Genomic DNA, 144179 nt, shown 5'->3' with positions numbered 1-144179 from the left:
AACATTAATAAAATATTGATAAAAATCGGGGGTTTGGCAGTTTGCCATTTTGGTTTGGCAGTTGATATATGTCAATCTTAACATGGTATGTGAACTTTTATATAAGATCTGTCTAGCATAGGGGAGTTTAAAGAATAGAGTGACTTTACAGGTGAACTGATCCGGTCAGGCCAGTGGTGTAGAGTTTTACTTGCTCTGTCAAAATTTTACTGTCTCTGCCACAAAAAAAAAAAAAAAAACATGCTTTTTGTTTTTGTTTTAAACGCATGTAACCTAATAAATTCTAATAAACAAAAATTCTAATGAATAAGGTTATGATAGTTTTCAGTACCACAGCAAAACCTACTAGCCTTACTAATACAAAGTTAACATCAGGTATATACAGCAGTTCTGGTTTCTTTCCTAACTGTTATTGTTAGCTTGAAACACAACTTACTGTTTATGAAGACAATGCCAATATGAGAATTTTGACATAACTATGCGAAATTTGACATAAGAGCAAATCGTCTATTCAGGTGTGATAAGACATGGAAAAGAACTCAATTGCTGAACTGAGATTTCTTTGGTATCGTCTTGTGATTAAAAGGGATAAATTAGCTTGAAGGCTTAAATGGGTAAGACGTAAAAACATGCAAATGATAAAATTTTGTGACAGTAGCTGTCCTGACTGTTATTCACTCCAGCCCCAGGACATCAGGCATTTTTTTTATTCTGTGAGCCCTGCTTATGCACTTGCAGTGTATTCCAGGTGTTCTCCGGATGTCAGACCCATGACTTTGGCATTTCCAGTTCCTTGTTCTCTCCGTTGACTTGCAGTAAAAGTAGGAGAGCTTGTATCATGTTGTCTTAACGCTTGTACATTTACACATTTACGTCACCTGGCGTGTGTTGTCTCCAGTTAGGAAGGACGAGGAGATACAGACGAGCTCATCACCATGGGGATGGCATTAACTAGAGGAGCTCGTTAAAGGAGACCGAACACGATCGCATCGCTTGATTGGACGATTAAACCCTGTATGCATGCAGTAGAGCGCAGGCCACATGTGACAAATAGAGCCTTGTCTCGGCTTAGAGCCACTGGAGGAGTCTTTTCAAGTGAAGCTTTCTTCAAGCACAATTGTTTGCTTATGTTCTCACGACTCTCAGTGTAAGCTTGGCCTTCATCTGATAACCTGAACTGAGACTAACTGGTTTAGCTGAGCTAGCGAAGATCTGGGTAGATGAACTCTAAATAATCTGTGGACCTTTTTTTTTTTTTTTTTTTTTTTTTAGAAGTAGTAGTAATAGTTCAGCTGCATGCATATAAAACAAAAAATCTTACATTTTTCTTATTGTGCTTTAAAAATGTGTGCTGTCTAATGTGACGTCAGATTTACGAAACTTCTCCAAACCTGTATATAGCTCATGTAATTTTGAATGCCGTGCGGACTCTGTTGTTCTCAAGGGTAGTGCGTGCCCGTGGTGTGAATCCTGAGGTAAATTAACACTTGGCTTGGTTATCAGAATTTTCTGCATCCCATTTCACAATACTCAAGAATGTGTGACTGAACACTTCCTGTAACTCGGCATAGTGCACATACTTCCCATGAGTCACAGCAAGCCTGTACTGCAGGAGATGCAAAAGATGCATAGTTCTAAACATTTGTTTTTAAAACTGATGGTAAAGTATGGAATATCTATAGAGATAACATGAATAATCTGGAGGAAATGGGTCTCTGCACAGGAGAACTCGTCAGTGGTTTTCTTTGAATGGGTTGCACTCATAGTTTTATTTGGCTTCTCTGTCACCTGTTGGATCTTGCACTGTTTTTGCTCGTGAAAGATGGCTGATTTGATTAACATGAACTTAGTTGTCTGTGTCCTTGCTGAGCCAGTAGCACAAGCTTCACTGCTGGGAGGAACAGTGGTGTCCAGCACTGACTCATGCCGGTTTGGAGCAGATCTGCACTGTCTGCACCATCTGCTCTCTCCATGCTGATGCATGTTTTGCATCCATCCTTCAATTAATGATGAACATATTTTGTTATCTATTATTTTGAGCTTCCTCTCTGGTTCCTCTCTTCTAGTTTTAAACCAGCCCATTTAACTTATAATGAAGGTAATTTGTTTTAATATTTGACAGTTTAGAATCTTGAAAAGTAAGCTTCCTTGAACTGTTAAAAATGTGCCACATTTATTGGAATAAGGATCTGATCGTGATATTGAAATTAATGTTACAATTTTCAAATGCTGATCTAATAGAACTGAGCTATCCTCAATTCAGGATTTAAAGAATCTAAAATTGAGTACATTTCTGTTTTTTGATTTGTTACTCTGTGGATCTGGTAGAGACATGTCTGAATTTCACTTCTGTTTCCTCTCATAGCCAAATTGTAAAAATTGCCACGTTGGTAATGAATAGAGATACACCAGTTGCAATTTTCTTGGCCAATTCTGATTTTCTTTTAAGTGTGACCTGCCGATACAGATTTTTACTGATTACGATTTTCTTTCTAAGAGCAATAGCCTAAGTGACAGCATATACATACCATGTATAGCTCATCACCATAAAGTTGACCTGACTTTAACTCTCCTTGATGCCCACACCATCCAAGACGCTCCGCTGCACGCTGGAGCTCACCACCAGCTCACTTTGAAAATAAATTACTTCTGGCCACTTTGGCCCGGTTAGGGAAAAAAAAATGATGAGTGATTAAAGAGTCGAGTGTCAATTCGCACTGCAGCTCAAAGACAAAACGGGGATATAGAGGTTGGTTTTATTTTGAATCACTCTGGCCCTTGAGGATGCACTTATATAAGCAATACCCAGGCAGTCTCATGACAACAATACCTCTAGGTGTTGTTGCTTCTGTTTGCTGTCGGAAGTCTACGGGATAGTGATTCAGCCATGTTTTGCCCAGCTGTGGCAAACATTATATCAGACTCTGCATTTAAGTTCACCTCTCAGGACACCGAGACAGTGTCACAGTTCAGATTTGGCCATGTTTCTCATTGTCAGTTTTGCGATCTGATGTGTGTGTGTCTTTGTCTTTCAGCCTGCCCTTCTAAAAGCGATTTTCAATGTCGATCCGGATGAAGTACGCTCTCTCATTTTCAAGAAAGAGGATGTGAATGTACAAGTAAGATTAAAAAGAATAAAAACTTTGTCATGGCTGGATTTTTTATTTATCCACCTTGTATTTTGAAGTGGTTCTCTTAGTAATAAAGAAACTTTTTTTTTTCCCCAGGACAATGAAAAAAGGACTCCGCTGCATGCAGCTGCTTACCTAGGAGATGCTGAGATTATTGAGCTCTTAGTTTTATCGGGTAAATGCGTGAATATTCATCATAATGAAGCTAATTTTCTGAAGCTTTGATTCCAGGTGTCTTCAGATGTGGCTTTGATGTATTGTTTTACTGTTATTCATGTTTTGCTTGTGATGTAGGGGCTAGGGTGAATGCCAAAGACAACAAATGGCTGACTCCTCTGCACCGCGCAGTAGCATCCTGCAGCGAGGTAAAGCCACAGAGACACACACTTGGATTCTCAAGGTTTTGCCTGAAGTCTGCTTCTTGAAGAACCGAATTGTCACAGAACCACAATATCAGTAGTGAATACCAAAATCTTGACACAGATTCTGGCATCACGGCAAAAAATGATATGCTTTTGAAACAATTATTTTATTGAAATTTTTTTAAATATTCATATACACATTTTCAAGTAAACTACAGTTTAATCTAACGATAAGTAAACAATCTATAAATTAATAAGACATTGCATCTAGCAATTATCAGAGTAAACGGTAATAAAATAAATGAAAACTTAAAAATAAATAAACCTCTACAAGCAAAGGAATACATAAAGCAATTAACCAATTATATAAGTACCATATTTTTCGTACTATAAGTCGCACCTGAGTATAAGTCGCATCAGTCCAAAAATACGTCATGATGAGGAAAAAAACATATACAAGTCACACTGGACTATAAGTCGCATTTATTTAGAACCAAGAACCAAGAGAAAACATTACCGTCTACAGCCTACAGAGTGCGCTCTGTCTTCAGTGTAGACTACAGGAGCACTGAGCAGCATAGAGCGCCCTCTCGCGGCTGGAGACGATAATGTTTTCTCTTGGTTCATGTCTCTTGGTTCATTTCTCTCGGTTCATGTCAAATTAATTTTGATAAATAAGTCGCACCTGACTATAAGTCGCAGGACCAGCCAAACTATGAAAAAAAGTGCGACTTATAGTCCGGAAAAACGGTAATGTAAAAGTTCCTGTTAGGTTTGTTGGGTTTCTGTGAATTTAAAAAAATGACTTAAATATGCCTTTATACAAATTAAAGCCTTAATTTTGCAATACTAATAAATTAAGATACATTTACTTTAGCTGTAAAAAAAAAAAAAAAAAAAAAAACACACACATCTTGGAAAAATTATGTGAGTTTATGCCTAAAACAAGAGAATACGCGTCAAATATTTTTGCAGTGTGAATAGAAGGTACAGTAAAGTAATATCCATATTCTAGTGGTTGAGAGCAGAGCTATTTTATAGTAATGAAGATTGGAGGTTGTTGCTAATGAAACTCATTGTTGGATCCTTATGTATTGTGTTCAATTAATTCCATAAATTAGATTTTCCTAATCTTTAAAAGGTCTTAAATATACTTAATCTGCAAAAACCCTGTCTCTGAGACTTCAGGCACTAATATTTTTGACTTGAGCTCATACTTGTTAATTGACAAATTGTGACTTGGTTGAAGTTGTGAAAGTATGCAGCCAAAAATTAAGGGAACAAAGTTAAAAAGTAATCTTCTGATAATTGATCGTTCTCTTCATGTGACCTTGTGTGTTGCAGGAGGCGGTGCAGGTTTTGTTGAAGCACTCTGCTGATGTGAACGCTCGTGATAAGAACTGGCAGACTCCTCTACACGTGGCCGCTGCTAACAAGGCAGTCCGCTGTGCTGAGGCGTTAGTGCCACTGCTTAGCAATGTTAATGTATCAGATAGGGCTGGACGCACAGCTCTACACCACGCTGCCTTTAGTGGCCACCTGGAGGTCAGTGAACATCCATTTGCATGTGTGTGGGATATTGAAATTATGTTCAGAATTCATAAAGTACCTTGAGGTAAAATTGAGAGATAAATATTTAACGTTATTTAAATTCAGGGGTTTTTTTGCACACTGCAAATGTATTGTTTTATTAATGTCCTCCATGTGAAAAGTATGCATGGTTTTATGTCAGATGGTGCGGTTACTGCTATCCAGGGGAGCAAATATAAATGCGTTTGATAAGAAGGACAGAAGGGCAATCCACTGGGCAGCATACATGGGTGAGACAGAGCGATTATTTGTTTTCCAGCCTCTTTCACAACCATATGTGGGATCTGTAAATTCAAAACCCTTTCAAATCCTCAAGTCGTCTCTTTTCTTTATCTCAGGACACATGGAGGTGGTGAAACTGCTGGTGTCTCATGGTGCTGAGGTGACATGTAAGGATAAGAAAGCTTACACACCACTCCACGCTGCAGCGTCCAGCGGGATGATCAGTGTAGTGAAGTATCTGCTGGACTGTGGAGTGGATGTGAGTGTTCACATTGTCATACTTTCTTAAAGGGACAGTCCACCCAAAAATGAAAATTCTGTCATCATTTACTCACCCTCATGTTATTCCATACCTGTATGAGTTGCTTTCTTATGTTGAACGTAAAAGAAGGTATTATATAGATTGCTGTTAACAGTTGTTGGTTGCCATTGACTTCCATTGGAATCAATAGGCAGAATCAAAATTTTTAATTTTACAATTGGTGTCTGATTCCTGACCTTAGGTATCCGATTCCAGAATTGAAATAGATCTTCGATTCCTAACCCTACATGAAACTAATGTTATGATTAGAGATCGACCGATATGGGTTTTTCTATAGCCGATGTTTAGAGGTCAGGGTCGGCCGATATGTGCTGCCGAATTTTAGGACTGATATTTTGAAGTTTTCCCCTTCATTTGCATGCAAAAATGTCACACTAATAATAAGTGGATGCACAACATTTCTAAACTTATCATCATTTATTGAGCACTGACTTGAACCATCTCTCGAATCTTAATTTTGTGCACTGCACAGTATTAAAATAAAAAATGTATCCAAAGTTAACCAAACTAATCAATAGACTGACCAAGTATTAAATATATAAAACAGATATATATATATATATATATATATATATAGCTCGGTTCAGTGTCGCTGTCCGTGATACGCGGCTCTCTCTCTCGTGCGCACCGAACACAGCACGCGAGTAACCAGCTGCTCTGTTCAGCTTTTTTGTTTTTGGATGTTTTAATGTTTAAATCGGCAAGCGGTAAGGCTTAAAACATGTGAAGAAGATAAGCTTTCGTGACGATGCGCAGCAGTGGCCCGTCAACTGTCATGAGCATCTTTTTAGGCTGGCCTCAGCCAGTCGGTTATATAAAATATCAAGGTGAAAGTCATCATAGCTTGCTTAGTATAGACCCAGCTCCCAACCCAACCTCGAGAATAGATTAACAGCTATATTTTTTTTATCGACCAATAAGAGTCTCACGTTAATGCAGATAATGGCCCACCACTAATATATATATATATATATATAATCTGTTTTATATAAGTCAATCATTTCCATAAAAGTTTTAGAGCATTTATCAAGAAGATTTTTTTCAAGTTTGTTGGAACATAAATGTAAACTTAAATATACATTTAAATAAAATTGTATAAATAAAAATCTATTAAACTGAAAAATATATAAAAAATACATAATAGTAGTGCTGCAAACACACTAGCAACCAGGAACATTTGTGTTTGGTATAAATGACACAGAACATCTAAAGTGCATTCTAATTTCAAACTTGCATCGCAGTCTGTTCATTATTAAAATAAAGTACAGTCAACCAAACATATAAAAGGTTACACTGGTCAGTTTCAATAAACCGTAGTATACTGGTCCACTCTGCTGTTATGCCAAGGACGTTTTTGCTCATGTGAAGAGGATGATCTTTTCAATCTAGTTTACATTAAAAAAAATCTAATATTATAGGTTAACATTCAGATACATTGCAAACATGGAAACATTTGGAAATGTGCAGAACGAGATGTTAGCAATAATGTCCAAATACATCTGGTCAGACTCGCGCTCGCTCATCCTCGTATGCACACACTCATGCTCTGTCTCGATCTAATGCACTATAAATGCCGGATTTTTTTAAACAAATAGGCCTCGCGGAACCCACAAATTCTAAATCGAATATTTTGCAGAACAGGATTAAACAAAAAAGTACTGGTCATAATACTTGCATAAAATGTTTGATTTGAAAGAAGCACTTCATTGACTGCTCAGCACAGCCACAAGCATCACAGTTATGTTTTTGATAGTTTTATTTTTAATGCTAGTATCATTTGAAAACATTGCAAATGCGTTTTAAAATACAACAACGACCACCACAAAACCATTTAAAGAGGCGCATTCAGAGGACTCCTTGACAGGAAACAGTCAACAAAGTAAAATTATCTCAAATGTATCTCTCTTGATTTTATCAAATGATCATAATCACATCTATTCATTTTACAGTCCTGCTACTAGCATTTTATTTAGACTAAAACCCTTTTAATTCAGGTGAGAAGCCAGCTATTGTCTGCATCAAATCATGCTTCCGGACAAATGTCATTCACCGTTCTGGGCAGCTTCAGGATAGCTGTCTCTCTGAGCACGGTGCTGTCTGTGAGCAGGCCAGTAACGTAGCCCTCAATCACACTGCAGTGTTCGTGAGAGCTGCAACATCTCCGCCCCATTTACAGAGTGAAATTCTCTGACTACCTTTATCTCCCAGGACTGTTGTTGAATCTTCTAAAAGGTTTGACTTGGGATCCTTCACATTAGGCAGCAGCAGCACTTTCCATCGCACCAATAACAAGGAGCTGCCCGCCGACGTGCCTGACTTTAAATCGGCACTACTAAACACGGATACCGTCTGATGCCGATATATACAAAAATGACAAATATCGGCCCGATATATCGGTCGACCTCTAGTTATGATTTCTCCTTGATTTACAGCTTGTGAATAATAGAGAGATGTTTTAATTAGTAATTGACCGATATAGATTTTTTTGATGGATGATGCTTACATTTATCACAATATTAATTTAAAATAGCCTGGCATCACCAGTGCTATCAAAATAAAAGTCCTGATGCTTTCAAAATAAAATAATCTGGTACTCATCAGCCACACAGAAAAACAAAAAGCCAAAAATAAATAAATAGCAGTTTCTTTACTTTTTTCAATTACAGCATTTTATTAAAAGGTGTTTTTTTGTGTGTGTATTTTTGTAATTTAATGGCAACAATGTTGCAAAGATGCTTCAGTTATGTACCTGTTTATATTGATCAGAGTGTGAAGTGTGAAAATAAGCATTTTGGCAGTGAGCAAGATTTTCAGTTTGGCAAATGAGTAAATTGGCAGTCAGTTTGATTGACAATAACATAATGGAATGCTTCACTTAACGTGGTTTGCTTTTACACAGGCATTTGTACTTATGTTTATGGGGGTGGTTGGGTCCAAGTATGGTTCAGATGGCATCATGCCAACCTTTTCATCTAGAGATCCACTTCAAAAGAACTAAAAAAGTAGTCTGCTGTGCTAATCAAGAACATCAATGACTAATTGGGCTGCACCACAATACTTCAATCACACATTCTACTAGACACAGGTTTGAAATTAACTGGGTGTGAATGTCTGAACATTTGAATTGTGGACATGCTTACAGATGAATGAGTCAAACGCGTATGGGAACACGCCGCTGCATGTGGCATGCTACAATGGTCAGGATGTGGTGGTGAACGAGCTGATCCAGTGTGGTGCAAACGTGAACCAGGTTAATGAGAAGGGCTTCGCACCCCTGCACTTCACGGCTGCCTCACGGCACGGAGCACTCTGCCTTGAGCTGCTTGTGGGAAATGGAGCTGATGTCAATATCAAGGTGGGTCTTCTATTATTGCTGTACATTTATGATGTGTAAAAATCTCCACTGAACTCCATTGAAGCTTTTAATTGGTTGTTTATAATTGCTTTTTATGCAGAGTAAGGATGGTAAGACCCCTCTACATATGACCGCAGTCCACGGGAGGTTCGGAAGATCTCAGGCAATTATTCAAAATGGTGAGTCTTCAGTTTTGACATTTCCCATTACTGATGTGCAACCCCGCAGTATCTGACAGTGTCTTGTTTGTTTCGTGTATGTGTAGGTGCTGAGATAGACTGTGAAGATAAGAACGGGAATACTCCTCTGCACATCGCAGCTCGATATGGACACGAGCTTCTCATCAACACACTGATCATTAATGGAGCTGATACAGCCAAGTAAGAATTCTCATTCCCATGTGCTTGTTAATTACTGAATATAACAGCTTTGTTTTATTTATGCATTTAGGGAGAAGTTCATTATTCAAATCCCTTTGAAAACCCAAGAATGTTGTAATTGATCCCACATGCATACACAGTGAGATGCTCCAGTCTGTCTGATTGTAACATTCGATCTTTCTTTTAGAAGGGGTGTTCATGGCATGTTCCCACTGCATTTGGCTGCTCTCAGTGGCTTCTCGGACTCCTGCCGTAAGCTGCTGTCATCGGGTAAGCTGTATCACTGCTCAGATAGCCAGCAAGTGCACTTTTTGTGCATGGATTACATCATTTATTGCTGTGTAATAGTGTTCCCTTTTCCTTATGAAGATAAACTGAGAATATCTCTGTCTTCCAGGCTTTGATATAGACACCCCTGATGATTTTGGAAGGACCTGTTTACATGCTGCTGCTGCTGGCGGGTAAAATTATTTTTATGGTCTGTGACGTGATGACAATATTTATTGAAAATAATAATAGTAGTTTGCACACATCTAGATATATAGATCAAATATTTACCGATGGTTGCAACACAACATCATTAAATTGAAACTTTTCTTGAAAATGGTATAAAAGTTTGTCATCGTCCAGCTTAGTGAATCCAATTTAATGTTTCGTTCAAGAAGTTTGAGCATGTGTTTCATCATCTAATCAAAATGTGTTTTCCACCACAGAAACCTTAATTGTCTGAATCTTCTCCTCAACACGGGGGCAGATTTCAACAGGAAGGACAGCTTTGGAAGGTGAGTTTACCTTTACACTCCCATTCATTATGCTTTTGGCTCTATGATAGTTTTGATTGTGAGACTTGTGCAAACAATCTCTTTTTTTAGGACACCTTTGCACTACGCAGCTGCAAACTGCAACTACCAGTGCCTGTTTGCTTTGGTGGGTTCAGGAGCCAACGTCAATGAGCTTGACAAGAGGGGCTGCACCCCCCTCCACTACGCCGCTGCTGCTGACGCAGATGGAAAGTTAGTTACAGTTTTGCATACTAGTGATCCGTGTGGGTAACTTGTTAAATGACGTTCATTTACTAGTCTCTCTCATTTCCTAACTAGGTGCCTGGAATATTTGCTGAGGAATGACGCTAACCCAGGGATCCGAGACAATCAGGGCTACAATGCAGTGCATTATGCCTCTGCTTATGGACACCGTCTGTGTCTAGAGCTGGTGAGACGATTTGTAATGATGTGATTGGGTCTATGTTTTTAATATTTTTGGCTTACTGTATTTCTGTCCTCCTCATCAGATTGCAAGTGAAACTCCTTTAGATGTGGTAAGTGCTGTCACACGCAGCATAAACCTCTATTGTCACAGAGTGATGAGACCTAAATAGATCTGTTGTGTCTTGTTTTGAAGTTAATGGAAACCTCAGGGACAGACATACTGAACGACTCTGATGTACGTGCTCCTGTGAGCCCTCTACACCTGGCTGTGAGTACAGTCTCCATCTTGTTTGTTCACCAAATGCTGGGAAACATTATTTGACTCCTTTTAATTCTCTTACACTTTCTGGCTTGGGATCCTCTCAGATTATGTTTAACGGTTGTTTTAATGGATGTCGTCAGGCATATCATGGACATCACCAGGCTCTTGAGATACTGGTTCAATTTCTGCTGGATTTGGATGTGAAAACAGCGCAAGGACACACGCCGCTGGACCTGGCTGCCTTCAAAGGCCATGTTGAATGTGTGGATGTGCTCATCAACCAGGGGGCGTCCATCCTAGTGAAGGACTACACGCTCAAACGCACCCCCATCCATGCTGCTGGTACGATGTACAAAGATAATGAGATGACGTGAAGTTCAGTTATTTGCATAATTCTACTAAACACCGATCTGTTGTAAATCTGATTTTCTTTTTATTGGTTAAAGAGTTAGTTCACCCAAATATTAAAATTATGTCTTTGATGACTCACCCTCATGTCGTTCCAAACCCGTAAGACCTTCGTTCATCTTGGGAACACAGTTTAAGATATTTTAGATTTAGTCCGAGAGCTCTCAGTCCCTCCATTGAAGCTGTGTGTGCGGTATACTGTCCATGTCCAGAAAGGTAATAAAACATCATCAAAGTAGTCCATGTGACATCAGAGGGGCATTTAGAATTTGTTGAAGCATCGAAAATACATTTTGGTCCCAAAAAAAAAAAAAGACTACTTTATTCAGCATTGTTTCCTCTTCCGGGTTGTGAGTGTGACTCCTGTGACTGTTGACGTACGATGCTGCTGACGTCTTATCTTTGTTATTGGGTGCGCCAGAAAACACGTCAACAGTTATTTATATATATATATATATATATATATATATATATATATATATATATATATAAACAAACTATAACTGATCATGGATTCTTGACACAAGGCAGAGCTAACACTTCTGTTCATATTCAGCTAAACAGGCACAAAGTTGATATTATCGGCAGATTTCTCATTCTAGTGGATATGTATATCTGTTTAATCCTAATGCCAGAATGTTTTACTGTTCATATCTCTCGCAGCCACAAATGGTCACTCTGAATGTCTCCGTTTGCTTATCGGAAATGCTGACCTGCAGAGTGCAGTGGACATTCAGGATGGGATTGGCCAGTAAGTACATAAGACTATTTTCCAGTTTCTCCTTATAGAAGATCATGGAGATTAGAGATTGTGGAGTCTTATTTATATACGTGTTTCCCAGGACGCCTCTGATGCTGTCAGTGCTGGGTGGACACATAGACTGTGTTTACTCCCTTCTTAATAAAGGAGCCAATGTGGATGCCAAAGACAAGCGAGGCCGCACTGCTCTGCACAGAGGGGTAAAACATGACTGATTTCCTTTGGCACTTAGAGGATTTCTACTGGCACTGGCTCTCACCTGTGCTAGTGCTTTTAAGAGTGGCTCATGGATGTGTGTGTTGTTCCATCCAGGCGGTAACAGGCCATGAGGAGTGTGTGGAGGCTCTGCTGCAGCACAGTGCCAGTTTCATGGTACGGGACTGTAGGGGGCGCTCTCCAGTGCACCTTGCGGCCGCCTGTGGCCACGTTGGGGTTCTGGGGGGCCTTCTGCATGCTGCCCAGTCAGTAGAGACCATTCCTGTCATCACTGACCACCAAGGCTACACACCCCTGCACTGGGCCTGTTATAACGGTGAATAAACACACTTGCCAATCACAGATTGATACACCCTACCTGTTTAAAGCCCTGCTCACACCAATCTGATCTCTGCAGGGTGCCCACTCTCATTGAAATATCAGGGATTAAAAAAAAAAAGTCATAAATCTCTATAGTTCAATGTAATGTAAAGCAAACTTAACATTTTCTGTCTGGTTATAATCTGCTTGAAGGCTCAGGAAGGCGAAACCTCTTGAGCTATGTTCAAATTGAAGGTTTTTTTAGGGACTTTTATTAACTGATCAGCATAATTTATTATAATCTTATTTTAAGCAATATTAGTTGGAATACAAACAGAATCTCTTCTCTCTCAATCGACTGGACAAGTCATTGGTCAGAAAGGGTGGGAACCCTGCAAAATGTTAAAACAGTTCATGAAAGCATGTTGTTCTGAAACCTATAGATGGCATTAATCCGAGAGACAACTCCTATATAATTATTAATTTATTTTAAATAATATGGAGAGAAAAAAAATAGTTGAGACTTGTTGGAAAAGGATTCATTGGCATGCAGTCTCATTTTAAAATCTCTGTTGAAATCGCAAAGGTCTGATTTATTTTGACTAGATCATACAAGGTGAATTTCCAACAAGTACAATCACAAAAAGTTATTATTATTTTTTTGTTTTCTTTGAGCAGGACTCCAGAAGATTCCTAAATAAACCGTTGTGATACCAAATTGTCTCTGCAGGTCATGACACATGTGTTGAAGTGTTGCTGGAGCAGGAGTTATTTCATAAGACTGAAGGGAACACCTTTAGTCCCCTTCACTGTGCTGTGTAAGTGGATTTGGTTTGGATTGGTATGTGTTTGTGTGTTTAAAAGGGCCAAATATTGAAGATGTTTTTATTTATTTTTTCGTACCTTCAGTATAAATGACAATGAAGGAGCAGCTGAGATGTTGATAGACACATTTAGCCCTGCCATCGTCAATTCAACTGATTCCAAAAACAGGTACTGGTCCTATTCTGTATATTCATTCTTTCATCAGTTAAGATTGATGGGGCTCGTGAGGACTCCTTTTGTTTGTTCTTTTTTTTTGAATATGAATTAAGTTTTAAAACCATTTCATGTATTTAATGTAATCTCAATGGTGGACAACACTGTGTTGTTACTGTTAACTAAAACTTTTAAAAATCCTTTTAGTTATAGCTGAAATGAAATAAGACATTTTAGATAGACTTAATTTAGTAAATTAAAGTTCTAAAATGACTAAAACTGAAAAAAAGGATATAACAAAAATACTTACAAATAAAAACAAAAACTGAATTTATTAAAATAAAAGCCAATTAAAAATATTAAGAAATACTATGATAATTTGGATGTGTGTGTGTGTGACCTGGACCACAAAACGAGTCATAAGGGTAAATTTTTCAAATTGTGATTTATACATCTGAATAAATAAGCTTTCCATTGATCTATGGTTTAGGTTATGACAGTATTTGGCCGAGATACAACTATTTGAAAATCTGGAATCTGATGGTGCAAAAAAAAAAAAAAAAAAAAAAAATCTCCTTTGAAGTTGTCCAAATGAAGTTCTTAGCAATGCATATTACTAATCAATAATTAAGTTTTGATATATTTGTATATTATATATATGGAACATGATCTTTACTTAATGTCGTAATGATTTTTCTCATAAAAAAATTCATAATAATAATTTTGAACCCTACAAATGTATTTTTGCCTGTTATAATACAAATAAACCAAATTGACTTAAGACTTTTTTTTCTGTTGGAAATTCAACCAAAACTATTCTATATGATACCTATGACACATTATGCTTATGGTAACAAATAATAAATAATCATTGTAAAAAAATAAAAAATAAAATAAAAGTTTTAACCCTGACTTTGTTTGTGGTCCCATTTGAACAATTTTCCTCTCTGTAACAGGACTCCTCTTCATGCTGCAGCGTTCACGGATCATGTGGAGTGTCTGCAGCTCTTGCTGGGTCAGAACGCACAGGTGAACTGTGTGGATGCTGGAGGCAAAACCCCACTCATGATGGCTGCTGAGAACGGCCAGACCAATGCAGTCGGTAGGACTTTGACACTCAAACCTCTCATGTTTCTGAGGTTCACAGTTAACTGAGTTTGTGTTTGTTTTTTGATGTGTCATGATGTCTGTCTGTGGTTGGCAGAGGTGTTGGTGAGCAGTGCAAAAGCAGATCTCACGCTACAGGATGCCAACAAAAACACTGCTCTCCATCTGGCTTGCAGTAAGGTAAGAAACACGCTGTTCTCTCATGTCTTAATTCTTCATAATATGTAAGGATGTAGTATAGATTGTGTGATGTTCTAATATCTATTACGGTCACTGTATTGACTTTCATTTGATCTCTGTAGGGTCATGAAACCAGTGCCTTGCTGATCTTGGAGAAGATCACTGACAGAAACCTCATCAACTCCACCAATGCAGCTTTACAAACGTATGGTCACACATAATGCACTTACACTGATTTAAAAAGAATATAATAAAACATAAGCCTAATATGAAGTTGTCATGTTCCAGGCCCCTGCATGTTGCAGCCAGGAATGGCTTGACTGTGGTTGTCCAAGAACTACTAGCTAAGGGTGCCAGTGTGCTAGCCGTGGATGAAAATGGTAAATGCTGATGATTTATGACCTTAAAATAGGGTTGGAGATGCACAAAATGTATGTGAGTGTGGCTTTATATATGCTATAAATACGTAGCACAACTATTTTGTTGTTTCTTGATCATCAAATCAGTATATCAGAATGATCAAGTGAAAAAAAGTGATGTTACATACAGCCAAGAAAAAAAAACAAAAAAACTTTGATCTCCCAATTTGTAATGTCTTTATAGATATTATATTATTTTTGTCTTCTGTTTAGGTTATTTTTGAAAATGATAATTTTATCAGTATCCATTTTTCTATTACTGCAACATGCTTGTATTGTCCCCAATTGTAAAACCGGCCTGACGGGTCTCCTCTCATTTCTCTTAAAGGCTACACTCCGGCCCTTGCTTGTGCTCCTAACAAAGATGTGGCAGATTGCCTGGCGTTAATCCTGGCCACCATGATGCCAGTGTCTCCCGGTGGAGGTGCGGTACCCAGCCTCACGTTCAGTGCCATCAATCACTACACCAGCCCCTCCAAAAGTGTCACGTTCGACAGTCTGCCCATGCTCCGCTCCGAACACAGCTCCTATTGCAGTTTCAACAGCATCAGTCGCCACGACGGCTTCTACAAGGATGACGAGCTAAATGACTCTGACTCAGAGACTTACTGAGGAGGAGGAAAGGAGAGGCGCACATCTTGTCTTAATTACCCAGCGACCGGCCACTCTACAGAGCCTTAAGAGTCTCTACACACAACACACACAAATACACACACACATGTATGAGGCACAGCAGGCTGGCCCTCCCAGCCCCCTTATCCATCAGCTCAACTTCTGCCAGCACATCATGCCCTACACAAATATGACGGATAAGTGGGCGGACCTCCAGACACGGCAATAAAAGACAAGAATGGACAGCCTGGGACCAACTTTTTGCACAAGCAGTTTGACACTGTCGTAGTGCAACTAGGGTTTGAGATTCAGATCTCGAGGGAGGGTTTGAATCAGTCCCTGGTGAAGGACTGGGATATTTGTGATGCTTTCAACGGTTTCAAGTCAGTGTGCACTTCTGAATCGATCATTTACAACTTGTGTGGGGGGGGGGGGGGTGATTTATTTTTAAAATACGATTTTAATATCGGTCAAATTCTCTGTCCCTCTGAGGGGGATAAAAAAAAATCAGCGTTTCATTAGTTTAAAAAAAACCAAGGGCAAAATTGAGGACATGAACATCAGCATTGTTATGCTTTTGGCCACAAGCATGAGTGAAGTTAAACCGCTGACTGTCTCCATCTTCAGTTTTAGGATAAATTATTCTTTTTATCTATGGTATTTATTTTTACTTTCCATATTTCATCATCATTTTGTGCCTTCATGAATTACTGTATGGAGAGAAGGGGCAGCTTGAAAGAACAAATCTACGATGCACAAGAAGCTCAACACTACGTCTGTGAGAAGCACTGAAAATGATGAGGCAAACGGCTCCCAGCATGCTTTGCTCCAGAATGAGGAACACTGTGTAAACCAATGGTAGAACAGCATTTGATCTCTTTGTGTGTTGATATATGAATATAAATATATATATATATATATATTATATTTTTTCTGGCTCTTATTAACATGATTTGTTTTGGGCAGGTATGCTCGCTTTGATTTAGCTAATGAAACCACTCGATCCTTCTGTGATGGCTTGTCAGAAACCTGTGTTTGTCTCTTTTTAAGCTTTGATTCTGGAATGATTGAAACTGGAAATCTGTTCAGTACAGCTTCCCGGCTGAGAGGGGGTCAGCGGGTATCTGTTGGCTTTCCTGTCCTTTTTACGGAGGGGTCGAATACCACTGCTGCCCCCTACTCACAACCAGAGATTCCTGTATATTTTATGGTTGATTAAATAAATGAGTTCAGTACTTTGAATCGTATTTTTCTTATTGTCAAATATTTAAGAAAACCATGTACAAGTCAAGGAAAACCTGGAAATATTATGGAAATGTTACTTCCAGACTTATTTTAAATACATTTGAATAGGGATATATATGCATACACACACACACTACTGTGCAAAAGTCTTTGGCCACTAGTATTTTCACTGGGTGGAATGACAGAATCCGAAGAAGAAAAAGACTAAATCCAGAAGAACTGTGGAAAAGTATCCAATCCAAAAGAAACTCCTGCAAAACCACCTGCACCTTGTTTTAAACACAAAGGATTGTTTTCTTCAAGTGTCTTGGGGAGGTTACCGAAGTCCTTCTGGAATTAGTCGATCTTTTTTCATTTATTTATTTCAGATTCTTTGTGTTATTCCAGACATATTGGATGATGCTGAGATCAGATCTCTGTGTGTAGCACTGACAAAAATCTCACTGGAATATTACAATTAATGGCAAAGATAATGTTTGGAAACATAAACTGATATTTCCTACTGACACACTACAGCAAAATATAGAAATAACTGGATTAAAAACATTTTGTGTTGGTGAAAATTCTAGTGGCTTTTTGCAGGGTAGTTAGTGTGTGTGTGTGTATGTATGTATATAAATATATATGTGTGTGTGTGTAGCATGGATATATAATTTATGTATTATTATTTCAAAGGGGTCATGAAGGTTCAGCACATGCTGCCTTTTTGCTTCTTGGACAGAGTGTAGGAGAGTTCAGACAGTTCATCTCTCTCTCTCTCTCTCTCTCTCTCTCTATATATATATACTTTAACTGAGGATGATGATGATAAACAAATCATCTTCATCCTTATCATCATCACCAGCACAATATTAATGAAAACACTAAAAGACAGAGAAAATACAGACATAAATATAATTCAACTCAAATGTATTTGCATAGCTCTTTGCAAAATACACATTGTTTCAAAGCAGCTTTACAGAAAATGCATGTGTCTACAGTCTACTACTGTATTTAATATGATGATCCTTTGATGACTGAACATTTTCTTCTTGTCGGACATTTAATAAGAAAAACGTGCAAAGAATGTGTAAAGAACATGAAATCATGGATCCATCCTGCCTTGTCTCAACGATTCAGGCTAGTGATGTGATGGTGTGGGGGATATTTTCTTGGCACGCTTTGGGCCCCGTAGTACCAGTTGAGCATCATATAAACACTACAGCCTACCTGAGTATTGTTGCTGACCATGTCCATCCCTTTCTGACTACAGTGTAGCCATCTTCTGATGTCACGAAGCTCAAATCATCTCAGACTGGTTTCTTAAACATGAGTTCACTTTACTCAGATGGCCTCTGCAGTCACCAGATCTCATCCCAATAGAGCAGCTTTGGGATGTGGCGGAATGGGAGATTCACATTATGCATGTACAGCCAACAAATCTGCAGCATCTGCATGATACTATCATGTTAATATGGATCAAAATCTCTGAGGAATGTTTCCAACACCTTTTTGATGCAGTTCTGAAGGCAAAAGGGGTCCAACCCAGTACTGGCAAGATGCACCTAATAAAGTGGCCAGTGAGTGTGTGTGTGTGTTTATATATATATATATATATATATATATATAATAAATAGGAATAAAATTAGGAACCTCTTATATAAATACCACATTGAGTAGTGAACCTTTGTTGTAGTTTTTTTTTTTAAAGACATAGAAGTGTGTGTGTGTAGAATTTTATATTATTTTATTGTCTGTAATTTGCTTCTGGGACAAAGCGCAGTAGAGTTCAGATATGTATGTACTTTCACTGAGAGCTGCTCTCCTGCAAGGTATTGCTCCTAAACTTGAGCTTTAAAATAAAATGTACATGTAAATTAAATTAAATTAAATTAAATTAAATTAAATTAAATTAAATTAAATTAAATTAAATTAAATTAAATTAAATTAAATTAAAATATAGAAGTGTTTGTTCATTTATCATTTATTCCTAAAACATGGTTGTTGACAGTATTTTCTGATTTATGGAGTGATAAAAAGAGATATGTAAAATCCCCTTTGTAAAAACATTTCACTATAATTTCACTATAAAAAAAAAAGAACTGAACTTGGCTTTATACTGTTTCTGATTTCTATTTTGGAAATGACCGTAAATGAGCGCAAATTTAATTAGATTATGCTAAAACATAACACTTTGTAGTTCGTTATGTAATCCATCTACTGGGGAAGTATTTTTCTTTTATCTTTCTAATGCTCTCAGGAATAAATTGACCTTGTTTGACCAGCATCTTATTAATAAACTGACAAGGCAAATTTCATATAGATGAGCAAAATTTGAAAGAAAGCTCAAGTAGATACAGATGACGAGAAACACTAAATGGGAGAAAGATAACTGTGTTTTATATATATATTTATATATATATATATATATATATATATATATATATATATATATATATATTACCATCATATCTGAACAGGTTTTGGATCTCGCCTTTTGTCAAAGACCAATAATGACAAAAATGGCGACTAGAAAGTTGACCAAATGTACAAGTCAAGTGACTAAAGTTTGTCTTATTTTAATATCAGAACAAATGCTGTTATACTGTAAAGATAAAAACCACAGACAAGCAGAACACACAAATCTTTTATTTAGAAATAGGAAACGGCAGGAGAATGTGAAAAAAAATAAATAATAATAATTGTATAAATTGTCTCAGAACTAGAAGTTCAGAACCAGTATTTCTCATGATGTTTTATTATCATTCTCAGTGAGATATGCAATTATATATATTATATAAAGAATAAAAAAGTCTCCATGTGAGCCTTCATGGTTATAAGTGTAAAATAATGATTGGTTGTCAACATTCTTTCTTGACCATATTCATTAAAATACTTCCTACAATTTTGTTTCCTTTATTTCTCTAATATGTCCGGTAGTCTTTTACATTCATCATACCCCTTTAAAGGTTAAAGCCATAATTACCACAATCATTATAAGACGCTATTCTGAGTTGTTTGTCTCTAAGGGATCCATGATGACGCAATAAGGTTAATTATATCAGTTGTGGCACTCACGGTCTGTCCAGATTTTCTTTGAGAAAAAAGGCCTCTTATGTTGTGTATAAAAGCCAAGACAGAAGGCGATCCAACTGCAAACTGACCCGGAAAATACCTCAGCCACTGCAAACATGTGAGCTCTTTCGGTCAGGTGAAGATGTTGTGGCGGTCTGAGGAAGACTCTGTAATGTCTCTGTGTTTGTGTTTCGCATCCAGGTTGACAGTATTGGCTCTGATGACACTTCTGATGGTCTCGGTTGAGTCGGACCTCTCAAATGAAGAGTGGAAGTCTCTGAGTAACCCACAGAGCAGGACCTTGGTGAGTCTCACAGCAGCTGATCCTTCTTTATGATGTTTATAGTGTGAGAGTTACATTAGGAATTGTGTTTTCTATTAAGAATATTTTTCATGTGCTCAAGGCAAGATTGCAAGCCAAAAAAAAAAAAAAAAAACATTGTTTTTCAGCCACTGGCAAATTTGGGGCTATTTGGCATTGCATAATGTGTTGTTTCAGACTGGAGGACATTTTTTTTTTTTTTTAATCATTGCACTTTATATTTGCATCTGTTGATTGAAATTAAAATATATATTTAAAGGCTGTTTTCTCAAAAAAAGTTTTTTTTTTTTTTTTTTTACACTGAGCCAGAAATTTCCATTTCAGTGTACTTACACCAAACTTTACAGTTTTATTCCGTAACCATATTCTGAAGGGTTTGTTCACTTATCATTAGCTTTATGCAACATCTTGTTCCTAAATCATGGTGAAAATTAATTTTTCATGGCTGTTGGAAGTATTTTTTGATTTATGGAGTGCTAAAAAGATACTTTACTATTAAATTTAAATTTAAATGTATGCCTTTAGCAGACGCTTTTATCCAAAGCGACTTACAGTGCATTCAGGCTATCAGTTTTTACCTATCATTTTACTATAAAATGAGATTGGAACCTGGCTTTATCCTCAGATTTATTTTCTGGAAATGTATGCAAATTAGTGCATATTTCAGTAGATAATGCCAAAACATAACACTTTAGAAACCATGTTTGCAGTTTGTTATATAATCAATCGACTTTTCACTTATGAGATCTTTTTGTTCAGATTTTCACCCTCTTCATCTAAGGCCTTATAATGTTGTTGGAGTCTCAAAAAAGTTTGTGGTAAAAGTCAAAATTTGGCACATAAAGAAAAGACAAGATCACATTTGATTAAGACTTTTTCTAATCTAAAATGTATCTTTATGGAAATGTTTATTATTTAGACAGACACTGTGTATTTGTAACTTTTTTAGCTTCATTTCTTTATTTCTTTATTTTTTTATCCTTATATTCGTATATTACAAATATAGAAATAGCATAAATTGCTCTTTAAATTCACATTGTCATTTACCTGTCCAATATTTCCACAGTTTTTCCAGATCCTGCGGTCATATCTTGAAGACAGAAAGAGTGAAGCGATGAACAGGAAAACAAACATGAAGGAGAACAAAAACAGCAATATAGAAGATACTGGTTATGACAAGTACGACCTCTATCGTCACAATGACATTTATGATGTTTAGTTGAGGATTTTATTGTAAATCATGTAAATTAGGTATTAGGTCTAATAGTTTAAGAAATGTTCAAGTCATTATGTCTGCAATGATGTTTTGCATAGTAAAATTAAAATACACTTGCTGGACAAATTTCTGCCTGTTTTTCTTAATATATTTCACATATATAGTAATTAAGTGATTCATAATAGTTTCTGTTATTAATGTTTTACAAAGTGAAAAACTAGTTGATCCATGCAAAGCATGTCAAGAAACATACTGGTCACTTCAAAGTATCATTCCTCTATATTTTAAATATTTTTTTTTTTTTTTTTTTTTTTTTTGTTGACCAAAAAAGTATGAGAATGAAAACAGTGGAATGAAAATTTGATTTTGTTTAGGAGTATGTTCTATGTCATCTACTTTGTCAATCAAATACTCAAAGCCTGTTCTTTTCTACTTGCATCCCATCCTTATTTCTGTTATACTAACAAACAAAAAAAGCAGTCTGTGAAGCAGGCATTATCCAGAATGCTTGTGACAGAGTAGAGTGGGCCTCTTAAAATAAATGACTGAAAAAATATATTATCTTTATTAAATGCTGATGATTTCTGTATAAATATTCAAATAAATTAGTTTAAAATAAAAGTAATGAACTCTATATCCATGGTTTTTAATACTCTCAGGAATAAATTGACCTTGTTTGTCCAGCATGTTGGGAAATTTCAGATCAATGAGCAAACTTTGAAATACATCTAAACTAGATACCAATGAAGAGAAACACTTAATTGGGAGAAATTTCCATTTCTTTCCTTTTTTTAAACATAAACCTGTAAAGGAAGAATAACAGATTTATGATGTGTTTCCTAATGTAGGTTCATAGCAAATGTTGAATGTTGAACCTTTTTTTCACTTTTAAAATAAGCAAAGAATTGATATTTATTGTCACATTGTCCATTTTACATGTTGATTAAAAAATGAACGTAAAAATAACAATATTAGTAACAAAATCAATAACAATATCAGTAAATAATTATACTGTAAGCAACTGTAAATGGCATCTATACTCATAACATAAATAAATGAGTGGACCTGCATCATGGGAGTGCAAATTATAGGAGTGACATCCAGTCTATCCAGTAGGTGGAGACATGAGCTCTCATTTAATTTTAACTCAACACAGACCATAGAAGAAGAGCAGCAGGGGTACAGCAGAGCAGTTCTCTTTCAAGCATACGTTTTGATGTCTCACTATAGGATATGCCCCTTCCGCATATTCCTTTGAAGCCCAATTCCATTGCACCAGCCCCAATAGGCTGGCAGACATGACGTTGCGTCAGGGAGTTGCTCCCTCCACTTTAAAATGAGTGACGCAACATCAATACGACATTTTGAAAACCTCTTCTTGCTTCACACCAGGAGCCTACCCAACTCAGAAACTGTAGCCACCAATTAATCTCCATGCTGGTTTATCATTTTGGTACTGTACTATAGTCGATTTGTTGGCCACCACACTGCTTTCACCTACCTGCTTTCATGCAGGAACAAGATCTCATGCAAAGACACACACCAGGTCTGCTCTGCATGTCTTGGGCTGAAACATGCCAAAATGACGATAAAACTTGAGGAGCCTCAATCGCAGCTTAGCACACCGAGTTAGCTTATCTGGCCAGAATCCCCTCATGTCAGCTAGCCCCGCTCCATTCCTTTGGAGCTGCCCACCATGGCAGCTCTACCATGGGGTGTAAAACTGGATGTTTGCGCCCCTCTGCCCAGTATCCTTTGCACGGACGAGGAGTAGGAGGACGCATTTGAATTTGAGAAAGAGGGGCAATCGGATTTTCTTCTCTCTGAAGATTATAAAGATTTCAAGGATTCCCCTTTCCTTCCCCCTGCGCAACCGGAACTTCCCTTTTGCTACAGCAGGATCCTCGGAGGGGGCAGTGGGGCACCATCCACTCCACTTAGTGTGGATCTGCAAGATGTGTGCAAATGCACTGCGAAGAAACTTGGTATTCCATGGCCGACCGTAATTGCTGAAGCTGCAAAGTAGAGCTATGAATGTAAGAGGCTGCCGAGAGCTAAACAGGCAGCAAGACAACTTCTTCTTTTAATAACTTCTTCCAGACTGCCAAACTTCTTCCAACTTCTTCCAGAGCTTCAGGAAGAGGTTTCTGTCACCAGGAAGGACAATCCCCTCATGTCAGCTAGCCCCGCTCCAATTTCCGCCAATCAGGTATCCATTCCTGTGGAGCTGCCCACTATAGCAGCTTTACCGTGGGGTGTAAAACTGGATGTTTGCGCCCCTCTGCCCAGTATCCTTAGCACGGACGAGGAGTAGGAAGACGCATTTGAATTTGAGAAAGAGGGGCAATCGGATTTTCTTCTCTCTGAAGAGGACGAAGATTTCAAGGATTCCCCTTTCCTTCCCTCTGCACAAAGGGAACTTAAGTCACCGCACATCTGCATCCAGAGCGCACAGCAGCCGAAAACCCAACAGTGCCATCAAAAGCGGACCGCTTCCAGTCAAGCATAAAGGAGCACGCTTACAAAGCAGTTGCTCTCTCAGTTTGGGCAATGAGCGCCATCTCTCTGCTCACCACCTACCAGGCGGAGCTGTAAGACGAGGTGTCTGCCATGCCATGTCAGGCAAAGAAGGTGGAAATCTGTATTGTCACAGATCTCTCTCCATCTTCAGAGATGTGCTGTTCAGGCTGTCGGAGCATATACGGAAGAATGGCAGTGGATCTGTTCACATCTCAGGATGATGACACATTCCACCGATAAAATTAATATCCCCAGCCATTCACAGAGTGAGGGAAGAGGGACTGAAAATGGTATTGGTTGCTGTGTGGTGGCCAGGGAAATCTTGGCTGGTGGAGATCATACATATGCTGTTTTAGGAGACATGGTTCCTGCCACTGCACAGCGATCTGCTGTCAAAGGCTGCGGGGGTGGGGGTGGTGGGGGGATGGGGTTCATCCTCATTCAGAATATCTGGCACTGTGGGCCTGGCCAGTGAGTTGCTAATGTGGTTGGTCTACCAGACAGAATTCTAGAGCCCTGTCAACTCAGTCAATCTATGAATGTAAATGGGGCGTGTTTGAGCGTTGGTACGTGGCTAGACATGTTATACCCTTTCAGTGTTTGGTGGCAGTTATTCTATCTTTTCTTTAGGATGTGATTGATCATGGTAAAGTATCCTCAACCATAAAGGTGTTTCTGGCCACGGTGTTTGCTTGTCATGTAGGTTTTGATAATAAAACTCTAGGTCAGCATCCTTTGGAATGCCAGCTTATGAAGGGCACGCGTCGTGCTTTACCAGTTTTAAAACAGATTTCTCCTTCATGAGATCTGGTTCTGGTGCTTGATGCACTCCATTTGAGCCACTACACAAGGCTGACCTGAAATGATTGTTGTTTTGGATGGTGCTGCTCTTAGCTTTGGCTTCAGCGAAGCACGTAAGTGAAATTCAAGCACTCTGGGCATGTATGCAGTTTCTTTTGCATATTCCAGTAAGGGTTTTACTCCTCCATCTGGTTTACATGCTCACTCAACAAGAGGAATGTCAACGTCATGGGATCTCTTTAAAGGGGTCACGCTACAAGATATCTGTGAAGCGGCGACACATTTGCAAGATTCTATAAACTGGATGTTACAGCTCAAACATTTGCATATGCTGTATTGAGTGTTCGATCTTGAGTGTTCATTTAACCAGGGCTATAATAGTTTCTTTGGTTGGCAGGAGACTTGAGACAGGCTATATGGCAATACGGGAGTTAGGATATCCCATATTTATGCTGGGTAAACACCAAAAGATAATTGGGCTGATTTTGGGCCGATTTTGCCCTTTCCGACAATCTTAGCTATGTCCCAATTATCTTGATGGTTCTACAGATTATCTCTTCTAGATTCTAGGTTCTAGATTTTCTCTTGGTGTAAAGTGTGTTAAGAGTGTCCAAACATGATCAGAAGAACGTCAGAGCTGCCCTGATCATGAATCGTAAATATTAAACATTTACGATCTGAAATCCAGATGTGTGGGGGGATCCCAACATTACATGTTAAAAATGATTCCTAACACTATCATTGCAATTTCTTCCTGCATATCAACCGTCATGCTTATTCTGAAGTCTCTGAAGATTTTGCGAGATTTCCTTTGTTCACAGTCGAGACTCTGATCATGTGTGGTGTGCTGTCTTTGTCACATCGTGGAACACCACACACTATAGGAGCAGAACGGTTAAATCTAGGATTTTTTATCCTCGTGTTTGTGGTCTATCACATTTTGAAAATCTTATAAGATGTAAAAAATCTTTTGGTATGTACCCAGCATTAGACATCGAAACATTGAGAACAATAGGTTACGTGCATAATCATGTCTGCCAGCCTATTTGGTCTGGCGTAATGGAATTGGGCTTTTGAGGAATATGCAGGAAGGGCGTATCCCATAGTGCCCCCTTCCTCAAATCTTGCCCTGGAGGTCCAATGTGCTGCAGAGTTTAGCTCCAACCCTGATCACAGCCACCTGCCTGTGATTTTCTAATGATCCCGAAGACACTGATTTGCATTGATTAGCATGCTCAGGTGTGTTTTATTACAGTTAGAGCTAAACATTGCAGGAAAGTGGATCTTGAGGTCCAGATTTGAGGTTCCCTTTCAGTCTGTCACTCTCGATGCCACGTCGGTGACTCACCGGGTCCAAGTTACACTGGCCTGTTGCCAAACCCTCACCCTGTGGTCAGATCTTGTGTTTATCCAGGCAGGGGTGCCCCTAGAGCAGATCTCCAGGCCTCCACCACCGGCTGGGGGGCCACGTGTGATGGGCATGCAGTCTCAGGGGTTTGGACTGGCCCTCAGCTGCAGTGGCACATCAATTGTCTAGAGTTGTTAGCAGTGCACCTTGCCTTGAACCGTCTCAAAGGTCTCTTACAAGGCAAGCATGTGCTGGTCCGAATGGACAACACGGTGACCATTGCATACATTAACCGACAAGGTGGTCTGCGCTCCCGTCGCATGTCACAACTCGCCCGCCACCTCCTCCTTTGGAGTCGGAAGGTTCTGAGGTCACGTCGTGCTGTTCACATTCCGGGCCTGCTCAACCATACAACCAATGAGCTGTCTCGAGCTAAGCTCCCGGGAGAATGGCAACTCCATCCCCTGACGGCCAGCTGATTTGGAGATGATTCAGAGCCGCTCAGGTAGACCTGATTGCTTCTCCAGAGACCTCTCACTGCCAGTTGTCATACTCCCTGACTCAGCACAGACACACTGGCACACAGCTGGCCATGGGGCCTACGCAAGTATGCGTTTCCCCCAGTGAGCCTTCTCGCACAGACACTGTTCAAAGGAGCTAGTCTTGCTAATGGTGCCTGTAATAATAAAATCTCCATATTCATCCAGGAAGAAGGAGGCGAGAACCGGCGGACAATCAAATGACATTTTAATAATTCCAAAAATAAACGCAAAACAGCGCACCAGCCCCTCAAGGACGACTGATGTGCATAAATAAAAAGCAAAACATAAAATAAGACCCAGGCCTGGTCCTCTCTCGTCCTTCACGGTCGTCACTCCAGTTTTATATCCTTCCATCTCCTCCGTGGGACTCGAGACCGGTGGTGGGTTGCAGGTGTAGCTCATTTCCAATCACTACACCTGGCCTCACTCCTCGTTCCCACGTCTCTCGGCCCCGCCCCATGGGTCACATCCCCCCTTCTCCCCTCACAGGCCGGGGGGGTACCCTCGAGACTGTGCTCTACTCCCCTTCCCTCCGGGGGGGACCACTCACGAGGACCTGCAGGAACCTGGGGGTAGGACAGACGAGGCGAGAGAAAAGGAGATGGAAGGGGGAGCGACGAGAGAGGGGAGAGAGGAAAAAGAAATCCGGTTTAGATGCACTGCTGCTCGGCCCTACACCAACTTGGCGATCTCCTCCGCGGTGCCTGGCGGTGGCACTGGACAGCCCTCGGCGGACGGCACGACACTCCTCCACCGCCCGGTTGACGGCGACGGCTCCTCCGGTTTTGGGCAGCCGGCAGTAGTCCCCCGTTCCCTGCTCCTCCCCATTCCGGTGGATAGAAGCAGGCTCCGGCCCCCTGGCGAACGGCGCCAACTCCTCCGCTCCCTCACGGATGGCAACCGCCCCTCCACATCACGGGCGGCCGGCAGTGAGCTCACCCATCCCTGGCAACTCGCTCCAGCCCACCGCCTCGAGCGTCCATGGCGGCACACTCCTCGCCAGCTCGATGGCACCGTGGATTCACCACAGCGGCGAGGGATCTTCAGCAGCGCGTCCCTCCTTCTCCCGGGTTTCGGCACCACTGTAATAAAAAATCTCCATATTCATCCGGAAGAAGGAGGCGGGAACCGGCGGAAAATCAAATGACATTTTAATAATTCCAAAAATAAACACAAAACAGCACACCAGCCCCTCATGGATGACTGATGCGCATAAATCAAATGCAAAACATAAAATAAGACCCAGGCCTGGTCCTCCAGTTTTATATCCTTCCATCTCCTCCGTGGGACTCAAGACCGTTGGTGGGTCGCAGGTGTAGCTCATCTCCAATCACTACACCTGGCCTCACTCCTCGTTCCCATGTCTCTCGGCCCCGCCCCACTCGTCACAGTGCCGTATTGGCCCACTCGGACCTGGTTCACCGAACTAGTGCTACTCGTGACAGTCCCTCCTTGGCCAATTCCTTTGAGGAAGGATCTACTGACTCAGAGACGGGGCACCATTTGGCACCCATGTCCAGACCTTTGGAAACTCAATGTTTGGTCCCTGTACCGGATGCAAATTTCTAGTTGACCTACCCCAAGAGGTAGTGAACACCATCACTTCGGCAAGAGCACCGTCTACGAGACACGCTTATGCCTTGAAGTGGAACCTGTTTGTCAAATGGTGTTCTTCTCGCCGAGAAGACCCCCGAAGATGCCCAATTGCAGTCATGCTTCCTTTCTGCAGCAAGGGTTGGAGCGAAGGCTGTCTACCTCCACCCTCAAAGTCCAGGTTGCCGCTATTGCTGCGTACTATGACCCCATCAATGGGAAGTCTTTGGTTAAGCATGACCTCATCGTCAGGTTCCTTAGAGGGGCCGGGAGGTTAAATCCTTCCCGGCCCCCCCTATACCCTCTTGGGACCTGACTCTAGTGCTTAAATCACTACAGCAGGGCCCATTCAAGCCTTTGCATTCAGTTGAGCTAAAGTTTCTTTCATTGAAAACTCTGCACCTGCTTTCACTGGCCTCCATCAAGAGGGTAGGGGACCTGGATGCATTTTCGGTTGACGATTCGTGCCTAGAGTTTGGGCCGGCTGACTCCCAGGTAATCCTGAGGCCCCGGCCTGGCTACATGCCCTAGGTTCCCACTACACCCTTCAAAGACCAAGTGATGAACCTGCAAGCGCTGCCCCTGGAGGAGGCAGACCCAGCCCTGGCTTTGCTCTGTCCCGTCCAAGCATTGAGATGCTACGTAGACCGGACACAAAGCTTCAGGACCTCAGACCAGCTCTTTGTCTGTTACGGAGGCCGGCAGAAGGGGAGTGCCGTCTCTAAGCAGAGGATGGCCCACTGGATTGTGGATGCCATAGCCCTGGCTTATCAGGCTCAGGGTGTGCCCTCCCCATTCAGGTTGCGAGCTCATTCAACTAGAAGTGTTTCATCCCCCTGGGCGCTAGCTCGTGGCACCTCGCTGACAGATATTTGTAGAGCTGCGGGCTGGGCAACCCCAAACATGATCGCTAGATTCTATAGCCTTAGTGTAGAGCCGGTATCCTTCTGTGTTCTCAAATCAAACGGGTAGTGGTGCTGAGAGGCCCCAGTTAGTGTCGGCTTGCTCAAACTGCTCCAGAGTGTCCATACTGTAGACCCTGTTGAGATTCTCCATCACGCTAGGCAGCTGGATGTGGTGGAACGTCCGGCACCAGGCCTTCATGATGAATCCATGAGAACCATGGAAGGACGGGTGTTCATATTGAGACCTAAACAGTACTTGTATGTGTATAGTCCACAGTATAGCCTTAGTCTTTCTGGAAGAATTATAGGCAACGAAGTAGTATCTTGAGGCCACGAGTTACTTATCTTGAGGCCACGAGTTACTTATCTTGAATCTTGAGGCCACGAGTTACTTATCTTGAATCTTGATGCCACAAGTTACTTATCTTGAGACCACAAGTTAGTTATAATTTATTTAGGTGGGACCAGAGGGGCTCCGTAAAAATGAATACACATAAATATGTGTAAATAATTATTCAGTAAATATTTAGTTTCTTTTACATCATTTAATTTTTTATTTACAGTAAAAAAAAAATACAGTATATCATACTGTTAAATCTTTATTAATTTAAATCAAAATGTTTTAATCAATTGATCAAAGGTATTTTTAATCATTGTATTATTTACTATTTTATGACATTATTTTTTAATTTGCTTTCATATATACATGCACCATGTTCCAAATTATTATGTAAGTCAATAAAAACATATGCAAGACATATCAGTAATTTCGGTACAATAAAGAGTGCAATTTTTGTTTGTGTTGTTTTTTACATCATTTCAGGTAACTAACATTTCAATCTCAGACTGGTTTGGTCAATAGTTTGTCAGGTCTTCTTAGGTAAATGGAAACCCTATTTAAAGAGGATGTTCCACATTATTAAGCAATGCACAGTTCTCGTGAAATATGATGAGGAAGAAAGATCTTTCTGAAGATGAAAAGTATGAAACAATGCAATGCCTTGCAAAAGGCATAAAAACAAACAATATTTTGCTAAAAGCAAATAGAGATTATTGAACAGAAAAGAATTGTGAGTGACTTACAGCATAAAAGATCTTGGTCAGATAAAGATTCTGTCAAACAAATGAACTCTATTACAATGCCAGCTTTAAAAAAGCCACTGCTGAGCAGCAGACAGGTGTTGGAAGCTACTGGAGTCGCAAGAATCTCTCCATGTAGACTGGCAGTTGTGTGTAAAGCTGTGTTTCAGTCACTGCTAACCAAACCTCATAAAGAGAAAACTGCACAGTGGCTGTACAAACACATTTTCAAACTGTTTAGCACCATGGTATTTATGTAGAATTTCACATTTTACAAAATATTGTTTTGATGCCTTTTACAAGACATTGCATTGTTTCATAATTTTCATCTTCAGAAAGAAGATACCCCAGGACTTCTAAAGAGCTGACATAACATTTTCCATCTCACACTTGTCTTGCACTTGCACAGATGTCTTATGTCTCATCTCATCTCTTGACAAACTTAAGCATATAATTCTACATAATAGTGAAAGAGAACACCTTAGTAGAGTAAAGCAAATAAAACTACTAATAATATGAATAGAAAATTTCCTCCACACTGACAGGGGTATCGGATGAGATTGGATCATGTCTTGATGACCTAAAGGTTTCTTATACATTTGGTCAATTCACTGTAGGTGGCACCATTTCCTGTAAAAAGGAAAACTGTTTAGTTTAACATTTAACATGATCTCTTGTCTCTACTGACTGAAATAAATTTTCATAGATTCCAGTTCTTTCTATAAATACTTAAAGGGATTGTTCATCCCAAAATTAAAAAAATCTTTAATTTACCTTGTCGTTCTAAACCTATGATAGGTAAAAATTGATAGCCTGAATGCACTGTAAGTCGCTTTGGATAAAAGCGTCTGCTAAATGCATAAATTTAATTTAATTTAATTTAATTTAAACCTTTATGACTTCACATTTCCTGTGGAACATTAAAGTAGAATTTTTCTGAATAATTTTCACACACCTCTTTCCAACAGCAGTTCATAGGGTGCTGCAAGAAAGAGTCCTAAAACCTGGAAAAAAAACAATTCCATTTACACTTCCAGCTCAGTCATCCTGAAGTCAATAGGTTATTGTATTGTCAAGATTCAGTATTGTACCGTTTCATTCTTTTTACATATTTTCTGCAATAATCCAGAAGCCAGTGTAAAGATCTTACTGACTGTTTGTCAAGGTAACTTCCAGTCTGGCTTACAAAGAACTGTTAAACTCCAAGAAAGCACTAACGAATGAATTAATGAATGTGATTAATGCACTTTATTTTTGCTACGAGCTTTTAAAGTCACTGTTCACTGATAATATTCTCATTTACCATGCATTGTTTTGTTCATTTTTATAGCTTCTCAGCTGTAGCCACTATGAACCGCCATTCTGTGAATTACAGCAGCATGACATTTCATCATCATATACATTTATTTTGTTTGTTTGTTCTTTTTTCTTTCTTTTTTTTCCTTCCAAAAATCATATAGGTTTAGAACGATGTGAGGGTGAGGGTGAGCTATTCCTATGCTTAAAAAATGCTAACATTGTCTAATAACATATTAACAGACATTTGGCAGTTCCCTACAGTTTTACAGCATATAAAAGATTAACTAAAAGAAGCATTTTCACAGCCAAATCTGAACATGTTTGTACAAAAAGCAGCCACAATATTAAAGCTTTATCATTTTAAGATTATTGTGCACGAACAAAAATGGCCTTACTTGCTGTCGATGGTTACTGTATAAAGTATTATAGTTTTTTACAAATATTTTTCTAATATCAACTTGATAAGAAACTATTAATGAAATCTGATGTTCTTTGAAAGATTTAGATTCCAGGGGAAGTGTCAGAAGAGCCCATCTCTGCTTGTCTTTCTCTCCGTGTCTTTTCCTGTCTGAGGTTTTTGTTCTGCACTCAGTCTGATTGGAGACATTTACAGACTGCGTCTCCCATCAGGCTGTTAAACGACCCTCTTCTTAATTGCTCTGTCATTAATTCTGAGGGAAAGAAAGGCACCAATAAATAGTGAGTAGTGGTTGTCGATAAGTCCTGAAAAATAAGGACACAGAGAGGGAGGGGGAGTTAGACGAGAGGGCTTGGAAAACATCTATGATATTCCACTACAGAGCATGAAGGACATCTTAAAAAAAAAAAAAAAGTATTATTATTTTACATGTTTGTATTGTAACTACTTCTTTATTTGTTGACAATGTTCTCATTAAATAATAATAATAATATTAATAATAATAATAATAATAATAATAATCACAACACTGTAGATTTTAAACTCGGAAAGCAAAATTTTGTTATCCTATAGCTAATCTCAGACAATTTAGTTTAGGGTTTCATGATCCTTTATTATAATTAATATTTTAAATTAGTTTTCATTTATATATTTTCCATTTCCATTTTAATTTTAGTTGTAAAAAAAAAATGTTGTGTGTTTTTGTCAATTTTAATATTTTTGGATTTTCCTATAAATTTTTATGTATATGTTTATTATTATTATTATTATTATTATTATTATTATTATTATTATTATTATTATTATTATTATTATTATTATTATTTTTATTATATTCATGAATTTTTTGCTGTGTGGATGTAGTAAACAGGGTTTACTGAAAGAAAACCATAAATGACTTAATATATATATTAAAAAAATACTTCATTTCAGCTACATTTCACATTTTAATTGAGTGTAACGATGTACTAACATAACTGGGTTACACTTTTTAAGGTGGGCTTGTTATAGTGTAATTATACATTTAAGTACTGAGTAATATTTATTAACTACATGTACTTATTATGTTAGGATTAGGGTTTGGCTTTGGGTTACTTTGGGTTAATTGTTGTTATTATAATAGTAAGTGCATGTAATGTGTAACAAGGACTCCTTAAATTAAAGTGTTATCAGTATCTAAAATAATAATGAAATGAAAAATAAAATTAAAGTTAATTAAAGCCACAGAAACAGCGGAAGACAGGTTATGTTTGCACTTTCTATTGGCACTGGTGGTAATTCTAACTTTGAAAACAGGATTAGTCATAAAATATCTTCAGAATCATTTTGTATATGAGAGAGAATTTAACAAATAGTTGTAACCTGGCTCAGAGGAAGATATGAAAAAAACTTCTCAGAGGAATTAAAGGATAATACAAAACTTCTTCACCTTGCAATGACGTCAAAAGCACAAAAAAAAAAAAATATTAAATTTTGTTGAGACAGTGTGAAATGCTGAAGCAAAATAGCCTCTATTTTGGAATCAGCTCTCTACAATTAGTAAGAAACAAGTTTTGGGTTTCATTCAGCAAACATGTTGCTGGGTGGTGTTATCAATGAATGAATGCTGGTAGCCTCTGGCGTGACACCTTGCTATTTCAATGTCATTTCTATCCACACTGTTTTGTTTTCCCTGTCCATTAGAGGCAGAGGAAACAAAGGCAGCACTGGCAGTAGTAACAGGCTAATATTGGCTACAGAGGGCAGCTGACCGGCTGCCTCATGTATATTTAGCTCAGGCCAATACATGGGAGAGGTGTAACAGACATTGGTTGGCATTCACTTCTACTAAAAGCGTGTATGTGTGTGTGTAAGAGAGAGAGAGAGGTGGGCAGAGAGAGGTGTAGTGCTGGACTGTTTCAGATCACTCCTCGGTCCTATTGGAGGTAGACCGCAGCCGGCAGCATGATTCTTTTCACACTCGGACTATATTTTCAACTCCTCTGCCATGTGGCATCATTCTCTTATGTGGATAATATATTCCCTCGTCCAACAGGTAAGACATCATTATCTCTTGCACATGTTTAGTAGGCTGATGTTAGAGGTTTTCTCTGACAGAGTAAAGTATGTTTGCACATGATATGCAAATCAAATCAAATCTGCACCAACAACATTTTTTTTTGATAGAATCATCTGGTATTTTCATGAATCATGCAAATTAAATTCAGTTGCAATTCAAATTCAGAGTATTCATAACATAAATACGTTGCACTGCTCTTTAGGAAGTCTTGATATAAATTGGGTGCAAGCATATAACATGCACTTTGATTAAAATGTGTCCCAGTATTAAAATATTTGCTTGAATATACTTCAAGTAAAATTTTGAATTTCAAAACATTTGGAGACCACAGCCCTGTAATGAAAATCAAGTTAATATTTTGCCTTATTTCTGCGATTAATTTCCCTACAGGCATCAGTGACTTATCTCTGGTTATTATCTCTAATGGCAAAATTGCTGTGTTTCAGTTTTGTCAGCCAACACTGCAGTGAAAAGTTTAATTAGGCAAGTTGTTTTTGCAAAGTTAACATCTTTCTGGAATTTCTATTTTAATGTACTGTTATCGATTGATTGATTGATTTAAATTAATTTTTAATATGGTCACTTTTTGCTTGTGCACAACAATAATTGTGAGTACAAAAAAAAATCATCAGTATCATTGCACAATTTATTTTATAAGAGATTTTTTACAGCAAAACTATTCAAAGCATGTTAGGTTTCAACTGATGAATCGATACATATTCTGTTCAGTGTGACAACAAAAAGTGGTTGTCAGATATTAGTAGTTCATATTCATATTATATGCAACTGTGAACTGAGAAGTGATGCCTCAGGAAAAAGAATTTTTGTTTTTATAAGAAAAGCTCCGGTATTACATATTTGCAGATACATCTTTAATTTCAGTTATGGAGTACCTTTCATCACACTCCTTAGTTCTTCCACCTGAGAAGTGTCATAGTATCAAAGACACAGTCATGTGTTTCAGTCCCTCTTTTCCAAGACAGTGGAGTCAAACAATGTTCTGCTGGACCACGTGTCTGTTGACATGTTCCTCATGAAACAGTATTTCCCCTCATCTAGATCTCCTGTTGCTGGAAACCAGAAAGAAATTCAACCCCTGCTGTTTACTGAGTCCGCCTCCGCCCCCTCTCTTCCCTCCACCCCCTTCGCTGTGGCAGCAGGGTCCTCTGGTGAGTCCTGATTCATGACAACTGATCAAGCACCTGGTTTAGGTTCCAGGTACTTCAGGGTGTCAATAAGTACATTAATTTGTCCCCATGACCACAATATTCAATGGTGACAAACTGTACATTTCTGGGACTTATCTTATAGACTGTGACTGTTGTTCAACCAAATGAATGTAACTCAGAAGACGAGCACAATCCCAAACCCCCCACGTGTTGCCCAGGGCCTCCAGGACCACCAGGACCACCAGGACCTCCTGGCATTCAGGTATGTGCTTCAGATTTTAATGTTGAGGACAAAACTACATAGATATGTCCAACTATGAAACAGCAGACTTTAAGGTGTATTAACATACATTTTTTGGCACAAAAATGTACACGATTTTAAAATGAAAGCATGCATTAGCCTTTTTCATACTGAGTGAAATGTCATCCCACAATGATCTGTAGTTGTTCTGTTTGTTTACACTGTTTAAATGGCAAAGACTGTGTACAAGAGCATTTGACAAACTAGACAGAAAGAAGGGCCAATGAGAAAAAGGAAACATTTTGTTAGATTTGTTTAGATGTTCAGAACATACTAATGTATTCATGTTGCTTTCATATGGTTTTGAAAACCGTTTATACCATTTCAGTTTAATGCTTTAACATGTTATGTGGCATAACTATCAAGTAAAAGGATTTTCCTTATTACAACTTTAATACATGTGGGTGTACAAATCTTGATCATTATTTAATTTAATCTATGTTTACAAGACTCATGAATTATGTATTAAAATGTATGTATTTCAATAAGAATTATTAATTCATTAATGCTTTATGGCACATTTTACAACCTAACCTTGCCATTTAATAAAGAGGTAGAATTACATATAATTGTTTTCTGCATGTTTCTAAATGTTGGCCACTCCACATGACCTTTATTTGGTCATTTATTTGGATAATATTATTTATTTGGATTTATTAATGCCATTTTTATTTTTTTAATTTCTGAACATATAAATCAATCCAGACAAAATATCAACAACCCATAAGCTATATTTACATGTACAAACCCTGACAAACTCAAACTCTTTATAGTCACATGAGTTGAGTTGTCACAATGGTCAGTTCCAGGTCTGTAATTAGCCTTCATAACCCTCTCAGCATGTGAGACCCATGTGAGTTCCCCAGACGTCTTTCTGTAGTTACACAGATGTGACCAGTTTGGCCACCAAGACACAGCAGGCCATTAACGCCCCACATTTAGAGCAGATAGATATAGACCTTTTTCCATTGCCGGCCTCTGCTGCATCGTACCATTCTTAGAAGCAACCCCAAGAGAGACACACACAGACACTCAAAACCCCAAAAGAGAGTTCACCCCGGCCCTGCAAGTTCACTCCAATCTCAATACAGTTTCATCTCTGTCATTTGTTGTCAGTTGTGTAGCGAATATTTCTGAGGTTGTCAGCCAAGAACATTATGCATCCTGTTGCAATACAGGCATAGGTTGTAAAGATGTAGTACATAAGGAACTATTGGGAAGCCATTCGTTGGCTGATTTCTTCAAAAAGTATAAATACTGTGGCTCTGTGGTGCTTTGGTCATCGTTTTGTTCACTCCGCCTGACAAAAAAATCACAGTATTCAGTGAATTGGGTTTGGGGCAGGGCTATTATTTTTTCGTCAACCAATAGAAGGCGGGAGAAGTATTTGGAAAACCGGTTTGGAAACAACAATTATGAGTTCTGGTCAACACAATTGGTTAGAATAAATACTTATGGTTACTGTGGCTTTAGCCAGATGTTTTGGATAAGCAATAAACAGTTATGTTTGTTTTATGATCAGGGTCCAGCTGGACTGCCAGGACCAAAGGGACCAAAGGGAGATAAGGTATGATGCATGCTTATGTAAATATATACATGCACACACAACAGCATGAAAAGCAATTAAGAACGAGAGCGAAAGGAAGCTGATTAATTGGTCAAGTGAATTAAGGAATTATTCTTATCATTCTTTTAAATTATTCTTGTTATGGTTACACTTTATAGTATAGTCCTGGTCAGCATGTGCATACTATGTAGTTATTATAGTAATTATAAGAACTGTGTAATAAATAGGTACTAACACTAAACAAGGTTTAGAAAACACAAAAGCAGCTGAAACATTCTTAAAAGATGTCTTCTATTTTTGCTTTGCAGATGAATGAAAGGGCAAACTTGCACAAGAAATTATGACTTTATAAACTTTTCCTATATAAATCAATGACTCTCAAGTCTATGTATATTGTAACACACTGATAAAATGACTGTTCTTATTCCCTCCTCCCCTTCTCTGTGTTGCAGGGTGAAATTGGAAGACCTGGACAAAAGGTGAGACTCACTGTCCTCTGTTTTCCAATAAGTGGATTTACTTTGAAAAAAGGAAGAACAAGGAATATGAGATGCAAACAATTTTAAAGCTGCAGCATAACGTGAGCTGAAGGAAAGTAAATGCAAGTCCAACACTGACACAGGTAGACAGGTCACATGATCTTCAGTATGTTATTAGTAGCAGAGAGCTAAACATCAGGGGACACTTGTAGTCACCATCATTAGGCTCATTCCACAGTGGAACATTCCCATGGCTCCTGTCCCACAATCACGTTGTGAACTTTTGTGGTTTCCTGAAAGGCATTTGGGACCGGAGTCAGTAATACCTACAGCAGGGCTGTGGGTAAACCGAGAAGCCACTAAACCACTGCAAAGGATTTTGGGTGTGCTGGTGCATTGTTTCACTCCAGACGGGCACTGAGAGTGGAGTGCTGCTGGTGTAGGATGCTTTGTAGCATTGCATAGTAATTTAGCTAAGCGCTGCTGGGGCAGCCCAATAAATCATTCCCTCTCCCACAATGCCCGGCTCCTGCCCTTAACGCATTATTTAATTAAAGCCAGGAGATATCTCTCTCTCTCTCTCTCTCTCTCTCTCTCTCTCTCTCTCTCTCTCTCTCTCTCTCTCTCTCTCTCTCTCTCTCTCTCTCTCTCTCTCTCTCCCTCTCTCTCTCTCTCTCTCTCTCTCTCTCTCTCTCTCTCTCTCTCTCTCTGATGGCTGTTTTGTCCCTCAAAGCACTCTGAAGACATGTTGTCCTCAGCTTGTCCTTACTGCCCTGAAATATAAATGTTGTTATCATTCACTACAATAAAAAATTAACTAATAATAATAAATAAATAAATAAATCCAGCAATTCAAAGTTTAAACAAAATATAAATATAAGATTATCATGACTTGTTCAGGGGAAAACATGGCTTTAGTCCTTTTAGATTGCAATGCTACATTTGATTTGGTCCTCCATGACATTCTTCCCTGCTGGAGATCTGTGTGGATGTTACTGTATTACAGTGATTTCACTCTTATTTGTCAATTAGGTGTTTTATTGTTCATCTGGGGCATAACTCATCTTCCAAAATATACCTTTTGTTTGTGGTATTCCACAGGGATCAGTTCTTGGACCTGTGATGTTTTCCCTGTATATCCTCCCCCTGGCCTCTATTTTTGATAAATATGCTGTGTCTTTGCATCTATATACTGTCAACACCCAAATCTATCTTATATTACAGATTAACAATTAAAAACTCTCTTTTGCCACTATTGAGGGCTTAAAAGAAATTATACTATGGCTTTCAAGAAATTCCAAATGTTATGTTTGGTTCAAAGAAAAACTTGATTTTGATCTCACTTGTCCCACAAAATTTGCAGTGTGCCAGACATTTGGACATCCTATTTGCCTGCATCTTAAAGTTGGACAAACGGATATCTGTTGTTGTCAAGTCACTCATCAACTTTTCCTTCTTGCTAAAGTTAATCTCTTTTTGATCCATGAGCAATTTTGAAACCGCAATCCATGTCTTTGTAAAATGTCTGTTTGACTACTGCAAGTTGCTGTATTATGGCGTTACTCAAGCTTCCATTTCTCATCTGCAGCTGATTCAAAATGCAGCTGCTGGATTGTTCAAAGGAAAGCCCAAATATAACCACATTACACCTATTTTACACCTATGTGTTTACTTGCTGCCTGTCAAGCATAGATTATTTACCTACAAAGCCCTCAAAACCTGGCACCTCAATACTTAATTGATTTATTATTCCTGTATACTTCTTCTAGAACCTTAAGATCATGACCTTGGCCTACTCACTGTTCCCAGTGTTAAAATAAAAAATCAAGGTGATCGCGCTTTTGCCGCTGCTGACTTCCTCTTCACATTAGACAGGTCCCATCCATTACATTTAATTTCTTTCTTAAGATATATATTTTCTCCTTGTATTACATTCCTTAATGTTATTTTGGGTCTCTCTTGTACACTGTTGATTTTCTGTTGCATGTTTATTTAGTTTTTATTTCTATATCTTATTCCCTTTTAATTCATTGTGATGCTTTTATTGTACAGCAATTTGATCAACCTTGATTGTGTTTACACTACAAATGTGCACTATGAATAAACATTGATTGATTGATGAAAAACGTAATGTTGCCTTGGTAATAACTGAAAAATATTTAAGTGGTAGTACTAGAATTGCTAAAACAAAAAATTAAATGAAAATAAAGATAAACATAATTGATTGATACAGTATTCCATCTGTGCTAAAATCCATAATATAGCAACTTCTGTAATATAAGGTATTATTTTATCAATCAATAAAAAAAGTGTAATACAATTGTTTTAATGAAAATTAAGACAAAGCCAAAACCTATGTACTAAAGATATATAAGCCAAAACAACATCAGCAATCTGAGCTTTCAAAAATAATTTTTAAGCCAAGACATTAATTTCAGTGATATCTGCCAATATGCAAGGACACTTGGAGCTGATTTTTTAAAGCTTATAGTACCTTTAAATGTATATTTCTCTCTTTGTGTAAAAAAATTCTATATGTGTTACAGGGACACACTGGCCCTCCTGGTCTTCCAGGGCGACCGGGACCAAGTGGATTGCAAGGACCAACTGGGCCTAAAGTGAGTAATTATTTCCATCATCACAACTGAACACAATTCCTGAACCATAGAATATAACTGTATTGTCTCTTTGTGTTAGTTCCTGTCTGTGGTACATGGTATGAAGTTGTACTGCAGGATATTTTTGTGGAAACCGTGACATACAGAGTGCCTATAAAAATAATTCTTACCCCTTAAAATGACTGCTTTAACTTTTTTTTTTCCACATTAATCTACACTCCATACACTATAATGACAAAGCAAAAAACTTTGCAAATTTATGAAAATTCAAAAACTGAAATTAGTACTTTGCATAAGTATTTATACCCTTAATGCAGTACTTAGTTGAAGCACCACAGTCTTTTTGGTATGATGCAACAAGCTTTACTGTCCCTGCTGCGGAAAAACAACATGAGGCTGCTACCAGCACATTTATCTTTTGGGATGGTACTCTGCAGGTGATGAGCAGTGCATGGTTTCCTCCAAACATGATGTTTGGATTTGTGTTTCATCAGACCAGAGAATCTTATTTCTCACAATCTGAGGGTTCATTAGGTGCTTTGTTGCAAATTCCATGTGTTTTTTCATGTGTCTTCACTTTTGAGAGGATTGAGTTTGGCCAACATGTCGTGTCCAGTGTCGACACGGTGAAAAAAAGGCAGGAATCTCTTTCTGTCTGTCTGTTTGCATTTTTTTATGTTGAGAACGGGTCATCTAATAGACTTCACGCGTGGAGGGTGTGTTGCTGCGGACCCAAGGGAGTGCAGTGTCGCATTTTGGTGCAATATAGACACGCAATCCGTTCAGAACGAACAAACTTTTAATAAACTACAGAACAGCGCAAGCTGAAATCGGCATGCTTCACGCTGGCATGGTTTATATACTCCGAGAATGGACACTTCCCTAGTGATACAAAACACACAGGCCTGTTAAGAGCAATACTTTTAATATAGACAAATTATTATTAGGCTGGGCTACTGTCTGTTTTTGTATGACTGCTGTATTCCAAAATATTTTCAAAGAAAATGAATGGGTTCATATGATATTACTAAAAAGAACACTATTTCGTGCATTTGATGTAATGAAATGTGTTTATGCAGTTTAAGGTACAAAAAACCACATTATTTTCCACATGCTGTACATATTTTTTCTCCTCTATGCTCCTGAAATGTGTCGTTGTTTACAAAGCTCATCGTTCTGAAAACGAGGTGTACACTGATTGGCCAGCTATTCATTGCATTGTGAATGGCCCAAATGCTTCAAGCGTGTGATGGAAATGTTACGCCCCTTGCCATACTGTGATGCATGTCCCGATCAGAACAAGCACGACAAGACAAAAACAATAAAACCCATTAAAATTAGCAATTTGTTGCATCCCGTGGGGACATAATTATGGATTACAATGACTTATACCAAAATCTTTTTAAGACAAGTCACTCGACGGCCATATATATATATATATATATATATATATATATATATATATATATATATATATATATATATATATATATATATATATATATATATACACACACACAGAGAGAGAGCTGGGTAGTAACTGATTACATGTAATCTGGATTAAATAATCAGATTCCAAAAATGTAGTACTTGTAATTAGATTAAATCACATTTAAAAACTATAGTATATGTACTATTACTATTACTACTGTAGTGTATGGTACAATCTTTAAACTAATTAGCTATGAACTTTTAGTGCAGATACTAATAGGGGAAAAGTTGTGTTTCTACAGCATGAATTGTAATGGACCTCAACAGTATACACAATGATGTGACAGCATGGTAGTGTGATTAGTGTCCATTGAGGTGATCCCTGTGTTTTTAACAGGGGGAGAAAGGCGACCCTGGGCTGATGGGCATGCCAGGGGCAAGAGGACCAATTGGACACAAGGTCTGGACAGTCTTTGTTTCCTGAATTAGGACTGCTGCTGTCATAATGCCTTGTCATATGCAGACAGAATAATACACTTGTGTGCTGAATATTATTAATTTATTGCAGGGTTTACCTGGACATAAGGGTGAAAAAGTGAGTTACCTCTCTGAACCCACTTTTATTCATCCTTAATTTCATGCTTTCATTTTTTTACCGCAGTTGTTCATTGTTAGTTAGTATTCTTCTGCTGTTTTGATGTTGTCCTCATAGGGTTCACAAGGTTTAAGAGGTGTAACTGGCTCAAAAGGAGACAAGGTAATTTACCATAGTAAAATTAGTTTTATATTGGAAATTGTAACTGCTCTAATCCATAATTTATTCTTTTATACTGATTCAGGGATCAATGGGTCTTCCTGGAATGCTTGGGCAGAAGGTCCTGAAAATATTATTGTATATTATTATAAATATTTAATATTTTTTTAAAGGTTATATATAAAAAGAAATGGTCTGTTATTAGTTAACATAATAAAACAAAAGTAATTTTATTTGTGATTTTAAAATCATTTCTCAGGGTGAAATGGGCCCAAAAGGAGAACCTGGAAGCTCAGGGAACAGGGGACCCACCGGCCGCCCAGGAAAAAGAGGAAAGCAGGTGATCCATCCCCAAACACGTAATAGCAACATGATAACAGCACAAAAGGACTGGAAATAAAGTACCATTATTATTGATTTCTGATGCAGGGAGCAAAAGGTGACACTGGTGCAACTGGACCCATGGGTCCTGCAGGCCCTCAGGGGGTTCCTGGTCACCCCGGCCCTCCTGGTTTGCCCACCTCAGGTATTACATTTCTATCAGTTCTCAAATCTCTTGTGGTCTCTAAGAAAGTGTAGTTTCATTGGAGAAATTAAATGGAAAATGAAAAACAAAAATGAAAAGTTAATTCTAATAATTAAAATTTTATAAAAATGTATTTTATATATATATATATATGTGTGTGTGTGTGTGTGTGTGTGTGTGTGTGTGTGTGTGTGTGTGTGTGTGTGTGTGTGTGTGTGTGTGTGTGTGTGTGTGTGTGTGTGTGTGTGTGTGTAAATTAAGAAATTAAGAAATAAAATTTTGTACAGCATTGTTTAAAAATTTGAGGTTAAGTTTATTTAACTACTTTTTTAACTTTTAACTATGTTTTTGAAGTGTTATGTTCACCAGGGCTACATTTGTTTGATCAAAAATACAGTAAAAACACTGCAATTGTATTACCATTTAAAGTAAATACATTTTCCAATTTAATATATTTCCTGTGAGTGCAAAACTAAATTAAGAAAAACGTTTTTCTGCTTAATGTTTTTGTTGAAACCTTGATACCTTGAAGAAAGTTAAAAACAACTCTATTTATTTAAAATATCTCACATATATTGTAACTAAAAGTCCTTACTGTCAAATAAAATTATTATATAAAATGATTTATACTCCGTGTTGGGGAAAGTTACTTTTGCATTATTTTTGTGTTATTTTTAAATCAGTGCACACAGCGCCTCTGCACTTACTCACGATTTCTCTCAACATGAGGACAGGAGAGCTGTCAGGATAAATGGAAAAAAGTCTTGGTTACGTACGGAGACGTCTAGGGAATCCCAATACGTCTGTCACCGAAGTGACGTCAAGCGTGACTGACTGAAATGCGGAACTCATGTTACTTATTTGAAAGAGTAACTCTTACTTGAAAAAAAGGAGTCTGACTACTTAACTCACTTTAGTTGTAATGTGTTAACCCCGATACTATTTATATTGTATTAACTAATTAATTAATTATTAATATCATGCATTGTTATTTGAATGTATAAATAATTTTTTAGCATATTATATATCTTTTGAGATGGATTTGTTTAAGATTTCAAGATCCAAGGCATTAACCAGGTCTTGAACTATTTGCAAATAATATTTTAAACACATGCACATTGATTTGTATACCTAATATGTAAAAAAAAAAAATATATTTCTTGTCCTCTATTTGAGAAAAAAGTACAGTAGTTTGCATTCCTGGATATTACTGTCGGTCAATTAACATTTCTATAAAAATCAGTCAAATATGAATTCCACCTCGCTCAATTTGAACGCTTCGTGCTGGAACTCTCGCTCTTCTTATGTGAGCAGTTAACCCCGCCTACTTTGATATGATTGGCTCTCTAAATTATTTCGAAATTGTCTAGCTCTGTTAGATCGTTGTGGCAGAACAGCATAAAATGTAGCATTTAAACCTTTTTGTCATCTGATCTGAGGTTTCTGAGGATTTTGGCCATTTGGCCATCACTAATTATCAATATCTATGGTGGTTACGGCCCTGTCAGGATCACATGATGACATTGCAACATTCGCCATGAGCAGACTGTGAAGCACATGGATCTTAAATCACTGCAGGAAATCCTACCACTGGTCTATTTAGCTTCAACAGCAACCTGATCCATGACTGAAACAGAAGCCCCAAAGGAGACTGACGCCATGACATCATGTCCTTAACTGACGGCCGGAGCAAGCCAAGCTTCTCGCAGAATTACAAACATTATGTCATCACTTTATTCACAGGACAGCTGCTGTCTTGTTTTGGTTTGCGTGCATATTAACTCGATTGCTTTCTCTTCGTGATAGATGAGGCCAGGTTTAGTAGCTCTTAAAATCACTTCATTACTTTGCATCACATGGAGGGTCATTTATGTCTTTAGTTCAATGTTGTTTACCTCTCCTTCAGGACTGTACATGGTAGGACAGAAAGGGGAGAAGGGACAAACCGGCAGGACAGGCCGCTGTGGCTGCAGTGCCACCTCGAGTGCCAGTTCTTCCTTTGACCACTGGGGTAGCTATCCCAGAGTTCCAGCGGTAAGCCAGCATTGCCAAGACAGTTTACAAACTGAGCTTGAATATTCCCAGATATCTGTGTGCATTGCACTGGATTGATTTTTTATTTATTTTTTACCTTTTTTTGGGGGGGGGGCAACATTTGATAATATTTCATATCTGTGCTGCAGATATTTGTGGTAAATAACGAACAGGAGCTGAACCGCCTCCAGACTGATAACGCTTTGGCCTTCCGTAAAGATCAAAGGTCACTTTACTTCAAAGACACTGACGGCTGGATGCCAATTCAGGTGCTCATCAATAATGTTGTCTAAACCAAAATCATGTATACAAGGAGAGTTGGCACATTGTCTTATTTCAGTTTAGTAGTAAGAAAACATCCAAAATACACATTTATTTTTAATTAATTTAATGCACAGTTATGATATTATTACACTCTCTCTCTGTCAGTAGATATCTTATAGAATACATATCATTAAAGGTTGCTTTTTTTCCCCTCCTGCACTAAACCAGTAATTCCCTTCTGAATCACTTTCATACTTACAACTTTACAGTTTTATTCCTATCTTTATTCTGAAGGTTTATGCAGAGGGGTTCATATACGTAATTTACCTGATTTATAAAATGTTATTGATATTATTGATATTTATTTTATTTTATTTTTCTGCTCGTTGACAGTATTTTCGGATTTATGGAGTTTATCCAAAAACCCCATTGTAGAAAAAAAATACCCAATGTTCAGATTTTTGTACTGTAAATGTATGCAAATTAGAGTAAATTTAATTAGGTAGTGCTTCATTTGCTTATTTAAACATAATATTTCAAAAGATTTTAATATAAAACAACTATTTTAATGTACTGTGATTAATCAAAGGGAGAAAGTATAGTGATATCTAATAGTTCGTAATAGTTTTAATAATATTAAATAATATAGAATTAATAATAATAATAATCATTAATAAAAAGTTTTTTGCACAAATTAACATTCATAACATAGTTCTTAATTTAATAGCCCAGTTATGAGACAATTTTTTTCAATTGCAAATATTTCGTTTAGTTTGTCAAATGATTTAAATGAAGTATGAATTGTACTGTAGCATGTTAATATGTCAGCAGCCCAAATAATTTTATGCCAACCACCCAATTACAGTCGTTACAGACTGTTTTTGACAGACATTTTATTTCTTAATAGTTTTACATATATAGTGAATTTAGTTTCTACCTCTGTAAAAGACTCTTTGATTGCAGTTAATACCGTTCCAGTCGATGGAGCGTGATGCCGACCAGGAGGGCTTCTGCGGAGACAGCATCGTGCAAGTTGAGAATAGAGAGGAGTGTGATGACGGAAATAAGGTGGTCACAGATGGCTGTGTCAGTAAGTATCAGCTTGAAACATCAGCACTCCAGCTGACAGCTTATTCCCAACAATATGCTGTAAATGAATATGGTTTGATGTAAGAGTGCTCTCTGAACTGGGAATAATACGGTACTGTTCTAGCAAATGAATCCAAGAATAACACCTTCATTCAGGAGTCATCCCAACATATGCTATCATTCATTACATGGCTCTCTGGAATAATCCATTTTGACTGGTTGATTACTGCATTCAAAATAAAATGTAACATCGTGGGATTTACATAGAAATAATTTGTCATTATATTGTTTAATATATTTATTTGCTTGGTCTGTGTCATTATGGGCTTTGGTTCTTTTGCTTTTGTAGTCACTAAGGACATAATATGGTGAAGTGATATGTACATGTAATGTTGTCAAGACCTGCCTGGAACTACTTTGTGTTTCCCTGAAAATAATTGCACACCTTAAAATGTTTGTCAACCAATCAGAATCAAACATTGAAAGGTCCCATAGTTTTATTTCTGCATAAAATACAATCATTTATTTAATTTATTTTCGTGTGCCATGTAATGAGCTGAATAATATGCAGTGGTTATGCAACTGATCTTGTATTCTTGTCATGCAAAATCTTGTCAAGAGAGTACATTATCTCTCGCTGTAACATACTGTATATATAAGCAATAATACACGAGTAGATGTAAGATATAGCTGTATATCGGCCGTCAAACTTTCATATACTGTCATATATAGTGCAGGGCCACCAGAAGGACCGAGAATCTGACTTCTCTGACCCATTTTATGACCTGAGGAAGCAGGGCAACTGGGAGGAACGCATTCATGCGAGCACTGGGCCATTCGTGGGCCAGGTCATCTCACTGCTTTGATAAATCAATTGGCCAGGGAACATTGTCTTCTGAGATGAAGAGGTCTACCTCTGCCTCCCTGAAGGTAGAGTAGGGAGGCAGAGGTAGATCACAGATCATTTGAACCATTTGGGGATGTAGTCTCCATTCTTCTGGTGCTACATTGCCTTTGGACAGCAAATTCGCTCCTTGGAACAGTCTGCCCAACTGCTTTCAGCAAGAGAAGATTGCAGGAGGAGGAGTCAAGACATCCTGTGAAAGGAGCACGACCTGAGACCGCCTTGGTGAATTATAAAGGCTATCACCGTCATATTGTCTGAGTGGACCAAAATGTGGTGCCCCTTTAAGGCCGGTAGGAAGTCTATCAGGGCCAGAAAAGATTGCCATCATCTCGAAGCAGTTGATGTATAAGCGTTGCTCCAGGTTTGAACAGGACCCATGCAGTGCTCACAAACCCAAGTTGGAGGCTTCTGTCGTGCCTACCTTCCCTCTGGAGCTCAGTCCCAACAGGACACCTGACTGAAACAGGTGAGAAGTTATCCAATGGGCCACAGCTCTGATGCAGCTGTGGGTTACCTTGAGATGAAAATGTCCCAGGCTCCAAGTGTGGGATGGTAAATGCACTTTGAGTCAGTATTGAAGGGGCTGCATATGAAGCAGGGCCAAAGAAATCACAGAGGAGGCAGCTGACTTAAGCATGATAATCCTCTGGAAATCTCAGAGGGGACATGAAGTGCTGAGTTTAAATTAAGCCGCTAGCTGCTAAATCATAAGGGAAAGTTCCAGAATAATCCGTGCCTGCATCTGGTCTAAATTGATAACTGTCCCCAGGAAGACAACTTGCTGACTGGGAGACAGAGAGCCCTTGGCTAAATACATTTTTAGCCTAAGCCGCTTCAGGTGGATGAGTAAAAGCAAATAAGTTCCTCCTTCAATCTGGCAAGCATAAGCCATTTGTTGAGGTAATTCATAATGCAGATTCCCATCTGTCACAGAGGGGAAAGAGCTGTGTCTTCAGACTTCGTAAACGTGTGGTGCCAGCGACAGTCTGAATGTCTGGACTGTATATTGATAAGCCACCCCCTCAAAACAAAACTCTCAAGAGATTTTAGTTTGGTTATTCATAACAGCAAGGTGGTCTTTCTGCTGGACTTTAGGCCTGTCGTACCTCCTATGCTGGGCTATGCATGGCAGGGGCGTCCTCTTCCCTGAGGCAGGTCTAAACCTGACCACATACCATGTGGTTTTGCTGCAGGGTCATCAGCTGGGGACCGTCGCTCATTGATGTTTTGCCCCTTAACCCAGAATGTCTCCTGGTGGCGGGGCAGTGACCAGGGATGTCTTCCTGACACCCCCTGCAGCAAAACCTGATTAGATGTTGCTTCCCAAGCCTTGTCTCGTCATTTCAACCAGAGCCAGTGGCTTGATTTCTCAGCTTCCTCAGAGTACTCTTTGGTTGATCTGCTTAGTGTGGCTCCCCGTAGTCCCAGGTCCTTGAGCAGGCATGATATTGATCTGACCACAAAGCTTCTAGCTCCCACCTCCACCGCGTACAGCCTCACACTCCATCCACTTTCTCTGCACTCTGTGACCAAGTCTGCATACTTCGCCATCTTTCTCTTGTTGGCAGCATCCAGCACCTCCTCCCATGGCACTGTCAGCTTGATCAGTATCACTGACTTCACAGCTGCAGACCACACCACCACGTCTGGTCTTAATATGGTGCTGCATATTTCCTGTGGGAACTGTAGCTGCCTTCCCAGGTCTACTTCCATCTTCCACACCACCCCTGCTGTTAATAGCTTGGCGGTTGGTCTCTTACTGGTATGCATTGTGGGTTCCCCCTGCCTGAGGAAGTGTATCTGACATCGACTCTCTAATGGACTCGACCGACTTTTCTCCAGCACCCCTGCCAGCTTCCTGAGCACTTGGCCATGCCGCCAACTGAGCCAACCCTGTGTCAGTGCTTTTTTACAGCCTGACAGAACATGCTGGAGTGAGGCTTTAATGGTCCCGCAGAGGTCAGAGGATTGCTCTGTTCCAAGCCACTGGTGGAGGTTTTTAGGGCTCGGGAGGGTGTTGTATGTTGCCCTAATACAGAAACTTAGCCAAGCCTGTGGAAGTTTCCAGAACTCTGCCCAGCCGCTTGCTCGGCTCGCAAAACCCTCCCAAGTTGTCCACCACCCCTGCTGCCCCTGTGCCACAGACCTTACTCTGAGCTCCTCCTGCTCAGTCCTGGTGAGCTCTGCAACAACTAGGTCCTTCCTCTCCTTCCTACTTGCCTTGGACCATAGGATTGGTGGCTCGCTCCATCCTAGGCCTGCCTTGCAGTCTTCACATCACCTTCTGCACCTCCTCCTTAGCCCTCCATTTCCTTCCAGTCTCAATTCTGGCATTTGCATCACCCACTGCCCTGTCTGAGGAATCCCTTAATTCCATTGTACTTTACAGGTAGCTTGCTTGCGTCGATCTTGGATAGGCCTTCTGATAGCTGCCGAAGGATGAATTTCCCCATGTCCTTGTCTGAGACACCAGATGTATATAAATAGTCTTTATATAGTCTTTCCTGGCTTCGGATGGGCTGATCCGCAATGTTGGGGATATCTTCCCTGCTGATGGTGACTATCATTTCTCTCCCCCTTTTGTAATCAGAGGCTCCTTGACTCCTGTGGCTTGAAATTCATTCTGGCCCAGGTGATCAGCTCATCCAACCTCTTAAGCAGCCTGGTTGTACATGGGGCAGTTTGTAGCAGGTAGTTAATGTTGTCCATATAGCTCCTTAGGGACGGAAGCCTCTGACCTGCAAGCAGCCAGACCCCACCCACCACCTGCCTTGCCCCGATCAGGATGACCTCAGACGCTGCCACAAAGAGGATGGGAGAAATGGAGCATCCCATTGCGGTCCCTGCTTCCAGTTGTTGCCAACCAGTGGTGACTTTCTTCAGTGCAAGGCACATGTGCATGTCCTGGTAGTAGTTCATGATCATGGTCCTGATGTTGCGTATGGCACTGACCCATAGGCATTAGCGAGGTCTAGCAGATCTTTTTTTCTCCCTCTTAGTGGTCTGGATCGGTTCCCAAATCATAGAAGCATACTCTACACAGCCAGGGAAACCTAGAGTCCTTTCTCACAGCTGGTATTGATGTAGTTGTTCTCCGTAAGGTAGGTGAACATTCTTTTGCCATCAAAGAGAAGAAAATTTTCCCCTCCACATTCAGTAGAGCTTTGCTCCTGAACTGCTCTATGGTTACGTTCTGTCGTTTGGGAATAGAGACTGCCGCTGCCCTCTACCACTCAGATGGTATGGTCGGCTTAATCCAGGTGATTCTCATCAGGGTCCATAACAGCTTCAGTTCTTATTCAGCTTTTACAGTATTCCGTTTGGGCCTGGTGCTGAAGCAGATCTTGCCCGCTGGAACATGTGCCTGATCTGGTTGAACTTTGGTGGTGATGCGTCAAACAGGCCTGATGGTTCTGAGGGTCTAGGCACATACCCTGGTGAGTCTAGGGGGTTTTCCTTGCTGGGTCACTGTACTGAGTGCGGATTTACTCCTGCAGTTCTTCTTTGGAAACATCCAGAATTCCACTTGTCTTTTCCTCAAGGAACCAGCGTGCATACCGGAATGGATTCCTGAAAAAAACTTAATCTTTCCTTCTCCTTCCTTTTTCTCCATCTTCTGATGCTTTCTACCCTCCTGAGGTTAGCAAGAAATCTTCTGATCTCATCCCAGAGAGCTTTAAGACTGTCCTTCTCAGACTCCTCTGCCTTCCTCTAACGATTGTGGAGCTGCCTTCTGCTTATCATCAGGTCATCGATCTCTTTCTCCCTCCTGTCTTTTGATCTTATTATGGTTGCTCTAATGGTCACCTCACTGTATCTGTTGCTGCATTCTTCATACAGGATTTCCCCAAACAGGTTTAGCTTGGCTACCACTGACCCGCACAGAGCTTTTTTGCAGCAGCCCACTCAGATGTTCGTCCAACTTTCTCCACTCCTTAGCCTCTTTGGCCTTTGGCCAATTGATCTTGTTCCTTTGTAGTGGGTTCTTCAGATTCCTGGCCCTTTGGCTCAATTCCGTTCTTGGGGGTGCTATGGAGTTCACTTCTTGGGTTTCATCAACATCCCTTTCTTCCTACTCCTTCCTTTCCTCCTGCTCTGCCACTGCAACATTGGGCTCATTGGCACTGTGGAAGTCAACCCAGCCTTGGATCCCATTTGTCTGACCTGCCAATATCAGGGCAGTGCAAGGTTGAGGGACTCTGGACCAGTGTATACAAATGTATACATATTTTGAAAGCTGAGTAAAAAAACCATGATGTATGGATTATTAGGATCGTACAATATTTGGCTGAGATACAACCAGTGCTTTAAGTGGCCCAAAAGAGGTGCCGGTACTCTATTATAGCCTATTTTATTAATGGGGGGGGGGGGGGGGGGTTGGGGGTGTCTGTGGTCTTGGGTGATGGGATGGGGGGCTTATGATATTAGACTTCGTAGCCTATAATAAAATATAATGAATTTCAAACCTTAACTAAACACATTTTCATTCAAAGATTAACTGTCTGTCATTACTCTTTCTGCCACAAGAAACAGCAACATTAAAATAAATGAACTTTAATGTCATTGTAAAAAAAAAAAAAAACTGTTGTAACAGTGCGTAAATCAGACCTTTCTGTAACGCTAACGTTAATAAGCTTAAACGAAAATAACGAAATAATTGTGTAGCGGAGTATTTTTTGTACACAGTGCCGCGTACTGTCAATCACTCCTGTACTCGTGCATCACTGTCCTCCTCGCAGCTGCAGCAACTTGCGCTCTCTTCATCAAGCTTTAAAACAAAAAGGGGACAAAAAGATCATATTGTCTTTGTGCATAGGCTATAGATTAATTAGATTAATGAATATCTAAATTTGTGCCTAGCCGCCTACGGTATTTTTTTAGAACTTAGAAAAAAGATGCTGCAGCCAATGAGCAGCCAGCGGGGGCTGCAGGACGACTCAACCTCCGCAGACAGTTTTTAATGTTAATCAGACAATAAATACTCAAGATTTTACTTTAGTATAATTTTCGGGACAATTAGGGCCAGATTCAGGAGTCGGGACAACAGTTTAGATTTCGGGACTGTCCCAAATTTTTCGGGACGTCTGGTCACCCTACCTGAAAGAGCTGCATTACTTCATTACGTTGAGTCTGACCTGCAGTAATTTCATTCAGATTAGGTGAGGTGTCAGTCAGCGAATCATCTGATTCTGATTTTGTTCTTTCAGTGTTCAGAGTCTGAAGCCAAGAAAACATATTAAGTGTAGATAACTGTATTTGATTGTTAACTGAACCGAGTGTACACTCATAACGAGTTGCACACACCTTCTCCGGCCACGTTGAGTTATTGACACTTAACAGTGGGAAAAGCGACACATGCGCTATTCACTTGTATAACTTAAGGGTGAATGGGTAATGTAGTCTCTGCTTTCGGTGGGATGAATTAGGAAGCTTGCATTATGAAGGGCGCTCTGAAAATCGGCAGTGCAGGTAAAAGATTAAAACCTCTATTAAAAAAGATGTCCAAATGAGCGTACCGGTACGCTAAAAGCACGTTCTGGGCGCACGGAGAGGTGGCGGTACGCTCAAGAGCTGTATTTGGAAGTGGCGGTACTGAGTACCAGTGCGTACCGGCCCACTTAAAGCACTGGATACAACTATTTGAAAATCTGGAATCTGAGGGTGCAAAAAAAAAAAAAAAACTAAATACTGAGAAAATCACCTTTGAAGTTGTCTAAATGAATTCTTATCAATGCATATTATTAATCCAAAATTGTTTTGATATATTTACTGTAGGAAATGTACAAAATATATTTATGGAACATGATCTTTATTTAATATCATGATGTTTGGCCTAAAATAAAAAATATGTAATTTTGACCCGTACAATATATATATATATTTTGGCTATTGCTAAAAATATACCCCAGTCTCTTAAGACTTAATCTTCTGTGGTCCAGGGTCACATATGTTTTCTAATTTGAGTTCAGGCTGTAAAGCTTAAAATGTTGCTTCCATATACGTAAATTTGCTACCACACAGCTGCCAGCTTTTTACTGTAAATTTCACAGATATTTTTTTTTATTTTCTCCTCTTATCTCTTTTTCTCAGAATGCAAACTTGCATATTGTGGGGATGGATATCGCTATGAAGAAGCAGAGGAGTGTGATGGAAAGGATTTTGGCTTTCACACATGCAGATCCTTTTTGCCTGGGTAAGACTGTTCAAGCCTATTTAAAAAGGATAGGGCAAAGCTAAAATCCCCCTTGAGGAAAATTAGCTGTTTTCTTGTCCCTGTTTTCTTGTGCTAGTAGATAGCACAATATTATATTAAAATAATATTGTAAAAGAATTTTGATTTGATTCATATATATATATATATATTAATGTTGATCCTTAACAAAATTTGGTTAAATTTGTCCAAATAACATGCATGTCTTTCTGTTCACAGATCTTATGGACATCTCAAGTGCACCGCTGATTGTTTCATTGACTCAACAAACTGCAAGTATTTCACATGAGGACTCAAGAAAGCAGTGTCTTATTTCAAATGACGTGATCCATATAAACGACGACACTGAAAATGTAGATTTCAGCAAATAAACCGAGTGTAAAAATTATTGAGGGGAATTATCACATTAACACATTAGCTGAGCTGTTGACGTGATGCTGAGAGGCCATGTACCTGACTCGTGAAAAGAATGCTCTGCAAAGTCAAGGTTGGGCTTGCACACTTAAGAACTCTAACAGGACTTCAGACGCCATTCTCTGTTTATTCTGCCTCTGCTGCCTGCTGCTCAGCCCTGGCTCGATGTTTGGCCAAAGTTTTTGGCCACACTAAGAGGAAAGAGGTAAGTTGGGTGCCTCTTGGAGATTGCTAAAGGACTCAATACCTCAAAGTACTGTAGTATTGTTTCAGAGGAGGGCCGTTTTCTCCTGGTCAACCCCACCTTCCTCACACAGGATGGTCTATATGTGGTATGCAATGTGACTTTGTTACCATAATATTTTGCATGAGGCTGAGATTGCTGTAGACATGTCAGCAAAGATCATTACCAAGGCATGTACCTGAAAAAACAAAAGTGGCTCATATCTTTAAATGTAATATTATGTAGGCTTACACCAAACTGGTGCTTGGCCCTGAAAGAAACCGAATAATTTCATTATCTTAAATGACACTGATGATCATTAAGGTTAGTACAGTTTTGCATACTAGGTCCAAAATTAGCTTCTTGCCATTCAGCCCAATAGTGGTAATACAAATTTAATTTAAGAGCTCATAAAATGGCACAATTATAAGCCAAATGATTGTTAATTTGATAAAGATATTTGTTCAGAAGTACCAACATAAAATATACCATCATTCAGTATTTTATATATATTTTTTGATAGTAATCAAACATCACCAAAAATGATTCATGATTCAGTGAGTGAGTCAAATAGTCACTGACTGAGTCTGATTCAAACACCTTACTCAAAAGCAAATTCAAGGCTGTGTCGTAAAGAAATGTTAGATATGTGTTTGTTATAAATAAATATGTAAGGTAAATGTGTCCCAAAGTAGAGAGGGCACAGGGAAGGGAAAGGGAATGTATATTCTGATTGGAATTCACCCTATAATGATGCTTTTGTTCATATCTTTGCAAATTAGGCATCACGGTTCGCACAATTTGTTCCTGTGTTCAAGAAATACTAGCATGACCTCTTACGAGATCAGAATCATGAAATCACATATGGAAACAATGACTAGACCTTGAATTTTGTTGAAGTAAGGTACATATTTGTCACATTTTCGACCATTTTCCTCGCCCTTATTTGAAACACTACCTCTCATAAACAATTTTTACACTAGTTTTGGTGGTTTCTTATATTTGCATTATGTTTCGGTGACCCAAATGGCCAGTAAATCCATTTACTTACTCAGCAAATTCCCATTTTACGTCAGTTTGGCACATGGCAGGTGTTATTTTTGGACCCTAAGTATAAAACGTGTGTTTTCACAGACTACTTAATGTGAAAAAAGGCAGCATAAACTCAATAATACTAATAAACCGTAGACACGATAATAATACTGACTGACGATATATTATTACAGATGTTTAAGATTAGAAGACCCTGCTTTCCAGGCTCTCTGTATGTTTTTGGGGTCACACTTAGTTTAACATTTCCATCATATCTCAGGAAACCACTTAAAGATATCCATAACCCCTCCACCTCCATGTGTGGAGCAGGGTGCACATATTCCACAATTTAGCTTAGTTCCACACTGTTGTCTTGTGCTTCGAGATCTTGAAGTAAAGCAAACACTGAATGCTTATTTATTTGGGTTATGGGTCTGAAGATCTTAAAAAATGGAGGAATAACCCACCGAACTCGTGAGGAAACTTAAATGTTTTAAAAGTTGCCAATTTGTGTGAATTCATACGATGTGATTTGTAGACAAACAAAGCATGAAGCTCTGTCCCTAAACTGAACTATCAGTGGGGCGTTAAGCAGATTGTGTGAAAATATAGGAATGGGATTGTACGAATTCATTCAACATTGCCGTCAATTCATCGAAATAGTTTGGAATTGCTGTGAGGTTGTGTTGGTAAAACCATACAGTATGTGAAGGCTCTAAAGCGGTTTTTAAACATTTTGTACTGTCTTCTATTGCAGAGGTAGCATTTAGCTGCTATTCAGGCTAAAGACTGTTGGATTAAGGCTGGACTGTTTAGATTGTCCCAAAGGCTTTAAACTGATTTCTACACAGTGCCAAAGTCCAGTCTGAATATACCTCAGCATATATGGTGTGCTTTAGCCTTTGTGATTACAGGACCTGAGGTGTAGCATAGAGCACGCACTTACTGTTCAATTCAGTGAAATCTTGCTTAAGTATCTTTTGAATTACATGACAAGTCAGTTTTCCATAAGCTCTGATGCATTTGCTACAGAAACCTCTTTGCTTACATTTCTGGGGTGATATTCCTGACTTACCTGTAGATTTCATGTGAAATATTATGGATAGATTATCGAAATAAGTGTCTTGAATTTATTATTCTGGTGTAACTGCATGTTTATATGGTATACTCTTGTTAAAAAGAGCAAAATTGCCACACACATTAATGGCCTATAACAGGCAGACATTTTTTGATTTAAAGTGCATTTTGCTCGTAACTGACTGTTATCCTCATTTTTGTACAAATTGAGGAAAGATGTTAACATCAAATGTTGCACAACAAACAAATACAAAAGAGACTCTATGTTTTGTCCTAGTGTAATTTGAAAGCTGTTCTCAATATTAAAACATGTTAGATACTGTCTTGTAATGATGTTAAAATAAAGCTTGAAAAGCTAATGTTCACTGTTTATATTGGACCAATTTATTTTCTTCTCATTTTGTCTTCGTATTCTTTCATCAAAAAGTTGTAATCGATTATACAATATTATCAATGCTAGTTGGCCAAAGTCAGAGCCAGTCTGTGGATTCTGAGCAGTCGGCTGATGTCCTCTGACTGGATGGAATCATAGAATGAAAGTTTTAAAAAAGAAAAATCGATCTATGTCTAAAGTTCAAAACAGGTCTTTGTTTATCGCACACTGTGAAATCTGTCATATCCAACTGGCAAATGTTGTGAAATGTATTCCAGCCTTCAGTCATTTAGTCTGTGATGTTACCATTCAAAGAGAAAGTAACCATTAAGTCAGAGAGTGTATGATGCCTAGTGTTAGAAAATCTGTTCCAATTTGAAAAGTTGTGTTCCAGCTTTACCCTTACGAAAGAAAAATATATTTACCAATATATTTCTTAAAATATATTGTGATATATTGTAATATATAATTTTGCCTTTTTATTTTATAATATTTTATATATTTGAATACATTTAATAATATATTGATGATACATATATTATATAATATATTGCAAAATATACAAATGATTACCGCTTTCAATATATTGGAATAAATTGGAAAAAATAAATATATATAAGAATATATACCTAATATATCACATGATATTTTCCAATATACTGCAATGTATTTTTGTTTCATAAGGGTAAAGGCATTGTTTTCCCAGACAGCAACATAGTGTCGGCCCAGATCCGGCCCACATCTGGCCCGCATGAAATCCATGCGGGCCAGATGTGGGCCGAATCTGGACCGAAACTGCTTGCTGTCAGGGTTAGGATAATATACCAACACAACAAATGCAACAGCTCAATGAACCAGAAGTTAATGTATAATTCATTTGTTGACTTTGTAAATTGTTACAGAGAAAAACTGGCAGCACACTTAATGACTGAAGATCACAAGTCATTTACCAAGTCAACTACCAGGCGTTCCAAACACAGCAAACCCACGCAGAAACATGCGCTTTGTTACTAGAAAACACCTGACAAATGAAAACAATATGTGATGTAAAATTGGCTCAAACTATCAATATCCTTAGACTGGATGGAATCATAGTCTGAAACTTAAAAGGTCTGTGCCCATTATACACTACAATGCCAAAAAGCTGCAGATCGTCTCTGACTTTTGGCAGGTAGCGTTGACACATTCAGGGCAAACATCAGTTCCTTTATGTTGCCGTAAAAAAAAAAAGTCAAGTTCTGTGTTATCAGGGTTGGCATGACTAACATTTTTATGTTGGCAAGCCTTCAGAGAACGCCGTACTCCTCTCATTGCTGTATATTTGATGAGTTTTTCTTGCTCATCAAGGTGCTGTAGCTGACTAAGCTCTGTGCTAAATCACAGCCAGCCGCAGTTACATCAGCATTTCTGTGCTGCGTCTCCAGCTCTGCTGTTCAGAGACTGTATGTGTGGGCGTGAGGCCTGACAGTGATTGGCGGTGTATTGATCATGGAGGAGACGGAAGGTGACAGAGAAAGATAAAAGGGATGCTGTCGACAGCTTTCCAGGAAAGAAACACTGTGCCGATGGAAGAAGTCTTGTGCTATGGCATTAAACTAGCATTTTTATTATATTGTTATTGTGTTTGTGTGTTTGTAAAGGTAAAGGTTGGCAGAAACCTTGCTGGGTACACAGATTTTTCAAGATGGTTGCATTAACCATATTACACAGCTATATCTTTACCCACAAATCACATTACGGTCGTTTGCCTGCATATGAGCTAGGCGATATCTTACATATGCATTGCATTACATTGAACTTTGTTGGGAACGTGCTAGTATGAGACTTTGAAGAGGGGGGGCGCATGGAACATGAGACCCCTGTCGCATTTGCAGGGGCTCAAATGAGGTCTTATTTAGCTAAAGCTGCCCAGGACTTTCCATTCGGGCTAGGTGGAAACTTTCTGATAATCTAAAAGCCTAGAGTTTGAAATGTCTGTTGGTGAACTTAAACTATCCCAAATCGCTACCTATATAGTGCACTATTTTCAGGTTAGTAACTGATCATAGAATATGTAATCAGATTCCAAAAATAAAGTACTTGTAATTAGATTATATTACATTTTAAAATGAATTAAATTAATATGACTGACAATTCAAATGATTTCTATTTAGTTTATTTTGCCTAATTCTTTTTATTTTATCCTTTCCTTTTCTAAATGCCAGCCTGGGAAACCCTGGTGTGATGTAATGTATAATGCAGTTGATGATAACTAATTATTTTTTTCTTTTTATAATAATATGGTACAAAATTATCCTATTTAAATCTGTGTTAAACAAGTCACATCTAAAAGTAATCAAACAATAGTCAGATTAGATTACATACAATGTGTAATCTAATAGACTACATTACTAACTGCTAACTTTGTCATTTGTACTCCGTAACAAACCACAATTTGTAATTAATCTACCAAGCACTGACTATTTGAGGGGACAGATTTGTACAACCGATGTACACTTATCAGCTAGCCGCAAGAAAACTGGAAAAGGCAGCTGCCATATTGTAAGTATGATGATTATACCAATGCAGGTTTAGTGGTGTCACATTTCGAGTGCTGGTGTGGTGTAGGACGGAGGACAGTGAGCCTCACAGGCAGGAAACAGCTGTCACCTGGGGCCCCAGTGAAAATCCCTGACCTACGGAGGGAATGGCAAACATGCAAGGTGCAAAAGAATGGCAGGGAATGAACCACATAGCCTACACAAACACATAAACTAGAAATAAATGGACAAATAGCCAAGAACAAATGGCCAAAATAGAATCCAAAATAGAATCAACTAGCTAAATTTTACTGACAAAGGCAATAAATGCTATAGAGTGCAGTGATGACGTATTTTATTTTAGGCCAACCTTGAAAGTTAGCATCACCCTGGTTGCCTCGACAAAGAGAGGTTTTTAGATTCTTGCAGGTTATAAACCAATATGAATTTCACATACCGATATGTCAAAGCTGCATACAATTGCAGGAACATATATTTTCACATTTTGAATTTATATTTTATAAATTTTTTGTGCCGAGACCTTTGCTCAACAGCTAAATACGTCAGTCTAACACACTGAAAAGCAGCGCAGTGGAATGCAAAAGTTATTAACTATTAACTTAATATTAACAAAAGCATGTGGGATATTGCTTAATGAAAAATAGTTTACATTCTCTTTGGTCTAATAAACATATTAGACCTCCCTTTCCAAGAAGCTTGCAGTCAGGTCACTGCAAAACTCATGGGCCAAGACGTTTTTGAGAGAGTGTTGCAAGAGGTTAATTTGGCATACAAGTACCAATTCCACTGTGCTGCCTGCCCAAGATGTTCTCCCGAATGTTTTCCCATCATCCCCTGGAAATGGACGGACCAAGGCTGCACAGGTAAAGTGTTTCCACTGAGTATGGAATGCAGTATAGCTCCTCTCTGAACTGTCATGACACCCATTTAAATAAAAACTATATTCAGTGCTAGTAGTATATTTAGTCACTACAGATTAGTAATGTACCGTAAATTACATTTTCAAGACAGTCAAAAAAAGCCCACTGCCTCTAGTTATCTGCTATGTGTTTAGACAAACAAAACCACCAGAAACTGTTCTCTCTCTATCACACATGCACAAGTGCCCATAAAAACAATCCTTCTATTCTCGGCCCTTATTATTGAGTCTAGAGATCATCCTTGTTGTGGTGAGAGTATCGCAGCAACCACGACCAGATATTGAAGGATTGCGTGTCATAACGGTCACTTGAATGAATAATGCCAGTTATTGGTCACCTAATGACTTTGAAAATACAAAACTGTTTCATGACATTTCGCATATTTTTTATTAAAAAGGTTAAAAACACTACAGGCCATTCAGTATAAATGACATACAATTTAAAAATTACAATTAATAAAAACATATAAAAAGGCATATCATATAGACATATTTTAAAAATACTGGATGGCAACATGGATTCTGTGTGCTATTCACGGGGGGGAATTTTTTACATTATTCTTTAATGCTGTCATGCTAAAACTTCAACTGAATTTAAAGGGATAGTTCACCCAAAAGAAGGTATTTTGAAGAATGTTGGTAACCAAACAGTTAGTTAACGCTAGCCATTTTTGATTTTTTTTCCATAACATGAAAATCAGTGGCTACATCAACTGTTCTGTTACCAACATTCTTCAAACTATCTTCTTTTGTGTTCAACAGAAGAAAGAAACTCATAGAGGTTTGCTGACACCCTCATAGTGTTCAAAAACTGAATTACTTCATGTTTCACAAGGAACATAGAACATATTTTGAGGAATGTCTCAGTATTTTATAAATGATATTATAATTTTTTGGTTACCAAAATACTTCAAAATATATTTTGTGTTCAGCTGAAGTAGAAAGTTATACAGGTTTGGAACAACATGAACATTCTGACATTTACAATGTTTGGAAAGCATATTTATAAAGCCAATGCTTTTTACTTTTAAAACTTTGTGGGATGCAGTTAGAATAAATCTTAATCTAAATCGGATTCATTTTGAAATATAAAAAGAAAACCCATGCAACGCAACATGCAAAAATTAGTATCATGCATATGATTTGAGAGTAAGCATAGCGTGATTCTTACGATAAAATAAACAGAATTAATATTCATATAAATAAGTCAATAAATAAAGTCACTGGGGAAATATCATGACATCTATCTTCTTGAAGCTGCATGTTTTTTATAGTAGGAAATCTCTTCATTTAACTATGAAAAAGAAACTCTCCTTTGGTCCCTCTCACCAAGTTGTTCCTACTAGTCCTGAACTGGAGCCATTGTGAATGTGTTTAAATTAAGGTTAAGTCCCTGCAAATAATAGCCCACCACAGTATCTGTATACTTAAGTACTTGGTTTTATGAACACACTGCATGTTCATCTGAATCCCCAATAGTCTCTGAACAAGTTCTTAGTTGTGTGTTACTCTAAAACAAATGAGATGCGAGTATCTGAACAAAAGTAATGCACTATTTCAAGTGAGAAGAAAAGCACAAGTGCAGCTTTGCCCTTTAACTGTAAACCTTCACTGCCAGGTAACCAATATCTTCAGCTTATCTGCCATTTATGCTCTCGTGAATAAAAGTGTATGAATAAACATACAACCAATGTCAACAAAACACTTGATCACTGCACTGAAGGTTTCTAAAAATAGAGCTGTTCCCTGAAAACACTTGGAATCACACCCTGCCCCCCTCACTAAGCATTATTTTGATGGCGGTCACTTAAATTTCTCAGGGATGACCGTTACTGGAGTCTGCAGATGCCACATTATCCAACACACTCTTACTGATCAGGCTTTGCAAGCCTTGGATTCCCAAAAACCTCCCTGTTTTCTTCAACACTAACTTCAGGTTCGGTAACCACGGCAGGCGAAAGAGTTACAACTTCACCACTGAAACCGTGCTGTGCCAGAAGCAGGTTCTCGGTTCTCTGTGCGGGTGCATTTGGGTCGGTCACACGACCTCGTCTGATTCCAAGCTGTACTCCTCATAGACAGAGTCCAGGATGGACAGCTGCTTCTCGATAGCTGGCAGGTAGATATCCAGGTCTTGATGCATGCCGGTCATAAAGCCTTCCTTCAGCTCATCGCCTTCATGAGAAACCAGAGCAGCCATGAAGTCTTCATAGGACGGGGCGGCCCGTAGAGCCAGCTAACACACACACAAACACAGTCAGAAAGGCAGACTGAATGCATGTTATGTTTTTTCAAAGCTGTATATAAGTATATTTTCAATGGAACACAAAAGGACATTTTTAAAGAATCTATATGATGTGGGGATCAATATGGGTGGAGCTGGGGGAAGTGGAGGGTTTCTGATAGTGTGCTACAAGACTTCCTTACTGTAAACACAGAACAAGTCTATTTAAATGTTAAGCAGAAAGCTCAGTGACTGCGAATGCCACAGAGACCAAGCAGCTCATTGCATGTCATGATGATGTGACTGTCAGCAGACTGTATTACCAGCTTGTGCAATTTAGAGAATGACTGCACGATATATTTCATACTTGGCCATAAAATAAATAAATACATACATGCATACATTAAAAGGCATATATGTCTACACAATACTGTCCTATCACAATAAAATGTCAAAAATAAAATCAAAAAAACAAAATGGTATAAATACAAAAAAAAGCATTAATAAATCAAAAATTGGTTAGATAGATACTGTAGACATGAACTGATAGGTGTTGGGAAGTTCCTCAAAGCCATTTTTAATTTTACGGTTAAAATGAAGAAAGAAATTGTTAATTCATGGCCACACTATCTTGTTTTTTTCCCTTCATACTTAATTTTTTTTTAAAATGTTTTAATTCTTTTTTTTTTTTTTACTGGATTTTTCCTTTTTGAAGCTTAAGGCAAATTGCATAAAGTTTCTTAAAAAAATTATGATAAAAGTAGAAAACAAAGCAATTTTGGTATTTGACAGAGACATACAGTAAACAGAACATGGTGCAACACTAAGATGTCTGATTGTTTATTTATTTACTTATTTTTATGGAAAAACATCACTCATAACACAACACTTACTGCAAAGACACCTCGAACAACCCATCCATGATATTGCCGTAGTGTCTTTCCATAAGCATTATCTAAAAGAAGAAGAAAAAAAAACTTCAGCAGGAGACATTACAAAGCACTGATAAAAACATGATAGGTGAAGGACAGCTGTTTGAACCAGGTGTTATTTTCTTTTTGCAACCGTTTTAAATTTGATCAAGTGACTTACTAAGAGCCCCCTGCACATCCTTCATCCCTGTATTGATTTCAGAAAGGAATTCTTTGAGGAACTTGAGTCCACGTTTAAGCCACAGCAGCGCTTCTGTGGCCGAGTTCCGCACCTGTGCCACTTCCGTCTCCACCTCATGCAGCACGATGCTCTGAAGGGTGGGGAAACTCTCAGGATCAGACACCACCTTCTGTTGGATCTTCTGATGGAGAAAATAAGGTGCATCAACTCACCGCCCATGCTATTATGCCCTCTAGTGGTTATGGTGTTTGCCCAAATAAACCTTGCTGACCCTGTTAAATACTAGTTAATTACTCTTGGGAAAAAATTCTGACTTCCAAAGCCATAATTCACATACTGTTATATGCAAGGAAGCTCATTAAAAAACAGCCTCAAAGTCATCACAGATATAACTTTGAGTGCTCAAACATATTAACCAAATATTTTCTCTGATGACAAATTGTTGATTTGCTAAAACACTATGCATTCTGATTCAGTTTGGTTTGATTATATTGGTAAAATTTAAAATATTGTTTTTTAATATGCTGAAGACACAAATATATATAAGCTTGTTAAATGCATTTATAAATTCCCAGGATACATTTTTCCAAGCAAATTAAGGAAGAAATAAATGCGTAATTACTACAGATGATTAAATTGTGTGTTGAGTATCATCCTAGTGAATCTATAATCAAGGGTGCACATATTTTTTTCAGACTGGTTCTCTTAAGAGAACCTGGAGAATTGGTTTGGTCCTCCCACTGCATATAGCTCGACCCATTAAATATAAATATAAAAAATGAATTAATAATAGTTATAATATTATTGCACTTTATTTATTTACAGTTTTTTTAATATATAAAATTATAGTAAATAAACTAAATAATAGTGTGTGATAATATTATTAAAAATAAAAGGCTGTCCTTGTATTAAATACAAATACATTTTTTTATAGTAAACTTAAAAATAAAATGCTTATATCTACTACTACTTTCTTTGTTTGCCTCTTTAAGAAGAATCACTTTATATAATCCCCAATTTTAAGTAGCTCTGGATAAAAGCATCCAAAAATAAATAAATCAAAGTGTTTTCATCATGTTCAAACTTAAAATCAGCAGGCTTTTATTTTGGCAGGTTGACGGCAAGTAAGTATACGCACTTGCGTAATTTGCTCTGCTGCTGATTAAAGAGCGTCAGAGGATGAATGTCACAGTTTTGCATTGTGCTTTGAAAATTGCACGGCATAGCCTAGATTTATGCTTTCAGATTGAAAATAAAACGTATATAGTACAGTTTGTTATCTAAAATGGTAATTGTGTATTAACAGCTGTCAACCATGTCGGTACGCAAATGCGCTGTCAGAACATATTTATATAACGCATTTTTTATTTTGGTCACGCATGCGGACCTGCGGACCACTTATGTGCACCCCTGTCTATAATCTGTAAACCCACTACTCATGTCTTTTAAAATATGCCAAGTATTCTTTACAGTTCTTGTTTTTATTAAAATGAGGATGCGGTGAGTCTTTAAGAATGTCATTGCTTGTATGTTACACTTACCTTGATGTTTCCCACAAAATCTATTTTAACTGGAGCAAAGACTGTTGGTCCAAGCTTGTCTGAGGGGAGAGAGTCTTTGTAAGTGCTGTGTCAGTTAAACTGTTATTCTCTGGCTAAACATACATTACTGTTCAAAAGTTTGGGGTCAGTTTTTCTTCCTTTTTTTTTTTCCCAGAGAAATACGATCAACCGTTACCCAATCCCCAATCACTTTCTCAGAAGTAAGAGATGAAAGGTGAGGAAATCTTTTGTAAAAAAGTTTTATAATTGATTGCTGACAGATTTTCAGGTTCTTAGCCTCAGTTCTTGGTCAGATACCTTAACAAACTGTCCCAGTATAAAGACATAGCAGAGCATGCATGACAATGCCTGAAGGAGAATGAGCTTTTAACAGATCAGACTAATATGAGATGCAAATTATTTTTAAAAAAATCTAATAAAACCCAGTGCACATGGCAAACTGACACATGCACAGAGTGACAAAACATAAAGCATTTTACAACCTTTAATAAACACAAAACTAATAAAAGCAGAGAATAAGACAACATGGACTGACGGGGGAAAGAGCGGAAAAAAGGGAGAAAGTGTGAAAGATAGAGTGTCCTACCTAAAACTGGTACTATAGCATAGCAAGAATCCAAAAAGGCCTGTGTGGGAATACCACTGCCGTCCTCCAGTATTATATCACTAAATCTACAAGAAAAAACCACAGACAATCAGACAAGGACAATACATTAGTACCCACGTCAACAAAACACATTTATTTGATGAAATAAACCACCAATATAAAAGCAGGCATAGCCAAAGCAGAAGAAAACCATGCATTCTTTAAATAAGAAGAGCACACATTAAATACAGGTTTTATAAATGAGATTGTACAACCTTCACACAGTGATATACGTAATACTGAAAAGGTTCATATCTCAATACAGACAAGTTGCTTTGATAACATTCCACATTACTTGTTCAGTTTCATTTCAGCCCAAGGAAAGCTGTCGGAACCGGTTAGTGTTATGGTTTCTTGAAAGAGATGAAACAATATTGAATAGCACAAGAATCTACAAACCCTCATCACCAGCTGGGCCTCATTTTGAGCGACCAAAAGAAAACATACCATGATGAACATTTAATCATGAACTTTACAGGATGAAACAACTATACTGAAAATGTTAGACTTTTAGTTACAGAACTATCCACAAGCAGGGTGCAAGTAAGAGTCTTTCCAGCGAGGAAGGTTGACCATTAACTTCTACTTCAGGAAGCCAATTTACTTATTATTTTAGCAATTTGAATTTACATTTAAACGAATTAGTAAATTTGAAATTGTATTACATTTTACACTTTTAAATGTAATTTTATTTGAGAGGTCTGCAAACCATGTTACCAAAATATTATTCATCTAAATCAAGTTTAAAATCTGAATTATGGTTAAAATTTTAGCCCAAATTCTAAAATCTGCCACTCGGTAGGGACTAGCTAGTTTGAGATTTGGTTTATCATTATTAATACAAATGTATTTCCAATAAATTACAGAATATTTATGTACCGGTAATCATTTTTCTTATAATATCTTAGATGACAGGTTTGCAAAAAAGTCTTCCTATAGAAAAAAATTATTATTGCGCATCACAATTTTTAGATTTTGACTAGAAGAGCACTTCAATATTATGTCAAAAAATTAGATGACATTCAAAAATATCTCTATTTTAAGATGAGTACGGATATATGATTTATTTATATATGTGATGTTAAGACGATAGTTTTTCTAAAATAATAAAAAATTGTTTGGTTTACTAATATCGGTGTATCTAATGCTGAAAAAAGTCATGGGACAATAAACTGTACCCTGTTTGTGGAAAGTGTCTATTATATCATAATCCAACCATGTGAGACGCAACAGAATAACAGTATCCAGTATAAGCATCTGTCTTATATTTACTTCTATAACTGACAGAAACGTTTTAAACAAGTGACAAAAGCACAATCGTTTATCTAGAATTTAATATATAGACAGACATGGATTTTAGACCAATGAAATTTCACTTTGGGTGGAGCTACCCTGTGCAAAGTGACAAATACTGTACAGTCAGTGACAGTCTCGTCGCACATCATAGACTTCTATTAAAGTGCATATCTGTCAATGCATTTTTCTTTTATCAACTTTTAAGTGAGTCCAAATTGGTTTCTGGGGTATTTCACAGTAAGCCACAAATTCTTGCAACAGACCTTACCTTGTGATTATTCCTGTAACAGGAAATAGACAGGGACTGATCGCTTGTCACCTGGTTACTTTGGACACAACATTACTCAGTGGAGATCTTCTAAGTACCTATTAGCTTATAGCTTGACATTAGCATGTTTCAAACAAACACAACACATTCTGAACGGTGTAAATATGTGCTGTACGTTCATCTTGCTTCCTTTAGAGGATCAGAGCGCCTCATACCTGTGGCTCATGGTGCTGAAGAACGTGTCCACCTTATCTTCCTCTTCCTGTTTATTCTCTTCCAGGTCAGCCTGGATTTCTTCAGTGACCTCTTCTGTTTTGTTCAGAGTAGGGCTCAGTGAGACTTCCTGTTGTTTATCTTGGGCAAGGTCTGCTTCTTTTGTCGGTATGTCCTTCTCCTCTCCTACAGGATTCTGTGTGCTTGATGAAGAGCTATTATGAGGCTCCATGGACTCCGTTTGGTCCTCCATTAAACCACTTCCTAACAGAACAAGACATAGACAAGACAGGAAATGATAGCTGAGGTCTGCTAAATGTTTCATGTTTAACTTAATGCGTGGCATACCTGTAGGAGATGTAGTCATGTTTTCTTCAGGAGATGGAGGTGGTCCGTTTTCTGGTCCACGCTCATGTGCTGATGTCCCCGAGGTGTTTATTAAGTCCTTTTGTCTGCATAACACACATATAAAACATTGTAGAGAAAAACAAAAGCACATCTGACCCACAGGAGTACATTAACATGAACCGAACTCACTTTTCTCCTGGGTGCTGATTTCTTGGATCAGTCAATTTGATCTATTAAAAAAAGGAAACATTCTATTTTAGATTCTGACAAGCTAATCTACAATTTACAAAAGCACAATCTTTTGTATTTAACATTGGGTGATTATGTTTAATATACCTTCTGAGGTTTGATGGTAGCCACGGGAGGAGAGCCTGGAGGGGTCCGATTCAGAAGTTCAGGATTGAAAGTCTGGCTGGCAATCTGCATGCACTCCTCCAGGGTCTTCAAGAAGGTGGTGCATGTGGACTTCACTAGATTTCCAGTCTCATCCCCTACCTGAAACCCACAAACGGCGAAACTAAATGTACGACCGGCTATGATTTTTGTGCTAAAGGCATAACATAATAATACAATTCATTAGTGCAAGTATGAACTACTAAACACTCTTTATAGATGTAAGAAAAGCTTGAATATTGTTTAATTGCATAAATGTCAAGTCCTTGAAAGATGCAGTAAGCGTAGTGTAGGTTGACTCAAGACAAACACTCCCTTACCTCCCCCGAATCAGCTGCCGTCTCCGCGAGAGAACTTTCTTGTATTTTGTTCACTTGCTGAAGGAGAAGGTCACAGTAAAGCCTTAGCTCAGACATTTTTGTTTTCAGAGCCTCTGTGTTTTCCTGGAGCTCTGAGAAGATAAAGGAGACTTCTGTTGACATTCATTTTTTTCATAGACTTAGATTGACAGCTTTTTTGAGAAATTGCTAAATGAACAAACATCATGATTGAAATGGGTTTTGTAGTCCCCATTAATCATATAAAACCCAGTTTCCTGTATTTTACATATTGTCTATTAACTGGCTAGTTAGGGATAACAATATAATATACAACGATCTTTAAAAGTTTGGGGTCAGAAAGATTGTTTTTTAAGAAATTATTAATTTTATTCAGGAAGGATGCAATAAATGTATAAAAAAAAAAAAAACAACAAGACGACATTTTCACTTGTTTACAAAACAACAAAAAAAAGTTACAAAACTTATATTTCAAATAAATGCTGTTCTTTTGAACTTTCTATTCAACAAAGAATGTTTCCAACCTTTTTAACATTGATAATAATATTAAATGTTTCTTGAGTGCCAAAATAGCATCTCATAAGGATTTTTGAAGGGTCACGTGACATTTTGCAGTTTTTAATGCAGCCTTAGTCACCACAACAGACTTCTTTCAAAAACATCAGTACTGACCCCAAACTATCGACCTAAATGGTAGTGTATATTACATCATCATATTTCATTGTCACATTAACACAAGTCAGATGATCGTCACAGAATATCTTGTCTATAACAGCAGAAATACTACACTCACCCTTCTCTCTCTTGGTTCGGTTGTCTGTGAGACAGGCTTTTGCAGTCCCTAACGCCACAAGCCATTTCTGCCTCTCTGCTGCATTAATTGCCCTGAGATAAAAGTATTGTTCTCCTGGAATGATCAGATCAACCCTTGTGAAATCCGATGGGTGAACTACAATGGGCAGAAGGAGGACAAAGGAGATTGGTAAGCCATGTATGAGATCAGTCACAAAAGTTGTAATACAGTACTTGGGTGTTTTCAAATATTGACACTTTTGGCCCTATTAAAAACTTTTTTTTATTCTCTATACTCTCACTTATTTTTCAACAGTGAACATTCCCATTCAAGTAAAGCAATAATGATTCCAATAACAGTCTTGCCACATCTCAAATGAAGCATTATGTTTAATAGCATTCTATGGTGGAAATGAGGGCACAGGAAATTTACATTTTAAACATTTTTCGCATAAATTATTTGTCTTTTGTTTTCGTACGGATAGAATTTTATGTATCCTAAACATAATACAATAATATGTTCACACTTTTGTATTAATTTGATGAAAATACAGGCTAGAAATGAGGTACAATAAACATATTCTGCTCACTTTTTATTTTATTCTGCTCACATGTCTTCTATTTCATTTCAAGCTCTTTACGGTCTCAAAATCTATCAGGGGCAACTTTGTTGTTGCAGTGGCAATAATAATAAATCATTTTCATACAATAAATATTGTAAAAATGTGTGTGTTTACAGTTAAAAACATGCAATAATTAATGCTTTTATGATTATTTTATAATTAAGATTAATATTCTTGGTCTATGACAATGATTAAATCACATAGTAGTAAAAATAGGTTCTGAAGCATATATATATATAAAATAAAATAAATGTCACAATATAAACCTCATTTAAAAAAATCAGCTGAATGTTAGCTATAATGAAAATCAGCCCCTGGGACATAAAAGTTCCTAAAGATGAAGCAATATCCTCTTGCATAATCATGTGTTATGATATCCCGAAGCATAAAAACAATAGATGCTTGTGATATAATGGTTATTAGGTTTCCTGTTCAGGTTAGGCATAAACTTTCCCTTACCCTGTATTTCACACACAGATATTTTGATGCTGCCCTTGCATCCTTTCCATGCATCTTCTTGACAGTCATAGTAGGAAAGAGTGCCACCCTCAAGAACAAACCAACGAGGCTGCCAGCCTTTCAGGAGAAACAACAAAGCAATGTGATATTGTTTTCACAGCAACTGACACATGTAACAATGTACTGGATGATGTTTGAGATCCATGAAGATAACATGGCTTGACTTGCTCTTCCAGTCAAGAGAAGGCTTTTTAAACTGAATAAAACTAAATCTATTATATAATCTTGGTACCAAAACAAAGTTTTCTGAAAACAGTCTTAGCAGATGAGTTGTAACGTTACGTGGTTGAGTTGCTACCAGCTTTGGAAAAAATATCGGCACAGAGAGCTAAAGAGGATGGTGACTTAACATCATTTATGCACTGCTTGAGCTAGCAAACAGGCTAACAGCTTTACAGACTACCCTGCTTTACGTAATATAACTTTAACATACCGCTTATATAGTTGGTCCATTTATAGAGAACTCCCTCCATGGTAGACCTTCTCTTGACAATTCATTACTTAGTCGTGGCAAGACTGAGACCAACACAGCAGAAACTCGAGATAATTCTTTAACAACGACGAGCATGCGCGCAAGACGCAAAGCGACTGCTGGAGAATGAGTTCACGTAAACGACTGACGTAAAAGCTTCGAGAATGCCAATCCATGTGATCATTAGAGGGATCTGCCCACATACGTGACGTCTGTGGGATTTTCGTTTAGCGAACCTCTCATTGGATGCGTTCTGAGTAGATGGGCGTGGTTCTGTGTAGTGTCCAATGAAAATTAGATATGGGTGGTTAAGGCGCGTCCTCAGAAAAACTGACCTATGCTGTATTTTAGGGTGGTAACTTTTACATTGGGAATTTTTGAGAGTGATATGAGGTCCGCTAGTCGGTTCTTTCCATAGACAGTAAAAGAAATGGACACAGCGACCCCATTGGAACTCAATTGAGACGAATGAAGCCCAGTTTTAGCGTTTTTTAGCACTTCCGTTTCTGACGCGCAGACTCAAACAAAGCTTGACGACGTCAGCAACCTGTCTGACAGATGTAAATCTTCTAAGTGGCTGTGCGTGCAAACTGCCATCGTTAATCTTGCAGAGACGGCAAGCTTGAGCGGGGAGTTCTTTGTCGTGAGTGAGCAGGAGTAAGTATTCTGATTAATTATTTTGTATAGTATTTTAAAATGTAACACCAGTACACCATATTAAGTTAATTGCCTGCGAGCTTCTCCTCCTGTCTGTACGGTAATGCGACAGAGAGCCGAGTGGTTATGACGCAATCGTTAGCCTATTTTTTACAAAAACTGTTTATACGGGGCCATAATGTAACATAGAAGGTAATGGAGCCATTTATACATTGTCGTGTATCTTTAGAAATAAATAATGGACAAACAGAGTCTTTAAACGCCTCAGATGTAAAGTTATTCGCTGTCAAAGTGACGCCAAAATGAATGGGAGTCAATGGGAATGCTAACGCAAGTGAAGTTCTGCTAAAAGATGGCAGCCCCCGCCCGACCTCAACTTCCGGTCGAGTTCCTTGCCCCTTGGTTCTTTCGAACAGTTCGTTTCAAAAGAACCTCTCCTTTTCTAAATTAAACGGTCGTTTTTTATTACATGTTATTGTAATTGTGATTTGTTCCAGGAATTTGCTTAGCTCATAATTCAACTCATTAAAATGTAATTTAACCCTAAATATATAATTTGTATTTTTATTAACAGTACTACAGGCTGTCATATTTCCTAACTTGTTTGAAGCTATAAGCTCATATCAAACAAAATGTAATTTAGAACCTAAATATGTCATTTGAAGAATTTTGCGAGTTTAACATTAAATAACATTCATGTATTTTAATATGTCATACAAATACAATCATAAACATGTCAAGTACGTTTAATTTGTAACATTTCTGCTGTTGTGAACAATGAACAGTCTTGACTTCATAGTGAACTGCTCGATTCAAGAATTGTTCAGACCAGTTTGTAAACAGTTTAAACCGATTCAATGAAAGGAGTCGACTCAAAAGAACGACTCGTTCACAAATTGGACATCCCTAGTTTTGTAAAAAAAAAGACCCCCTGTAGAATTTTCGCTTGCCACGTCGCAGCTGCACAGCTTGTAGTCTGGGACGTTTTCAGAACCTGGCTGTGCATGAAACATCAGCTAAACTGTTCTACAGTGTTAAACTGTTCTTTATATTAAGATGATTCTAGAGTTGTGGACATGCGTTTTTTCTGCATTGTACTTTTACGTGCAGGGTGCAAAACTTCCGGAACCTGAGGTCGAAATAGAAGTTTTATACAAACCCTTCCTTTGTCATCGTAAATCCAAATACGGAGATATTCTTCTGGTTCATTACGAAGGTTTTCTGGAGAGTAATGGCACAATGTTTCATTCCAGGTGACATCTAATAACCATCTAACGCATGTTCATACTGTACACTCTAGGCTACACATTGCAAGAACAGACTTTATTAACCGAACCCTTGCATTTATTTATTTTTTTCACTGGGAATGCATTGGTTAACTGTCAAAATGTGTTTATCGTTGTTGGATATATAATTGTTAATATTTTGGAACAGGGTACTGTGTTGCTGGTTTCTGTCTGGTCCAGTTCTTTAGCTGATCTGCTGCCATTATCCAAAAACCAGCTTAGACTAGATAGCATCTATGTTTCACAAAACAGCTACTAACTGAAGCTTGGTTTTCCCAGCAGAGTGTGCATGTTTCTAGGCTTTATTATTAATGCACATGTCTTGTAATTGGCAGCCGCCGTCATGGAGACAAAAACCCTGTTTGGTTCACGTTGGGAATCCGTGAGGCGATCAAGGGCTGGGACAAGGGTCTTCAAGGCATGTGTGCAGGGGAGAAGAGGAAACTGACCATCCCTCCAGCTCTTGCATATGGCAAAGAGGGCAAAGGTGTGCCAGTAAAGTGCATATGCATAAAACATTCGAGGAACTGTGGTTTTCTCCACCTTTTGATATTGCATTACTCATTGACGGTGCATTAAGTCTGTCTAAAATGCCTTATACAAATTTATAGCTCAGATTCATTAGCTATACTGACATATTTGGCTATGCTCTGTTCTCAGGTAAAATCCCACCGGAGAGCACACTGATCTTTGACATTGAGATCATCGAGATCCGAAATGGGCCTAGATCACATGAGTCCTTTCAGGAAATGGACATCAATGACGACTGGAAACTTTCCAAAGCAGAGGTTCGTCAGAAAGCAGCAGTCCGTCAAGCGTGAGATTTATAATACGCTCTTAAGCATAAAAGCAGGTTCATGGAACAGTTCTTAAAAGAACCATTTTTCTTAGTGTAAAGAATATTTTAATAATCCCAATAATGTTTCTTTCCACTATAAAGATTTATTTATTTTATTTATTTATTTATTTTTTGCAGTGGACAGATTATATGAATGTTAAAGGTTATTCGTGGAACACTCAATGCCAGTAATAAATTTCAGGGAGTTATTTGTGTTATTCTGAACCCCTTTCTGTTTTAGGTCAAAGAATACCTGCGTAAAGAGTTTGAGAGACATGGATATGCCGCCAATGACACCCATCATGAAGTGATGGTTGAGGACATCTTCCAAAAAGAAGATGAAGACAATGATGGATTTATATCAGCTCGGGAGTTCACCTACAAACATGATGAGCTATAAAAAACATCACACTCCTGCAGAACAGCGTCAGTGTTGTTTACCTTCAGAGATTCCAGTATTTTTCCATTTACAGCTTGTCAGTGTCATTTCATGTCATGTTACAGTAGATCTAAACAGGTATTCTGTTATCTACAGGTCATGTCTGTAATTTATTATTTTAGGTTTTTTTAAATACACTCAGGTGGTGGTATGTTTGAGCCGTTTATAGAATTTGAAGATCATCTTCAATTGCAAAGGGTAACATTCTCCTCAAAGAGAATCCCCGAAGTGTCTGTTAACTGAAATATTGAAACTTTTAGAACATTTCAGTGCTGATTTTGTTATAGTATGTTTGTGTCACTTTTTCAGATGAATTATGCAGTGATGTTTGTGATATTTATAACATATTTAGGTCAATTTGTCTGGAGTAGCCTGTATGTATTTACTTGAATAAAGTTGATCAGTTCTGTGCTGCTTGTCACCGTTGGTGTTGTAGTTTTAAACATCATCACAAGAGGGAGCTCTTCTCTTAGGTTGTTCCTTGACACAAAAACTGATTATCTAAAATGTCTCACATACAGTACTCATAGATATATACAGTAATATGCAAAAGTCTTAGGCCATTAGTATTTTTACAAAAAAAAAAAAAAGGTTTCAAGCCTACTGGTTGTGTCAGTAAGAAATATCAGTTTACATTTCCAAACATTTCTTTTGCGATTAATTGCAACAAGCCAGTGATATTTTTGTGTGCACAAGGAGTCTGACAACAGCCAGTGCTGCACACAGAGATCTGATCTGAAATGACATGAAGAATCAGAAAAAACAGACTGATTTTAAGAAATTATGTCATAAATCGATTCTATTTATCTGTTAACCTCTATTAACTAAATAAAATCAACATTTGGTGCGACCACCCTTTGCGTTTAAAACACTCGCACTTCGTTTTTCAGGTTGCTTTGGAGGAAGGTTTCTTCAAGTGTCTTGGAGACGTTGCCACAGTTCTTCTAGATTTTAGTCTGTCTCAGTTTTTTTTTTTCCTGATTCCTCATGCAGTCCCAGACAGACTGGATGATGCTGAGATCAGATCTCTGTGTGCAGCACTGCCTGATGTCAGACTCCTTGTGCAAACAAAAATATCACTGGAATATTACAATTAATGGCGAAAGGAATGTTTGGAAATGTAAACATGAAATTTTCTGCTGACACTACAGCAAACGATAGAAATAACTGACCTAAAACCTTTTGCTGTCGTTGTTGGTGAAAATACCAATAACTTAAGACTTTAGCACAGTATTATATATATATATATATATATATATATATATATATATATACACACACACACACACACACACACACAAGAGGAAACAAGAGGCACTCACAATGCAGTCAAGTGGCCTTTCATTGACAGATGGCATAGTCATCATCACACCTAATGCAGATAACTAGCGTGGTGTGTAAAGTTATTTGCAAACAACAGCATTTACTCAAGAGTCATGCTTAACAGCATTCCATTCTTTCACTATGGCACAGTTACATAAACGTAAGTTACGTAAGTTAAATTCACAGTTCTATTTCATTTCGCACCAGTAGATCCGTTTCATATCCGTCTCAAATCACCTTGGATAAAACATCCAAACGAATAACTTCTCAGTGGGGCAACATTTAGTAGGCTACTGTTAATCAAACCAAATCTATCCTCATACAGAAAGGGTAAACATTTACATCATATCTTCTGGATATCCTTCAATAAAAAAAGGTTTCCTTTAAAACTCCCCTTTGTGAATAATAAATAAAAGACTACAAACAGACAAACAATAATAACTACTTACATCTATAGAGTATACCTACAGTAGGCTATGTCTTTCTTTTTGCAAATACGCCTAAATGAAAAATGCATATGAAGCGTTCAGCGTCCTTCAGCAGAGACAAAACCCAGGTTACTGTAGAATGTAACAGGTGTTATTGAGTCAATGGCTCCACGCCTCCACCGAATGAGGGTTTTCTTCATTAACATCCTCTCTACACCACAAGCGAACGTCGCTCCAGCAACAAGACGAACTTCTCAAGATTCCATCCACAATTCCAGAAGACGCGTCGCGTGCTCGCAGTGTAAACAGGTTCATTTAGTAGGCTACAAACAGAAAAAAATAACTGGCTAGTTACTTTGCTGCCGCAATGTTTTTGTCATAAAAGTTGTTTTCGGGCATGGTGACCCGCACTCTTTTCTCCTTAAAACGGCCAGACCGTGACACTGTCCAGTTCCTCCGGCACGTGTGTTCACTGAAGCCAGGCTCCAGCCGAGAGTCGTCGTACGTCTCGCCGCTGATCAGACTTCCGTTCTTGTTCTCGCTGCCGCTCTGTTTCACTGACGTCTTGTCCGCATTTCCAGATTCGTGCTGGCCTTCTTTAAAATGCTTCTTGTTTTTTCCACTCAAGTTTTTCCACCAGGAGTATCTGTCTGCCATTCTAATTCTTCAATATACACTGAAAGGCATATTATTATCGTTTATAAAATGTTTACAAACTATATTTGATTTATGTATTTTTTCTTATACATACAATGTATTTTCATTACTATCTATCTATCTATCTATCTAGCCAAACTCATCACTTTAATGTTGACATTTTAAGTGAGAATATATCTATCTATCTATCTATCTATCTATCTATCTATCTATCTATCTATCTATCTATGACCTCAAGATAAACTGTAATTTATTCATTTTTTTAACAAATCTACAGCCTTCAGAAACACTCACCTCAGCTTCAGGTGTGTTAATGTTAGTCAGAGACTGTCGAGTTTTTTGTTTCTTTTTAAGAAAACATCCAGCAGAACAACCTTGTAGCTTTTCTGTCTATATCTTTACAACATCACATAATGTTGCATCCCTCTGTCTAAACTATACTGAGTGATGAATTCATTCATTTATAGTTCACCTGCTGCTCAAACGCCCTCCTTCCGCTCTCTTATTGGTTTGTTAAACTTCTGGAGCTGCCCTCGGGAAGCCGGTTTCAGGTTCTCACTTCACCTGTGATTTGGTGAAAAAGTCACTTTGGGGCATATACCAGCTCAGCTGTCGGATACTAAAACAATGCTGCCGTTCACACCCTTGAATTTGGAACAAGAAAACCGAGCTTGGAGAAAACCAACGCCTAAAGAGAGCTGACCAAGCACTAATTACAGCAAAATATTTCACATACTGCAAATGTTAGGTGTTGCAACTTCAAGTAATAATACACAGACTACTTTAAGAAGTTCATTTTGACTGTCAATAAGTTGAGAATCAAGATTGAAAAGTAACCAGATTTACATAATTTAATAAATCAGCATTTGATAAATTACAATCATAATTACAATCATTTTTCAAAGAAATAGCTTTAAAAAAAAATCGGAGAAAGATATTTTATCAATAAACTCAAATCAAGGTGACGGTACCATTTGTGGATTATTATTATTATTTTTTTTTTTAGGTGAATGGCTGAATTCACCCCAGGAGTCCAAGATGAACACAATACACACAATTTTGTTTAGCAACAATGGTCCAAGGAGGGAGGAACAAGCACTAATTAAAAGATCCCAGAACCATTTTGTCCATTCACAAGGTGATGACAGAGATTACTTAATTGTTGTCAGGGCGGAAAAAAAAAATAATAATTTGAAGGAGGCATAGGTAAATACAGCATTAGTGAACAAAAACAAAATAAAAATATTTACACACTCCATGTAAAATTAAAAAGTGCTTTGAACATGATCAAAATTGCCTTGCCATCACCAACCTTATGTATGTATGTATATATATATATATATATATATATATATAAACACACACACAAACACACACACTTAATCATAATTGACAATATGTCAGTTTTGCAATGCTAATTGACCATAGGTTCATAGAGTTTATCCTGTAGAGCATCAAGGTCAATGCACCATAGTTATCTCACATCAGATAAAAAAGGTTCTGTGATTTAAAGGAATACACCCCCCAAAAATGCTAATTTGCTTAAAATTGAATCGCCCTCTAAGCCATCCAAGATTTAGATTAGTTTGTTTCTTCATCAGAACAGATTTGGGGAATTTTAGCATTACATCGCTTAATCACCAATGGATGCTCTGCAGTGAATGGGTGCCGTCAGAATGAGAGTCCAAACAGCTGATAAAAACATCACAGCAATCCACACAACTCCATTTTATCAATAAACATCATCATTTAACATCTTGTTAAGAGCTTTTATCTTAATTGATGGACTGGATTCATGTGGATTACTTGTGGAATATTGTGATGTTTTTATCAGCAGTTTGGACTCTGAATGTGACGGCACCCATTCACTGCAAAGGATCCATCAGTGAGCAAGTGATGCAATGCTACATTTCTCCAAATCTTTTCTGATGAAGAAACAATCTCACCTACATCCAAATTTTCTGCAAACTTACATTTTTGTGTGAACTATTCCTTTAAACAAAATGCCCATCAATAATAACGAACTCTGTATTCAGCACAAATGTGTATGTACACGCTCTTTAAAGTCTTTAAAAGATGTCTTCATTTCAGCTGTTTAGAACAAGATGTCCTCATGCTCTATCAGGAGCTGAACTATCAGTTTCTGGTATCTCATGTCGTTGAGAGTGGCGAGCGCGTTCTGGTCCGGGGGCCGCATGAGCGTCGGGCCAAAAACGATTCCTAGGTTCTCGGAGTTCATGTAATTGTCCTTCTCGTGCATGGTGACCCTGAAAAACAGTGAAAAGATGTGGAAAAAACACCTCAGACGATACAATATTGATAATAAACATGCAAACTGATATACTTTCCATGGTTGGGGAAATGTGACAAAGCTGGCTCGGCAAGTTAGAAGTAAAGTACAAATCCTTGAGGATCACTGCGTACGTTTTTTAATTCCTGACGAGCTAAAGTGCCGTATTTCGTTTCCTGTTTCCTTCTAATCAGTCTTATAAGTTTTATATTCCACGGTGACAGGAAGTAAAATCACTCTATGAAGCTGCAGGGAGGAATGGAACAAAACCCTGAACACCCACCGGCTCTAAGAGGTACAGAGCCATGTAATGAACTATGGGGCCGGCACCTGAGGGAGCAGTAAATGTATGTGGAAATTCAATACATTTGCCATTTTACCTCTTCAGGTGTGTCATCAGATACCGCAGGGTTTCATAATGGGCAGGAGGAAGTTGGAGAAGACCATCATGAACTGCCTCCAGTCTAGAATCAGGGTCTGTTATTTCTGATAACAGAAAATGTAAAAAAAAAAAAAAAAAACACTGTTTAGAATTGTTCAAAGGCTGTTTCTCTGCTAAAACTGTCCCCTGTTCCATGATGTTATAGCAAAGTCCAAAATCGGAGAAATCATGGGATTTTTTTTCTCACAATTCTTTGAAAAATTTAAAGTAAAAAAAAAAAAAACGGCATCTATTGGAAATATAATTCTTTTGTAACATTATAAGTGGTTTCGTCACGTTTGATTGATTGGATCCATTCATTCATAAATGTACTAATTAATTGTCATTAATTTATTCATTTTCATAAAATATGTGAAAGATGAAAAGATCAAAGTTGTTAAAAAAATTATGATCATCAAAACAGAATAGAAGAGTAAGATTCTAGTTAATTCTAACTGATGTATAATTGATATTTTATAATTAATACATAGTTATAAGTCTCTTACTGGCTGCTTGTATGAATTTGGAGTAGACGTCATATGTGATGACTGAAATGGGCAGATCTCGCAAATAAAGCTTCAGAGCTCCGGCGATTATATTGATGTCTGGGTACATGTTGGCACTGATGTCTGCTTTCTCACCATCTGCAAAGTAGAATTAGTTATCTGTTGTGAATAACAGATTAATCACTATACTGTATCAACAATGCATTGTTTTGAATGGAAAAGCATGGGGTTTTCCATCCAGGTTGCTTGTGGATAAAATAACAGTGATATAAAGGATTGTGAGTTTACTGAAGCATGTAAGCAAATGTTTGCTGAACACCTATGATGTACCTGATTACATTAGGTTTGATAATAATACAAACCTCTATCGAAGGCCAGCCGGACATCTTCAATGTGGTCTGTGAAGCCTGACACTCTGTAGAGACCCTCTGATTTCAAACCTGGAAGAAGAAGAAGTAACACATATTATTTACTTCAACCATCCAGTCTGTGGAACTGGAGGTAAACATGTAAATTAGTATTAACCAAACTAGGGCTGAAACCAACAACTACCGTATTTCCGGACTATAAGTCGCACTTTTTTCATAGTTTGGCTGGTCCTACGACTTATAGTCAGGTGCGACTTATTTATCTAAATTAAATTGACATGAACCAAGAGAAATGAACCAAGAGAAAACATTACTGTCTACAGCGCCCTCTCGCGGCTGGAGACCGTAATTCTTTTTCTCAGTCCTTGGTTCTAAATAAATGCGACGTATAGTCCAGTGCGACTTATATATGTTTTTTTCCTCATCATGACGTATTTTTGGACTGATGCGACTTATACTTAGGTGCGACTTATAGTCCGAAAAATACGGTAATCAGAAAATCAGTTCATCTTTTGATTATGCTTACGATATTTTGCATCTTGCCTAGTTGATCTATCATCAAATCACACGTGTGTCTTTCATTATGGAAAATATATATGGAACTGTTCTATAGTCCTTGACTCGTTTTAAGATTAAACTAAAATAGGCTTTCAGTATTTTGGCTAAATTTGAAAATCACTTTCTATCTACTGTATTTATTTTCTAATTGTAAGAAGGATCGCCTTGTGAGGGACCATCTTCATAAAATACAAAAGCAGCTATATAATTTCATGCGTAAAGACTGTGCAAGTAAAAAAATTGTATGATAAGAAAAAATGTATATGCAAAATTTAATTTGAGGATTTTATACTGTCATTATACATTTTTTTTTTTAATATATTTCTAACAATGTAAAACTAGGGCTGTCAATACATAATTGTTTAAACTTTTATAAAACAAAAAATCTATGGAAAGTAGCATATTTCAGCATATTTTTCTCTTAAACAAAGCAAGCCGAAAGCCGGTTGGCTAACATATGAACTAATTTCTCAAAGAATGCTCTCTTTATTGGAGGCATCACCCAATAAGTCAAAATGTGGAGAATGTTTGGTCCTCTCCCTGCTGTTTTAGGTTAGTTATCTAAGGATTCTTCTTTTTGCACACCTTGATATATGACAAGGAGACGTCAGAGCAGAGGGCAGCTGCCTACAGACAGTGATTAAGTGCCTTACTGAAGGCCACAGGTGCAGCCTGAGATCTCCATGTTAAAATGTTCCAGTACCTCTGTGCTCGATCTCTTTGATACACATGTCCAGAACCATCGGCCTTGGCGTGTTGTGGGCTTTGACCAGTGTGGTGAGATCGCAGCTGAAGACCTTCTTGATCCTGCGGAGGTCCGGCTGACAGTCGCTGGGCACTAGTTTGGAGCACTGTTTGTGCACGTTCAGCCCGCAGTCTGCAAGAGTAACAGGTCAAAAGGTTAGAAGAGTGTGACCCTGTTGTCTCCAAAGAGGCAAGAAGACAGGCTCCGAGAGAATGGAGGCCCAAAGCGTCTACGTGTGTGTGTCTAGGGATCTGATGGAGGGTATATCTTCAGGGGTAAACAGGTGTGTGTCAGTCAAACTGGGTGGTACATTGTCAGAATATGTGTCACATGCTGCTGTTTGTTTGTGGCTCTGTCAATCTGAGAGCGTAACCTTGAGCGACTCATACATACACATACGTGAGTGCAAGTATATATCAGCTTCCTCTGCGTGACGGACACCTGCTAAATTGAAAAACAATTCTCCTCTGGCCCCCAAATACAATGAGTCAAGACTGAATTTTTGTGTCAGATAGTCACATATTTTGTTCATTTGAAGCACCATAAGGAATCTGTGGCCATAAAGTTCTGAAAAAGTTCTGTTTTTCAGCAACACTATAAAGTTAAATTTGTTAACAGTACTTATTGCATAGGTATCATGAACTTACAGTATATAACTATATAACCTTACACTTTATTTTAAGGTATTTTATTGTTACAGTGTAATTATACATTTAAGTACTGAGAAATATTAATTAACTATTATATGGTTAGGGTTAGGATTGGCTTTGGGTTACTTCCACGTAATTATGCATAATTAATTGTTGTTATATTAGTAAATACATGTAACGTGTAACATGGACACCTTAAAATAAAGTGTTACCCTATTTAATTATTACTTTTTGTGGCTATACTACTTAAACCATTCATGGACTGGTCTCATCCACTTCCATTACAAGTTAACTAAAACTAAAATCATTCAATATTCATTTTTGGGTGAACTTTAAGTTCGAAATGTAGTATTTATACTATTTGTTCTAGTAAATCAAAGTGTATGTATCACTGCAAGAAAGGTGAGATGAACAGTAAAAGAATATGTTTTCACACTAAAATCATATTTGTTTTTATTTCAAGCAATGTTTTTAAAACTACTTGTTCATTGTATATCAACTGATATTATTCTCAATATGCATAAAATATAAAATAATAATAATAATTAGTATAAGTACAAACAATGCTGTAAAAGTATTGTAAAGCATTTTCCATATTACTACTATGCTCATACTCAGGGTTTGATATTTGAAATAAAAAAATAAAAAAATAAAATAATAATAATTTTTATATATAATAGTATTAAACCTCACCATGTGTTAATGTGCCCCACACAAGTTGTTCTATAGACATTAATTATACCTCAAACTATATGGCATAAGTGTTTGAACGATTATATATTGTTAACAGAATATATAAAGATCAGAGCATCATTAAACTTTTTTTTTTAACTTAAGAGAGTAAGCAACCTAGCAACCACATAGCAACAACCTACTCTCAGTGGCGATGTTTACATTTCACATAGTCCTCATATTTTCATCAGAAAATGTCAAATCTACTTAAAATTGCAGTTGAAAGAGCTTTACTACCAGTGATGCAAAACTCTCTCTTTAACTCCACAATTAGAACATGTGAACAAGTTTTATGTCATTTAACTTGTAAGAATCCTAGTTTTATACCCTGCTTTGACACTGGGACGGTGTGTGTATGTAGGGGAATGTGGTAGTAGGGTGTTCTGTCTTCTCTGTGTGTCTCCAGTAGCATGCACATGCCGTCCTACTATTCCTCATCCTCAGAAATGTCATTAATCACACTTTCTGTCAGTTTAACTGCCTGCATGGAGCCCTCCTTCACATCTCTGGGGCATTGAGACAAAAAAAAAAACAAGGAAGACAAAAAGACAAACTCTCTGTGTTCTTCCGTATGAGCCTGAGGACACATTCAACTCCGCTCGAATTCTCAATGTGTCTGATGACACTGGCTTGCCTGGGGGCCAGAGTGAAAGAGGAGAGGCTCCTGTGTGAAAACAAAAGGCTTGGATAATGGCCTGAATGGATGAGACCATTTACAGTGTGAAAAACCAACATTGAAGCCTTGTGACTGGACTGAGTTTATGTACTGAGTGTTTTGGGAAAGTGATGTCAAACAATAACCAGCTCCATGTTAACATGAGATCTGAGCAAAGCCCGTAATCATGGAATTAAGGTGGATTTGTTTATCTAGGCCACATCTAGGAACATCCTGTACTGAAAACAGTTAAGGATGCCTCACAAAACAAAACAAAACACTTAAGGGTGATACAAGATCACACTGTCAGGGTTTATTTTTGCAATAATAACTTTCTGCCTAATTATTACTTACTTAATGCCACAGCTTACATGAAATATTAATGAACAATACTTTTATGACACATATTATCTAGTTAATTAATGAACAATAATTTATCATTGTGACGAGTGGGGCGGGGCCGGGAGCCGTGGGAACGGAGCGGTTAATGAGTGACACCTGCACCACTCACCAGTCTCGAGTCCCACGAAGGAGCTCTGGAAGGATAAAAGGAGGAGTAACAACAGTGAAAGACGAGAGAGGACCTTATTTTGTGTTTTGGTTCTGTTTGTGCGTGAGGGGCTTGTCGCGCTGTTTTGTGTTTATTTTGTTATTAAAGTTTCATGTGAATGTTCGCCTCCTCCTTTCCGACCTACAAACTGTTTTACAATTCTAATAATATTAGTATTAGTATAATATAGGTTCATTTTTTTAAATATATCATAGGGTCATAGGAGTATTTTTGTTAACTATCCTTTTAACATTAGTTCATGTATTACGATCAAACCTAAATGAACAATATAAGACAACAATAATAACAATAGTTTACTTATAAATTCACCTATATTCACCTGGATGAAAATAATTCCTGCAAAAATTGTTAGTTCATGATACAAATTTTTTTAAGTTGAAAGAATTTAACTACTGTATATATTATAAAGCTATTGTTTAAATCATATACATCACTTCTACATAACAATCAATAAAGTGTCATATTTTTTCATACAGTACAGTTGTGTGTGTGCATCCATGGATCTTTTTAGATATGTTTATCTGTGTGATTGGAAGTGTAGCCTGATGCAATTGGCATTACTACAAGAAGACTGTCCTGGTTTACCTGGGTGTGCCTCTCTCACAGTACTCTATAGTGTACACACTATAAATAGTCAACACTCATCAGAAGGCACTCAACTGGTTTGGACCAGGTGTCATTGAGGAATGCAAAATTCCCACACATCAGCATACTAGTTAAAGCCTTTATTGTCCCAGGTATCACTTTCAGTATTTAGCCTCGGGTTGCCACTGCACGTTGGAAAAGTTCTACAGCCAATTAGGCATTGTTCCCAGAATGGCACGATAAATTATCTGGACCCTAAGCAGCCTTTGGATTGTAATTTGATATGAATTATGCTCCTTGGCTGGTGCCATAATTCTGATGCACACTTTATTTGAGATTGGTGGAGGGTTACCTGAGCAACGGACGCCCTGGGCGATAAGACCCCACATGAAGTTTGCACAGTATTCACACCAGTGTGGCCCTCTGAAGGTGTGCACCTACACCAAAGACAAAGCAGTCATTGTAAGTCAAACACACACTGAAAACACACATACATACACACATATTAATCCAGTGATTCATTCATCTCTACATTTTCATTTCCAGCTAAAGCTCATAATGAAAGTTCCACAGAACTTGAATGATTATATTTCCAGAGTATCTCTCACTTGGACTAGACAAACATACAGACTGGACAAAAGCATTGGACTTCACATTCATAGCTGTATTTTGTGGGAAAGAACCACTGGCATTATTATTTCAACAAATTTGGCAGTTACCATTACTGTCCAACATTGTTTAAGTTCAGTATTCTATTTTCTTAATTCGATTCAATAAAATTTTCATTCATTTTTTTTTATTGAATTTCAGTTTGCCACCTTACCTCAGAAAAACAAAACAGAACAACATAGCTGTGAAAACACAACATACAAAAAACATAACAACTAAATATAAAACAAATAAATAAAACCCAAAACAAAAATCTAAACAAAACACAAAACATCAAATAAAAACGATTTTATTTCAATTTGCCACTTGCCTCAGGAAATTCTAAACAAAATATAAAGAAAAACAAAACAAAATATAAAGAAAAACAAAACAAAATAAAAAACAAAATAAATAAAACCAAATAAACAAAACACAAATATTAAATAAAACAATTCACAGTACAATGATCAAAGAAGTTTCAGGAAATGACCTGAAAATGTGACTAAAGTTATTAAAACTTTGTTGTCCGTCATCATGGAACCATTACCATGGCAACGTGTTTGTACACTATAATAGCTCTTGGGTCATAGCTCCAAAATTGTATTTAAACTGACTCATGATTTGATGTGGGAAACCACAGCCAGTGACGAGTGAAGCTATTGATTGAACTTCTGTGAAGTGTCATCTCCACCTTCTCTGTCAAACCATCAGAGAGCAACCAAGCACTCAAGGGTCAGTCTGATGGCAGGAAGAACTTCAGAGATAAAACTGCTCCTACCCAAAGTCCTGAGGAAATAATCAAGCCGAGGTAAAGGCTAGGGGGTTGTACCAAAATAATGTAGATAGGTTGGACCCCCTGTGATGACAGCCCTGATTTTTAGAATGATGATTCACGTGAGTCAGATTACATGTTTGTGAGGGGAAATTACTGTGTCTGGCATCTGTTACCAAGCTGCTGGAAGTCAGGCGCAAAGCATGTTCCCATGCACACCCTTGTGCTGCCAAAACACATGAGTTTTGGAACAAAGCCCAAGTGTGTGAATGCTGAAACAGAATTATCATAATGAGAGTACTTTTCATCTCAGTCTAGAACTACTGTAGCAGCTGTTCCAGAATCAAGCTGGAATGTCACCTTATAAGTGACTGATCTGTACCCTAGATAGGGCAAAGATGCTGCATAGTAAATAAATAGCACTCAATACACATAGCAATATGCAGTAGGCAGTTTGTTTGAGTTTTATTGAATGTTTTATATTTTATTGTATTTATTTTAGTGTAGTTTATTACATTAGTTTTATTTTATTTGGGTAAAAGTCAGGTCTAGTTTTATTTTGTTTAACTTTTTTTTAAGCAATTACATTTAATTTGATTACTTTTAGTATCAAAATAATTATTTTTATAATTCTTCTTATTATTATTATTATTAAGTATTTACAATCAATAATAAATATTTTTATTATTGTCTGTCATCTTGAATGTACTTTTCCTACAAGCTTGTAACAGCACATTCTGGGATGTATATTTTTTAGTGCTGTCAATCGATTAAAAAAAATTAACTAATTAATCGCACAATTTTTTACAATTAATCGCGATTAATCGCAATTAAAAGACTGAAACTTTTTGGATATGTAAATGTAAAATGTAAATAATTAATGTAAACTCAAGACAAAGAAACTATTTAAATTCAAAATATGATTGTTTATTGGAATTTTTGTTTAACTTGTAACACAGATTTTCTCATGTAAACAACATACCTGCAATAAACCATCAATATCCTCCAAATTAACTGTTGGCTTGAAAGCCATATTTATTACAGAAATAAAAACACAGGCATGTAAGTGCCATTTGAATTTCAAAACAATCAATGCCAATAAAAAACAAAAATGATTTCCATGTTGAATTCTAAGTGGACTGCAAAAAAATTCCAAAGTATAGTCATTGCCAGTGCTTTAAGTGGGCCAGTACGCACCAGTATACTCAGTACGGCCACTTCCAAATATAGCTCTTGAGCGTACCGCCACCTCTCCGTGCGCCCAGAACGTGCTTGTAGCGTACCGGTACGCTCATTTGGACATCTGTTTTAATAGAGGTTTTAATCTTTTACCTGCACTGCCGATTTTCAGAGCGCCCTTCACAATGCAAGCTTCCTAATTCATCCCACCCAGAGCAGAAACTACATTACCCATTCACCCTTAAGTTACACAAGTGAATAGTGCATGTGTCGCTTTTCCCACTGTAAGTGTCAACAACTCAACGTGGCCGGAAAAGGTGTGTGAAACTCGTTGTGAGTTATACTAAAGCAAAATCTTGAGTATTTATTGTCTGATAAACATTAAAAACTGTCTGCGGAGGTTGAGTCGTCCTGCAGCCCCCGCTGGCTGTTCATTGGCTGCAGCATCTTTCTTCTAAGTTCTAAAAAAATACCGTAGACGGCAAGGCACAAATTTAGATATTCATTTATCTAATTAATCTATAGCCTATGCACAAAGACAATAAGATCTTTTTGTCCCCTTTTTGTTTTAAAGCTTGATGAAGAGAGAGAGCGCAAGTTGCTGCAGCTGCGAGGAGGACAGTGATGCACGCGTACAGGGGTGATTGACAGTTCGCGGCACTGTGAACAAAAAATACTCCGCTACACAATTATTTTGTTATTTTCGTTTAAGCTTATTAACGTTAGCGTTACAGAAAGGTCTGATTTACGCACTGTTACAGTCATTGTTTTTTTTTTTTTAAACAATGACATTTGAGTTCATGATTTTAATGTTGCTGTTTCTTGTGGCAGACTAAATGAAGAGTAAAGTTTCTTGTGGCAGACTGAAGAGTAATCCGGCAGAGTTTTATACTGAAACTTTCCGTCTAAAAGTCCTTCCTTGGTCTTATCCATATTTCTTTGCAAGTTGAACACACATAGGCCACAACTGGAAATAAAAAAAACTGCAACCGCGTTAATTGCGTTATTTTTCTTTAACGCGTTAAATATTTCAAATTAATCGAATGCGTTAACGCGCTAATTTTGACAGCACTAATATTTTTTTGATGGATAAATCTGGCCAAATATGATATTTAATTAAAAAATAATAATGTTTATTTTATTTTATACATTTTATTTTATTTCTTAACAATTCATTTAATTATTTATTGTTTACCTTTAGTATCTAAATAATTATGATGCTTTTTAGATTGATACATTTGTCCAAAACAAAATATCTCATGAGCCAGCATAAATTACGTTCCCTTTGCATTGGGAACGCACCACTGATACTTTAAAGTGCTACCTACTGAGTGAGCTCACTAGGTTTTGGAACACAGCCTCTGTAAGAACTCTCATGTGGGAGTTGATACTGAACAATCCATGATGCTCTCATGACTGCTGCTGACATAATGAGGAAGCTTTAAAAGCGACACGCTGATTGCTTTGTTTGGCTCTTTCGGAGTTTAAAAAGGAAGCCAGATGATGGCACACTGTGTTCATTCTCAGTCTCAGTCATTTTTCAGAAGCTGAAAAGGCATGAAAAAGGAGAGGCCATTGAGCAGCTCGGCAGCAAGAGGCTATTGATTTGTGCGATGAATCCAATCAGTCAATAGTGCTGTTAATGAATTAAAAGCCTAGTCAATTAGGCCCATATGATAGATTTACGCTTATTGACACAAGGCTCATGGTATGTGTATGTGCATTTAAATGCTGTCAGCACATAAACATTTGTATGAAGCAACAGTTTCAAATAGGGATGTCAAATTTCGATTATTTCCATGATCGATCGTCGTTTAAATTAACGATCAATTAATCGATTAATCGTTAACCATAATACTGCAAAATGCATCTATTGCAGGCACGCAGTCAGCGGTATGACAGGATGTGCAAAAGCCACACACACACACACAAAACGCTTTCTCACTTGAATTAAAGAGGTTTTAGTCTGAATAAAATGCTAGTAGCAGGATTATAAAATGAATAGATGCGATTATGATCATTTGATAAAATGAAGAGAGCGCGCCATACTTTTGAGGTCATTTTACTTTGTTGACAGTTTCCAATCCCGCACGGAGAACGCTGAACGCGCATCTTTAAATGGTTTTGTGGTGCTCGTTGTTGTATTTTAAAGCACAATTGCAATGTTTTCAACTGACATTATTGTATAAATTTATCCGAAATGTGGAGCGCGTGTGACTGCGCTGCACATTAAGTGAACTACATCGGCGCTGCTGCACCAAAACACAGTTGCTCACATTAATTTGATCCTGCTGGATTCTGTCCTAGAAAATGTCAGATTTTTAAAAACCCGGCATACAGCGCATTAGATCGTGACAGTGCATGCGTGCAGACGAGGATGAGCGAGCGCGGCTTTGGCTAGATTTATTTGGAGGTTATTGCTCATGTCTCATTCGGCACAAATCGAAATGTTTCCATATTCGCAATGTATTTGAATGTTAAACTATTATTTATAATGTAAACTAGGCTTGTACTTAACACGCATTCGCATATAGACGGAAAAGATGATCCTCTTCATATGAGCAAAAACGTCCTTGGCATAACAGCAGAGTGGACCGGTATACTACGGTCTATTTAAACTGAATGCTCCAGGAATGTGTCGGTCACAGCGCCTATTAATCGCTGTTTTGAATCCAGCAATTATTTATTTAGAAATGATAAGATCTGATTATGACAAGTGTGGTATAAAAGCTTTGTTTATTAGAGGAATAATAGGTTAACTGGAAAATGTTAGATCGCGACCATGCTTTTGGACCCCATAGTCTTCATTTACGCGGCTTTGTTCTGGTTTGCCGGTTGGTCACGAATTTCCACAAATTCAGTATATTTAGGCATTGTTTCTTTTCCTAAATCTTCATAGTCTAACCCTCTAATTTCCCAGGTTTATTTTATTATCTTTCGCTTTTAATAACTGTTTTCGCATCTCTTACTGTGGTAAACATGGGAAGGGAAATTAAAGATTTCATGAATTAAGAATTCGTTCGATTTATTAATTTGTTCCCTTATTTCACTTAAATCATGGGTTATTTAGGGAACAAAATTAATGAAACATGGACAATTGGCACATTAATAATTCGTAGGAATTAATTAACAAGTTGTAGGAATGAATAGACTACCTGTCCTGTCACTGTGTCCCGCAGCCCTGCAAAGCGGACGATATAAAACAGTTATCTGATGAAATGATTAGTAACTACATTTCTATAGCATTTAATGTTGAAGAATTTTATGTTGTTTCTATTTTAATGTACTTTAAAGTTTAAATCACATTAAAAGCTTAATTTGTACATTGTGAATGAATGATGATGCTTTTATATATCGTCACCGTCACTCACAGCCGCTCGCACGTGTTGAGTGCGCATGAGCCGCACGCAGCCCAACATTGAATCGGTTAACCGACCATCCATAGCCTTAATCGATTGCATCTCTTATCGACAATTAATCGATCATCGATTAATCGTTGACATCCCTAGTTTCAAACAACCTTATGTTAATGCCAAATATATATATGCACAAGGCTCCACAAAATATCTTCAGTATGCTCAATATTAACATCATATAGATTAACATGTATTAATAAAGAAAAATATGATCTATATATATATATATATATATATATATATATATATATATATATATTTTTTTTTTTTTTTTTTTTTTAATAGACCCCAAATGTTGGTGTAATTACCATAATTTCAGCATGATATAAACATAACACAAACAGCACCCACCTTAAAGTTGTGGATCTTCTCATAGTGGCAGTGTTTCTCCGGTCTGTCCCTGATTGTGGCCCGTCTGCTCAGTGGTGACGAGTTGATCTGTGAACAAGCCAAAATCTTTAGAGGCTTCCATAGGAAGGCACACTTACTGCCCAGATTCACCCCCAGAGCTAACGCCAACAGCTCCTGGTGCTTACAGTCCTTCTGCTTGGCTTTGTGAGGGGCTAATTCACCCTTCGCTGACCCCTTAGTGCCAACAACCTGGGCCCTGGGCCTCGGAAGAGCCTGCATCCCCTCTGTAGAGGAAGATAGGGAATAATGTGGAAAGGGGGACAAGTCCTCCACTCCTTGGTGATCTGGGTCGAATGAGAAGGGGGGCAGCCTGGTCCTGCATGGGCAGGGCTGGGGGTGGGAGGCATGGTGGGTGGGCTGCCTGGGGGCAGGAGTGTGTCTCACACAATAGCATACATTCAGCACTCAGAGAGAATGGCCATGCAAGAGAGGGAGAGATGGAGTGACTGTGTCAGTCTTGTAAATACATCTCAGCAGGTTTTTGCAGTGGGATCAATGGAATCCAGAACACAGCACTTCCAGACACGATTCCACCGCAGTTCCCTTGAGCGAGGATATTCCTGCGGCTAAGAACCAAAGAGCAAGGCTTTATAAGCCCTAAAATCAGAGATTTAGTCTGAGAAGAGTAGGTTCTCTCTTAGTATTTTTCAGGTCTAGCACTGGTTTAGCCTTCTAGTCTCTACACTTCTGATTGTAACAAATCAGATCAGGATTGAAGCAGATTTACAATCCTTTTCCGGCATCACGGGATAATCCTATAGTGCCGGAATCACTTGTTTCAGGATTCAGACTTTCTTAGACCCCTTTTAAACCTGGTCTTTCGATCCATTTCAGGTGATCTAATCAAAAGTGGATAGCGAAAAACACAAATGTAACCAGGGTGCAAATTATTACTCAAACCTACAACGCCCCTAAAGAGACACGTTGATTTGATCTTAAAAGTTTTGCAGGCAAACACAAAGTTTCTTGGGGGAAAGCATACTTTAGCAAAAGAACACAAAAGATTTGACATATAACGTTTCCTCATATCTCATATTTTTTTCCACCACCATGTCCCCTTGAGGGTCTCCATACAAACCACAGGGTACACTCAAAAGATTTTGTAGATTGGTTTCCTTAGATTTTTATTTAGCAAATTTCTCAAATAATTACATAGAAACAGCAAGTTCCACATTGAATTAAAGATCACATTCTTATGTAGAAAGACTGAGATGGTATTTCCATTGCACAAAAACTTCTTTAAAGCGGAAAAGGGTTCTTTAAATCATTAAAATATTCTTCATGTCATGGTTCCTTTGAGAAATTATCATTGAAATGTACTCAGGGGAACCATAAATGATTTTCTGTAGCATCACAAAAAATATATATATATTTGGAACCTTGAAATTTAAGAATGTATAGTTGTAAAATGCAACATGTCTTAAAGGACCCTTGTCACTGACTCATGCTCGGGCTGGGGGACAGTGACCCCTCTCAGCAGGAGGCTGATGCCGAGTCCAGCAACACTGTCTGGGTATTTGCTGAAGCATCCTGTTGAACACACATCAGACTTCCTAGCCTAAAAGATACAGCAGAACTGATGGAGCAGAATGTGTGAATGCTGAAGATGAAGAAAATCAGCCTGGCTACAGCTCACATATTCAAGATATGCCACATTCAGAGACATGATGTTCTTGATTTCCCAGAAAAGTCAGGCGCAGGTGAGCGGCAGTCTGTCAGGGTTGTGTTTACTAAAAGTATAAGCATTGCTAAAAAAGTGCTGGTGTGGTTTTTATTGCTGCTGACCTCCACTCCACTGTGACACATTTTTGTGTGCTGGGGGTTACAGGCAGGGCAGTTAACATGTGCTCCACTGGTCGACTAATATGTACTATTAACTATTAACAAGTACTAAAAGTATTAAAATTAACACCATCGAGGACGGCATTGGTTTATTTGAATAAAATAAGGTTTTAATTCAAATATAAAAACCACAACAACTAAAATCCAATGGCGAATTAGCCCGTTAGCATACAAAATAATATCCTGATGTTCCCTGTAAAAAATACCTACACTTCATAGTTTAATTTAATAATTTATTTAATTTAAATAATATACTTCAAAACAATATATATTTTTAGCCCAATTAAGTACTTAAGTACAATTATATATGTAATTTCATAGTTACTTCTTTTGCATTTGAAATGTTTATTAAATTCTTCTTCCAAAAGTAATGACAAGCATTTCACAATAAACTAAATTTTACTTTAATGTAATTTTAGTTGCATGTCATTTGTAATCACACATTCGTAATTTGCAGTCGCTATTTAGAACATTAACACACTGCAGTTAAAATTATTTTAAAAAAGTATTTTATATGTGCTTTGACATGTTAGTCAACACACACAACTAAGTGTACTTCTTAAAAAATGTGACGAAAGATTACGGTTGCAAAATGTAGAATATATTATGGCTAATTCAAAACAGCATAGACGACCAACATCCAGTTCAGAAAACCTAAACTGCAACACCAGCACTAAAGGGAAAACAGTGTCTGAGAGTCACACTTTTAAGCTGTACACTCAAAAGAAAGATAAAGGGATTCTGGGGAGTGATAAAAGGGAAGAGGGAGACGGGGAGCAAAGACAGTGTGAGTGCATGAGCAAGACTTGCACTTTTTGTCCTAAGGCAGATGGCTTCTTGTCTCCTATCGAAAGAGGCGCAAAAGCAAAACACAAAAGAGAGACAATAAGACCTAGTCTCTTTTTAGAGACCATTGTATTGACAGAAGAGACCCCCACAGCTGAGAAGACAGACAGAAGTAGGGCACATAATGTGTGAACATTACAGAACCACATCCTATGTGAATGTGCTATATTCATTTAATACACTATTCAGTTCATTTAAAATACTGTCAGCACAGCAGGACATTTAAGGACATTCAAGTACAAAAATTGCACTTTGTCAAACTGGCCAAACAGAGAACTTGACTGGAAGAGACATTATTATGACTTATAAACAATACAACTGCAAGAAAGTTAAAAAACGGATAATTCCAATCCTTCATCTTAAAAGCTGCACTGCTGGAATATAATGTAAACAACAATGATAAATCACTGCAAAGCACTAATTCTAATAACTCTGATTCATCAGCAGTGAGTGGTTTTAGATGGATCTTGTCAGGCCAGCAGAACACTCAAGCGATAAGTCTTATTAGAGGACGACAGGCACTTGAACTCTGAGCTATGCAGGTAACCAGACAGGTAAGGTGAATGTTTCATTCAGACGAACACACAAGAAGACTGCCGTCATTAAAAGACACTTCCCATTTCTGCTCCCTAAATGTGACCAGCAAATGCTCAGACACTCAAGTACTGTGAATCAAAATCGAAAGTCTCTTCTGCTCACCACAGCTGCATTTATTTGATCAGAAATACAGAAAAAAAACAGTCATATTGTAAAATATTATTGCAATTTAAAATAATGGGATTCTTTGATGAATAAAATGTAAAAAAGAACAGCATTTATTCAAAATAGAAATCTTGTGCAACAATAAACGTCAAAAGTTGTTGTTTTTTTCTTTTTTTTTCTTTTAAAAAAATGAATGCTTTTATTCAGCAAGGATATATTATAAATTGACAAAATGTGAAAATAAAGACTTATATTGTTACAAAGATTTCTTTCAAAATAAACACTGTTCTCTTTAAGTATATTCATCACAGCTTCCAAAAACAAATATATATATAGAGGCCTGTGCGATATGGACAACAAAAAAAAAACCTATCACGATTTCTTGATAAATTTTGCGATTTCGATTTTAATCAAGATTTTGACAAACAAAGACATGCTTCACAGTCATAAATGCATTCAGTATAAATTTGAAACATATTTCCAAAAGCAAAGCAATGAGAGCTTTATCAAAAAGCTGTAACATGTCTCTAGAACAGACATAGGTCAAAATAATCACCAAGTAAAGATGTCAAACAAAATGTCTAGACATATGCCACAGCCCTAATACATATAAGAAGCACAACTGCTTCCAACATTGATAGTTATCAGCATATTAGAATCATATTAGAAACCATTATTTCAAATGGTAATGTTACTATTTTATTTCTTCTGTATTCTGGTCAAATAAATGCAGAAAGGCTGTTCTATAAAGACAGTCTGGCGCTTCTGACTCACAGCCTGTAAGTACGTTTTTGTATTTAAAGAATTTGCCACTCATGATTCAAACATGAGTTTTGAGCAGTGTAGAGTAGTGCTTGTTGTTTGTCGTTTCTCCGATTACAAATGCAGATCAATAATAAAAAAAAAAAGATCATGAAAGAATATTGGAGCTCTGATGAGTGAAAAAGAAAGAATGCTGAAGAGGAAGAAAAACAACCTGGTGTAAGGGAAACAGGTCAATTTAGCTCAAAGGGAATCATTTAATAATTTAAAGGGAATTTGAACAGAAACACTGTTTCACGGCTGATCACTGCGATTCACTGAACGAGCCGTTTAACATCAAATCTGCGCTGGATACTAATATCCAAACTATAGTGAAAACACTATCAATTAGCACAGTAACAAGATCGGCAGTTTAAGACATTAACTTGTAAGCACAAAACACAAGATACTTCTCTTTTCAATATGAATAAGGCTTTATTAGATAAATCTAAGACATATAAACTAATCTAACACATAAACGCACGCACTCACACATTCACACAAGTTGCAGGAAGATCGAAAGTTAGGAAAAGATGAGTTTAAGAGAATGGAAATATGGAATCCCAAGTTTACAGCAATACGTTAAATTGCATAGACATGAACAACCATCAATCACGTAATTAGCGCTCGCATTGAGTTCCTCAATGAGGTTAAAATTATATTAGATACACCAGTAAAGGTCACAGTCTGGAGGTAAAGTTACTTGCATCTCCTGTGAAGAAGGAGCCTCGGTGAAAGGGCTATCCCGAGGTCGTTGATTGGCTGGAAGTTCAGTCTCTGAAGCGACGTCTTGGGAAGCCCGTGGTTGTTGGACGTTGGCTGAAAGTGCAGAGTCGTGTTCGCTGGTTGAAGTTTCAACGGACTTTACAAAACTTAACTCAGAACACGAAACTCTCAAACGGAAAAGAAAAGAAATAAAGTTTGAGAGACTAGGTTGTGTTCCTTCTCATCGTGGCATAGTAGCAGCAGGCAGGCACGCTGGAACCGCGCTCAAAGAACAATGATGACTAACTGCATGGCTAGATGCTACAAGCTAGCCGAAGCATAGCTAGAGACTAGAAACTGGGATGACTGATAGCACGAGCAATGCTAGAACTAAAAGCCGACATGGCTAATAGCAGCAGCTAGGGACTAAAAGCAAAATTTCATGGTGTCCAAAGTATTTAAACTTCCCTGTTGGCCACACCTCAAATGTTGCCTTGACCAATCAGATATGGTCTTGGCTCGGGGGTATCATAAATAATTTGTTTATCTTACCAAGCATGTGGTTCCTGCCTCACAGGGTCTAATTTTGGAAATGAATCCTATAACACGATTATGATATATTTTACAAATAAATGATTGTCAGGACAATATCAAGCAAGAAAATTCGATTATATCAATACTAGACATGACTATGTATCCTATAGTTATCAAAAGACATACACAATAAGTGATTATACATGATAGTCAAATGTGTGGGTTACACATAAATGAATATGGAGTTAAGCAATGGAATGATTCATTTATAAGTCTTTTTTGAGTTCATTCTGGTCCATATATATGTACAAAAAGCAGTTTCTTTGCCATTCTCTGGCAAAGGGATGTTCTGTGAAGACAGAGGTTTAAAGCCCTTCCCCCTTAGGAATTTCAGTCTGGTTCTGCTAGGTGTGGGGGGGGGGTCAATGGGACTTGTGCAGTACTCTCATGGGTTTCCATGTGATGTCCAGCGTTGCATTTCAATTATGAACAACAAATTTGACAATCTCTTCTTCGAATTGAAATTGTAAATAATTGCTCTAGTGGTGTTAATGTTGAAAGCTGTTGGGTGAACAAGTTGGTTGGTTGGTTATCTTGCTTGGTTCTTGTGGCACTAGAACTGATTTATGACTTCCTGAGGAATTCAGCTCATGTTTCAATGCACACAGCTCTGATAGACTCTTTAATTTGTCTGGTTCGACTCATTTCTGCTACACTGGCTATGCAGGTTTTATGTTAACACGGCGTGATACGCAACGCTTCATGTAAAAAGACAGTATAAGTCATTATAATCAGTAATTATGTCCCAACTGGATGCTACAAATGCCTCATTTATAATTGGTTTTAATGTTTTTTGTCTGGTCGCGCCGGCATCACGGTATGGTGGGGGGGCGTAACTTTGCATCACACGCTTGAGGTATTGGGCCAATCACATCACACTGGATAGCTGGCCAATCATCACACACCTCGCTTCTCAGAACGATGAGCTTTTTGAAAATCGACACGTTTCAGAAAGGCGGAGAAAATTAGAGAAACAATAATGTACAGTATGTGGAAAATAATGTTTTTTTTTTACCTTAAAGTCATGAAAGTGAAATTGTTGTGACATACAGGAATACGTGTCTGCATTTAACCTATCCAAAGTGCACACACACACACATACACACCCCATGAACACACACCCAGAGCAGTGGGCAGCCATTTATGCTGCGGCGCCCGGGGAGCAGTTGGGGGTTCAGTGCCTTGATCAAGGGCACCTCAGTCGTGGTATTGAAGGTGGAGAGAGCGCTGTACATTCTCTCCCATCACCCACAATTCCTGGAACTCACAACCTTTGGATTACGAGTCCAAAACTCGTAATGACACGTAACTTATGACACCAAATACAAAAAATAATGTTCTTTTTAGCAACGTCATATGACCCCTTTAAAACACAAAAGTAGGTTATAAAGACCAGAGTTGATTGTTAACTATAACAAAACCTAAAACTATTCAAAATTGTTTGTCATACTTAAAAAATATATATAAATAAATAAATAATGAAACACTAAATAAATTACTGAAAATAAGTTGAAGTACTAAAATAACTAAAACTAAAATGAAAAGAAACAGAAACATAACAAAATTGCTAAAACTTAAACTAAAATGTAAACTATACAAATATTAATAAATACTACAATAGTAAATAAATAATACTAAAATAACTCTGATAAAGATGTTTATAGTGTGTTGATTCTAGTAAGTGTGCAAGAATTGCAGCCACACTGTAACAAAGTACCAATATATATCAGCCAATATTAAAATTATAACTGCACAGATATTATCATAAATCACAGCATTACAGTCAGAGAATACCTAAATGGCAGATTCACTGAGATTGTGAATTTTAGTTTTGTCATTTTATCTTCATTGTGCCAGATGACAAAAATGTTTTCTGGATTAGGCTGCGGGAAATGTTCCAGAACATTATGTGTGCTGTGAGACCAGATTAAAGAATGTGAAAATTTTGGATTTCTGATGATTTAAATTTCTAAAGGCACACAAAAAAGAATGAATGTCGATATTCAGAATAAACATACAATCAAAATGTTATGTCGATGATCTTTTTACGTTGTAAATTTTACGGCTTTTACATTTTCAATTGCAAGTATTGTTTGTAGCAGGGTTGACTCAGAAAAAAGCTTAAGGTTTTAATTGGTGTTCTTTCTACAATAAACTTGCATCACAGTGTGTGAGACATAAGAGAAAGAAAATCTGGTAAAGTGTAAACAAATACTGGGCTGCAAAGAAAGCAGATCTTTTGAAGTATATTTACAAATCCATATTCACAGTTTGTTGAGACTGCCCCCTAGTGGACACTGAACAAACCCTTAAGATGAAAAAAAGTTTCTTTTAGAATTAATTTATATTCATTCAAATCATTAGTCATCGCATTAAACATTCTCTGTCTGCAACAAAAACAAATATGCCCTATGTAAACAAGATTCTGGGAGATAAACAAACTACACTTCCTTTGACTAACTCACAAATGTTTGATGATCGCTTATGTTTATTATCGCTTATGAGCCATTTCACCTCAAGAGTGAGGCAACAGAATTCATAAAGAGGTAACGGTGGACCTGACGGATTTGATCAAACTCTCCCGTCAGTGAACCAGACAGTGTGTCTGATAATACAGGAGACAACAAATTCATGGCATTATCTTTTATCGAAGATGCACATCGTGATACTGAAACACTCTCACACTCTTCTAATCTAACAAAAAAGCACACAAAGAAATCTTTCTTTTATGTGAATAATATATAAATAAATAATAATAAATAAATATATAAACCTACATGAATGGACGGGTTGCTTGTGTTTACTATTAGCAAGAAAACCTCAATAACATTTACAGTATGGGCACATAATGATGCAGTGCCGATGGCTATGTCTTGGTTTCACTGTGCAAAGAGACAGAAATGTCATAGCATTTAAGATGAACTCTCTCATTGAATTCTGCTTGTATATCATAAACCCAAATACCAAATATGGCTAAAATAAAGGAACTAAAACTGAATTTACAGCATTACTGTTAGTTAGTGCTAAAAGGAGCAATAACATCATAAAAAAACTACCAAATGTATCCCAAGTTTCCCAATTAGCCTACAATATATACAACAAAAAAGAAACAAAGGTCATAAAACGTAGCCCTGAGGGACTCCACAAAAAAACTAAACATTTTTATGACTTATTTCAACAAAAACTGTCACAAATTGTTTTATCACCATTATTTAGCATAAGTGACCATGGCTTAATTAGAATGTCTATTGATTATGCAGTATATCTTTAAGTCAGTGATCATACATCACTGACACTGTAGGTTGTAACCTAGTAACAGGTTAAGAACATTATCATCTATATATGAAGCGGTAAGCACCTCACCTTTTCATCCTGCTTGAAAGTAACTTTTTTGGCCTCAGAGCGGGTCCGGTTGAGTCTGTGAGTGATTTTGTCTCTCAGGAAAGAGGTGTAGCCCAAATGCTGGTAGATAGGGTTTGTGGTCATCTTGGCGATGTATTCTGCTGCCTTTGTCTCAATATAGAGAGTAATGAGGCCGTCTGTAACCAGATCATGAACTGACTCGAAATGTTTCTCTCCCACAAAGTGCCTTCCATCATAGAAGAGTCGGTAGTTCAAAGTCTGACCACCAAATCTGAGAGACAGACAAGCAGTATTGCATATTATATTACTATGTTTTATTTTACATTGTAAAAATTTTTATATAAAATGTATATATAATATAATATTGTTTTAAGGAAATTAAGACTTTTTGTATGTATTGAAATGATCAAAAGTGACAGTAAAATATGTTTACATTGTTACAAAAGACTCATATTTCAAATGATCGTTGTTCTTTTGAACATTCTATTCATTAAAGAATTATAAAATAAAAATATATCAGACTTTCCACCAAAATATTATTCAGCACAATTTTTTTCAACTGTGATAACAATAAGAAACATTTCTTGAGCATCAAATCAACATATTAGAATGATTTCTGAAGGATCACTGAAGACTGGAGCAATGGCTGCTGAAAATTCAGCCTGGACAGGAATAAATTACATTTCAAAATAAAAATAGATAATTATTTAAATAGTAATTTTATTTCGCAGTGGTATTGATTTACTGTATTTCTGATCATATAAACGTAGTCTTGGTGAGCTTTGCGACCCCAAACTTTTGAAAAGTAATAATATAAAGAATTGTAAAAATGTAAAGTAAAATATCAAATAAAAAGAAACCGATAGATGGACAGATGAATGGTTGCATGAACATACAGAGAAAAGGAGAAGAAGAATAGATGGCGTGTACCTCAAAGCAAGTGTATATGTTCCTGGTTGTCTCTGACTCTCTCTGATGAGGTAAGCACCTTCTGTCCCAGCAAGCAGTTCATCTGCACGCTCTCTGGAAATCAGACCATGGAACCTGTACACAGACACCGTCATTATCGTACACACACACACACACACACACACAGACTTTCTCTCATGCTTATATAATCACACACATACATACACACACACACATTCTTACTCTACTGACACAACATAAATCACTATTTTGCTCTCTCCCTCATGCTATTTCATATTTGCACCCTCACGCATCACTACACAAAATCAATATGCACCACCCCTCATAAGAGTCTTAAATAATAAAGTCACTAAATTTGGCACACATTCTTGAAGAGAGGGGGTAAAAAATAAAAAGCTGGATACCAGAAGTAATATGAGGAATAGTGATGCTGCTTTGCTTCCAAAACACCACCAATAAAGTTAAACACTTACTCTCTTCCATAGTATTTAGGTCTGCTTTCCATCTGCAAGTCACAGAGAACAAGGTAAGAGAGAGAAGAGACACTTTTCAACACAAATCACTCAAGAATTTGTCATCTGCTCCAGTGTTTAGTAAAAGCTATGCAGATTGAATTGAATCAATATGAGTCATGTTTGATAAACCTTGGGAGTTTTTACACACATTTTCTGTACTTACCTCCTGAGGACATGTGATCCTCTTTGGTCTTGGTGCTTCCTGCTGTAGCTGGTACACTAATGAAAAAAAAAGTATATATATAAATATATGTAGTGTGTTTTTTTTTTTTTCTTGCTGTGGTAGGATAGGATACTGTATATATATACAGCATGTTCAAACAGCATTCTCTGTTAGACATTAATCCATAAGGACTGAGCTTGAGGACACACACCCACTCACACTTGCTGTCAGACTAAGCTACAACGCATTATAAAAGTGGATTGGGTAATATTGGTAAAGCTATTGAAAAATGAACACTGTGCAAGAGGCAAACAGATAAATCAACACCAACAGCTGGTCGGTATGGGAATGGCGTACATGAAGTTCCAGTCTTCAGCTCAGGGGGTATAAGCTCAGATGTTTTGATTGTGCCTGTTTGTTTGAAAATGTAGCACAGAGAATGGAGGTTAATACCAGGAATTCCTCAGGTTATCCTCTCCTGAATAATCAGATTGCACAGGCAAGGTAAATTTGCAGTCAGTTAAAAGCAATTTATACCTGAACAGCTAAGTTAAGGCTGCTCGGTGCCTGCTAAAAATTCAGTGTTAAAGCACAATGCTGCATAAAAGCTAGACTAAATTATGCCAGCTCAGACTTACTTCAGCCCCAAGTATCAAAGTAAGTTTTAAGCCACCTCTGAGCAACATTAAACAGTCTGTGTAAATGCCCCTTCAAGCATTTTCTCTTTAATGAGAAACGTATTAAAATTCTGAACAAAAATACTTTTCAATTTTTGTTATTATTGGGGTGCAGAGACGTACAGTAAAAAATAAATAAATAAATAATAATAATTACAACTTTTTTTTTGTTTGTTTGTTTTTTTTTCATGGTGATACCACTGTCCTGATAACAGTGAAGAAAAAAGCCTCATTACAAAAATAAAATAATTTAAAAAAAACCAATCTGTTATTATTATTTCTTAGGGAAAAATATATACAGTATATATTATAACAAAACTGCTTCAATGCTTATTATGTTTTTTTTTTCCACCAAAGCAAAGTCATATGGTGCAACAAACATGCAGGAACAAAAACCTTAAAATCTAAAATGACATCATTAGAGAGGCTTTTTAAAATATATATATTTTTTAATTTACTATATAAATTTTACATTGAAAAATATATTTTTAAATGTATGATGATTTATTGCATTCAAGGTTTAAGGAAAATATTTAAAGAAAATCAAGAAAATCTTGAATTTATGCTAAAGGGATAGTTCACCCAAAAATGAAAATTACCCCATGATTTACTCACCCTCAAGCCAATCTATGTGTATATAACTTTCTTTATTCAGACGAATACAATCTGAGTTATATAAAAAAGAATGTCCTGGCTCTTCCAAGCTTTATAAAAGTTAGGTATGGGGTTCAAGATTTTGAAGCAAAATAAAGTGCATCCATCCATCATTAAAAGTGCTCCACAAGGCTCCGGAGAGTAATAAAGGCCTTCTTTTAGAAAACTATCAATATTTAAAACTTGGATGCACTTTATTTTGCTCCAACATCTTGATGACCACTCATGGCCATTACAAAGCTTAAAAGTGCCAGGACATTTTTAAATATAACTCTGACTGTATTCGTCAGAATAAAGAAAGACAAATACACCTAGGAGGGTGTGTTAATCTATCCACTTAAACTTTTTTAATTAAACATTTTACCCAAATTGTATTGCTGATAATAAGATTTGTATTTACAAAATGTATTAAAGTAGAACAATAGTATATTATGGAAGAATACTGACTAGAGGACTTTGCAGTATATTATCAATCGCAACTGATTATTTCTGAAATAGATACTGGCATTTAGATTATTGTGATGAGAGCAGCACTAGTGAAATGATCAATGTCGGCTCAAAAACAGCAGCAGATGTGCAGGGATACTTCAGCTCGACATGGACGTGACCTTCTCTTGATGACTTCATTAAAAGCTGCTCATCATGGAGAGCAGTAATTGGTGGCCTCAGTCCGAGCACAGATAGAGTCTGGAAACACTACTCAGATTTTTCCTCCCAGGGAGCAGGAAGGCATCTGACAGCGATGCCAAGTTTTTGTCAGAAAAGCTCAGAACAAGCAGTGGGTTCTGGACAACGTCCACCAGAATGACAAGGACGGGGCCTGCTCTAAAAATACTGCACAGTGGGAGTGAATGCGAGGGAAAATGAGTTGAATGGTGGGATGTTTGCATTGTAGTTGTTATTGCAGTTCTTTAATCGAGCCTATTCTGCCAGTATAGTGTGAAGTCATTCATATGATGTCAATCAGTGCATGTATAATGTTGAAAAAAATAAATTAAAACACTTACAGTAGGATTTCCATATCGGTGGCTGATAATCTTCAGGATCTACGGAAAAAAAAAGAAAATATAATAAAACCATGTTAGGATGTCTTCTGTTCTCTGCTACAAACATGTTGAAATAATCATCTCTTGTCAGTGTGCTCTTACTTAACACCGTCTATGATATTTAGAGAGTGGCTGTGATCCAAGGTTTTTTATATTGTTTCATAAATGTTAAGTCGTTCTGTAAGCTGCGATGCATAATGTGCATGTCTGACAACATAATCCTTCCTCTACAATCTCCTCACAGGTGTACATGTTTTAACACTTCTTTCATTCAGTTCCCCTGCTCAAGGCCAACAAACATACAAATGCGCTTGCATAACACACTTGTACAACTAAAAGACACTGTGGCGAGTGGGGCGGGGCCGAGAGGCGTGGGAACGAGGGGTGGGGCTCAGGTGTAGCTCATCTCCAATCACTACACCTGGCCTCACTCCTCGTTCCCACGCCTCTCGGCCCCGCCCCACTCGCCACAGACACAAACAGACCTTTTTATCCAGAAGCAGCAGATATTTTCAAATTGAAAACATGTGGGATGCCAATCGATTATACATTTTAATCAAATTAATTACATTATGTGCACAAAAATGTATCAAATTTGCTGAGAAAAGCTCACACATGAAATAAATTATTGTGGCAGACAACATCATTGAACAGACATTGTAAAAATGGATGCAGAAGCCAATAAAACCATACGTTTTGCTTCCTCTTACATTCTGTTGTGCTGCATGTAGTTCATTTTGAACTTGGAGAGATAAAAGAGCAATACTGTGTTTCCTAATTTCACATATTAAATGAATAGTTTTCTAAAAAATGACAATTAACTGACAATCCATTCTATATGTAGATGAGTTTGTTGCTGCATTGAAACACATTTAGAGAGTCACAAATGACATCACCTGCTCACCAATGGCTCCTCTGCAGTGAATGGGTGCTGTCAGAAAAAACAGCTGATAAAAACACAGCAATCCACACTAGGGCTGCACGATGTGTTGTTTAGGCATCGATATCGCGTTGTACGAATCCATGAATGTGATTCGCGGATTAATTAAACAGCTTTTAACCATCATAGAGTGAAAGTTTATCATTTGCATGTGTTTTTAAGTCCTGTCAGTTTAACAGGGCAGAGAGAGACCGCGAGAGAGAGAGAGAGAGAGAGAGAGAGAGAGAGAGAGCGCGAGAGAGAGAGCGAGAGAGAGCGAGCCCCGGCCGCAAGCTCACCGTCTTCAAACAACACTAGCGCCGTCTTGCGCTCTCTCCCTCGTGCATATTAACCAATTGACACGATGGTGTTGATGTTTAAATCATTTAAAATGAGAATGTAAGTGTGCTCACCCCATTTTTGTTTGTAAGAAAAAATTAGATTAGATTTCATATCGCAATATATATCGCAGAAAAATAAAATATCGCAATGTCATTTTTTCCCAATATCGTGCAGCCCTAATCCACACATAATTTTAGTCCATCAATTAATGACTTATGAAGTGAAAAGCTGTGAGTTTGTAAGAAATAAAACGATCATTATTACATTTTAACTTTAAACCATTGCTTATGGCCAAAATATGACTCCATAATCTATAATAACATTTCCTCCAGTGATAAAGTCCATCCCCTCTTGTCTTCTCACATCAAAATCCACCCACATATTTGTTTAGGACTGTTCTCTCTCGAAAATGGTGCTTGATCTGTGCATTTCTCTCCTTATTCAGATTATATTAAATTTTTACTTTGTTTTCACAATTACATTTTTACAGTTTCAAGCTTCTTAATGATGGATTTGTTTCTTACAAACACTCAGCATTTCACTTCATGTAACTTGATGGACTGGAGTTGCATTATTAATGATTGTGATGTTTTGCAATACAATATGAACACAATAAGTACATTCTACTGTTTGATGTTGTACACAGTAGTTATACTTAATATAAAGTGGGACTAAAAATTGGTTGTATCTAACTTCAAATAACATTATGGTTAATAATCTCTAATAGGGTGATATAAATGAATTATTAAACAGCATTTCAAGTAAGCAAGTAATTTCTCTAAGGAATGCAAGTCAGAGCCTGACAGGATTCAGTATGGCTGTTGAACACAGACAGCCTGGATATGGAGGTTAATTTCCATACATTATGCATACTAATGAGAACAGCAGCCCTGTACTCCCAGAGAAAACCCTCCGTCTAAAAGATTTTATTTGAATGCAAATATCTGAATTGTGAAAAAGTGTTTTAAAGGTTGAACAACTTTTAACTTGACACAGTGTCTTAAAATCAGCACTCGTGACAAGAGATGCTTAAAAAAATAAAACTTAGGTGTGATACAACAGCCAAATGACCATGACAAAAATGTACATGGACCAACAAAAATAACAAAGACTGGATAGATGGGGAAAGTCCCCTGTGAAAAAAGTGTCTCGAAAGATAAATATTTATTTTATATTTTTTATTTAAATGAAAGGCCATGTAATAATAATCTAAAAATGACTAACACACAAAAAATACTAGTGTGTTACACATCATTACATTTAGAGTTAATATTTCAATATACTAAATTGCTACTTCATCAATTACAAATGCCCAATTAAAATATATATATTTAAATACATGAGTTTTAATAGAAATTACATTAATATATATTTTAGTTTACCATAAATGCTTGACAGTAGATTTAGCAGTACACTTAATACTGTCATAGTGTCTGGTCTGTGTTTCCCTGGGTGTCCACTAGTGGTCTCACTTCCCCATAGTCACCCCACTGCAGGCACTACATTTAAGGGCTGTCACTTTTAGTTCGAAAATCGATTGCACAATCGATCGGACCTACCAAAAAAAGTTTGAAAATGAAAATAGGGAATCGATTTTAACCAAATATGTACACTATTACTTTTAAAATAGTTAAACAATTAAAAAATATAGATTTAACAAAACTCACAAACAAGCAGAAAAAGAAAATAAAGAATTCCGAAAGTGCAGTATGCTTTGCAAAATCTAGACAGAAAATCGGCAAGTTTACGCGCCAGTGACGTCGACCTCTTATGCTGCGTTCACACCAAGCGCGAATAGAGCGTCTAGCGCAAATGATTTCAATGTCAATGTAAAGACGCGTTTACGTGCGTCTGGAGGTCTCGCGGTGCGGGAGACACGAATTTGCCTCATTCGTGCATCTAGTTACAGGAAATTCTGAGTTATGAAAAAAGGACCATTGCAAGCTGACAGCGACCGGCTTTTGTGGTGGAAAATTGGCAGTAATACCCCCACCTTGCGCAGCTGTACCTGAGTGTCCCTGGGACATCAGTGCGGTCGGAGCGCGTCTTCTCAACAGTTGAACATATAGTGAATAAATAAAGCTCTGCTCTGGACCCCGAAAATTTTGACTGACTTGTTTAACGTTACCTGTCCAATAGTTTGTAATGGGTATAGCCTTTTTGCACATTTCATTATGCCTGCCTAGTGTCGCCTAGCCTAAGTGTCGGTTACGTTCCATAAAAAAAAAAAAAACACACATGGCCTTTTCTCAAGTCCATTTAAAGTTTCATTTTTTTGAACAGTTGTTTGAAATGGACTGAATCATTATTTAAAATAATCTTGGAGATTTTTGAATTGCCTAAATCATAAATGCAGCCGGGTTGAAGCCCGCAGTGATGTTTTTCTTTTGTTATGGTGGCCGTCCCCTCTGCATATATATTTTTTCGAGAATGTTGCACTCCTGTTGCTGTTCATTATTCTGCACGAAACTTCATGCCAATAAATATGAAATATTGCTGACTTGTGCGTTTTTTAGCGCTCTCTTTACGTTCGTCCGTTATTTGACGTTGAAAAAGGAAACGTCTTTTTTTTTAGACATGGAAAATCGATTTAACAATCGATTCAATGAACACTTACGTCTAAAAAATCGAAAATGATTTTTTCACAAAAGTGACAGCCCTACTACATTTCCCACAAGCCTATGTCCCATTCATCACTGTTAATTGCACACCTGTTAATTGCACTCAGCTGTCTCCACTTTCATCGTTTTCACCTGTCCATATAAACCAGCCTGTCTCTATCTGTTTCATGGAGTCCTTGTTTTCTGTCACCCGGCTCGTGGTCCCTTGTGTTTTTCATGTTTCTTGTTTTTGGACGGATTTTATTGTTATGACTTCTTGCCTGTTTTTGGATGTGATTTTGGATTCCCCATTAAAATACTGCGATTTGGATCTCTCGTTTTGTGTGTGCGTTCATAACAAATACTTCAAAGACACTATAAATAATTATGAAATGACATTATAAAAATGCACTTAAGTCTTACTTACTGTAAGTTAGGGCTGCACGATAATAAGTAAACTGAAAACAAGCTGAAAACACTCTAACTAATGTCAAATATACAGCAGATTGGTTTCTTCTTTAAATTATAAAAAGTAAAAATATGACTGGTATTATAATGTTATACTAAAACTTAAACAACCTTTAAGATGACATGTAGAAAGAAAAAAAACATATCTTAAGTGTACAGAATAACATAAGTGGACTTTTATTTATTATTTGCCGCTTTGAACAATTATTTGCTGCGTTGAACGATTATGTAATTGTGGCATCCATAATTGTAATCCCGATTAGAAATTCGATTAATTGTGCAGACATACTATAAGTACTGTAGGTAAAAAAATAAATTGAAATTTCAATTAAAAGCGTTTAATTGCAATTGCGGTGTCTGAAAACATGATATTCAGTTTGTGAATTCTTTTAAAGTATATTATTGCCACAATAAGTATGTAAGCTAAATTGCACTTTTTCAGTAGACTTCTGTTCAGTGATATGCAAATAAAACCAACAATATTTTTACTTCTAAAGTTGCATTTTGCAATGTCAATTTGATGATTTACTTCTTTACTTGTCAATTAAATTATCTATAATTTTTTTCAGCAAATGTTGATATGATTAACTGCACATAGATATCAAGCGTATCAAACATTTTTACATTTCTCTCAGTGCTCCCACAGTCTAGCCAAGCAGGCTTCAGGAGAATCAATATTAGTATGTAAAGTAGGCCTGACAGTAACTACACAAAACCCAAAGACAAAGACACGCATTTCACAATACAGTCTACTAGCATGTGTGAGAAATAAACCAGATTGTGGTGCACCAGCATTTCCTCATGCAAAAAAATGTACCTGAAGCTCTGATCATTCATGGTTAGATTACACAAAACAAACCTCCACACGGTATCGTAAGCAATGACAGCATTATACAGTCATGGAAAGTGTGTGAAAGTTCAGAATGAGTAAATGTGTGATCTTGTGCAAAGGCAGACGTTGATCGAATAAGAAAGATAGAATGGAAAGTAGTAGCTGTTGTCTTGTTTTAGCAAAACTGTTTCTTTGAATGCATAAATCAACATGTTTCCTTCTCTTCCCTGAATACGTGCTGGTCTCTATAGATCCATGTCTTATTTCAGGCACTGTCTCTTTTACGGTCAGCACTTTACCACGGCCAGTCAGCATTTCCTCCCTGCCTACACACTCACAACCAAACACAAGCTCAAAGTCCAAAACCACAACACACACACAGCGATCCAAACCCGCTTCGACCAAACATACAACAACTGTTAAACACCATGGGCTCCCTCTATATGTCTTTTCAAAATTGTAAAAAAAAGAAATTGTTGAATATGTTTATAAATCCACAGGTGAAAAGGACACATAAAACTGAGCTGCCAAGCTTAGATACCCATAATGCCTTAACTTGGAAAAAAGGCAATCGCTATGTTGGGCCAAAATGAAAGGATTGTAGTTTGAGGCTTTGGCATGTGCTTGCATGGACAACATTTAACATCAAGAGATTTAGTCCTGTTTCTTTCTGGAAGACGATGATATGGTGAGGTTTAAATGTTGGATGAGGTATGGATTTGTGTTTTTCTGGTCTCAATCCTGTGTAATTCATGGAGCGGAGAGAAGCAAAACATTAACCATGCAGGCAGCAGTGCAGGACTAAATATGGAGGGAAAATAGGAAGGATTTAAATGAAATTATCTAAAGGGATAGTTCACAAAAATTCTGTCATCAACCGTGCCTAAAGTGATTCCAGAAGATATTCTGAGAAGATCCAGAAGATATTTTAAAGTAAAGCGTTTTGACGGCTGTTTTGAACTGTGCATATTTCTCACCTGATTCAGATTAGATGAACTTTTCATTAACTTTTATGAATAGACAACTGTATTTTAGTCCAAAACAAAGACTTGAAGTACTTGTTTATTGTTATGTTTTTATCAGCTGCACACAGATGATTAATAATTCACTGCCGAGGTCCCACTGGTGAGCTTGTGATATATTGTTTCTAATGAGGAAACAAATTCATCTACATCTCGGATGGCCTGAGAGTAAGCATATTTTCAGCAAACTTCGTTTTTGGATGAACGATTCCTTTAATTAGCACAGTGTCCACTTTACAGCATTTAAGTGAGATGGATTAGCTATTAATCTGTGTTTATGTGAGCGCATGTTTGGATTAAAACAAAGCTATATTGTCTGTTGGAGCTCAGGGGTGCTGGCGTGCCGCAAACAATACAAAAAATGAATTGTTCTTCGGTGGCTCATTTGGAAAATGAGATTTCTTTTTGGTGATCTGCCAGGTGCTTTCTTTCCACTATCGCTGCATCTAACAGAGAAGCTGGAGAACACTGACGGAGGAAACCTCAGGGTCAGGAGGTGCACACCTCCTATTCAACAAAACACTCCTGGCTACATGCAGTATGTCAATTAACAGTAAACAATTCTTCGAAAAGCCTGAATAGGAAGAATATTGCAGTCAGTGGAGAAGGTTGTGCTTTGTGAAATCTACGAAAGGATGCGACTGAAAGATACTGTACAATATCAAACTATAATGCATCATTCTTGATTAGATATCAGAGTTGTTGCCGTCCTCAATGGAAAAGGCTTTTAATAAAGCAAATTTCCTGCCTGAATGCTACAGGCAATCTGTGAGGAATGTTTGCCAGACTAAATGAATCTGATTAAAATGTGCCAAGGACAAATTGTTGGAGATGCTTTAAAAGCTCTTATCAAATTCTACTTCTCCCACAGCACTATAGCACAGGCATCCATTTGAAGTAATATTTTACAGACTGGTTAATGTTAAATGTCATTTGCTGTTGATTTCAGGCTGGTGCAGGAAAGATTTGGTTGCTTCGAAGATTCTGAGAGCGGTAAAGCTGCTTTGACATGGAGAGTTGGACGACTATCTGCAGCTCACACACACCCTCACAGCTCCCACTTTCTTGGGCAGACTCTTATCTCTCACACAAATTAAAGCTCAGTGGATGAGAAGGAGCAGGATTCCTCAGGGCAAAACACACAGAGAAATGCAGTATGTACTTCAAATGAACACCCCGTCTGAAATATCTGCATGCAGAGGAACACGGCCTTAATAAAACCTCCCGACTAAATATAAAGTTCTGTCTAATCCCAACACCCTCACATGCACACACACACATTTTATCATTGTGGAGACTTCTGTTATTTTTAAACTGATTTCTAATGCTTACTGCTGAACACTTGGCTGGTCCTGACAATGTGTGCTTTCAGGTTTACTGTCCTTGTGAGTAGCGTTTCCTTGTCAACAGCAGCATTTAAAAAAATGTTGCTTCATGTGAATGTTTATTGAATGTAAGGCAATTAAAAGATATGGGGGCAAGAAACATCTTTTTATCGAATTGCCATATTTACCATTTTTGTCTTTTCAATGCCTGAGAATTTCACGTGATTATGAAAGATTTCCCCATAGTGATTTCACATACGGTTTAATTTGTCATGCAAAGTTGCCTTCTGTTTTAGCTGTGCTTTTACATTGTCTATTGTTAAATAGTGTTGCAATGGACCTTTTCTAAGACAAATGTGGCCTCTTTTACTGTAGCTTTCACTGATATGCCTGAAGGTGACAACAAGTGAATGTGTGTCATTAAAAAATCTGTTCAAATGATTCATTCAATGACACAGATTGCTTTGGCATCTATTGGCTAGTATGCAACAATAAACGAAGTAGCTGTCAATAGCTGTCAATACTGTTGTGTCGAGTGAAGTGTAGATGTGTAAAAACTCAAGAAGAATTATAAAGAAAGCACTGCCTGTAGAGACATTTGGTACCAACAATGTCCGCATCCACACGCACAGCAGTCTGTTTCAGTTAACACACATATGAGAATATCCAATACACACACATGTAGTGTTGATCGAGTGTTTTCGGGGACATGTTCCAGCTCCTGTGGGGAGGCCATCTGTACAGTATGTTCCTCTGGAAGAGCCTGGGTATATTATATAGACTCTACGTCTCTCTGAGGCACAGAAAGCAAAGCCACACATCTCTTCCACTTCACACAATGAGCCTAAAGAGTGTGGGGATATTCTGGAAGACAGGAACAGAGCTGGCAAGAACTGCGGAGAATTTTGTGACTATGTGCGAGTGCGAGACGAGGCATCAGAGGCAGCAATTGTGAGGGAAGGCATGATGAAGTTTGTTTATCCTGTAACACTGCATGCAAGGGAGGGTGGGTTTGGGTATTTTCCTGTAAAGCAGTATGCCTTTGTTTAATTGTGTGTGTGTTTACAGTATGTGTGTGTACACATACTGTACAAACACATGTACTGTTGGAAGCTCCTCACTTCTGATTGGTAAAGGAAACACGTAGCCATACCTTTGACTATCAGTATGTAATGTCTGGTATACAATGCATTTTACTATAGCCCAAAAACTGTCCACTTATGAAGGAAGACATAGTCTGCCAGACATTTAACTGACTGTCAACAGTTTGATGTGTTTTTACATTCAGCAGAGTGCTTTCTGCAGGCCAAAACCAGGAAACAATTTAGCTTTTAACACTTTTGGTTTCATCAATGGGCTTGTAGATCCCTTTCAGTTGGTCACTCTCGATGTCACGTCGGTGACTAACAAAAAATTGGGAATCTCGTCAGAGAGTGTAAACTAAACGAGGCAATGCACATTGGCATGCGATTATTGCATCCAACTGCCACTGTTCACAGTATAAATGTAAGTAGGCAGCCGGTGCAGTGCATAATCAGCTTTTCGCTTCTGAGCCAAGCGTTGTTATCGTTCTGCTCCTGCCAAGCCTTTGTGTGATGGAGCAGCCAAAGGGTTTACGGAGATCCCCCGGTGCAGTGGTCAGTAACGATGCAGTTTTGACCTGGTACCGCTTCCATGTGGTGGGGCAAACCGGCCCTTCCCTCCTGAGCATGTAAGTCTGGTCTGACCGGTGGTGCTTATGCGGCCTGTGGAGAAGACATGGCATGGCGTTACTGCAGATCCACCAGGCCCAGGCACTGAAGGACCTGCATGAGGTGGTCACGATCCGGAGGTTCTGAAAGAACTCAGAACCGCTACTGACCTTGCAATCTGAGTGAAGAGGGTCACAACGAGTTCTCTGGGTCTTTTGATATCCACGCTTGTGGTCCAGGAGCGCCATCTCTGACTGTGTCTGGCCAACATGAGGGATGCCGACAAAGTTTGATTCCTTAATGCCCCTATGTCCCAGACCGACCTCTTCAGCAATGCAGTTGAGAGCTTTGTTCTTGGGTGAAAAGAACCAGACTGAGGCAATCCAATGCATCCTGCCCCAGCAGGCAGCTGCTGCCTCCACCCATCCGCTCGGCTGCAGCACCTCAGCCTGCTCTCAAGCCTCACTCAAGCAAGTGGCGCCATGGAGTTATGCCATGCCCACTCAGTTTGCGAGCTCACTCTACAAGAAGTGTTGCATCCTTCTGGGCACTGACTTCCTGGCAGATATTTCAAGAGCTGCGTGTTTGGCAACCCCCAACACATTCGCTATATTCTATAGCCTCCTGTGTTCTCACCTCAAACGGGTAGAGGCACTGAGATGCCCCAGTTTAGTGTTGGCTTACCTAAAATTGCTCCAGAGTGTCTGTACTGTAGGCCCTGTTGAGCTCCTCCGTGCCCTTGGCAGCCAGACATGGCAGAATGTCCGGCACCAGTTCATATACATGTAAGTGCTTCCGAAACCTCCTTCAGGAAGGATGGGGCTTCACAATGTGATACACTTACATTTACCCAGTGTTAGTGCTACGACGACAAAAGTGGTAGGGATTCCCAATTTGTTGGTTACCAATGTGACGTCGAAAGTGACCAATTGAAAGGAAATGTCTTGGATCAGATTGTATGTATGTTTTGGAGAAGTTACATCACATCCCTTCACCAGGGCTGCTGTACCACTGCTGGGCAGGTCACCAGCTCGGCTCCTCAGCAAAAACCTGATTATGCGCTGCACTGATTGCCTACTTATACTCACACTGCAATAATTGCATACCAATGTGCATTGGCTCATTTAGTTTACACTCAAAGTGGATTGGTCTCTCTGGCGAGATTCCCAATTCATCAGTGACCAAAGTGACGTCTCCGTGCCTTCCTTTAGGGAAAGAGGGTTACATAACGTAACTGAGATGTTAAAGGGGTGGTGAAATGCTCGTTTTCACTCAATATCCTGTTAATCTTGAGTACCTATAGAGTAGTACTGCATCCTTCATAACTCCAAAAAGTCTTTAGTTTTATTATATTCATAAGAGAAAGATAGTCTGTACCGATTTTTCCAGGAAAAACACGACCGGCTGGAGGCTTGACGTGTGGGCGGAGCTAAAGAATCACGAGCGCCAGTAGGCTTTTGCGTTGAGAGCGTTTGGAAGCTGTGACATTACTGTGAGGAAAAAAACATCCAAAACAAACCATGGCTAACAGTCAGATTCAGCGTATATTTATGATCCAGAATCAGATCCAGAGGCTGAAATTTTACAAGAGCAGCATCAGCAACGACGTCTCTATGTGGTATGTACTGAAACTGTATATATTTGCTTAGCGGTTTTGGAAAATGACTAAGTTCCACTTTATGTCGTCTTTTTTTTTTTTTTTTTTTTTTTTTTTTTTAAGCTGTACATGTGGAAAGTGCAGTTTGATGAAAACATCGCATGTTGTTTACTTGATGTGCTTACGCGCCGATAGCTAAGTTAACAACACAGAGATATTTGAAGCAGTTTTACTCACCGCCTGCGGTTCCAACACACGATCGTGACCCTTTTTCGTTGGGACTGCATTATCCTTAAGAAATAAATGATGTGCAAATCCGGCGTAAAACTGGGCCTTGTTTGTAAAACAAGCATCTTCGAAATGCAGGGAACAAACACAAACACTTGCACAACTCCGTTGATGCTCTGTAAAAATAAACTCCATCCACTGGTCCCTTAATGCGTTTTTTTTTTTTTTTTTTTTGGCAGGGTTCTGTGCAGGGTTGTCTTGCCCTGGCAACCAAAAACACACTTCTGTGACATTTCGCGACGCACTCGCTCTGATCAGTGAATGTCTGTGCTCTCAGTGCTCTGCTATACAGGAGCGCGCGCACTTCCGGGAGAAGTGCCCTTAGGACCCATATAAGGAAATTCCGCTCCATCTAACGTCACACAGACCCATACTCGAAAAAAACTTTCCAAAACTTGTGACAAACCGGAAGGAGTATTTTGGGAACAAAAATACTCCTTCAAACGTACAACTTAATTTTTGAAACTTTGTCCATGTTTAGCATGGGAATCCAGCTCTTTAACAGTGTAAAAAAAAACTCAGTATGCATGAAATAGCATTTCACCCCCCTTTAATATATTTTCATGTTTTATGCTATGACATAAAATACATCCATAATACCACTTTGTCACTTTTTTAAAAGCTTTTATGTGTCTTGAAAAAGGTGGTTGCTAGCAAGCCGCTAAATAAGACTACAAAGATTGATGGGGACATTAAACATCAACATGACGAACAGGAAAACTCATACAGCCTGATTGTTTAGAATCGTGCTCTAGAATCTCACACTTTCAGGAAATGTCTTTTTAAATAAAGACCAAAAGAGTTGTCAGAAGCTTAATGGAGGTGACACTGAAGTCACATGACCGTGGTTACTTTTACTTTTTACTTCTGGCAATTGTATATGAGCTTCAAGATTCATAGTTGTTCATTAACAAAGATTATTATGATTAACAAAACACGAAAGAATAATAAACTTTTGTTGTTCACATAGCAGTGTTAATTTCGTTGACTAAATATTTTCGTCATTATTTTCGTCACGAATATATTTTTGCGGACGAAAACGAAATGAAAACTAAAATAGAAGGCACTGATGGAGACTAAAACTATGACTAAATTGATTGACATTATCGTCAACGAATAAAGGACGAGACGAAAATAGACTGTGATGAAAATCAAATCAGCAGACGGGAGAGATGCGAGGAATCAACAAAAGAACCGGCAAAACGGAACAGACTGCATGAGAGAAGAGAACCAATCCGAGCCTGACTTATTGAGACGTGAAGCGAAGGTTTTCAGTTTTTAAATGAGCTCCCGGGAAGACGGCATTCGAAGAGGTGATGTCTAAAAGAGCGACAAAATGTCCACAGCTCACTTCACGTTTGACAACGAACAAAACAAAACAAAGCGTAAAGCACGCGGAGCGCTCATTCGTGGCAAGAACACAACCAATTTGAAAAGACATTTACTGACGAGCCACCCGGACATTTTCTCAAATGTAATTTCACAACGATGTTCTTTTGTTTATTGAGCTAAGCAAAACTGGAAGACTGCAGTGCGTAGATGTTGTAGCATTAAATATTACGAACTGAAAAGTACTGTAAAATAGCCCCTTCTTCAAGTTAGATGAGAGCACAATACTAATACGTAATATCATGATAAATACATTTGATTAATACTAATGTTTAGTATATTTTATAATGTTCTACTTGTTGACAATATCACAAATATTTCTATATTAGTCATGTGAAACATGAATGTTCACATCCTATCATTATACATACAGACAAATGAATACCTTATAAAATCTTGTTACTTTTTTTTTATCCACCTAGCTGCCAACTTATTAAATATTTACTTTAAATGTATGCACTTATTGTTCAGCTCAGCTGTAAGCTTTAAGGTCCTGGACCTAACTTTATGTTTCTTTTATTGATGGTCAATTGGCAGCTAGTTATTGTTTACATCATGACAGTGTTTGTTGCTGCATAAAAGCTTTTGAATCGAAATAAAGACACAGTTGTGTTGAAATAAAGTTGAATTTGTGTTTTATATATTTTGGTTAAGTTTGTTTCCTATACCAGCTGTAAAAAATTGTCTAGTAAATCTGTTATTGATTTTAGTCTTATTTTATGCGACTAAAATACCAAGCAATTTTAGTCGACTAAAATACCAAGCAATTTTAGTCGACTAAAATAAGACTAAAATGAAAACAAATCAGATGACTAAAACTTGACTAAAACTAAAAAGAATTATAGTCAAAAGACTAAGACTAAAACTAAATTAAAATTTCGTGTCAAAATTAACACTGTCACAGAGCTTATTTTCTTTAAAAATCAAAAAATCATATTGAGTTTTTGTTGAAGGAACAAAGTTGATGGCCTACAAACATTTAATTCAAAATTTAATTATTACAAATTAAAACAAATAAAAACAGCTTAGTTTGGGGACCAATTCTCACTATTAACTAACTGTTAGCCACAACATTTGCATCAAAGAACTCCTAGTTTACTGCTTATTTATAGTTAGTAAGGTAGTTAAATTTAGGTTATGATTTAGGGATCTAAAATATGGTCTTGCATAAAAAGGCATTTATATGTGCTTTAAGTAAGGGATAATGTACATTATGTACACAGCTGGACGTACATTATCCCACTTATTACACGGCTACTTGCCTAATAAGGCAAGGCAAGTCAAGGCAAGTTTATTTATATAGCACATTTCGTACACAATGGTAAATCAAAGTGCTTTACAAAAGAAAGTAAAATAATCATGAAAAAAATATCAAAAAAATAAAACAAGAAATTTTTTAACTTTTAAAATGATTCAAAAATTGACTTATTTAAAATTAATTTAAAAACAGAAACAGAAAATGATTGTACATAAAAAAAAAAAAAAAAACAGTGAAAATACAGTGCAATCAGTTCGGACATTGCACAGTGCTCATTCAAGAAATGCACAGCTAAACAGATGAGTTTTAAGTCTAGATTTAAATGTGACCAGTGTTTTAGCACATCTGATCTCTTCTGGAAGTTGATTCCAAATGCGGGCGGCATAGTAAATAAAGGTGGACTCCCCTTGTTTTGTGTGAACCCTTTTTATTTCTAACTACTCGATTCGATTAGGGCTGGGACAACGCGTTAAGGTCATCGATGACGTCGATGCAAAATATGCACATCGATTCGTCGACCTGTTTTTATTTCTCTAAAAAACGTTTGCAAAACTTTTACCTTATGTGCGCTGAATATACGCGATGGACGGATCAAAATTCTGTCCAACGTTATATAACCAATCCAAGGGTTTTTCTGCGTTGATCTTTTTTTTTTGGCGGCTGTCAAAGCCTTATTTGATCGGTGAGTGATGTAGAATAGAATGACTGCTGCGCCTCACAGGGCGCGTACGAGAGAGAGCCCCGGCTTTTTTTTTCTCCATGACAGGCTGCTGGCTCCCACTGTTAATTTTTTTTTTTTTTGGAAAAGTACTCTCAGTATTAAGCCCTCAAGTTTACATTGGTTACTGTATTCTTTCAATTGCTCTAAACTAGTATTTTGGGTGACCTTTTTTATTGAATGCTAGACATCAAGTTGTTATTTTCATCTGAAAGAAGAACTTTTTTTTCAGTAAGCTAGGCCCTATGTGTTCAGTAAGCTTGTTTCAGTAAGCTGTGTGTTTTCAAGGCTTCAAGGTTTTATTGAATGCTATCTCTATACAAGTGCAAAGTAATGCATTCTTAGTCAGTCTTTTACAGAGGTGTCAAGTAACGAAGTACAAATACTTCGTTACTGTACTTAAGTAGAAATTTGGGGTATCTATACTTTACTTTATTTTTCAGCCGACTTTTTACTTCTACTCCTTACATTTTCAGGCAAGTATCTGTACTTTCTACTCCTTACATTTTAAAAATAGCTTCGTTACTGATATTTCATTTCGGCTTGTTTTCATTCCGGCTTGTCATCATTCAAAAAAAAAAAAAAAAAAAAAAAAAAAACCTATCCAGATAAATCGCGCCATCCAGATGGAGTGAATTTGATTGTGGTTGGATGATAAGTATAAACATATACCATTCCGACACCCTATTGGTCTGTACGCGATCCATCGCACCTGCACGTGACACAAATCACATCACAGTCCAGCCAGGACATAGACAGTTTTGGGTTCGTTTATCAAAAAATATATATCTTAAAAGTAGGGTTGGGTATGGAACCGGTATCCGATCGCCTCAGAGTCAGTCCCCTTAAATTTCACATGAAACCAGCGTCAGACCGGTCTCCTCCCGTCTTTCAGCTCTTCAATCCGCAGAGCGCGAACGGAGCAGCGCATGCGCACTTAAACAAATAGAGGACACAAGGTATGTGTTTATCGATAGATTGTTAGAATATCCATATCTGTGCAGTTCTTTGTCATAAATACAGTTTACAAAAGGTCACGAGGTAGCAGTCGGTTTCTCATCTGTAAAGTTTTCGCTCATCACACCACAGCCGGTTTCCTCCAGCGAAAATCTAGCTCTTAACACATATGATCGAACACATACTTTAATTAAACTTATTTAAATATACTTAATTTAATCATACGTACTTTATACATATACTACTGTGCAAAAGTCTTAGACACGTTAGTATTTTCACTTAAAAGAATGGTGTTCGGACAGTTATTTATATATTTTGCTGTAGTGTGTCAATATAAAATATCAGTTTACATTTCCAAACATTCATTTTGATGTTGTCAAACTGCTTGTGCATTCAAAATCGCAATAGATTATTATTAAAATTAATGGCAAACTGATATTTCCTACTGACACACTACAGATATAAATAACTGGCTTAAAACCCTTTTTGGGGAGAAAATACTATTTTTTCCATAAGACTTTTGCACAGTACTGTATTTTAAAAACGACATTGTTGCTACTTTATAAAGAATGCATTAATGACCATACAGTAATTCACAGAACTGATTTAAGACAGTGACAGACAGTGCTGTTAACTTAATATCAGAGTGAGTGACAGAGATACAGTAGAAACATTATGTGTGGTTTTGTATTACAGTTTTTTTCAGTCGCTAACAAGCATTTGTCCAAGCAGTTGTCACATTTTCAAAACTCTAAACACAATTAGCACAGCATCTGTCTATTGTGGCCATACCATTCACACATTTCATGTCGTTTTCACACAATATGGAGTCATTGAACACATTCCCACAATGCTTACATTTTCTGAACAGACAAGCTATACCTCCCAACAAAATTATGGATCGTTTTTGTAGTATTTACAAACGTTAACACACAACATCCCACAATAGCAAAAACAATGTTCCAAACCTTAGATACAGTATAAAAACCTCTGCTTCTGCAATGATATCAGTTAAAAAACAATATATCTTAGCTGATTTATGTTGTGTAAATTGGGCCATCCACAACTGATTCCAATCTGGCTCAGAGTCAATGGCAGGGGTTATTTTTTTCTATTACATTGACACTTATACAATAAAAGGAGGACTTTGAAGAGTGATATTTTTGGAAACAGAAACATAATTGTAATGTATGGAACGAGGAAGAGTAAGAGCAAGGGGCCCAGGGAGAAGAGCATGAGCAGTGAGAGGAGCATGAGCAGTGAGAGGAGCAGTGAGAGGAGCATGAGCAGTGAGAGGAGCATGAGCAGTGAGAGGAGCATGAGCAGTGAGAGGAGCAGTGAGAGGAGCATGCGCAGTGAGAGGAGCAGTGAGAGGAGCAGGAGCAGTGAGAGGATTATGAGCATGATCAGTGAGATGAGCAGGAGCAGTGAGAGGAGCAGTGAGAGATGCAGTGAGAGGAGCAGGAGCAGTGAGAGGAGCTGTGAGAGATGCAGTGAGAGGAGCAGGAGCAGTGAGAGGAGCAGTGAGAGATGCAGTGAGAGGAGCAGGAGCAGTGAGAGGAGCAGTGAGAGATGCAGTGAGAGGAGCAGGAGCAGTGAGAGATGCAGTGAGAGGAGCAGGAGCAGTGAGAGGAGCAGGAGCAGTGAGAGGAGCAGGAACAGTGAGAGGAGCAGTGAGAGATGCAGTGAGAGGAGCAGGAGCAGTGAGAGATGCAGTGAGAGGAGCAGGAGCAGTGAGAGGAGCAGGAGCAGTGAGAGGAGCAGGAACAGTGAGAGGAGCAGGAGCAGTGAGAGATGCAGTGAGAGGAGCAGGAGCAGTGAGAGGAGCAGTGAGAGATGCAGTGAGAAGAGCAGGAGCAGTGAGAGGAGCAGTGAGAGATGCAGTGAGAGGAGCAGGAGCAGTGAGAGGAGCAGTGAGAGATGCAGTGAGAGGAGCAGGAGCAGTGAGAGATGCAGTGAGAGGTGCAGTGAGAGGAGCAGGAGCAGTGAGAGATGCAGTGAGAGGAGCAGGAGCAGTGAGAGGAGCAGGAGCAGTGAGAGGAGCAGGAGCAGTGAGAGGAGCAGTGAGAGATGCAGTGAGAGGAGCAGGAGAAGTGAGAGGAGCAGTGAGAGATGCAGTGAGAGAAGCAGGAGCAGTGAGAGGAGCAGTGAGAGATGCAGTGAGAGGAGCAGGAGCAGTGAGAGGATTATGAGCATGATCAGTGAGAGGAGCAGGAGCAGTGAGAGATGGAGTGAGAGATTGTTTTTATCCCCCCCCCCTTTTTATCTGGGCTTTTTGCTGTTGTTGTTTTTTGTTCAGAATGCTCTTATGTGTTTCATGGATATTTTGTTCACTGTAAGCAATACTGTCGAGCCTGTTCTGTTCTATCATACCGTATTTCTACTGTACCTACTGCAGTAAACAGTAAAGAAAAAAAAATAGCTTTTTACTGGAATGCTTTTGAATGTGAACATTACTGTACATTTGGACATACAGTTCCTAACCAAGAAATTTAGTGTAAAACAGTGAATTGCATGTTTTGCATGCAAATACCTGTAAAACTGAGACTGGAAAGTCTATGCAGTTTTTGTAATGTCAACAATAGCCAGTATTTTGAAACCTGGTGTACTTTGATTGACTGCATGTACCTTGTGAGGTGAAAAAAAGTGTTATTCTTTGACAGAATAATTTAATTTTGAGTCAGATTTCCAGTGTTTTGGTAAAGTTGGTGTGTGCAGAGAAAGATGTGGTCTATTTTGAAATGAAAATTTAGTATATATTTAACAAAATGTGTTTTTGAGAAGAAAATTATCCATTTGGCCAATTGTGTTTTGTAGGTGTGAGTCTGTGTTAAGAGTTTAGAAAAAGTATCTGAAGTATGGTTAAGCGCTTGTTAGCGATTGAAAAAAACTGTAAATAATGACCCAGATTGTGAAATACATTTATTAGCCTTAGATTAAGGGAAGCACAACTTGCACAACAAGCTATGGATTTATTTTAAATATGTGTAATGTTCTTTAAAGTTATCCATAGTTTTTTTGTGGTTCTTTTTTTTAAAGTATCGGTTCAGGCACCGTTTAGGAGCCGGTACCGTTTTAAAAGTATTGAAAAGGCACTGGACCCTACTTAAAAGTTATTATTTCTCACTGGCTCATTTACCAAATGAGTGCTTTTTCTTCGTCCTCCACAAATTAAGCTACTGTACGTAATTCGGTAACGAGACGTTTTAATAAATTAGCGTTTTCGATTGACGATGCGATTGACAATGTTGTGATAAGTAGGCTATACCAACTTTGTAACTCGTTACCCCCCAAACACTGGACATAGCAGACGTATACATACATTTGGTACATGTACCAAATACAAGAAGGTATCAATCAAGAAAGTATCAGGATTATGATTTCTTTTTCAGTTTTAGTTTTTGATTAATCACTTGGATTAATCATTCATTTTGACAGCACTATTATGTTTACTGTAAATAGACAACCATACAAGTGTAATTGTTACTAAGCCTGTACCAATGTTCTTGTCCATTGCCCTTGCAGATTCCTGCAGGTAATCTTGGATGTACATTCCATTAAAAGTTATTGATGACAAGCCTCTGAAGTTTGACTTTTTGCACCATAACTAATACTTATTGGCAACTAGTCATCATATCTCTAGTCCTTTAATGTATTTGCATTGCACTAAAGTGCGTTCATTTTAAATGGGCATATATGCGGCTGATGAAGACCTGATGGTCGAAATGTTGCTTGATTAAATTCCTCTGGAGCAGTAGTTTTCAGTGTTCAGACTTCACTTCTTTATTTGTCTATATCATTTAGTTGTCTTGCACCTGCGTCCTAATTGGATGTTTGGGATGTGCACACCATTTTTGTATTTTCATATATGCGGCTGAAACAGGAAGCCTAGTGCATCCCAAATTTTTCAACATGAACATTTTAATATAACATTATAGTCATTATGGCCTATGGCCTTTAGAAAAATGTTTTTTGAGGCGGTGGGGTAGTGCACAATAGGCCCCTGTGGTGCGGCCTAAGCTTTTGTTCTTAATGGCATTTTTTTCCCCTTACATTACGTTTTTTAAACCAGTACTTTTACACTTTTACTTGAGTGAAAATCTTGAGTTGATACTTCAACTTCTACAAAAGTCTTTTTAAACCCTAGTATCTATACTTCTACTTGAGTAATGAATGCCAGTACTTTTGACACCACTGGTCTTTTATTTTGTAATTTTAAGAGCAATAAACATATATTGCAATGTTAAGTAATTCATGTTTTTTTCATTCAGATATGTAAATCAACATGTATAAAAGAATTCTGCTAATTTTCGACCTATTTCAAATCTACCGTTTCTGTCAAAAATCCTGGAAAAAATTGTTGCTCATCAGCTCCGTGAACATCTCTCTTGCAATAATTTATATGAGCAGTTACAATCAGGATTTCGTGCTTTTCACAGTGTTGAAACTGCACTTGTAAAGATTCCTAATGATCTATTATTAGCGGCTGATGCTGGTCTTCTGTCAATACTTATACTTCTTGACCTTAGTGCAGCATTTGACACCATTTCACATCCCATACTTTTGAGCAGGCTGGAATCTATTGGAATTACTGGTATGGCTTTAAGCTGGTTTGGTTCTTATCTTACAGATCGCATTCAATTTGTACAACTTAAACAGTTTAAATCAAAACCCACTTATGTTGTCACTGGTGTTCCCCAGGGCTCTGTTTTAGGACCTCTTCTGTTTATTATTTATCTTTTACCTATTGGCAGCATTTTTAGGAAATATGATATCCACTTTCATTGTTATGCTGACGACACCCAACTTTACCTGTCTTCTAAACCTTCTTCTAAGTTTCCCTCTTCTGCTCTTGGTGAGTGCCTAAGTGAATTAAAAGATTGGTTTTCAAGTAAATTTCTACAATTGAACAGCAGTAAAACAGAAATTCTTGTTGGTTCAAAAAATACAATAAGTAAGTCGAATATTTCTTCTCTGGAAATAAATAACTGTTCTGTTCCTCTATCGAATCAGGTCAAAAGTTTAGGTGTCATTTTTGACACAACTTTGTCTTTTTAATCTCACATAAATAGTGTTACCCGTTCTGCCATATTCGCAATATAAGTCGTCTGCGCCCTGTCCTTTCACTCAGGAGTACTGCTATGCTTGTGCATGCTCTTGTAACATCAAGAATCGACTATTGTAATGCTTTGTTTTATGGGCTTCCTTCCAAATCTCTTCATAAATTACAGTTAGTACAGAATGCTGCAGCTCGAGTCATTACCAAAACTTCCACTTTTGAACACATTTCTCCTGTTTTACAGAAGCTGCATTGGCTCCCGGTTAAATTCCGTGTGAATTTTAAAATTTTACTTTCAACTTACAAAGCACTTAACAATTTGGCTCCTTCATATCTCCATGATCTTCTTCATATACACACTCCTTCCCGCACTCTAAGATCTGCTTCTGCACTTACACTTGTTCAGCCACGCACTCGGACAACTTCTCTGGGGTCACGAGCTTTTGGCTTTGCTGCTCCCCATTTATGGAACTCTCTTCCTGTAGAAGTTCGCAACAGTTCTAGTCTCTCAGTTTTTAAATCTCGTCTTAAAACATATCTGTTTAGGCAGGCTTTTATGTGATTTAATGTTTGTTGTTGTACTGGTTTGATTGAGTAATGTCTTTTTTTTTTTTTTTTTTTTATGAATTGTGTAAGGTGTCCTTGAGTGCCATGAAAGGCGCCTTTAAATAAAATGTATTATTATTATTATTATTAGACTCGATCCTAATGATCTGAGTGCTCTGTTAGGTTTATATTCAGTGAACATATCTGCAATATATTTCGGTCCTAGGTCATTTAGTGACTTATATACGATTAAAAGTAATTTAAAATCAATCCTAAATGTAACTGGAACCCAGTGTAAGGACCTGAGGACTGGTGTGATATGCTCAGATTTTCTGGTTCTAATGAGAATCCTGGCAGCAGCATTCTGGATGAGCTGCAGCTGTCTAATGGTCTTTTTGGGAAGGCCGGTGAGGAGCCCATTACAATAGTCCACCCTGCTGGTGATAAAGGCATGAACAAGTTTCTCCAAGTCTTGGCTGGAAACAAAACATCTAATTATTGCAATGTATTTTAGATTATAGTATGCTGATTTAGTTACTGCTTTGACAAGACTACTGAAACTTAGGTCTGTCTCCAGAATCACACCAAGATTCCTGACTTGATTTTTAGTTGTTTGACCCCTAGAGTCAAGGTATGCATTCACCTCGATAACTTTATCTTTGTTTCCAAATGCAATGACTTTTTTCTTTGTTTAACTGAAGAAAGTTATGGCACATCCAACTATTAATTTCATCAATGCATTGGCAGAGGGAGTCAATGGGGCTGTAGTCATTTGGAGATAAGCCTAGATAAATCTGGGTATCATCAGCATAGCCAGCCAGTTTTCCAGTCTCTCTAGTAGTATGTTATGATCGACAGTGTCAAACGCGGCACTGAGATCTAGCAATACCAGCACCGATACTTTGCCAGAATCACAATTTAAGCAAATATCATTTATTATCTTTATGAGTGCTGTCTCTGTGCTGTGATGCGGTCGGAAACCAGATTGAAAATTGTCCAGGTATCCATTTGAGCTTAAGTATTTGTTCAGCTGATTAAAAACTACATTTTCTATAATTTTGCCTATAAAAGGAAGATTAGATATTGGTCTTAAATTGCTCAAAATGGTGTTATCAAGATTGCTCTTTTTCAGGAGGGGCTTAACAACTGCTCTTTTCAGGGAGTTTGGAAATGTCCCAGAAAGAAGTGAGGCATTCACCACTTCTAAAAGATTTGCTTCAAAACAGTTTAGCACAATTTTGAAAAAAGATGTGGGAAGTGTGTCAAGACAGCAGGTTGACGATTTTAGGTGCTGCACTATGCCTTCCAGAATTTTGCTGGGGGGTGAAAACTTTTGAACACGATGAAGATGGCCAAATTTGTCTTATTTTGGTGAAATATATATTTTTTCCCATTTAGTTCTGCCCTTCGTAAGCAACAGAAGATACTTGTATGTTTCCCGGTACACAAATTAAGTACAATTTACCTTGATCTTCAAATTCCAAAAGTTTTCACCCCCCAGCTCTTAATGCATCTTGTTTCCTTCTGGAGCATCAGTGAATGTTTGAATCTTTTTAAATAGTTGTGTTTGAGTCCCTCAAATGTCCTCAGTCTGAAAAGATGCATCTCAAAATCATAAAGTCACTGCTGGAAAGGGTTCAAATATGCAAAGATGCTGGAAAACTGAAGAATCTGCAGGACCTTAAAGATTTTTCTGAAGAACGCTGCTCAGTTTAACTGTTCAGAACAAACAAGGGACTCATGCACAACCATCACAAAACTGAAAGACAGTCGAAGATCATCAGGTAACAGAACACAGTACTAAGAACCAAGGGTTCCCAAAATTTTGAGTGGTTTTTTTTTAATAATTTCATCAATTTCTTGTCTTGTGGAATAAATGTTAATATCTTTTATGTACAATATCTTACTCAGGACAGTACTAAATAAACAAATAACATGCATTTAGTATGATCTCTCTTATTTTTTTAAAATTACTCATATTTTCACAGATTCTGCAAGGGGTGCCCAAACTTTCGAGCCCCACTGTAAGTAATAAGTAAACAATTAGACACAAAATCTTGATTTGAGTTGAAATATTTCTCCTTCCCGCACTCTAAGATCTGCTTCTGCACTTACACTTGTTCAGCCACGCACTCGGACAACTTCTCTGGGGTCACGAGCTTTTGGCTTTGCTGCTCCCCATTTATGGAACTCTCTTCCTGTAGAAGTTCGCAACAGTTCTAGTCTCTCAGTTTTTAAATCTCGTCTTAAAACATATCTGTTTAGGCAGGCTTTTATGTGATTTAATGTTTGTTGTTGTACTGGTTTGATTGAGTAATGTCTTTTTTTTTTTTTTTTTTTATGAATTGTGTAAGGTGTCCTTGAGTGCCATGAAAGGCGCCTTTAAATAAAATGTATTATTATTATTATTATTAGACTCGATCCTAATGATCTGAGTGCTCTGTTAGGTTTATATTCAGTGAACATATCTGCAATATATTTCGGTCCTAGGTCATTTAGTGACTTATATACGATTAAAAGTAATTTAAAATCAATCCTAAATGTAACTGGAACCCAGTGTAAGGACCTGAGGACTGGTGTGATATGCTCAGATTTTCTGGTTCTAATGAGAATCCTGGCAGCAGCATTCTGGATGAGCTGCAGCTGTCTAATGGTCTTTTTGGGAAGGCCGGTGAGGAGCCCATTACAATAGTCCACCCTGCTGGTGATAAAGGCATGAACAAGTTTCTCCAAGTCTTGGCTGGAAACAAAACATCTAATTATTGCAATGTATTTTAGATTATAGTATGCTGATTTAGTTACTGCTTTGACAAGACTACTGAAACTTAGGTCTGTCTCCAGAATCACACCAAGATTCCTGACTTGATTTTTAGTTGTTTGACCCCTAGAGTCAAGGTATGCATTCACCTCGATAACTTTATCTTTGTTTCCAAATGCAATGACTTTTTTCTTTGTTTAACTGAAGAAAGTTATGGCACATCCAACTATTAATTTCATCAATGCATTGGCAGAGGGAGTCAATGGGGCTGTAGTCATTTGGAGATAAGCCTAGATAAATCTGGGTATCATCAGCATAGCCAGCCAGTTTTCCAGTCTCTCTAGTAGTATGTTATGATCGACAGTGTCAAACGCGGCACTGAGATCTAGCAATACCAGCACCGATACTTTGCCAGAATCACAATTTAAGCAAATATCATTTATTATCTTTATGAGTGCTGTCTCTGTGCTGTGATGCGGTCGGAAACCAGATTGAAAATTGTCCAGGTATCCATTTGAGCTTAAGTATTTGTTCAGCTGATTAAAAACTACATTTTCTATAATTTTGCCTATAAAAGGAAGATTAGATATTGGTCTTAAATTGCTCAAAATGGTGTTATCAAGATTGCTCTTTTTCAGGAGGGGCTTAACAACTGCTCTTTTCAGGGAGTTTGGAAATGTCCCAGAAAGAAGTGAGGCATTCACCACTTCTAAAAGATTTGCTTCAAAACAGTTTAGCACAATTTTGAAAAAAGATGTGGGAAGTGTGTCAAGACAGCAGGTTGACGATTTTAGGTGCTGCACTATGCCTTCCAGAATTTTGCTGGGGGGTGAAAACTTTTGAACACGATGAAGATGGCCAAATTTGTCTTATTTTGGTGAAATATATATTTTTTCCCATTTAGTTCTGCCCTTCGTAAGCAACAGAAGATACTTGTATGTTTCCCGGTACACAAATTAAGTACAATTTACCTTGATCTTCAAATTCCAAAAGTTTTCACCCCCCAGCTCTTAATGCATCTTGTTTCCTTCTGGAGCATCAGTGAATGTTTGAATCTTTTTAAATAGTTGTGTTTGAGTCCCTCAAATGTCCTCAGTCTGAAAAGATGCATCTCAAAATCATAAAGTCACTGCTGGAAAGGGTTCAAATATGCAAAGATGCTGGAAAACTGAAGAATCTGCAGGACCTTAAAGATTTTTCTGAAGAACGCTGCTCAGTTTAACTGTTCAGAACAAACAAGGGACTCATGCACAACCATCACAAAACTGAAAGACAGTCGAAGATCATCAGGTAACAGAACACAGTACTAAGAACCAAGGGTTCCCAAAATTTTGAGTGGTTTTTTTTTAATAATTTCATCAATTTCTTGTCTTGTGGAATAAATGTTAATATCTTTTATGTACAATATCTTACTCAGGACAGTACTAAATAAACAAATAACATGCATTTAGTATGATCTCTCTTATTTTTTTAAAATTACTCATATTTTCACAGATTCTGCAAGGGGTGCCCAAACTTTCGAGCCCCACTGTAAGTAATAAGTAAACAATTAGACACAAAATCTTGATTTGAGTTGAAATATTTGAACGCAAAGCTTCCATGAAGAAAGCAGTTGCTAACAAGACACATGTTCAAGCTATACGGACATTTAAGGGATAAGGTGCAACCAAACCAATTATTACACAACATTTCAACACATAAATAATTAAGTCGATAAAATATATTGATTTAAGACAAAAGAAAAGAAAAATCTTACCAGGTTGTTATCTTATAATCCATTACAGTATACAAAACAGTAATCGCAAATGGCAGCAGCTGTGTTTATGAATTGTGAGAGAGAATCCGTGATACCAGGATGACATAATTAAATAATTGTAAACATATTATTGAATACAGTTTTAATATTTTAGGCTAAACATACCTCAGAATGTCCTGACTGATTAATCAGAATCAGGTATTCCACAGAGCTGTGTAATAAGTACTAATAAACAACCAATATGCTGGTAATATGCATGGTAATAAGCAACTATTAATAGTGATAATTGGTCCCTAAACTACAGTGTAACCATCTTTTTATATATATATAAGTATCGTAAACTAACCATTTAAAGATTTGATTCCACTTAAATGACAAACGTTTGTGTTTATGTGTCAACCTGATTTAAAAAATAGTATCAAAGACTACCCCTGTAAACTCAGTTTTCAAGTTGTGTAATGCCAGTCAGTCAAATTAAAGCTTCCAAGACAGAGAAAGTGCTTTCCAGTTTTGTGTGCAAAATGCATCAGTGAACAGATTGTTTGGGGGTCAGTGGGCCTGCCATTTGAGATTACACACATATACACACATGCATGTGCACATGTACAGTAAACAAGCACACAGACACATCGGTAGCAGGGAGATCCATTGTGTGGTAATGTGATTCCAGAGGGTGATTGATGACCATGGGGATCTCCACAGAGGTGATTAATAATAAATGCAGAGACACAAAAAGAGGTGAGCATTAAAACTCTCTTCTCTCATCTAGTTCTCAACAACATTCCATCCACTAATAAAACTGCAGGCTTAAATAAGCCTCTTATTTCGCTCAGACTTACTATACTGACTGTAAAACTACAGTGGGAATCACACAAGAAACTTAAGATGACCACTAATGAACAGACCATATTACAGTGGCTTCTGTCAGAAGGAAAGCCTTTATAAACACGATTATAATACAGCTTTCTGAAGACCGAAGCAGAGAAAGTACCATTTTCTGGGTAGTAAGTTATGTGTACGGCTCATTTACCATCTCTGTCATCACAGCCTGAGGTTCCATTCAGTCTTTCGCCCCTTCATTCATGCTTTTTTTAGCTATATGCAACAGTTGAGTAAAGACCTTGAAAAACTGAAATCTCTTCAGCTTAAGAGCGATTTTGTCTGGTTTTAGGAGTTCTTCTATTCACTTTTTCCTTAGCTGTTGACTTTGATGTTAACCAACTCCAGAACTAATGGGGCGTTTACACAACAACGCTTTCAGCCAATAACAGGAAACTTTTTGGAAAACGCATATTTTTGAAAATGGTTTTCAAAGTGCAAGTTTTTATTATTGTTATTATTGTTATTGTTTCCTTGTAAACACCCACTACGGGAATCTTTAAAAACGGTGACGTCATGCGCTTGTAGTACATGTTAGATATGTAGACATGCACAGTATATGTCGATTTACTACACCAATATTACAACCAACAGCAGAGGCGGATCATATACATCATATAATCATCACTTCCCTACAGGTACTGTTTACTAACAAGGTGACAGCGCCAACTACTGGCCTGGTATACATAATGCAGAATTTTTGGCCGTTTTCATGGATATGTGTAAATGCGAATCATTTTGAAAATGTGTATACGTGAAACTTTTCTGTTTTTGTCTACAACATAGTCATGTATACGTATAGCCTAAGAAGAAAAAAACATTTACCTCAACAGGCTGATGCCGTATGAAATGCAAAGAGACCAAGTGAAAAGGAAACGCAAACACTGTTGTGAGTTATCTCTCCTGCTGTTTGCTTTCCAGAGCTTTCAATCATGTTATCGGTTCCTGTTGTAGGACTCGCATTCACTTCATCTCAACTCCAGTGAACCAGAAGAGCACAGAACCACAGAAGACAGACATACAAGTTGTAACAAAAATATGTTCTTACTTGTTAAGTATGGTGTGTTCAAGTTGCAATGAAAATATGTTCATACTTGTTACTTGATGATTAAACAACATAATATTTTCTGTTAGAGCCCAATTACATAGGTACAAGTGTACTGTAAACGCCGTTCCAAATTTTACTTTAAAAGAATGAACCCCATGCAGATTCATATGTAGGGAAGTAGTCTTTTAGCAGATGCTATTATATGAAGTCTTATCCAAAGCGACTTACTGAAGTGCACTTATGGTCAGGACAATCTGTCTGGAGCAATCTGGGGTTAAATGTCTTGCCCAAGGGTACAATGAAAGAGGCGAGTACCTCCTTACTAGGATTAAACCAGCGACCTTCTGGTCAAGTGCCCTAAACATAAGTCAACCCCTTCAGATTAAAAGAAATCGAATCAGCACGAATCACCCATAATTTTTCAACTTCATTCCTAAAACTTTCACAAGCTTGCAGCTCTGAGCTGCAGTCCCAGGTTTCCTTTAGGGAAACATCAAAGCTCGAAGTGGCCTTTGATGTCAGAAGAGCTGAGCCGAGCGGCATCCATCTCAACCAGTCTGCCCTGCATTTGTTTACAGCCCTGCTCTTGGCTAATATAAAGCAGAACATGTGCGTGTTACACGCACCCCAACTAGATGAAACAAGGTTTCTGCCAAAAAAGCATTTTTCAAACATAATGATACTCCCTTGACAGACACAGAAAGCCTGATAGAGGCGCGGCATGTGACATCCGATGATTACACCAGGGGCACGGAGCTAATGACAGCTCTCCATACCGCAGGCAGAAAAGACTCCCCGCCTTCTGCAGGCCTCGCAGCCGCAGTGCACTTCTGCTTCTTCAGCAACATGCATGTGAGATAATCTATTTGGGAATGGATGGTGACCACGGAGAGTCAAGGCTTGGCTTTATCCCTTAACTGGATCTCAAGAGCCCGTGGCTTGGCGTGGAGGAGTCGTCGCGGTTCTGTGCATCAGCATGAAGAGTTACAGCAAGCACGAAGTGAATTAGACAAACCCTCTCTTTTTCTCTCCCAAGGTCACTATTGAGTCTTAACGTTATGAGTGCCTATTTGAAAATGGTTCTTCTTTACACGCCCATTCAACAAAGCTTGTTATTTGAACTTGTTCTCCCTTGAGAGGTGTATACTGTCCCTAAGATCATACACATCCCTCCTTCTGTTCGTACAAACGCAATGTCGAGCAGCACAGTATGAGAACAGGGTGTTAACATGCGTTTCTGTGTAGGAGTGATTCTGAGTACGCTTCCAACCTTATCTCTCCTCACACTCGTGATTGGTTGATCGGTGGAACACCTGCTCTTCTGTGCTTCTCTCACCTCCAGCCAACATGGTGCCTTACAGTGCATTTAGAGATGGTGGTTTTCTTCAAATGTGTAAGGTCATAGAATGTGATAAAAGTCATACTATATATATACTGCCATTAAAAAGTTTGGGGTCAGTGTGTTGTGCCATGGGTTTTAAAAAGTAACTAGTAACTGTAGGTGAAGGTTAATATATAGGCAGCCAAACTCCCACACAATGCAGCTCAAACACCACATGACACCCAGCTAGGAAGAAGACAGATGATTTTAAAAGCTCATTTTCAACATCAATAATTTCTTGGGGATAATAAGAACAGGATAATAGAAAATGTTTCAAGTGAATAAAACAGAGAGAGGAACAGCTTTTAGGGTAATTAGTTTTCATCACACGCCCATGAACACATTTGATGACTCATTTTAGATGAACATTTTTTTGGGGTTTTAGGATATATATGCCTGTTGTAACCTAGATCCCTTGAGACATTGGGCAGGTAGTGCATGTGAACTGGATGTGTCCAAACCAGTTTTTGGTTCCCATATTCATGTTTCTACAGATTTTAAAGACATTTTTTAGAAAGATTGACTGTTGTTGTTGGCAATACCGGCACTGGCAGTGATACTTGGGATATCAGACTAATTTATAAACAATGCTGACATTATATTATTGCTGTTATTCCCAAATCACACTTGGGTCATTCCAAGAAATGAGTCTTTTCCATTTTGTGACATTTCTGCACAACTTTAAGCATTCAAACAGAAAAGTCTTAACTGTTAATGGACTGCATTTTGTTTCAATAAATCAAAAAAAACAAAAAAACAAAAATCAACTGAGGCAATGAATTGGAAGCAGCCACAAATCTTTTCTTCCATATTACTGTACGATGTAAACATGAGTGGATTAATCTCATGCCGACTTTAATAAATCTGTTGTTTACTGTACAAAATCATGGTAACAGGACTGATTCCATATACAGTATATACAATAAAAGTTATTTATTATGTATGCACTTGTTAAGGGGAAGTTATGGTAACAGGGCTCACATATTACTTTAATAAATAAAATAAAAAATAAATATATATAGAGGGAGGGAGAGAGAGAGAGAGAGAGAGGAAAAGACAAAATGTTTATAATTCCACATTAGATTTCAGTGCACGCAGTACCCAATAATATTTCAGCACTGTACACATTTTAGATTTGTAGCTCTCACCATAATGTAGCATGTATTGCTATCATGTTCATAGAATCAGATAGAGGTGGCCTTTAAACCTCATGTACAGTGAGTGTGACATTACACAATCATCTGCCACGGTGCACTGGTTATATTGGTGAAGGAAGTCAAAGGTCTGGCTCACCCTGGATGAGGAAAAGGAATGACACACCTCTTCACCATGTTCTGTCTTGTCTGCTTTAATTACACCCAAAACCACAGAAATTAAACTGCCAGTGCCAACCATCTCCATTCTGCCATCACCACGTCAATTGCTTATTCAGATTCCCAAACAAATGATCCCCGTTTCATTTGGATTCATCACTACTCACCCGAAGAGACGGAGGAACCCGACAGACTGGAGTTGCTGGACGCTGCCATCGCGTCTAATTCTGAATCTACCCGCTTACTGGCGTCTTTTGGGGCTTGACAGCTCTTCCATCTCAGTCTCTGCTGTCCTGACCTGTCTTCAGCTCTCTCTAGAGTTCCTTCTAAACAGCCGATAAAATCCAGCTGTGAGCGTCGGATCAGACGGGAGTCGCCAGCGCTGCCGCATTTACAGGCGCGCGTGTGGCAGCAGAAGAACCATGTGATGAAACTAGTTGAAACAACCTCAGATACACGTACAGAATATGTGACAACTCATCTACTCTTCACCGTAATGAAAAGCAGAATTCCAAAAAAAAACTTCCCGGACGTTCCGTGTGCTGTCAGTGCCAGTAGGTTTCACCATATTTCAAGGAATCAGTCAGGGATTTCACTGTATCGCCTCCATGTGCCACTTCTAGGCGCGTAATAAACACAGAGTGTGTGAGGCGAGTCCGCCTTCTTAAAGTGGAAGAGCGCGCACGTTCTTCCTGTCTACAGTAACTGACCATGCTATAAACCTGACTTGCACGCCTCTCAGCTGTGTGCTGTGACCATATAAGAAAGGTGCATTACTTCTGCTGTTCAGAAATGTTATGTTCAGAACTTATGGCTTCCCAGCATACATTAAACAATGCAGTAATAAAGGCACACTTTGATGTGTTATCGCTTTTTAAAAAAGGTATTCGAATATATTTTTTTTTTTTGCAAAACCTACTATCATAAAACGAACCTAGCAAGAGAAGTAGATCATTTTAAAAACATCAAATGTCTGTAGTTTATAACATCACTGTACATTTACTTTAAAGACATGTAATTTAGTCACATCCACTAAAAAGCATGTTGCACTGACCAAAAATATAGTACAATGTAGGCCTAGGTCTATTTTTTTTCTGCCCTATATATATATATATATATATATATATATATATATATATATATATATATATATATATATATTAAATGCTGAGGTTTGTAACCAGCATTTGAGACATGTTTAAATACAGTTTAAACCCCTCATTTGTATGCTTTTCTAGCAATAAACATCAATTAAATAGTTTCATGAATGCAGTCATCACTATTCGTGTAGAAATGTATTTATTACTTGTTGTCCATTCATTATGTTTCTTATTGGGTGCCACGATTTTAAGGAATCTTACATTTGTGTAAAAAGGTGGTCTCATGTTGCTTATACACAACATGAGACACAGATTAAATGTTACATTTTGGCCATCAAGTCATGTTTTGTTCAAAATATGAAAACATGATTTTAATTATTTGATGCAGTCGACAAGGTCAAGATTTCTTATGATGGACAGACCAAAATCATCTTTCTGTCTTTCACGTGTGCTGTTAGGCCTTCATTGCCTCTCAAGTGAACTGTGGCATGTTTTACAAGTGAATTTCAGGTCAGAGCAAGTGTTTATCAAGGAAAGCTGTCATTTGTATATTAAATGTGTTGTCATTTATACAATTTAATTAATTGTTGGCCAAATTGTTTTGATATTTTCATGTTTCTAATTTTTTTCTGTTTAATTTTTTGTTTTGGCTTCATAAATGTTTTACAATTTTGTATGATTTTCTTTTATCCGATTAGAGACATAGCTACAGTACTAGGCTATAACAGCTGCATTTTCAATGGCTTTTTGTGGTCAAAACTGTAGATTTTTTAGCAGCAAAATCGTAACAACTAGAAGATCTACTACATAACTATAATGCATATTGTATAATATATTGGTGAAGTTGATAAATGGGTTGGGAGCTGCTCTTCTCAAAGAGGCCCGTGGGGGTCAGTGTTCTCGACTGAAGTTCCTGGTTTCACTGCGATCACGTGACACACAGCCCATATAGTCATGTGACTGGGTGCAAAACAAGCCGATCTGTATTTACTGTAGCTACTTTAGCTTCATATGCCAATGCAAACGGCTTCTGGATTCTGATTGGCATCTGGCTTCAAGGTAACGCTATTATTATTATTATTACTCAGAAAAACAAGATGTACATAAATGATCAAGTATTTGATTTGATAGTAACATTAACAGTCGATTACTCTTGTCTTTTCTGTTCTTATATCCATAACTCATTTTTATTAGTACGTAACTTATGTTCCTTATTTTTCATGACTGACAGACTGACAAGAGATTTTTTATTCTCTCTCTCTCTCTGATCTGATATGTTGAAGCTTGTAAAGACAGATGGCAGTCTGTAATACGAGCCTTTTAATATCATGTTTGCTCACTGATCCCCGTGTCATATGTCTGTGCTGTCTACAGTTAAACTATATAATGCTGAAGGAAACGCTGAGGCTGCTGTTCCTCTGGGCTCTTCTGGAGTCGGTCAGATCACGCGGGTGCTCCTCGTTCTTCTGCCGGAAATCACACCGTGTGAGCGGGTCACGCTTTGGAGTTGACCCGGGCAAACCCCTGATGCTCACTCCCTACCTAGAAGAAGGGAAAATAGAAGAAGGCAAGCATGCTGTTTTTGCATAGAATAATCTCAGTTCCTCTTCTTTCCCTTTAATCTGCCCTTTTCTAAACGGAAAGTTAGACAGTCTATCACAACATGTGGAGAAGTTAGTGAGAGATTGAGTTGAGATCAGTTGGATGTCCATGATAAAATATTTTATTTTAACTGCCTTTATTCATAATTCACTGACGTTTCTGATTCGTATGCTAATACGCTGCCACTGATGTATTGTGAATGTGCAGCCAAAAAACTGAGTTTGGTGGGACCCCTTCCTGGTGCCAATGTCAAAAGTTACTCAGGATATCTCACTGTGAACAAGACCTACAACAGTAACCTTTTCTTCTGGTTCTTTCCTGCCCAGGTAGTATAAAGTTAAACATTATTTTTGTACCTCATGAATATGAACAGCACTAAAGTTAAGACTGATCTTCTGATTATAGCTTCTACATCACTTGAGTCAGGTGCTTTCAGAAGTCGTTCACAACAAATGATACAGAGCTTACAGCATTCTTTCTTTTTTCTGATTTGATGATTTAGGAGAAACCAGAGACGGCTCCGGTGCTGCTGTGGCTGCAAGGAGGACCTGGAGGCACCTCCATGTTTGGCTTGTTTGTGGAGCATGGCCCATATTTTGTACATAAGAACCTCACATGTGAGTACAATTCCTGTATGCCATGTTACATTGTGTTGATGGAGATTGGCATGTTTTTTTTTTTTCTGTCTTCTGAATTATGTATATCTTTTTTTTTTTTTGCTTTATAGTGAAACTCTGCATTTCAGATATCAATGTTTTAAATGACCATGGAAGCTTAAATTTAACCCTTTGCTGTCTTTCTGCAGTGGGCTATAGGGAATTCCCCTGGACATCACGATACTCTGTTCTTTACATCGACAACCCGGTGAGTTTAGTGTATTTGAATTATATCAGACTCCGATTGATATGTCTGCAAATGAGGGATGTCAATGTTAATTGTAAAAAAATTTTTTAATGTTAATGCATTTATAAGTGTTATGTGCAATTTTGTCTTCATGAATTAAACCCATATGATAGGTTTCATTTACTTTTCAATTAATTCCTGAAAACGTCTTTAGGAGAATCAGTTATATTATTTCCCTTGTTTTTCATGCAATTGAAAAATATTTTTGTTTTCACATATACTGCACATATATAGACCAATATATCTATGACTGGTTTTAATGAAATTCTATATCTTAAATGGATGTTTTTAAGGTTGGGACAGGATGGAGTTTCACTGAAGATGACCGAGGGTTCGCCCAAAACCAGGATGATGTGGGCAGAGACTTGTACAGGTACCACGGCAAAAGTTTAATGTATATCCAAGACAATGTGAGATGTATATGCTTAAAATTTCCCCCTTTGCAGTGCCCTGACTCAGTTCTTCCAGATATTCAGTGAGTTCCAGTCTAATCCGTTCTACGCTACAGGCGAGGTGAGGAAAGGAACCTCATTTTGGAGTGATACAATCCGAATCCAGCTCTCTTGTACAGTCAAAATACTGTGTTGTTAACTATAATTCACTTTTAAAATCCTTAGTCATATGCCGGAAAGTATGTTCCAGCGATTGGCTACTACATCCACAAGAACAATCCCTCTGCCAAAGTGAAGATCAACTTTAAAGGAATGGCCATTGGAGATGGTCTGTGTGACCCCGAACTGGTGAATGAAAAGGATATTACATTTAAAACCCATTAAAATGCCAGATACCGTATTTTTCGGACTATAAGTCGCACCTGAGTATAAGTCGCATCAGTCCAAAAGTACGTCATGATGAGGAAAAAAACATATATAAGTCACACTGGACTATAAGTCCATTTATTTAGAACCAAGAACCAAGAGAAAACATTACCATCTACAGCCACGAGAGGGCGCTCTATGTTTTCAGTGTAGACTACAGGAGCACTGAGCAGCATAGAGCGCCCTCTCGCGGCTGGAGACGGTAATGTTTTCACTTGGTTCATGTCTCTTGGTTCATTTCTCTCAGTTCCTGTCAAATTAATTTTGATAAATAAGTCGCACCTGACTATAAGTCGCAGGACCAGCCAAACTATGAAAAAAAAGTGCGACTTATAGTCCGGAAAATATGGTTCTTTTGATTTACAGAAGTGCCATTGCTCTGAATTGGCGCTGAGGCTTACAGTATGACGTTTTGTAAAGCTGCTTTGAAACCATATGCACTGTGATCGATTTGACTTGACTCCTTGATGTGCAGGACTTTAATTTCTGGATTTTGTCTCAGATGCTGGGAGGTTATGCAGATTTCCTCTATCAGACGGGTCTCGTGGATGAGCTGCAGAGGCAGCATGTGCAGCAGCAGACGGATGCAGGAGTCAAGCTCATCCAGGAGCAGAGATGGGTGGAGGCCTTTGAGGTGAGTGATCAATCAGGGCACTGCGTCGTCTTTATTTCATCCGTTCTGAAAACATCTCGTCTCTCCGTCAGGTTTTTGACAGTTTACTGAATGGCGATCTTGTTCCTTATCCCTCATACTTCCAAAACGTCACTGGTTGCAGCAATTACTTCAACTACATGCAGTGTCAGGTACCCACATATTTCATTACAGCAAGCAAACGGATGGGAATGAGGTCTTCTTCATATGAATGGCTAGTTCTTTTTTTTTTCTTAAACAGGAACCTCCAGATCAGGAGTATTTTTCTGCGTTTGTGACTCTATCAGAAGTCCGTCGTTCCATCCACGTTGGGAATCTCACGTTCAATGATGGCTCAGATGTTGAGAAGCATCTGCTTCAGGATGTCATGAAGTCGATCAAGCCCTGGCTCGGCGTCCTCATGGACAACTATAGAGTGAGGAAACCATTCCATTGTTTGTGTTGGGAGTTTTATGGCCTTTGTTAAATGATATAGTAACTCCTTAATCATATTCAATCCTTGGGTTTAGGGATGCACGATATATAAATACCATCTTGATTATGGGTCACAATTTGAGATTCTTTAAAGTCGAGTAAGTGCTCGTCTCGAAATATTGCTAACTATAGAAAAAGTAATTCCTGCGTTTACTTTATAAAAGATTTAACAGCAAAAAGACACATGTACTACGACATGAAGTGAACATTTGTAGAATTATACTAATTATACTTTTGATCATGCTGATAATCCGGTTTTGATCTTGCTGATAATTTAGAGGCCTTAGAAATTTACATTAGGCTTCTAGGCTTTCTATTGTACATTTGTGCCATTTTAAAATTATTGATTTTAGTTTTTTTGTACTTTGTTTAACTATTTCATTGATAATTAATCTTTTTATTCAGGTAAAATTATATAGAACTTCCAGCTATAAATTAAATACTATTCAATTATTGTTTTGGACAGATTTTTAATATTGGCAAGGGGTATGATTTATGGAAGTGGATTTCATATTTGGAATTTCAAATCCCATCATATATTCCGACTCTCAGTATAACGTTGTTAAGTTACTTGAATTGCTTATATTTTTAACATGGTGTCCCTCGAAATTCAAATTGAATAGACCCCATAGCTATCAAAAACTCACACTTAGGATGAATCTGTGGGATGGATTTGATCGTGTTCACAGGTGTTGATCTACAGCGGACAGCTTGATGTCATCGTTGCAGCCCCTCTAACGGAGCGCTTCCTGCCCACGGTGAACTGGACCGGAGCGGACGAGTATAAAAAAGCAGAGCGCTTCCACTGGAAGGTCCAGCCCAGTGATACTGAAGTGGCAGGATATGTGCGACAAGTAGGAGAGTTCCTTCAGGTGAGGCTCTGCAGTATTGCTAGATACAACATATTTAAATTATCATCAGCCAGACTAGTATTTCATTTTGAAATGATCACCATTGGCTGAAAGCTCACAGCCTTGTCAGTAGATAAAAAAAACTAATATATTTGAATTTATAATAACTATAACAATTTTGGTGTTAGTATTTAAATATTGTGTAAAATAAATCAGTTCTAATTAACGTATTTCTTGTTGTTATTATTTGCTGTAATTACATTGGCTGATGCAAATGTAAACAAAGTTGTAAAAACAAGTGTAATACATTCATGTTGACTTTTTTTCTTCTCTGTAGGTGATTGTGAGGGGAGGCGGGCACATTTTGCCTTATGACCAACCAGAGAGATCTTTTGACATGATTGACAGATTCCTTTCAACAGATGGATTCTCCTCACACTGACACACTAAACTCTAATAGAAAGTATAGCAGGGCTGTCAAACTCAGTTCCTGGAGGTCCGGAGCCCTTCAGAGTTAAGAATCAACTCTAATAAAAGTCAAGTCCTTCAGACTTACTTGAAAACAGGGATGGAACCAAACTCACCAGGGCTCCGGCCCTCCAGGAATTGGGTTTTTGGCACCCCTGATGTAAAGTTACCTCTGAATGAATCATAGTTCAAATGTGTAATGTGTGTTTCAGTGCAGAAGTCTGTGTGCTGTTATGAAAAAGGTTAGGGGTTATATTTTTATCATGCTGAGTGTTAAGTGCTGGGGGTATGTTTTTATTGTACATGATAAATTTTTGATTAAAGTGTGACTTGATTATAATGTGCTAGCAATCTTGTTGTGTTTTGAATCCAGATGGATATTTTCATCTATTCAGTGTGAGGATCATTACTTTTACTCTGCTATGCCAGCATAATTATACACTCCTCATCATACCTGCACAGCTAGCGAAATTTCCAGCTAATTTCCACATATTTCCAGCATATTAGCTGTGTATTACTAAAGCATGTATTAATGCCTTATTCTGCATGACCATATTTTAGATCCCTTAATCCGGTCCCATACCTAAACTTACTATTACTAAAAATTAAATTAAGAGTGTATTGAGAAGAAAGTCATAGTTAAAAATGAGAATTGGTCCCCAAACTAAAGTGTTGGCCAATAACAGCATCTTTTTCAGTAAAGTAATAATGAACCTGAGCATTATATGTTCGTTTTCTTATAGGGTGTGCAATGCTGCACTGTAAACTGTAGAAGAAAAGACGTGCTTCAGTGCAAACAGAAGATGAGGGGAAGAAACTAGAGAGGAAATAACAGGTAGACATATGACCTACTTTAACAGGAAGGAGGCAGGTTCGTTTTATGTTAGGACTGAAAATCAAAAATAGGCTAAATAAAATATATAGATTTGCTAAAAGCACAACATGCCAAAAAAAAATTTGAAACTCATTTATATTTAATGAACAGTGTCTTTAACTTTTCTCAGCCGTTTGCGTGCAGTGTTTTTAACAACATTTCCTTCGTCTGACCGACAGGGGGCGACAGCCGGCTGTTTAAATATATATATATATATATATGTGTATATATGTATATATATGTGTATATATGTGTATATATGTATATATATATGTATATATGTATATATATGTGTATATATGTATATAGTAATTAGCCTTGAAATGCAATCCCGTTATATTCCAAGGATGAGAAATATTATATTATAAAAATTTGCAAATATAGCCTTATCATCATCATAATGCAAATTAATGAAAAATTTCATTATCAATTAACTTTTCTTTTCTACAACATGAATGCGTTTCATGTTATATTTCTATAACATTCGCTGATACCAATTTGTACTACATTTTAAATGCAGCAAATAATTTCATTATATATAAGATTTATAGAATGTATTTATTATTTTTTAAATAAATGATCACATAAATTATATTTATAATAATTTATATAATTAAATTCACGATGATGATGATGATGTTCTTAACATCATTTTTATTATTTATATATTATATATATTTCTTTATTTTAAAATAGTAATGTTTGAATATGATTGACTGGTTCAAAAACCTTAACCTTTTAATGGCCAACAAGCAGAAATATAAAATTTGGCATTAAAAACACAGTAAAATGTAGCATGAAGTGCCATATACATCTAAGACATTAATTGTAGAAAACGCATACATTCATGTGATAAATGCCACAGACCACAAACTACCGATATTATATATATATATATATATATATATATATATATATATATATGTATATATATATATATATATATATATATATATATATATATATATACATATATATATATTAGTGCTGTCAATCGATTTAAAAAAATTAACTAATTAATCGCACAATCTTTTAGAATTAATCGCGATTAATCGCAATAAAAAGACTGAAACTTTTTGGATATGTAAATGTAAAATGTAAATAATTAATGTAAACTCAAGACAAAGAAACTATTTAAATTCAAAATATGATTGTTTATTGGAATTTTTGTTTAACTTGTAACACAGATTTTCTCATGTAAACAACATACCTGCAATAAACCATCAATATCCTCCAAATTAACTGTTGGCTTGAAAGCCATATTTATTACAGAAATAAAAACACAGGCATGTAAGTACCATTTGAATTTCAAAACAATCAATGCCAATAAAAAACAAAAATGATTTCCATGTTGAATTCTAAGTGGACTGCAAAAAAATTCCAAAGTATAGTCATTGCCAGTGCTTTAAGTGGGCCAGTACGCACAGGTACTCAGTACCGCCACTTCCAAAATATAGCTCTTGAGCGTACCGCCACCTCTCCGTGCGCCCAGAACGTGCTTGTAGCGTACCGGTACGCTCATTTGGACATCTGTTTTAATAGAGGTTTTAATCTTTTACCTGCACTGCCGATTTTCAGAGCGCCCTTCACAATGCAAGCTTCCTAATTCATCCCACCCAGAGCAGAAACTACATTACCCATTCACCCTTAAGTTATACTACAAGTGAATAGCGCATGTGTCGCTTTTCCCACTGTTAAGTGTCAACAACTCAACGTGGCCGGAGAAGGTGTGTGAAACTCGTTGTGAGTTATACTAAAGCAAAATCTTGAGTATTTATTGTCTGATAAACATTAAAAACTGTCTGCGGAGGTTGAGTCGTCCTGCAGCCCCCGCTGGATGTTCATTGGCTGCAGCATCTTTTTTCTAAGTTCTAAAAAAATACCGTAGACGGCAAGGCAAATTGGTATCAGCGAATGTTATAGAAATATAACATGAAACGCATTCATGTTGTAGAAAAGAAAAGTTAATTGATAATGAAATTTTTCATTAATTTGCATTATGATGATGATAAGGCTATATCTGCAAATTTTTATAATATAATATTTCTCATCCTTGGAATATAACGGGATTGCATTTCAAGGCTAATTACTTGGCAGACATTTTATATCTTTGTGTAAAAAGTGACAAGATGTGTTAAACTACACACCTTTCTTGGACTTTTTCTTTTTCTAAACATGTATGTGACAGAATTTTGTCTTTTTTTTATTTTTTAATTTATTTATTTTTTGTGCATAAATATTGAGCAAATATAATTCTTAATTTCATTTTCGTAATATCCATTGTAATGTCAATGTGTGTGTGTATCAAAATCCAGATCTGTCCACCAGGGGTCCCTGGTACATTAAATAATCAAATAAAAATGAAACGC

General features: G+C 37.6%; 6 protein-coding genes and 1 long non-coding RNA gene across 7 annotated transcripts in view; 4 read left to right on the top strand and 3 right to left on the bottom strand.

Moving 5' to 3' along the window:
• Positions 1-17054, top strand: part of LOC113060184 (serine/threonine-protein phosphatase 6 regulatory ankyrin repeat subunit A) — a 17859-nt gene extending 805 nt beyond the window's left edge. The window contains exons 2-28 of the mRNA XM_026229073.1: positions 3036-3119; positions 3228-3306; positions 3426-3496; positions 4838-5038; positions 5226-5313; positions 5422-5564; positions 8770-8982; positions 9083-9161; positions 9248-9362; positions 9550-9632; positions 9760-9823; positions 10076-10144; positions 10235-10375; positions 10463-10574; positions 10654-10680; positions 10764-10838; positions 10973-11174; positions 11904-11991; positions 12083-12200; positions 12313-12532; positions 13247-13334; positions 13426-13509; positions 14451-14596; positions 14699-14781; positions 14904-14986; positions 15070-15161; positions 15529-17054. Of these exons, the coding sequence (XP_026084858.1) occupies positions 3036-3119; positions 3228-3306; positions 3426-3496; positions 4838-5038; positions 5226-5313; positions 5422-5564; positions 8770-8982; positions 9083-9161; positions 9248-9362; positions 9550-9632; positions 9760-9823; positions 10076-10144; positions 10235-10375; positions 10463-10574; positions 10654-10680; positions 10764-10838; positions 10973-11174; positions 11904-11991; positions 12083-12200; positions 12313-12532; positions 13247-13334; positions 13426-13509; positions 14451-14596; positions 14699-14781; positions 14904-14986; positions 15070-15161; positions 15529-15812 (3132 nt within the window). The 3' untranslated portion in view covers positions 15813-17054. The remainder of the gene's footprint in view (positions 1-3035; positions 3120-3227; positions 3307-3425; positions 3497-4837; positions 5039-5225; positions 5314-5421; positions 5565-8769; positions 8983-9082; positions 9162-9247; positions 9363-9549; positions 9633-9759; positions 9824-10075; positions 10145-10234; positions 10376-10462; positions 10575-10653; positions 10681-10763; positions 10839-10972; positions 11175-11903; positions 11992-12082; positions 12201-12312; positions 12533-13246; positions 13335-13425; positions 13510-14450; positions 14597-14698; positions 14782-14903; positions 14987-15069; positions 15162-15528) is intronic.
• A 16920-nt stretch (positions 17055-33974) lies between these two features.
• Positions 33975-56665, top strand: LOC113060183 (acetylcholinesterase collagenic tail peptide-like). The gene is made up of 17 exons (XM_026229072.1): positions 33975-34190; positions 35274-35383; positions 35526-35645; positions 37207-37251; positions 37704-37730; positions 40277-40348; positions 42177-42239; positions 42348-42374; positions 42492-42536; positions 42619-42654; positions 42793-42873; positions 42963-43059; positions 44966-45093; positions 45243-45362; positions 46321-46447; positions 53444-53546; positions 53784-56665. The coding sequence occupies exons 1-17, from the start codon at positions 34100-34102 to the stop codon at positions 53851-53853; spliced, it is 1362 nt and encodes a 453-aa protein (XP_026084857.1). The 5' UTR covers positions 33975-34099; the 3' UTR covers positions 53854-56665.
• Positions 56666-60506: 3841 nt separating this feature from the next.
• LOC113060181 (pleckstrin homology domain-containing family A member 8-like) lies at positions 60507-71085 on the bottom strand. The gene is made up of 13 exons (XM_026229069.1): positions 70911-71085; positions 70418-70534; positions 69337-69492; positions 68526-68656; positions 68149-68307; positions 68002-68042; positions 67813-67916; positions 67467-67728; positions 65628-65713; positions 65021-65079; positions 63459-63660; positions 63260-63321; positions 60507-62378 (listed from the first exon to the last, which is right to left on the bottom strand). The coding sequence occupies exons 1-13, from the start codon at positions 70948-70950 to the stop codon at positions 62181-62183; spliced, it is 1617 nt and encodes a 538-aa protein (XP_026084854.1). The 5' UTR covers positions 70951-71085; the 3' UTR covers positions 60507-62180.
• A 1428-nt stretch (positions 71086-72513) lies between these two features.
• On the top strand, positions 72514-74590 carry LOC113060182 (peptidyl-prolyl cis-trans isomerase FKBP14-like). The gene is made up of 4 exons (XM_026229070.1): positions 72514-72859; positions 73228-73379; positions 73553-73680; positions 73972-74590. The coding sequence occupies exons 1-4, from the start codon at positions 72663-72665 to the stop codon at positions 74128-74130; spliced, it is 636 nt and encodes a 211-aa protein (XP_026084855.1). The 5' UTR covers positions 72514-72662; the 3' UTR covers positions 74131-74590.
• A 903-nt stretch (positions 74591-75493) lies between these two features.
• Positions 75494-77002, bottom strand: LOC113059645 (uncharacterized). The gene is made up of 2 exons (XR_003278117.1): positions 76872-77002; positions 75494-76596 (listed from the first exon to the last, which is right to left on the bottom strand). It is a non-coding gene; the product is annotated as an uncharacterized LOC113059645 (long non-coding RNA).
• Positions 77003-78419: 1417 nt separating this feature from the next.
• LOC113060180 (beta-chimaerin) lies at positions 78420-134743 on the bottom strand. The gene is made up of 13 exons (XM_026229068.1): positions 134236-134743; positions 103884-103922; positions 101546-101601; positions 101341-101372; positions 100868-100981; positions 99938-100208; positions 91025-91111; positions 85011-85095; positions 81424-81597; positions 80157-80234; positions 79795-79932; positions 79248-79353; positions 78420-78844 (listed from the first exon to the last, which is right to left on the bottom strand). Exons 1-13 carry the CDS (start codon positions 134282-134284, stop codon positions 78673-78675), a joined length of 1401 nt encoding a protein of 466 aa, XP_026084853.1. The 5' UTR covers positions 134285-134743; the 3' UTR covers positions 78420-78672.
• Positions 134744-136082: 1339 nt separating this feature from the next.
• Positions 136083-141283, top strand: LOC113060179 (probable serine carboxypeptidase CPVL). The gene is made up of 13 exons (XM_026229067.1): positions 136083-136227; positions 136543-136735; positions 136978-137096; positions 137273-137387; positions 137576-137634; positions 137967-138046; positions 138120-138186; positions 138291-138413; positions 138994-139125; positions 139197-139295; positions 139385-139558; positions 140307-140489; positions 140806-141283. Exons 2-13 carry the CDS (start codon positions 136555-136557, stop codon positions 140908-140910), a joined length of 1437 nt encoding a protein of 478 aa, XP_026084852.1. The 5' UTR covers positions 136083-136227; positions 136543-136554; the 3' UTR covers positions 140911-141283.
• The last annotated feature ends 2896 nt before the right edge of the window (positions 141284-144179 follow it).

The sequence above is a fragment of the Carassius auratus genome, chromosome 41 (assembly GCF_003368295.1).
Source record: "Carassius auratus strain Wakin chromosome 41, ASM336829v1, whole genome shotgun sequence".
Taxonomy (NCBI): domain Eukaryota; kingdom Metazoa; phylum Chordata; class Actinopteri; order Cypriniformes; family Cyprinidae; genus Carassius; species Carassius auratus.
This window is presented reverse-complemented; position numbering and strand designations above follow the sequence as displayed.

Excerpts from the sequence above, each read along its gene's own strand:
- LOC113060183 (XM_026229072.1), top strand. The coding sequence starts at position 34,100 with ATGATTCTTTTCACACTCGGACTATATTTTCAACTCCTCTGCCATGTG. Across the intron at positions 42,375-42,491 it reads CTGGACATAAGGGTGAAAAA|GGTTCACAAGGTTTAAGAGG; the intron begins GTGAGTTACCTC and ends TTGTCCTCATAG. Across the intron at positions 43,060-44,965 it reads TCCTGGTTTGCCCACCTCAG|GACTGTACATGGTAGGACAG; the intron begins GTATTACATTTC and ends CCTCTCCTTCAG.
- LOC113060181 (XM_026229069.1), bottom strand. The coding sequence starts at position 70,950 with ATGGAGGGAGTTCTCTATAAATGGACCAACTATATAAGCG. Across the intron at positions 65,714-67,466 it reads TTCAGCACCATGAGCCACAG|ATTTAGTGATATAATACTGG; the intron begins GTATGAGGCGCT and ends TTTTTCTTGTAG. Across the intron at positions 62,379-63,259 it reads TTGTTCGAGGTGTCTTTGCA|CTGGCTCTACGGGCCGCCCC; the intron begins GTAAGTGTTGTG and ends TGTGTGTGTTAG.
- LOC113060182 (XM_026229070.1), top strand. The coding sequence starts at position 72,663 with ATGATTCTAGAGTTGTGGACATGCGTTTTTTCTGCATTGTACTTTTAC. Across the intron at positions 72,860-73,227 it reads GGCACAATGTTTCATTCCAG|CCGCCGTCATGGAGACAAAA; the intron begins GTGACATCTAAT and ends TGTAATTGGCAG. Across the intron at positions 73,681-73,971 it reads GGAAACTTTCCAAAGCAGAG|GTCAAAGAATACCTGCGTAA; the intron begins GTTCGTCAGAAA and ends TTTCTGTTTTAG.
- LOC113060180 (XM_026229068.1), bottom strand. The coding sequence starts at position 134,284 with ATGGCAGCGTCCAGCAACTCCAGTCTGTCGGGTTCCTCCGTCTCTTCG. Across the intron at positions 79,933-80,156 it reads CCGGCTGGCCTTCGATAGAG|ATGGTGAGAAAGCAGACATC; the intron begins GTTTGTATTATT and ends TCTACTTTGCAG. Across the intron at positions 78,845-79,247 it reads CTGATGACACACCTGAAGAG|GGTCACCATGCACGAGAAGG; the intron begins GTAAAATGGCAA and ends ACTGTTTTTCAG.
- LOC113060179 (XM_026229067.1), top strand. The coding sequence starts at position 136,555 with ATGCTGAAGGAAACGCTGAGGCTGCTGTTCCTCTGGGCTCTTCTGGAG. Across the intron at positions 136,736-136,977 it reads AGAAGGGAAAATAGAAGAAG|CCAAAAAACTGAGTTTGGTG; the intron begins GCAAGCATGCTG and ends GTGAATGTGCAG. Across the intron at positions 139,296-139,384 it reads TCAACTACATGCAGTGTCAG|GAACCTCCAGATCAGGAGTA; the intron begins GTACCCACATAT and ends TTTCTTAAACAG.